Source organism: Phodopus roborovskii, unplaced genomic scaffold (assembly GCF_943737965.1).
Source record: "Phodopus roborovskii unplaced genomic scaffold, PHOROB, whole genome shotgun sequence".
Classification (NCBI taxonomy): domain Eukaryota; kingdom Metazoa; phylum Chordata; class Mammalia; order Rodentia; family Cricetidae; genus Phodopus; species Phodopus roborovskii.
Genome location: NW_026126599.1, coordinates 12563408 through 12675219, shown reverse-complemented (window position 1 = coordinate 12675219; position 111812 = coordinate 12563408). Strand labels below are relative to the sequence as shown.

The window sequence follows — 111812 nt, the reverse complement described above, 5'->3', positions numbered from 1 at the left end:
GAGAATTCTCCACACTGATTTATGGAATAGCCGGACCTATTTTCAAATCCCTTTCCCCAGAGAATGAGTTATTTGGCTGTCCCACAGAAGAATATCACTTTTCAAGCAACACCCTGTTATAATATATATAAATGTTTTATATATATATATATATATATATATATATACATATATATATATATATGACTGAGAGAAAAAAATTAGTTCATGTATTATTTATCTTAGTACTATCATGTAATCAAATTCTGAATATTTCTATTGGCCACAAATTTATAGATAACATGCATAACTTAGTAAATTGCATTTTTAGTAGTAGCTACTAATCTGAAATAGATTGTATGTGAGATACAGAGAGGTACTCTTTCCTTTTTCTTTAAATATATATTTCAGAAAAACTATGAAAAGTAGATAATTTTATTTCATTATACTAATGGATTTTTACGAGAGAGACTTAGTTAATTCATGAAAATTATCAGTTTTGTTTTAGATTATGATTTGTTCTTAAAACATTTCAAAGAGTTCTTATCAGGTCTTAGAAGAATTATGTAGCATTTTGGGAAAAAGATGCACCCTAGCAGCCCTGCACTTGAGGACAAGATGGAGAAGACCTCCACAGCCACCATAGCTTTGTCCTTGGTGCTGTGGTAGACAGGGAGGAAGGTGACCCAGACACTGCAGAACACCAGCATGCTGAATGTCAGCAACTTGGCTTCATTGAATGTGTCAGGCAGATCCCTACCCAGGAAAGCCACAGTGAAGCTCCCCAGGGCCAGGATCCCCAAGTATGCCAGCACACAGTAGAAAGAGGTGACTGAGCCCTTGTTGCACAAAATAATGATGTAACTATATGCAGAGTGTGCACCTGCTTCAACATAGGGAGGTGAGGTTCCCATCCAGACTCCCAGGAGAGTAAGCTGGATCAGGACACACAAGGGGATGACAGAGTTATAGATGCCAGAGACAAACAGTCTTCTCATTGTTCTCCCTGGTTTTACGAGGCTAAAGGCCAGAATTACAGTTATACTTTTGGCCAAAACAGTGGAAAGAGTCAGAGTGAATGTGAGTGCAAATGTGATTGGTTGCAATATGCAGGAGGCTGTGCTTGGCTGGCCAATGAAGAGAAAGGAGCACAGGAAGCAGAGGAGGAGGGAGATGAGCAGGATGAAGCTGAGAGTCCTGTTATTGGCCTTAACGATGGGTGAGTCTTGATGCTTGAGGAAGATCCCCAAAACTACAGCTGTGCTGACAGAGAAGCACAGAGCTGTGCAGACCAGAGTCATGCCCAGAGAATCCTCCAAGGACAGGAATGTCACTGACTTGGGAAGGCAGTTGTTTCTCTCAGGGTTTGGGTACTCTTGAATTGGGCAAGGGATACACTCTTGCTGATCTATGGGAGAAAAGGAACCAACATTTCAGCTTCTACAGTTATTTATCCATTCCATATTCAATACGTTAAGAGTGCTCTCCACTGATGAGTGTAGCCTGGCACATTCTGCTTTACTATAGGGCAAAGGAAACCGACTCTTTAGAAATCCTCCTTCTACAACGCCCAAATTCCCAAATACTGTCTATAAATATTTGTTTTCATTTAAATGGACTTTGTTATATAAAATACATTTTAAAAAATTAAAAAAAGAAATCCTCCTTCTACTATCTGTCATGTGTACATCATGATAAAACATGTGATGATGTGTTTATAAATGAAACTGACATATTAATCTACCTATTCAGATGAAGCAAAACTGCAATAATTCTATGAAGAATTCTAAAATTCAGCCATTCCACTGTGATCAGACTCCAGATATTCAGGTAAAAAACAATCCAGTAAGAAGAACAGAGTGCCCTGCTACACCCAAATACAAGCTAATTTCCAGAAGGCCAACTCCAAACTTGGACAAAGACTCCAAACTAGATCACATGTCATGCCAGTTGCCAGAAGAAATACAAGTCACAAAGAGGTCAGAACTACCGAGGAAAAAGGAGCTAAGGAACATTCAAGAGAGAGAAACTCAAAATTTAGGGACTAGAATAAACCATCCCAAACCCAGATACCTAAATTTTATTGTAAAAATACAGTCAACATCAGCCAGAACAACATGACCACTTACAAGCCCATGCATCCTGTGACAGCAATACCTGAATATTCCAACATATCCAAAACAAACAAAACCTTAAAACACATTTATGGATGTTATTAAAAAGCAAATAAAAACTCAGTTAAAGGAATCAAGGAAAGCCCACCCTGCCAGACCATCTGGAGCCTGCCCTCATCTCAATCATGGACCCCCTATGCTCTCTGCTTGAGGTGAGTCTGGGGCCAGCTCAGGTCCAACCCCCCTCCATCCTTTCTTTGGCACTTCCTGGGCTGGCTCTGCATCTTGACCCCCCCCCCATGCACTCTGCTAGAGGTGAGTGTTTGGCCAGCTCATGTCCACCATCCCCTACCCTCTCCTTGGAACTTCCTGGGTCACATCTGCACATAGTGGATGCACCTGCCCCACCCGACCATCCAGAGCCTGTCCTCACCTCAATCTTAGACCCCCCCACACCTTCTTCTTGAGACCTTCAAGAGTGTTCAGACCATCCAGAGTTACTGACATTGAAGGACTGACCCACCTACACCCACTGGGAGAGGAGAGGAGAGATGAAGAGAGAGAGAGAGAGAGAGAGAGATCCCATGTGACCCACTGGAAGAAGGGATGGGAAGACAGCAATATAAGAACACATTCAACATTAGAAGGACCAATATGACACCACCAGAATCTAGGGACTCTACACCAACAAGACCTGAACATACCAACGCAGATGAAGCCAAAGAAAACAACTTCATGAAAATGATAGAGGCCATCAAAGAAGATATGAGAAAATCCCTTAAAGAAATGGAAGAAAAACAAACAAAAATTGGAAGAAATAGAGAAAAAGACAAACCAAAAAATAAAAAAGTGCAAGAAATCAACAAATCTTTTAAAGAAAGCAAGGAAAGCCAAGAAAAACAAAACAAAACAAAACAAAAAAGACAATCAAACAGATGAAGGAAACAATTCAAACAGTTCAAGTCCTGAAAACTGAAATAGAGACAATAAAGAAAACACAAACTGAGTGAATGCTGGAAATAAAAATTGGGTAAATGATCAGGAACTACAGATGCAATCATAAGCAACAGAATATAAGAGATGGAAGAGAGAATCTCAGGTGCTGAAGATAAACTAGAGGAACTTTGGGTGACTGTTCAGGCAGCAAGGCATCTCTGTCAACTATTGAGTCAACTCCTTTGAAGGAGTTGAAGATAGATAGTTATGGCTGTGGCTTTCTTTAGATATAATAAAAGATAAGATAGAATATATGATAGAATATTTTCTTTAAATTTCCAAAATATTAATGGATTAAATACTGTTAACTCTAGTTCTTGCTTGATAACTATTTTATATAATTTTACTATGTTAATGCTAAAAAACTTCCTTTTTATTTATACAGAAAAAGAAGATGATGGAAGATGTCCTTCTATATGCTGTGAATATATGTTTCTCTTATTGGTTGATGAATAAATCAGTTTTGGCCAATGGACAGGCAGGATGTAGCCAGGCAACAAGTACAGGCAAGGCTACCAGACTAGGAGAATTCTGGGAAGAGAAACACAGAGTGTGAGTTTCAGGTCAGACACTATGTAGCTACCAGGAAGGTAGGGCTCCCATACATTCTCCAGTAAGCCAAGGCCATGTGGAGATAGATACACAGATTCATAGTTATGCGTTAATAATTTAAAGAGCACTAGACAATAAGAAGCCTGAGCCATCCCATAGGCCAAACAGTTTATAATTGATATAAGCCTCTGTGTGTTTATTTGGGACTAAATGGCTCCGGGAACATGAAGGACAGAAACTTCCATCTACATTGACATATAATCAAAACACTGAATCTACAGTACAAAGAAAAACTCTGAAAAGCCAGAAGGGAAAAGACCCCAGCAATATATAATGGCCAACATATAAGAATTATACTCAACTTCTCAACAGAGACTCAACAGAGACTCATGAAGGGCATGAACAGATGTCTTATAGGCTCTAAATGACCACAGATACCAGCACAGACTAATATGCCCTTAAATTTTCAATCACCATAGATGGAGAAAACAAGTTATTAAATGACAAAATCAAATTTAAACAATATCTATCCACAAATCCAACCCTTCATAAGGTACTAGAAGGAAAACTCCAACTTAGGAAGCTAAAGACACCCTTAAAAACCACAAGCAATACATAATCTCACAACAGCAATATCCAAAGAAGGGAAAACACACACACACACACACACACACACACACACACACACACACACACACACACAAATACTACTACTACCAGGAGCAGCATAATAAAAGGAATTAGTAATCACTGGTCATTAATATCTGTAAATGTCAATGGAGTCAATCCCCCAATAAAAACACATAGGCTAACAGAATGGATACAAAACAGGATCCATCCTTCTGTTGCATACAAGAAACACACTTCAACATCAAAGATAGATTTACCCCATAGTAAGGATTAGAAAAAGATTTTCCAAACAAAAGGACCTAAGAAGCCAGGTAGCAGAATAGTCTTCAATCCAAAGTTAAACAAATGAATCGGAGAAGGACATTTCATATCTATTAAAGGAAAAGATAAAACAATAAAACTACAAAATAATAAAAGTCATTTTATTGCTACATTCCTTTAGCATAGTAATATTCCATTTTCCCTGAGGCCCATGACCTATCTAATGTCAGGCTCTTGGCCCCATTATCAGTGTCAGATATGGGTTCAATCTGACTAGAACCTTAGGTCTAGTCAGTAAGTGGTGGGTTCCAACAATAGCACTTGTGACACCTTCACTTGTCTCTCTCCCAGGCAGGTCACTGCTATAGGTCACAGAGTTTGGCTTTGGGAGATATTGATGATTGCCATTCTCTTTCAGTAGCTTGCAAAGGAACTTCCAGTACCATAAATGCTAATCATTAAGTGAAGCCTCCAGTTAGGTACCAGCTTGGTTTCTATATGTTTGATGACCTATGTAAATGTCTTCAGCAGTAGGACCTTAGAGCAGGCCGTGGAGAGCAATGATAGCTCTTGGCCCTTGTATGGCCAAAAACTCATCCAAGACACTGGGGGTTCTTCTTAAGGGCATAATTTGGGGAACAGTGTCCCATAATATTTGTTGAATTTATTTAATTTCATTCACATTTCTTGTATTTTTAAGAAGTGTACATAGTAGTAGGATTCCACAATTCCCTTCAAATGACTGTTAGTGTTAGTTTTCCCACTTCAAAGTTCCTTCTTTCCCACCCTCTTCAATCCTCCTGTCCATTTAATCCCTCTATATCTCTCCATAAAGATATATTCTATCAGCTATACCTTGGGAGATCCTCTCCTTGTAAGGATTCAGGCATTATGCTGGCCTGCCCCTGAGTTTATATATCTGGTAAGGGACTAGTGGTGAGGAGTATTATGATAAAGCATGTGGGGCTCTTGATAGATTCCATGCAGGTGAGGGTGACCCAGGCAGAGGGACAAAATGCCAGACAGAGAGATCTTAGTAACAAGTTTTATTAGAAAGGGAAAGGGGGTGAAGGAAAGAGAAAAGAGGTAATGAGACACAGAGACAGAGGACAGGAAGGAAGAAGGAGGCAGGAAAATTCCTGTATGCCTTAGGGGAACAGCAATAAAGAGAGCTGAAAGAGAAAGTGGGCGGGTCTTATTTTACAGGGGTCCTTTGAGCCTCCATGCAAACTAAAGTCATAACCCTCTTCACCATTAGTCCCTTACCAGGCACATAACCACAGTGGTTGTTCAGATCGTAGCACCCATATCAAAGGCTTTGTGGCTAATCTCCCACATTTGTGTTTGGAGGAATAGGCTACCTCAAGATTTTTCTAGCACCATCCATTTACTTGAGACATTTATGATTTTATTTTTCAACAGCTAAACAATGTTCCACTGTAAAAATTAACCAATATGCATTATTCATTATCCATTGCTTGATATTTAAGCTGTTTATAGTTTCTGTTATTCAGAGTAAAGTAGCAGTGAACATGGTTGAGCAAGTGTTTCTGTTAGCAGGATGCAGAGTCCTTCTGACATAACTCAAGAGTTGTGTAGCTGGATCTTGAGGTAAATCTATTCTCAGCTCTTTGAGGAACTGGCACAGCGATTTCCATAGTGGCTGTACAAGCTTGTACTTCCACCAGCAATGAATAAATGTTCCCATTCCCAACATGTTTGTCAGGAAGTACTGCCATGTGTTTTATTGACTTTGCCATTCTGACTGGTGTAAGATTAAACTTCTAAGTAGTTTTGATTTGCATTTCCTGGTGGCTAAAGATGTTGAACAACTTTTGAGTGTTTCCTAGTCAATTGACTTTTATCTTTTGAGAAAAATCTACTTCCTCTGTACCCCATTTTAATTGTCTTGTTTTTTTTGGATGTTCAATTTCCTTTTGAATTTTTACACCTTTAATATATTAGCCATCTCTCAGACATAAAATTAACAATATTTTCCCACTTAGTAGCATGTAAGTTTGCACAGATCCTGGTGGCTTGCTGTACATGAGGTAGCATTTGTAAATTATTGTTCTTATTACTTGTGGTGATGATGCTCTCTTCAGAAGATCATTCCTGTGAAAATGAGTGAAAACTACTCTCCATTTCCTTCTTTATGAGATTCAGTGTATCAGGTCTTTTGTTGTGGTCATTTACCCATGTGCAGTTCAGTTTTGTTCAGGATAATTAGTATGTGTCTATTTGCATCCTTTTACATGCAGCCATCCAGTTAGATCAGTACTGTTTGTTGAAGATGCTGTCTTTTTTCCATTGTGCATTCATAGAAAACACAGGTGTCCATGTGTGTGGATTTATGTCTGGGTCTTCAAATAAATTGTATTGATCAATGTGCATGTTTTATGCCAATACCAAGCTGTTTTTATTTCTATGAGTCTATAGTCAAACTTGAAAATGGGATGATGATACCTCCAGCAAATCTTAATTATTCATGATTATTTTAGCTATACTAGACATTTCTTTTGTGTTTGCATACAAAGCTGATTTTTTTCTATTTAAGTGGAAAATTGTGCCAGTATTGTGATGGGGATTACAATGAGTCTGAGCATTGCTTTTGCGGTCTGGCTGCTTTTTGTATTAATCATATAGATTCATGAGCAAGGGTAATCTTTCCGTCTTTTGGTGTCTTTTTCAATAACTTAAAAGTGTTTACTGTAGAAGATTTTCATACAGTTCATTAAAGTTATCCCAAAATATTCTCTATTTGAGAATCATGTTTACTTTTTAATTCAACCTTTATAAATTTAATGTGGCTGCTATGCATTTTGATCACATCAGTGGCCATACTACTTCTGACACTTGATGTCTCCACCCACCATACTCCCTTTGTATTGATTTCCTCTTCTCATAACCATTATGTCCAATTGGAGGTGCCCATATGCCTGTATGTGGGGATATTTACTGGTACAGGGGAACCCATAAGTTGAAACCGGAGAAACCTGATTCTCTAACCCAGCAATTGCCCCAGCTTCTTAGGTTTTGGTGGGCTTCAAATTTAGCCTTACTCTGCTTTTGTTTTGTCTTTGTATGTAATGAAATTTCAGACCCTGAATGCCTTTCTCCATTTCACATAGCTTTATTTTTGTGATCTTTCTTAATAATATTCATGAAGTACTGTTGGAGTAAAGTTTTTAAAGAAAAACATTTTCTTTTTTAATATTTATATTTTTAATTAGTATTTTTTGTATTTATTATTTTTTCCTATTTTACATATTGATCCCAGTTCTCTCTCCCACCTCCTATCCCATTCCCCCCACCTCCACTCTACAGGGAGGGTGATGCCTTCCAGGAGGGATTATCAAAATCTGTCAAGTCATTTGGAGTAGGGTCTAGGCCCTCCCCCGCCCCCCGCCTCTAGGCTAAAAGAGTATCCTTCCATGGGGAATGTGCTCCCAAAGTCCTTTCTGTACTAGAGATACATCCTGGTTCCACTGCCCAGGACTTTTAACTGAGACCCACATTCATGGTGTCTGAGTTGGTATAATGATATTAATCTGGGGGTCCATGAGCCCACTGTTGTTCAGGTCAGCTGTCTCTGTGGGTTTCTGTAGCCTGGCCTTGACCCCTTTTCTTATCACTCCTCCCTCTCTACAACTGGATTCCAGGAGTTCTGCTCAGTGATTAGCTGTGGGTGTCTGCTTCTGTTTCGATCAGCTACTAGATGAGGGCTCTATGATGACATATAAGTAGTTATCAATCTCATTATCAGGGGAGGGCATATAAGGTAGCCTTTCCACAGTTGCTCAGATTGTTAGTTGGGATCATCCTTGTAGGTATCTGGACATTTCTCTAGAGTCAGTTTTCTCTTCAAACCTATAATGGCTCCCTCTTTTATGGTATCTCTTTTTTTCCTTCTCTCGTCTATTCATCCCCCAACTCAATCTTCCTGGTTCCACATGTTCTCCTCTCCTCCCCTTCTCTTTCTCTTAACTCCCTCTTCACTTACTGTCCACCCCCCCCATTCCCAATATGCTCAGGAGATCTTGTTCCTTTCCCCTTCTGTGGGGGACCTTGTATGAATCTCTTAGGTTCCTCCTTGTATCCTAGTTTCTCTGGCGGTGTGAATTATAGGCTGGTGATCCTTTGCTCTGTGTCTAAAATCCATATATGAGTGAGTACACACCATGTTCTTTTTGTGACTGGGTTACCTCACTCAGGATGGTTTCTTCAAGTTCCATCCATTTGCCTGCGAATTTCAAAGTCCCATTGTTATCCCCCCCCCAACTGGATAGTATTCCATTGTGTAAATGTGCCACATCTTTATCCATTCTTCAGTTGAGGGGCATCTAGGTTGCTTCCTGGTTCTTGCTATTCGAAATAATGGTGCTATGAACGTCATTGAACAGATGTCTTTGTAGTGCAATCAGCTGGGGATGGTAGGTTCCTCTTTTCCATCCAGTTGCTCTGCTACTGTGTTTCTCCTACTTGCAGATATGGGAGGCACACAGTGGACTGGCCTGAAACAAATGGGTCTGCCTAAAAAAACTATTTTTGTTTCCTGCCCATTTCATATATATATGAAAAAAGATGTATGTATGCTCTGGCCACACGAGTGTGATTCTTTATGCCTGAGTACTTTATGTGTGTCTTACTAAATGCATATGGTTTAAAATGTATACGCCCTTAGAAAAGGTATTGATACCTTACAACACTTGCACAGGCACCATCTTGTCTAAGGGCAAGTGCTTAACCGGATTCTGGCAGCTGTCTTCTTGACTCAACTCACCTCAACTGCTGCAAAGGACTCTTTGGACTGTGGACAAGAGGACAGTGGAATTGACTTTCTCCACATTGCTAAGGCCCAAGGTAGGCAAGTCTTTCTAAATCTCCTAATCCACAGGACCCTCTGAGACCTTGGAGGTCCCATGCTAACAACAGAAAGCAGGCATCCTTAAAGCTCCTGCTCTCAACAATGATGGAGAACTCTGGGAGTGGCTGTCCACATGGCCAGCTAGTAAGTTTCTGTCATTCTCTAATCAATAATTCAGGTAAAATTTTATCCTTCTCAAGATTGATGCAGTTTGATGGCTGGTAGCTTTCAGTGTAACTTCTTACCATTCTTTTGTTTAAAAAGGTGTTTTACAGTATTAAGTTTATATAAAAACATAAAATCTTAAGAAATAAGGACCTAAAAATGTTTTAAGATATAGCAAAGTAACTAAAGGTGTCAAATTCAAGTTATCAGATTGTTTTCTCTTTCATTATTCCACTTTTCATAGTCTTAACATTAATCAATAAAATTTTAATAAGTTATTAATCCAATTCTAACAGAGTACAAAACAGCAAACTATATCACTATATGATCATAACTACAAACTCAAGATCATGGTACTTTTCATTGTGCTAAAATATGTTTATGGCAAAAATATATGGCCATTTCAATAGTGCAAATTTCAGTATAATTATAAACAGTGAAAATACTAATGTGTCTAAAATATATCTTTTCACAAAAAGTGCTTATAAGTTCCATGGAGCTGATCTGGACCCATGAAAACAGTTCAGATCCAGTCCAGATAAATGTCATCCAACCTTTTCCTGGTCCTGGGACTCCCTACCCTCATTTGAGCACCCCTTGGGATCCCTTACAACCCTCCTCCCCCAATTATCAGGATGTTGTCCTCTACATCCAGCTAGAAGTACCCCTGAATTCTAGGGATCCATCAGCGAGGATCCATGTACTCTACACTAACCCAGGCCATTCTGTCCATTTTATATCAATACACATGAGCAATTTTCAACCTCTAAGCCTAACAAGCTTGAACATACTCTATTTTCCACAATCTGCATTGTATATATGAATATTAGAAGTAACAAAACATCCACATGCCCAAATGTCATAAAAATACCAGTAATATCACAGATCCAGTGAATATAGTCTCTCTAATTCTAGTAGTCTAGTAGAAAAGTTTGCAAGTAAGGATTATCTAATAAAATACAGGATGCAGAATATAAAAGAACATTCCTCAACTTCATAGCATATTTTAAGGAGTTTAAAGAAGACAAAAAGAAAAGTTCAATGAAACAATGGAGAAACAACTCAAGGAAAATCAATGCCTTGGCGATGACCAAGTAAACACAAATATAAACCTGAAGTTAATGATAAAGACAATGCATGACTTGTTCATGGAATTCAATAAGGAAATAGAAAGAAAGAGGAAGATTCAAGCTTAAATGAGGACAGAATAGAAAAAATGAACAGACCAGTTATAACCTCAAGGGAAAGACATACATATCAAATGAAGCTAGCAAAAGGCAGAGAATTAGGACTTAAAGAAAAACTAGAATATAAAAATATAAAAAACATGAAAAATTGAAAATAAAGGAAATGTGAGACATGATGAGAAAACCAAATCTTTAAATTATTGGTATAGAAAATGGAGAATTCCAGGTCAATGACATAGACCAGTTTTTCAATAAGGTCAATTTCATAGAAGAAGAGTTCCTGAAACTAAGGAAAGATACATCCAAATATATAGAAGAAGCACAGAGTACAACAATAGACAGGACCAGAAAAGAAAATCCCTACAGCTTATCATTAATTACAACACTAAAAATGATAAATATTTTCAAAATTCTAATTATAACTTAAAAACATAACAAGAAAGTATGTTGAAAACTTTAAGAAAAAACCCACAAAGATTATATGCATATATAATATGTATGTATGTATGCATGTATGCATGTATGTATGTGTATATATGAAAGAGAAAATCCAATCAGCTGTGTTCTGAATGGAATCTGTGAGAGCCAGAAAAGCTAAGAGCAAAGAATGCCAAGTCCTGAAATCTATCATAGCTAGCCAAGAAAAATATATTCAGCAAAACTGTCTACCTAATTAAGAAGAAAAACTTTCCATGACATAAGCAGTCTACAAAAATATATTCAGCAAAGCAGAATTTAAGAAAATATAGCAAGTGATATTTTAGACTGGAGAGATCAATTAGTATACTGTAGAGATGGTGGAAAAATAGAAGAAAACAAATTTAGTAGAAAGAAAAACACCACTGAGAGCAGTATAACAATTCTAATTTCAACAGCATGATGACATACAACAACAAATAATATAAATTTCTATAATACCATTAAATATCAATGGCCACAATTCTTCATTTAAAAACATGGATGAATCCTAAAACAAAGTCCATCTGTTTTCTACAAGAAAGATATCTTAATTTTAAAGATAGGTACCATCTTAGAATAAAAGGATGGACAAAAGTACTCAAATCTCAACATGTGTCACTACCATAATATTCATCAAAATGGACTTCAGTCTAAAACTAATTGGAAAAATTAAAATGGGAAATTACATTCTGGTTAAGGGAACAGTTAATCAAGCAGATATTACAACTCTGAACTTATATCCATCCAATTTTTGGGCAGCCATTTTTATAAAAATTGTACTACTGTACAACAATCCATTAATAGTAGGCAAATTCAGTACCCCATTCTCTCCAATAGACATGTCACCTGGGCAAATATATGAAGAAAAATATCTAAAATCAACTCGACTCAACAGATATCAGCATAGTATGTCTCACAAAATCCAAAGAAAATAGATTCTGCTCTTTAGAACATGGGAACTTTTCTAACATAAAGCAAATCATGAAACACAAAAGAAATATTCACAAATTAAAAATAATGAGATACATCTAATTGTCTTTCCTATCTGATCCCAATATAAAAACAAAATTGACAGCAAATATATCTCTAGTAAATACACAGTCTTCTTGGAAATAAAACAATCAGTACTGAATGACGAATGAGTCAAAGAAGAAATCAAGACAGAAATAAAAATACTCCCTGGAGACTGACTCAGGCCCCCCTGAATATGGGTCTCAGCCAGAAGGACTGAGCAGTCTAAGATACCTCAGACAGTGGAGCCAGGATGTATCCCTGGTGCACAAAAGGACTTTGCGAACATATCCCCCATGGAGGGATAACTGCCTTAATCTAGAGACAGGAGAGAAGCCCTAGTCCCTACTTCACATGACCTGTCAGATCTATAGGACCCCAACTGGATGGCATTCCCCTACATATGGAATTGGGGTGGGGGGATGGGAAGGGAGGGTGTTTAGAGTGCATGTGAGAGGGCAAAGAGGGTAAAAGGGAGAAAAGGAGGGAGGGGTGTGGGAGGGAGGGAGGGAGAGGGAACTGGGATTGACATGTAAAATAATAAATTAAATTAAAAAAATGCTTTGACTCCAAAATTTAAGTTGAAGGACAAGTTACTGGGGAAAAGGATTTCTATTTTTGTTTCCACAGAAAATGAAAAGATGTGGATTCCCTTCAGACTAATGTGGTTTGATCAAGCCAGACCGCCTGAAACAGAGTACCAGGTGATCCTACATTCAAAACAGCTGGACAAAACAGCCTTACAGACTACAGCCAGGATTTCTGAATCTTCTTCGAATCCCCCATGACAGCGTCCCTTACCAGCAGGAAGTAGTTTGGAAAGAACGATGCCCAAATTCCCAAATATTGTGTATAAATGTTTGTTTTCATTTAATTGGACTTTGTTATATAAAATTAAATAAAATAAAAAAATATTCCCTGGAACTAAATGAAAACAAAAACACAAAACAATATCCTTGGGATACATTGAAAAGTGTCATACAAGGAAAATTTTAGCTCTAAGTTTCTACATTCAAAAATCAGTTGTGACACAGATAGCTCAATGACGCAATTCAAATATTGCCAAAACAAGAAATAAAAGCAAAGATCAACACAAATGATGGTAAGAAATAATAAAATCAGAGAAAAATCAATGTAAAATCTAAGAGCTGACTCTTTGAGAAGATAAACAGTAAGTAATTAAAAAACCCCTGAAGACTCAAAGCAAAAGTATCATAAGTGTCAGGGAAAGTTTACAACAAACACCAGAGATGATCCAAATATTTTAAGAGAATATTTTAAGGCAAGAAAAGAAACATTATTCCAGTAGGCTTGAAACCTACATGACATGGAAAAGTTTCTAGATTCAGCCAAATCATAAGAATTAAAACACAAAGTCAACAAGCTAAAAAACCCATAATGCAGAGGAGATTGAAACAGCAACAAAACCTTTCCAGCTATAAAAATATCCTGGTCCAGATGAATTCACAGCAGAATTCCTCCAGACATTCAAAGAAAACATACAGTCAGTTATTCTTAAAATATTTTAAAAACAGGAAAATAAGGAACATTTCCAAACTCCTCTAGAAAGCTATTTTCATTCTAATACCCAAACCAGGTAATGACAACAAGAGAAAAAGAAAACCACATGTCATTATCCCTGCTAAACATAACTCACAAAACTCAGTAAAACTCTTGAAAATTGAATATAGACTTACATCACAACTATTGTACACCATGGTGGAAGTGGCTTTATCATTGAAATTCAGGGATGGTTCAACATATTTAACTTAATGAATGTAAAATTTATATAAATGGTTGTATAGACAAAAATTACATGAACATGTGATGTTCATGTGACAAAATCCAACTTCTTTATAATAAATATTCTAGAGGATATACAGAAAGAGGCAACATATCTCAACACACACACACACACACACACACACACACACACACACACACACACACACACACACACGAAACCCACAGCCAACATCATTCTCAATGGAGAAAAGCAATTGAAGGCAGGTTTATATGAGTTCACCAGACCCAAATTAATGATAATTAGGTATTTAATTTAATAGGGAAACATTTACACTGCCATGTTCTTCTTGCTCCAGGACATGCGGTCTTTTTCCTTCTGATGGTTTTACCACAACCCCAGAGTGCACAAACCAGACCCTTCTCTGCCCTATAAGGTGTCAGGTCTGAACCTGAAACCATGCCCTAAGGGTGTGGCCACCACTATAAATTCATTAGCAAAGCAAGATGCCACTACAAAGAACTCCAATATGCCCATTCCTTTTCAATATTATGCTCAAAGCATTAGCTGGAGCAATAAGGCAAGATAAGTAATCTAAAGGGATACAGATAGAGAAAGAAATCAAACTATCATAATTGCAAATTATATGATACCATACTTAAGAGATTGCAGAAAGTCTACCATAAAAAGTTTGAAGTGATTAACAAATACAGCTATGTGGCAAGATACAGAATCAACTTATACAAATCAATATCCTTTTCTATACACCAGCAACAAACATAGAAAGGAGAACTTTGACACTGTACCATTCGCAATTGCCTGAAAGAAAATAAAATACTTAGTAATAAATCTAATCAAGAAAGCAAAGGACTTTCACAGGAGAACATTAAATCTCTGAAGAAACTTGGAAAGACACTAGAAAATGGGAAGACATCCCATTCCATATCCTGTATTGGCAGAATTAACTTCAGGAAAATGAATATTGTATCAAAAGCTATTTATAAATTCAATGCAAGCACATTCAAAATTTTGACCTCATTCTTTGCATATAGAAAAAAGAATCTATACCAATATTCAACACAGAAAGGAGACCCAAATAATACTAAATGGAAACAACTATGATAGAGGATTTATCATTCTGAACTTTAAGATGTATTACAGAGCCATAATAAAACAACAACAACAAAAACAACCACAAAAATATACAGCACTGGTATAAAAATGTACCTGCAGACCAATGCAACAAAATCCAAGACACAAACAGGAGTACAGGTTAGGTCAGTCATTTAATATTAACAAAGATAGCAAAAACGTAAGATTAAGAATAGAAAGCATCATGAAGACATGTTGGAAAAACTGAGTCCCACAGTTTGTAGAATGAAATTAATCCCATATCACAAATTCCAACTTCAAATGGATAAAACACTTAAACCTGAAATGCAGAATACTGAAACTGTTAGAAGAAAACATAGGCAATAGTCTTCATGATCCAGGTCTCTGAAAAGACATTCTGGATAGGACTCTATTTACCCAAAAATTAAAGCTAACACTGAGCTGTACTCCTGGAATCAAGTTGTAGAGAGGGAGGGGTGATAAACAAAGAGATTAAGAGCATGCTGGGAAAAACCACAGAAACAGCTGACCTGAGCAAGAGGGAACTCATGAACCCCAGTCTGACAGCTGGGGAACCAACATAGGACCAAACAAAGCCCCCTGAATGTGGGTGTAAGCTAGGAGGCCTAGACAGTCTATGGAGCTTCTGTCAGAAGAATCTGGATGTATCCCTACTGCAGGAACTGACTTTGGGTGTCCATTCCCTGTGGAGGGATACTCCCCTAGCCTAGAGACACGGGAATGTCCCCAAATGACTTGACAGATTTTGATGATCCCTCATGCAAAGCCTCACCCTCCCTGGGGAGTGGATGGGGGTGGTGGTGAGATGAGGGAGTATGTGGGGGGGGCATGGGAGGATGGGAGAGAGAGGCAACTGGGATTTATACATAGAATAAGATTGTTTTAATTTAAATAAAATGAATTAAGAAAAGAATTAAAGCTAACAATTGACAAGGAGTTCATAAAACTAAAAGGCTCTGTACAGACAAAGAGCTAATCAACTGAGTACAGAGGAAGCCCTCAGAATGGGAGAGAATCTTTGCCAGTATATATCTAACAGCAGATTAATAACCAGAATATACAAAGAACTGACAAAATCAAATAGTTAAAAAGTGACTTACTGTATAAGAAATGACCCTAGAACCCGAAAAGAGCATTTCAATTGGAAAAGAAATGGCTAAGAAATATTTCAAAAGAATTTGTCAAGTTTAGCAATTACAGAAACATAGAACAATTTTTGATTTCATCCTTCCCCAGTCAGAATAGCAATGATCCACAGAACAGCCAACAACAAGTGCTTGAGTTGACAGAAAGGAACAGGAAACTGCCATTCACTTACAGCAGGACTGTAACTGGTGCAGCCACTTTAGAAATCAGAATGGGGAATTCTCAAGAAGCTAATAGTAATTCTGCCATATGACCCAGCAATACCAATAGCTGGCATATGTCCATCGGACTCCACAGGTATTTGCTTTTCATGTGCAATGCTGCTTTGTTTATAGCACTTAGGAAACAAACAAACAAATCTAAGTGACCTAGAACTGACAAGTGGACAATGAAACCATGATACAGATACACCAGTGAATATATTTAGGTATAAAGGAAAGTGAAATCATAAACTTTATGGATGGAACTAGAAAGGACCAAATTGAGTCATGAAACCTAGATACAGAAAGACAAATGCCATATGTTCTTTCTCATAGAGGATTCTACCTCCAAACTTCAGATATGAGTACATGTGGAAAACAGTAGAAGATAGAAAAATGAGTAGGATCACTGCAGGAGCTTGAGGGAAACAGTTGAATAGCCGGGAAGAAATGAGCTAAAGGGAGATGCAAAAGAGGGACACTCCCATTAACTAGGTAAGATGGAGATAAATACAGTTGAAGGAGTACAAAGAGTAAAATAACAGTACAGATTAATGTCTGGACAAAATACATGTGATGTGAAGGGGAAAGTTGGAAAGGGGGGTGTTTAGAAAGTTGAAGAGAAGTAAATACAGACGAAGGAGGGAAGTGTGTAAAATATCAATAAGAATGTCTGAAAAGGTGTCAAATAATCATAATATTACTATTTACCTAAAAATAACCCTACAATGTAGTTAACTCTCTTATACTCATACACAGAGTTTCAGTAAACCTTTCTAATCTGGGCTGATGCTCTTCCCTCCAAGACTAAGTCTACATAAATAAACCCAGTACCAGACATGAGAATCTTTCTTTTGTGTTTTTCACTAGAGTTGTTGAAGAGACTCCAAAAACATACTACCTATTGTTGTTGTGTATGTTTATCCTGTTAGTTGGAAAGTGAGTCTGTATTGCTGAAGACACCATGAATTTCAGAAACAGCCTGGAGACCCTTGAGCTGGAACTGATACAAACGCCCTTCCCCTGTGAACTAGCTTTTATAATACCAGAAGATATTATGCAGGCTTCCAAATGATGGAGACAACCAACATTCTTACCTTTCTGTGACAATTATGAACCACACCAATGACCATCATAGCACACAACCCTAAGGGTGCAATAGTGCCATGCATTCCTTGATGGTGATCAAGAGCTCTCTGTATTAGAGTCAAGACAATAAGGAAATCATGCCTTTGCCTGAAACCTGAGTACTCAGTGCTAGTGAAGTCATGGTTATTGGAGGAGAATCTACAAACACCAATTTACTAAACCAGCATAATCCCTAACACTCATAATAAAAACCCGACTCAGCTATTGGAGTTCAAGCTGAAGATCAGAAAATCAAAGCAGCCAAGCCACCAGAGAGCTCTTATCTCTACCAAGGCTGGGGAGATCTTGTCCTCAAAGTGGCTATAGACTAATTGCCCAAGATTGAATGCTCTAAGACCCCATTCCTGTCTTATATACCTCTCTAGTTCTAGGATTAGAGGTTTGAGCTCTGTTTCTCAAGATATGTGTGGCTTGAACTCACTGAGATTCATCTTTCTCTATCTCCTGAGTCCTGGAATTAAAGATGTGTACCATCACTGCCTTGGCTTTTATGGCTGTGGCTAGCTTTGCATTCTGATCTCCAGGTAAGATTAATTAGATCATAAATAGTATATTACCACAACAACCTGTAAACATTTGTCCTGATACCCACAGGTAATTTTAGTCTTCACCCCCAAGCAAAGAAACTTTACAACAGATGAGAGCATTACAGAGTTGTCGAGGGCAGCTCCAGTGGGTAAGTCTGTAAAATCATTCCCAAACCTAAGGCCCAGAGAATATTTCAGATTGGGGAAATATTGTAAGAATCAGAGGCTCATGGAATTTTATGTGAGTTTGTGTCTCTTAGTAATATCAGACAGTAAGTAAACCCATCCCTACCAACATGACTCCCTAAACATGTGAAACCGGATGGGGACAACAGCAACAGATCTGCCAAAGAGGGCAGAATGACCACAAGGCCTTCATCCCACACAGAGAACAGAATAGAACATAACTAAGAAATGTTGAGAGAGGGCAGGAGTAATGTCCTCTCCAGGGAAAAGCACATCAACTGATCATTCACTATCAAATAGTCAACCCTAAGAACATTTACACAAGTATATCATGTGATGATATAATATTTGTGATTTATTAAAGCTTGCCTGAGGATTCATAAAGCAAAATCATCTTCAAGCTATAGAGGTCAGGCAGGGGTGGTACATACCCTTAATCCCAGGATTTAGGATTAAGAGGTAGAGGGATCTCTGTTCAAGATCATCACGGCCTACGGAAGAGTGAAGGATAATAGAATTCATGCCTTTGATCCCAGCACCTGGGGCCATATGCCTTTAATTCTAGCATTATGGAGGTCTCAGCAATCTCCAGCCGAGTTGAAGAGAACATAGCAGTCTGGGAGTGTCATCTGGGATTACAGTCTGAGTTTTGGTATAGCCAAGATTGCCTTTCAGTGTGAGGTAATTGTAAGAGCTAGTGACCAGCTACTTTGCTTTTCTGATCTTCAGCTTGAAGCATGAACCTGAATATCTGTCTCTGGGTCTTTTATTTTTCATGTTATAATGTCATACAGACCAATCCAGGTATATTTGGAGTTTTATATGTATACATATATGCATTTAACAAATCAATGAAGAAAGAGGCCATTTATGTGAAAGACAGAATTATGGGAAGTGTCACACTGAGGAAAAGGAAAGAGAAATAACACAATTACATTGTAATTTCAAAATGAAAGGGAATGGAAACAAAAAACAAATGTGTGATGTAGTAAATGCTCTTAGTATCAGAGTATGTGCTACTATGATATATAACTCAGTGGAGAAAGGGGCTGCCATGCAATCTTGATAACCTGGGTATGATCTCTAAACACACACTAAAGTCAAAGAAGAAGTCTAAACTCCATAATGATGTCCTCTGACCTCCATATTTGAGCTAAGGCACATGCACACATACACACAAACACATGTGCACATCAATACATACATATTAATAAGAAAAACAGGTATTTTAAACAATCTTTCATTTACCAGAAATGTCTATTAAGGAATTATATGTTTCCAATAATCCTGCCATTAAGTTGAAGATAATTATATCAATACACTCAGACAAGAATTTAAACTATGGCAACATTGACTCTATGAAAATTAAAGTATAGTTCATTAATATCCCCTACAGTTGTTGCAATAACAAACTCTATTTTTATGTAGTTACTTAAGTATTTGTCTTATTGAAGACAATAATTAGATACTATGTTGCCATCATTTTTTTGAATTTTTATTTTACTTTTTCTAATTTTTATTTATAATATTTAAAAATTTTAAATTGTAATATAATTATGACATTTCCCCTCTTCTCATTTCTCTCTCTAAGCCCTCTCCTGCACCTATTTTGGTCTTGTTTCCTATTAAATTTATGCCTCTTTTTCATTAATTGTTGACTATGTGTTTTTGTGTGTGTGTGTGTATTCCTAAATACCATGTGTTCAGTTTTTATATTAGCTGTATATATGATCTCAAGGCAGTACACAGCACAGACAATGATCTACAGGCACTTGTACCTTCCTATACAAAGATTCATTGTCCATACTATGTTTAATATTCAAATGACAACTGTAAGTTGTGTAAAGTTAATACTGTGTGTGGTACCTTTAGGAAACTGCTCCACATGTACTTGTCCTGGGCTTATATTTAGGAATAAATAATTGGATTCATTTATTAAAGGGATACACAGGAAGCCTGGACATTTGCACACCTCACATAGCCTGGGCAGCCTGTAATATAGATCATTGCAAGAGTTGAGATGAAGTTTCCTAGCAATGAAAGGCAGTTTTTGGAAGTAGGGATGAAGATGACAGAATAAAATTAGGGCTTCCCCTCAATATCCACACACTGTGTGGTACCAGCAATGATTATTAATGAATATGGATGTGAGTGAAAGAGACATGGACTTTGATGATCCCTCCTGGAGAGCATCATGCTCCCTGTGTGTGTGTGTGTGTGTGTGTGTGAGATGGGATGGGATGGGAGGGGGGATTGGGGGGTATGGGAGGGAGAGGGAACTGGGATCAATATGTAAAATAAGAATATACATACATACATACATACATACATACATACATACATACGGACAACAGTGCTGCATCACAACACTACGACCACTTCTTGGCTTTCTCCCTCTACATTCACAAGTAGTTTGGGGAAAGGTATTATTTTTCTACCTGTCTGGTTGGAAATGTGCCTCTCTGGACAAAACACACAAGAAAAACAGCAGGCAGGTCTTCCTTCTTCTACAAGTTTCCAGAAACCTGGACCACAGCTCTGTGTACATACAGATTGAGGTGTCTGAGGGTAATACCGAAAAACTGGTCATAATTTTGCACATCAGCCACAGGCTTAAAATATTTTTAAGGTAAACAATTTCAACTGCACAAAGACTATGAAAGTTGTATGTATTTATGTGACGTTTCCATCTGTGAGTGTGTGTGGAGTGTAGAATAGAAGTTATCACACTTCCCGATGTTAAATATGCAATGTTTCTTTATGGTGACCAAACTGTGTGACATTTCTGTTAGCTTTTGACAGAACTTCTTCCTTATATAAATTATGGAACAGTTGAATTGTCAGACAGAAACCCAGTCACTCTTGCCTATCTGTTTCTACCTTTGCCTTCCCCAGTCTGTAGTCACAATCATTAACTCTGATGCACATTTCCCATGAAAGAGGGTTTGGCCACTGATGGATGGTCACAGGTTCTCCTAACTGTATCACATATTGATTTAACATAGATACTGAATTTGGGTCCATTACTATGACTTTCACCCTGACTCCCCATGCTCAGTATAGAGGCCTATTTTACCTCCAAACTTTAGTGACTTCATCATTTGGGATTTTACCATTTGTCCTCTTAGCTAATCACATTAACCACTACACTTCTAAAACAACTTCAGTTTGTCTATAGTTTTGGAAATTGTGTATGCAAGGAAATATTTCTATCATTTTCCTTGATATGATTCTTTCCATGATTTGGATTCAGTTTCTGTCTGTATATTAACTGGTATTTGGGGCTGGAGATCTGGTTCAGCAGTTAGAAGTGCATTATGCTTTCACAGAGAAACCTGAGTTCACCTCCCAGCACACAAATCAGACAGTTCACAAACACCAGTTATAAAGAAAATTTGTATAAAATTCATAATTTCTTTCTTTTTTAAAATAAAAACTATACACATGTTTTAGGGTTAGTTGTCTTAAATGGCAGGATGCATTGAGCATCAGTTTGCATATATAATAAAATGTATATATGTACATATGATTATGTGCACATGTGTGTGAATACATGCAGAAACACACATGCACACATTGCTATTATAGCAAAGAACACTGATTTATTCATTCACTGCAAGCATGAATGAATATATGAAAGTTCAAATTCAATTAAAAATAATTCTATCTATGGGAATTTGCTAACAATATGTGTGTGCTTGTGTGTATATGTATACATATATATATATATATGTATATATATATATCAAACTGAAATTCAAAAGATTAATTTCTTAATTAAAGACATCAAACAGAACTAAAGATACAATTCAGTATTTAAAGAGCTTGCCTCATAAATATGAAATCCTGAACTTATCATGCAGAAGGGAAGTATAGAAAATTCAGGTGCAGAACTGTATGCCTATAATCCTAATATGGTTTTCACGGAGACAGGGAGAATGCCTGGGACATACTGTTCAGTGAATCCAGCTAAATCAGAATGCATGGAGTTCAGAGAGAGATCATGTTTATAATTAAATGGAGGAAACTGAGGAAGGTAAACAGTGCTGACCATGGCCTCAATAGGAGCATGCACTCATATTCATGAGCATTCACACTCAAGTTCACAGCACAGCTAAGAACTTAGAGTCCATAAATTACTTTAAAATTCAAAGAGACATCACACAATCAATTATTAAAACTGTTTGCAGATATTTACAGACATATTAAATGTTGATATTTAGCCAGACCTGATTGAAGTTGCTTGGCCATTTGATGAGAACCTCATTGATGAACAAGTTGTGATCTTGTGGACTCTTGGAGACAAACTCTCCTACTTTAACTAGACATGAATAATGACTAGTGTACTCCATAATGTTTGTTATATCATACTTTGCCATATGATTCTTATTCTTATCAAAGCTTATCTGGTCTCCGGCAGTGTTTGTAAATTGGATTTTCCTCAGAAATGGTTGAAGCTGAAGAAAGACAACATTTGGATATGAGGGTTGCATGCAAATTTCTCGTTGATGGTCCCTAGGAGCAATCCTCTTTCTCTTTACTTTGGCTTTGTTTTTAAGGAGGCTTAGTTTCAGCAATTATCTTGCCATTGATCCAGTGAGATAAAGTTTTCTCCCCATTAAATTAATGTAGTTGTAACTGAATGATGGGAGATGTCATTCTGTAAATATGTTTCTTGTATTGGTTAATGAATAAAGCACTGTTGGCCAATAGGAGAGCAAGATAAGTGGGACTAGGAGACAAGGAGGATTCCGGAAGGAGAAGGGAGGAGATCAACATGGAGGACAGAGAGAGTAGGATGCTGGGCCCTCTCTCAGAGATACCATAAAAGAGGGAGCCATTATAGGTTTGAAGAGAAAACTGACTCTAGAGAAATGTTCAGAGACCTACAAGGATGGCCCCAACTAACAATTTGAGCAAAAGTGGAAAGGCTACCTTATATGCCCTTCCCTGAGAATGAGATTGATAACTAACTTATATGCCATCATAGAGTTGATATGCCATCTAGTAGCTGATGGAAACAGAAGCAGACACCCACAGCTAAATACTGAGCAGAACTCCTGGAATCCAGTTGTAGAGAGGGAGGAGTGATGAGAAAAGGGGTCAAGACCAGGCTACAGAAACCCACAGAGATGGCTGACCTGAACATGACCCCCAGACTGATACCTGGGAAACCAGTATTGGACTGACTCAGACTCCCTGAACATGGGTCTTAATTAGAAGGCCTGGGCAGTCTAAGGGACCTCTGACAGTGGAACCAGGATATATCCCTGGTGCAGGAAAGGACTTTGGGAGCACATTCCCCATGAAGGGATACTCCCTTAGCCATGAGGCAGGAGGGAGGGCCTAGACCCTACTTCAAATGACTTGACAGATTTGTTGATCCTTCCTGGAATGCATCACCCTCCCAGTGAAGTGGGTGGGGAATGGGACAGGAAGAGGGGTTGGGGGGCATGGGAGGAAGGGAGGGAGAACTGGGATTGATATGTAAAATGCAAAAAATTATATATATATATATATATATATATATATATATATATATATATATGTTTTCTGAGAGAAACTGGAGGAAAAATGGAAGCAACATCATCTATGGGTTTATATGTTTTAAGAAATTTACCTTCTTTTTGTCATAAAGTGAACACATGTATGTATGGTTATTTAGGTAGATAGGTGTACATGTAGTCATAGAGTGTTTCTTGACATGATATTAGCAGGAGTTTATGCACTGCCTCAAATTAATGAAAATGTGTATTAAATGTGCAGATTTTTTCCTGTGGTTTATATTTAAGGTAACTGAAAAGAGAGCTACTGCTTCCCTCCATTCCTTCCTGATTTGGTTTCAGTCACAATACTTGCATTTCAACTTTTATATAAACAATGTTGGAGACTAAATTAAAATCCAAATGGTCTGTGACTTAGCTAGATATTTTAAATTATTTCTTTATATTTCTATTTGTTTTGCTTATGAGTTTCCTTCCTGCATGTATGTTTGTGCACTACACATGTACAGGCTGCCAATGAAGACCAGAAGAGGTTGCTGGATCCCCTGGAATTGGAGTTACAGAGCAATGTAACTGCTCTGGGTCTTCTCAAGTGCAGTAAGTACATCTAACTACTGAGCTATCTCTGGCCCTAGGTTTGTGTTATTTTTATTTCTGTGTGCTGCTTACATGTATGTGTGTACCCAAACTGCATGCCTGATGTCTGCAGATGGCAAAAGAGTGTGTCACATCCAAAGAACTGTAGTTACAGACAGTTGTGAGCCCCCATATGGGTGCTAACAACTAAACCCAGGTCTCTGCAAAAGCAGCTCCTATCTGCTGAGGCATAATATCCACCATTATTTAATTATATATTTAAATTAACACAATGGGTTAATTCTTCAACTTTTGGGATGCAATATTGTGTTAACTAATTAACAACTCATGTTGTTAAGAACTATTGTCTCAGTATTCAGTTGTCTATACAAGAGGCATGCTAACTTATCTAATATACATCTCTGGGAGCTATCTTCACCAATTATGTCAATATCTATGTCAAATATCTTGCTATCCATCATACTAAAAACTACATAGCAAACTGAATTTAGAGTTCATCTTTTATTTATCTATCTTTGACTGAATGAAAACTTCACCTGACTTGTTTGTCAACCTTCCTGATAATAATCTTTTTGAAGGTGAACATCAATGCTCATAAATATAAGTGAGTCCTAAGTTTATATCAGGGTGGTTTAAACACAAATATATCCACTTATCACTAATAGATGGAGATATGGCCTAGGATCTTGGGCACCAACTGTATTCTAACATTTAATAGTGGAAGCACTCTCTTAGGTTTCCCCTTCTTTTTACCTTATTTAAGAGCAAATAACCTGCAAAAAACAACTACTTTTTCGGTTACTTTTGAGTCTAGGACAGGCTATTTTTATTTTTCACAAAAATTTCTCCTTATGGTTTTGAGTCATCAAATATAAATTCCATTTTATGTGAAATAGCTGATGTTAGTTATTAAACTTGGTAGTTTAGACATCAATTGCTTTTTGATAACTTAGAGAATTTCATCTCATTCTAGGAAAACATTTGTTGAGATATGTCCTAATTCAAAATCTTAAAATCAAAGCTACCAATCCCAAAATAAGGTACCATAATTACATCCATATACACGCTCACATTGAAAGAACCTATTTCCATTTTTGCCTTATTCTTTTAATTATAATATGAAAACATGTTGTGTGTTTTAACTCAGTGAAATACCTACTCATAATACAAGTTCCCAATGCCTGCTCTCCTTATGAGATAGACTTACCTGCCAAGGTAGAAGCCTGTCCTGGTTTGCATCTTTCTGAGATGCTATTTCTGTTTTTCTCAAAAGCATTTCATGGAGGGCATGGGCCATTGCATACACTGCATTCCATATGGAAACACTGGACTCAGAAGTGATCATTAAATCTTTTTCTTGCTTAGTCTTCAGGGATGTATTCAGTGGGCAGGGTTTACTATTTCCACACAGCAAAGGAGGAGGAGAACAGTGAAAATTGTCCAGCCAGAATTTATGGAAGTAAAGATCTCCTGGATACTGGGAGGGTGTAAGTGCCTCAAGAAAGTGCTTGAAGCCAGGGATATTTATATTCTTTGAAAATGAGAAGCTTCCTTCAAAAAAGTTCATCAAATCTTTCGACTCATATAACACAGACTCTAAATAAACTAAATTAGCCTTGGCCATTATCCACACCTTGTTTCTGATTAACATGATTTCATTGTTTAGGAAGTAAAACAGCAAGTCGTCTATATCACCATAGAATACATACACATTTACTTGTGTGTGTTTTTTCAAATTCACCAATCCAACTCCAGACATTAGATGAATTTTCCAATTAGTCTGGAGGTTTTCTGTAAAAGCCACACAGATACCTTCTGATGTAATCTCTGCTTTCATGTCAGAGAGGAACTCCTTCCCTTTCAGATCATCAGCCACAAAGAGCCCCACCCACCTCCAGTCAAAGTGCTCTAATAAAGAGATCACCCCTTGGCTCAGAGCTGTGTCTTTAGGAGATGTCTGGTACAAGGATGGGTATATATCTTTGTTACTTAGCACAGAATCAAAAGTTCCACATGTGACCTGAAGAAGCAAAGCAAAATATAGGCGATTCTGAGTTTCTAGGTGTTTTGAGTCACCATCTTAGTGAGGAAGTGAGTTCATTATTCACATAAGACAATCAGGGAGCTGTCTATTGGTGAGGAGAATGTCTTCTGTCAGATTAGCTTCTCTATCAAATGTGTTATGGAATATGGCTTTTGTCAAGTACTATGGGCCCCAAAGTTACTAAGAGTTCTGAAGAAGCTAAGAAATAAATGATATTCATGACAGGTTTGAAAGGCACCAATGCCATAGCATATTTGGTGTAGAGAAAGTCTTCAGAAAAATTATCTAGGGCTTTACTCTGAGAACATGAGATCACCTTCCCTAGAACATGTAGCTTTATGAAAGCAACTAACATTTTTTATTTATTTAATTCCTAAAGTTAGAAAAGAGCAGGGGGAAACATCTCCAAGTATTGTTGCCTCATTATTCTCTAGTGATAGATTTGATAAAGCCATCACCCAGAAACTAATGTAAAACACAAAACCCTGGGAAGTATGGAAATTATTATGTATATTATTTTTCTAACGTTAGGGTGCAATAATTTATGAATTGTTTTACTGAGTGATAATAATCAGTGTTGCACTCTGTGGTTTTTTAAATATTGAGTATTCTCAAGAATGGGACTCACCTATAGTTTTCTCAGTTTAAACTGGTGCCCACTGATGTTTGCTTTGCTTCAATAGTGTCTGGGAAGAGGCAATTGTGGAAATATATCTAAGTGGATGTTCTCTGTAAGTGCTATTCAGAGATCCAATTTTCTGAATAAGAAAATAAATTCCTTGGAACATTTTCATTAATGATGGTCTTAAGCATTGTTCCAAATTTATTTACATGTCCTAGACATCCTAATCCTCTACCAGTCAGTCATTGATGACTGGATCACCTATGAGATGTTTATACACTAACTAGGGCAGTCAGTCATCTATGTTGTAGTTTTGAATTATGAACAGCACTCAGCTTTGTGATGACTCAATAATTTGACAATGATTTGAGATATAATGAACACTACTGAGTGATCTTTTTAGAAAACTATAGCATTTACTTCTCATGTTTTTTTTTTTTTTCTGCACTCTACTGTTGATCATGGCAGGTTCTTGGTAATTAATTCACTTCTATTTTAAATCACCAGCAGTAAACATAGATAACTTCTCAATTTTTGTTTGGGCACATATCTGACTGTGGACAACAAAACATTACTAACTTACTTGTGGAACTTTGTAGACCTCCAAAAGTGTTCCAACTGCAGCAGAAAATTCAGGTCTGATTCCTGTAATGATTGCAAGAGCTTTGTGTTGAGTTTTGCATTTGTAGTTAGGAATAAACTCATTCCTTCCAGACAGCCACATCAGAGGACCCTCTAAGGCTCTGTGAGAGTTAAAGGCATTGTAGAGGTGGAAACCCAAGGTCACATTGGGAAGCAGATGGATATCTTTATTGATCTCCTCAAAAGCAAAGTATAAGGACAGCAAATATTGATAGTTTTTCCATCTCTCTCTAAATAGTAGAGGCAGAATGATGAACAGAGTCAGGCCCTTATTGCCAGAAACTCCTTAGCAAAACATGTAAAGCTGGTGTGAGTGAGTCCCTGACAGCACAGGAACATCATGGAATGGCTCTTGAAGTCAGTATTTGCATTATATTTCAGTAGTTGGTTTCTCTAAGTTCATAGTGTGGATTGAAGTGTCAGGTGTGTCTGTGTGCTATGGTTGCTGCATGGTGCTTATGGTGTTTCTAGTCATGGAATCCCTGGGATAGGGAAGAGTCACTAATGCATTCTCTAGGAATGTGACTATGCTTTAATCTCTTTATTTTGTAATAATTTCATTTCATACTCATATTTAAAGTGTAATACGTTTGTTTGTATGCATGCCTAGTCTGAAAGTGTTCCTTTGGAAGATACATAGATGGCCAGGCAATTATGTATGGTGGCTCCGAACAATCTGTAGGTCCAGCCAGGAGATAGATAAACAGACCTTTTGGAAAGTGTTTCTGGGACTTGAGAAATGACTGAGAGGTCATTTCTACTTGCTGCTCTTGGGCAGCATTTTAATTCAGGTCACAGCAGCTACTCTTTGGGTTACAATAGTGTGCAACACAGTTTTAGGGGAATACAAGCTCTCTCCTGGCCTCTGCAGGCACCAGGCACACACGTGGTTCCCACACAAACTCAGAGACCGAAGAAAACCCAGTCTTTTAGAAAATTAAAAAACTAGTAAATGAAAATAAAGTGTTTTTCTAAGCCTGCAGTATAAAGGAGTGAGTAGAGTCTCCTGTGTAAGACAGTGAAAGAATCAAAGTAAAAACATAACACAAAAAGGAAAATCTCTTGAATCCATGAAGCAGTAAAAGAGTGCTCAAAATGAGAGGAAAGGAAACTTTGGGAACAGGTAGATGGGCTGAACTGTCTCACTAATGCATTTGGTGGTTGGGGAGGGGTCCCCAGGAGCTACTTTCAAAACCTGGAGTAGATGAGAGCCTGGCTGGCTCCACTGGAGACAGTAAGAGAACTCAAGAACCTTAAGTCCACTGGGTTCTACTGAAGCAGAGATTCTACCTAGAGATCTGTGTGCAACACTAAAACATGCCTGTGGTTTCACTGTGTCTATGGTTAGATGCTATGTTGAGAGGATCCACTGTCAATTAGCAGCCACTGAGAGAGGGAGAAATTAATCTTCCCCAGGGATTATCCAATACCAAGTGTTCCATAGTAAATATATACATGTGGATAATTGTATACACGTGTATAAATGCACACATGTGTATAAATGCATTAGTTTATAAGTATGTACATATATGTAAATTCATACATGTATATAAATGTATACATGTGTATAAATATATACATATTTATAAATGCACACGTTTATAATTGTATACATGTGTACAAGTGTGTAAATCATTTAAATGCATCCATGTGTATAAATACATACACATGTATAAAAGTATGAATGTATATATGTATGAATGAATGCATAAATGTATATAAATGCATATGTATAAAATGCATACATGTATATAAATACATACTTGTTTATAAAGATATACATGTGTATAAATATATGTATGTATGTATATAAAGGCATATATGTGCATAAATGTATACATGCATAAAAGTATACATGTGTATACATGCATACATATATATATATAAATATGTACACCTGAATAAATGCATACATAAGAACTCCTGGAAGCAGTCATGTTTGCAGAATGGCTGATTAGAAGTTTTGTGGTGTGGAGAGTTGGAATGTTGCAGTTCTAGAAACTCATTACCTTATTCTAGACTGACTATAGTGCCCTGAACAGCCATTTCTTGGACACCTCTTCAGGTGAGCTAATCTCCTATAATTAAATCTAGTAACTTCGCAGAACACTGGATTCCACAACCTAAATGGTAAGAGGGACATCAGATAGCATCTAGGGCCTTTTCCATCTTGCCTATGACATCATCATTCATGTTTCCACCAATTTATTTGGTTTACATTTTTTTAATTTCCTATGAAAAGTTCATGAAACTACCTTCACATTGGAATGTGGAATCTGTAGCCACCTAACTATGTGTTTACTGGCCATGGTCATGAAAATTTGGACCTAGGATAAATTCTCTATCCATTTGAGCTGGGCTGAGTCTTTTCCAATGATATAAAAGCAATATTCAAACCAGACAATTGATTCAGCTGGTTATAGTTGTACACTTTTATGTTTGTATATGTGTGCATTTTCCTTTATAACAATAATTACAAAACAATGAATTTGAGAGGGAATGGAGTTGGGGAGATGGAATTGAGTTGGAAGCAGGAAAAGAAGGAGGAAATTATAGAATTATCTTTTAAATGTGGAGGTATAGAGGAGGAGAAATGATCAAAATATATTGTCTGCACATTTTTAAGTAAAAAACAAAAATAATAAATTAAAACTTCAATATACAAAAAGTTTTAAAGATTGACGAATATAACACATTGATATCAAGGCAATTCCACAGGGTGTTGGTATCTTATTCTGCCATAAGTTCTGAGTGGTAGAAAGAATAGAACATGGGTTTTAGAGAGCAGGAGTACAGGACAATTATACACCAGAGGGATCAGGAGCAGGTAACTCGTCTAGGGAGAGCATTAGAGAGAGTCCGGCCCTGGACACCCACAAACCAAGCGTCTCCCCCAGAGGGTTATCCTGGAGTTTGAATGAAAACTCTGAGATTTAGTCCACTGGGTTGGTAAATATATAGAATTGTTAAACTGTTGATCATTGCAAGGAAACCCAAGGCTTTGAGGCTCCTGTGGTCAATCTGAGATCCAAAGCCCTCCTGCCTGGTGATTAATACCCAACAGGTTTTCAACTGTCAGTTCATGTACTGTTCCCATGTTAACATGGCTTTCCTAATCTCATGTCTCCATGGAGACATCCCCTAGCTAAACAGTAACCAGAGTAATATGTTCTGGGGTGGTCCCAGACAGTGAGAGAATCTAGCCAGCTCCCAGAATTTATGGCTCAATGTGGCTACAGAATTCTGATATTCAAAGTGGGAAAATGGCTCCTACTAACACAGGCCACTGGACTTCAGAAACTCATCCAATAAAGACTCAGGAACAACATAATCCAAAGAAAGGACAAGAGTTCACACTGTCAGCTGACCTCCCTCCATATGTACAGCTGGAAGTGTGCAATTACTGAGGACAGGGTGAGTCCTTTCTGCTATACCTCATCTTCTTTTCTTTATTTTTAAACTGGATTCAAAATGTCTCCACTACATGTAGAAGAGTATGTATGTTTTCATTATTGCTAATGTCTTACATGCATATATATGCATAGAATTTGTTTCCATCAAATCTACACCATGCCCTCACGATCCACTTTGGATGCTAGGAGGTAAGAATACAGTTTCTATGTCAGCTCCAGCTTGATTTTTCCTTGTCCTATGACTCAACTATATGATATCCTTACCAAATATGTCCTACCATCAAATTCTGGAGGCTAAACCAAGAGCAAACAGAATAGCTTGTAATGTTTAAGTGTATGTGGACAGCAGTTACAAGCAGCTTAAAACAAGTTACCCAAGCTTAGCACCGGGCTTTGTTTTTTATGGCACATGATATTTTGGAAAGTCCTTATCCAGCAGTTACAGAATATTCCTATCCTATTTAAATGCTTTGTGTGTGTACAGTAGTACATTTCTATTAGGTTTCCACCAAATCTTACTGTAAGTTATTCCATTACACACTCTCTGTGTTCTGCTTGAACATCACTTACTACTTAACCCTGTCTGCTTCAGGATTTCCATTCCTTTCTTTATACAACTTGTGTTCTATTCCTTCACTAGTGAAATACCCTCTACATTTCACATTGCTAGCTTCTGGATTTATATGGATGTTCCAGTTAAGCAAATAACTGCAGATTCAAAAACTAGCATCTGCATATGAGAGAAAGCATTTGGCTTTGTCTTATTGTGTCTGGGTTACTTCATTCAGAATGGTAATTCCAGGTGTAGCCACTACATGTGAATTTTATAATTCTATTTTTTCAGTTGAATAAAATATCTATTCATCTGTTGATGAACATTGAGACTGCTTCAATTTCATGGCCATTTTAAATAGAGCAATGTGAACATGAATGACCAAGAAATCCTATAGTAGGATATGCTGTCTTTTAGGTATATGCCCAGGATTGGTAGACATAGAGGATAGTGTAAATACCTTTCCACAAATGTAGAATGCCTCTAAACTAATTTCCATAGGGCCTACAGTAGTTTGTGGTCCCTTTAGCCCACATAAATGTTAGCATTCATTGTCATTTATGTTCCTAGGTAAGATAAAATCTCAATGAAGCTTTAATTTGTATTTCACTGATTACTAAGGTGATTGAACATGTTTATACTCTTTCTCTGCCACTTGTATCTTATCTTTCCTGAACTTTCAGTTTAGTTACATGTGTTTTAAATTGGGTTGTTTGTTTTATCAATAGTTAAGTCAATGTTTGTTGATAAGACACTGGGACCTCTATTTCCTGTTAGCCCCACTTCTCTGGTTTTGGATCAAGTGAGAACTTCTGAGATGCAATCTTGAAGCCATTCAGTAATGATGTCTGAATGGGTTACCTAAAGTGTTTGTGGCCTGTGCACCAGGCTGTTTCTTTCATTCTACTAGGTACCCTTCATATGGAAAGGAATGCTGCTCCTTTTTCAATTGAGACATTTCCCTCCAGCAAATCTCTTGGTCCACAAGGGGACACCCTGGGTTGGAATTCTTTTCATCAGGACACTTACCCTCCTCTCTCCCTTCCTTGCTGTCCCTACTAATGTGTTCTCTGATTACCCCTGCAGTTTGCTCTGCATACTCCTCATGTGCCTTCTCCAATCTCTTTTCCTTCTCAGACTTACTCATTCCATCAATTCTTCTTGTCATATTGCAATTGGCTTGGCCTCAGGACAGCTCAATAGCCAAAGATGCACACTGAATTTCCAAATGCCCACAAACTGTAACAATTTCTGCCAATCCACAAGCATATGATCCCAAAGTCCCTTATTTTTAAACTCATTCTGCCCCCCCTCTCAAAAATCGATTGTCTTTGTTTTCTTTGCTCCATGCTCCTGTCTCCTCTCCTCTTTTGTCCTCTGCTTGCTCTGGTCCCTTCTTCTGATCAATTGATATAGTTTTGGGGTATGGGTAATATTAAAAACTGTGTTATTCTGTTGCACCCTATAAATAAGGTGACTCTGGGGTTGCATTTTATACTTTTCCCTCCAGATATGAGCATGGTGTTTCAAAGATTTTTAGAATCTGTCCTGTGTTAAGCTAGCCACCTGAATATATGATAGTGAGAAGAGGAGCAAAACAGAATATCACCGGAAAAAACCTCTATGTGATTTAAAACATACAAAAGCAAACTTTTCCCAATAGGGGTTATGGCTGCTAATTGACTCCCCTTTCTTATATCCCTAGATATTTTGCTAAAGTTTAAAATTTATCTTAAAATTTCTAAGAAAATTTTATAAAGTTTCTGTATCTTAGGATTTGTAAATTCATTGGATGTGGTTTAAAAATCTGCAAAACAGATAACAAAATTTACTTCAAATTTGTAACAAAAAGACTTAATAGTTTAAAAAAAATCTACAACATGCTTCTGTTTAGCTGGGATTCAACTCTTGTTTAGGAAGATAAATCTTATACACTATAGTGTATATGTGACTTGGATTCAATTCCTGTTTGTGGCAAATAGAACTCACTGCAGCAAATGTTTGATGAAGGTGTATGATTCCTAATGTTCTAAGAGTTCAAGATAACAGAAACTGATTTAGCAATGTATGTGTGACTAGTTATGTCATTTCTAACTGTATTCAACACTAGGCATCTAGAAAATCTAGATAAGGAGCAACATGCATCATCTAATGAATAGGGTATATTTGATAAATAAAGTTTATAATTTTGTAAATTCTATCAAGGTAGCAGAAAAGGGCTTGAAGATGAAGTTATATCCTCTTTGTCTTTATTAACTTTGTTATTGTTTAGCTATTTGCATAAACTAAGTCATATAAGAAAATCTTATCCTATAAAGTACACTATGAAAGATCATGAAGTAATGTTCCCAGTCTCATTGTGGACTGTATTTGTGGTTTAAATTTTCATTTTCTTGCTAAAGGATCTACAATTAAACCTTCAATTCAAAAGTTTAAGGCTCAAATTTAAACGGGATAAGCATTAAAATTCTAATCTTATAAAAGCTTAAACTTTGTTGTAAACTGTAAAAGACAATTAAGACACGGAAGCTAATGATCAGTCACTTCATAAATGCTTAAGTTTTTTAATGTGCTCAGAGCTGTGCTTTTGGTCATGATGAATATTAATGTAATACCTTTACAGAGGGACAAACTCTAGCCTTCTGTGTATGCTATCAAGGACAATACAGAAGCAAGTATGCAAGTAACTAAAAATAAGCGAAGTTTTTTTCCAAATATTAAATTATACCATGTCCTTCAAACAACTCAGAGAGATCTGCTGAATATGGAACTGAAGGTACTTAATAAAAAGGCTTCCACTGATAGACAAAAATACCAGGTTCAGGAATCAGCAGTTGAAGTATCCACAAATACGATGGGGAAACAGACTCCACCTGGATCTCACTTCAACTGTGGTGATGCTAACTACTGCACTAATAACTGGCATATGCTTTTCCCACCACCAAGTCCCTGCCAAAACTGTGGACACTGTTGGTCTGAATGCCCTACTTTGCTTGGTCATGATACATTCATTTCCCCAAGTTCATGCTACTATCTCTGTTTGGGTCCACCAGCCTTTGCTTTGGCCCTAAGGTACGAGTCTATTATAGCTATTTATAGACTCTGGTTACTTGCTTTTTCTACAATGAGATTTCATGGCAGATTACAGTCATCAAGCTTATATATCTAAAACTTTTATCTCCACAAATAAACTTAAAAAATGAAAGATTCAGAGGTTTGGAACTTAGATCCACCTGTGACAGATCACACAGACTTCAAATATGTGCTGCTGTCAGTTAACAATTCAAGCTTTCCTGCCTACTGTCCCTGAGGATGAGCTATTTTATTTTCTGGTCTTAGTACTCCTTCTACCTAATGCTGTAGTAGGCTACTCGACTACAGTCTTTCCATCCTGTGATAGTTTTCCTAAGAGTAGTTTAAGTGCCAAATTTCAGGTATCTTGGGATTTTCTCTTCACATATTCCATAACACCACAACTAGAAGGAATATAGGCCTGGAAATCTGTTCCCTGATCACAGAGAAGTGCATTGATATAGCCTTCAAAAAGTATTTCTAAGTGGAGGACCATCCTATCTTGAGTTGATATTCAAAAGAACAAAGGTATCAGTTATAGTGACAATAAATAAATCAGGAATTATGAAAAACCATGCAAAATAATTCCTCCACAATATCATAACTAACAAACAAATGAAGTCATAGATATTCAGAGAGCCCAAGTGTCATATGAGTAGTTCAAAAAGTAAAAAAGATAAATGACCTAAGAGAAGATAGAAACAAGCAAATGAATTCAGTTGTACATTGAGACAAGACTAAACACTGTGCAGGAGAAGATCAAAGGCTGAGGGACAAGTAAAACAGCAATATATATCAAGGACTGAGTGCCAAGAAAGACAAAACCTACAGGAAAATTGACATTATGGGGAAGAGTAAAAGAGATAGAATGTTTGAAATGAAAAAAAAAAAAAAAAAAGGAAACCAAAAACCTCCAATAAAAGCACTGTGGAACTTGAGCCCAGAAGAACCAACTAAGCAAAAGACAAAATATCAGGCATGAATACTGCATCAAAAATATCAATGCAAAATAAAATAAGTAGTAAACATGACTAGTTGTCCAAACTCTGAGATCCTTTAAAGAGGCCAATGCAAGATCAGGTGGGATAGGAAATGCTAAGATAAGTACTAAACTCGGAGATTCAGAAGAAACTCCCCAACTCTCTAGAAAGACGCAGACATTCAAACACAAGACATTAGACATTTAGATTCCCAAAGATATGTGAAACTGGAAGAACTTCTCCTTGACAGATTAGAGTCAATCTGAAAAAAAAAAAAAATGTAAGCCTGACCATAGAATCACAGCATGGATAGACAGAAAGTTGGTGATTTCCCTCTTTGATCTCTACCTAACCGGAATAATGAAGAAGAGGAAAACAAAGGTCTGTAGACGCATAATAAAAGAAGAAAGTTTGCAATGGTTTTCACATCCTGTGTATGCAGATCATTAATCTCAAATGAATTACATGTGTAGAGATGAACTTGCACTGTCATGTAGCCAGAACACCGTCAGCACAGTCACATAAGTACTTACAAAGGGATTTCTACTGGATCCGGTTTTTTCTCAAATGTTATCTTGTTTGCTTCTGATATTTCTAGTGTGATGTAAATAGGGATAAATGCACCTATGATTATGTCAGCTTTCATATAGGTGCTGGGTTCCCAGTAGTCAGAACAGCTCTGATGAGTCATTTCCCCTAATGTAAGCAATAATTGCTGGATTAAGAAGAGACAAAGCAAAGGAAGGGACATGGCAGGGTCTTTGCAATACAGAGACAATGCCCAGCACTTAGGCTGAGCCAAGGAGATTATTGGCTTACATCATGGAACAGGCTCAGACCTCAACAGGGTCAGAGAAGACAGTAGCTACAGCTGGTTCTTGGTCCTGCATCAGGCTTTCTGGCTGCACATAGGCTATGGTTCTCATGCAAATCAAGGGCACAGACAGAAGCACAGTCCAGACAAGCGAGGGTAAGATGGTGCTGAGATTCTCCTCTAAGTGTAACTTGAGTGACTCTGAATGTGTTGACTTTTCTTGCTTCTATTTCCATCTCATACATGTGCTCTGGGGATCCCACAGTCCTGGGACTCTGCACCTGCATCCTCAATGCTGATGAAAAACATGTTTGTGTCTTTCCTTCTTTTCCACCTCTATGATTTCATCATGGTCCACAGTGACTTTGGAGAGGACAATATCCAGAGACAGAGTTGTAGGTCATTAACCCAGCTGGTTTGTTTTGGATTGCTGTTTGGAGAGACACATAGAGGAAGTGTGAACAAATGAGAAAAAGTCATAGTTGACTCCACAAAGCACACACTTGTGATATTCCATACAATGCTTTCAAGAGAGGGTGAAGCAGTGGTGTGAGTTTCTCCTGTCTTTCACAAGCACACTGACCTTCTTTTAATCCTCACTCTAGGCTTGCTCACTCTATTTGTAGCAATAATTATGCAGAAATTATGTAGAAAGGAGTGTGTTCCCTGACAGATATAGGGGACCATTTCCCACCTTACCCAAGCACAGTATTAAAGTTCCCACACAGTAAACTGTGTTCTATTATTTAGTGCACTCTGCTATAGCACCTCACCCAGTATAAAGTCTAAACAAAACAAAACAAAACAAAAAAAAAAAAACCCCAACTAAATAGAATACTTCATCTCCACACTACTTCACCTTTCCTATAATACCTTTTTATCAGGAATATTCTTGATAAAATTTCATGGTTTTGTTATATATTTCTGATAATTATCATATGGTAGAAATCAAATCAAATATGGCATATGTATATATGCTACACTGGTAACAACAATTTATGAAGAAAGAGGCCATCAATTTTCAAAAGAGCATAGAGGGGTACACTGGATGCTTTATAGAGAAGAAAGGGATGAGCAATCAAGTAATTAACTCTCAATAAATGAATAAGCAAACAAGTAAGTAAGTAAGTAAGTAAGTAAGTAAATAAATTGATGTGTCTTATGCATAAACTTACAAAATTTTGGTTATTGGAACCCTTATATATACCCAATGAATTTTTCCTCAGAACAATATATGTTATTCTTATTAAATCTCTTCAAAATCTTGAGGTCTTCAAGACAATCCAGTCTTCACCTTCACATCTTCATGTGCAAGACACTCTAGGCCTCCATTCAGTGATATACTTGAGACATGTCTCTGCTATGGGGGCAAGTTCCATAGCACCCTTCTTCTGTCCTTACCTTCAGAACCATGTGGCCAAAGCTGCTGTGTTCTGCTAACTACTGAGACTAGAACATAGCCCTTTTGTTCAATTACTTCTTTACTAACATCCTATTTCAATCCTTACCTTCTTTGCCTAAGCTTAGCTGTTCTAGACTTGCTCTGTAGACCAGGCTGGCCTCAAACTCAGTTTCACCAGCCTCTGTCTTCCATGTGGTAGGGTTAAAGGCATGCACCATGTTACATGCTCTGAGACTTTCTTTGATTACTTTCATTAGTTTGAAACTTAGCTGGGTGAAATTTTGCTCTGAGGGAGCCCCACTGCCTTTTTTCCAAGTTCTTAATATGACTGTCTCCTTATTCATTTTTATTATAAATCTTCACTAGTATTAGCATTAATAAACAAATTAAAGTCTATACTAAGTCTAGTATATTAAGTCTAGTCTATTTTGAGATTTCCTCTGCCCATGGGATCAATCCAAATTCATCCCTAACTCTTCATTTTAGCCTTAGCCAAACTCTTCAGATGAGGGAAAAAATCAGCCACATTCTTTACCAAAATATGACTAGAATGATCTCTAGGCCATATATTTTTGTCTTCTGTAACCTCGAGAACAGCACCCACAGTTTATCAAATCACACTGAGCATCACTGTCTTCCATGATTCTGTTAGGATAGTTCATTAAGCAGCACTCAAAGCATTCAACTACTTTTCTAATCCACAGACCCAATGTCCATATTTCTTCAAAGAAATGCATTGTCATGTATATCACAGCAATACCCCAATCCCTACTATCAAGTTCTCTCTTAGTTAGGGATTCTATTACTGTGAAGAGATGCCATGGTCATAGAAACTTGTATAAAGGAAAACATTTAATTGTATTGGCTCGTTTACAGGTAAGTTTAGTCAATTATTGTCATGTTTGGAAACAAGACAGCATGCAAGCAGCTATTGTGCTAAAGCAGGATTTAAGTGTCCTTACATCTTGATTCACAGGCAACAGGAAGTGGTGTGAGACACTGGGTACTGTCTTGAGAATATATGAAACCCCAAAGTCAACTCTGGAGTGACACACTTTCTCCAATAAGGCCACACCTACTCCAACAAAGCCATGCCTACCAATAGTGCCATTCCATTTGGGAACCATTTTCTTTCCAACTGACACAGGCTCTAATTATTTTATTGGTTAATTTTCTTGTAATATTTCTTCTATCCTTTTACCCTGAAATGATATCTGTCCACGATGGTAAGGAGTGTTTAGAAGATGCCAACAGCAGAAAAAAATGTATCTTGTTTTCTAATCCATTCTGGTAGTCTCTGCCAAAGAACGGAGGCAATTGAAGTTACAAAATTCCAATGAACAATGTTTATTGATATCTGCTTTTTCGTTGTTATGGTGTTGATATTTCTTGCACTTTTGAATTGCTGCTCTGGTGTTATTTATTTCCATTTTCCCCTAGGTATGGTTAACCTCATCAGATTTATATTTTCTTTCTATTGCCTTCTTGAGAGTTGGAAATAAAGATTGATGCTGTCTACTTTTGTTTTTATGATGGATTATTTTTCTTGTTTTCTGATTGTAAGTTTTGCTGGGTATATTAGTTTCAGTCTTTTAAAGTCTGGATAGCATCTGTCTAGGCTCTTCTGAAGTTTAGAGTTTCTTTTCTGGCTCATTCTAATTGGTGCTCTGTGTGCTTCTTGTACATTGAAAAACAAGAGCTAATACCAATACTCCTCAAATTGTTCCATACAATAGAAACAGAAGGTTCATTACCAAACTTTGTTTTTACAAGGCCACAATTACCTTGGTACCCAAGCCACACAAAGACACAAACAAGAAAGAGAACTACAGACCAATATCCCTCATGAACACCGATGCAAAAATACTTAATGAAATACTGGCAAATTGAATCCAAGAACACATCAGAGAAATCATGCACCATGACCAACTAGGCTTCATCTCAGAGATGCAAGGATGCTTCAACATATGAAAATGTATCAATGTGATCCACCATATAAACAAACTGAAAGAGAAAAACCATATGATCATCTCACTAGATGCTGAAAAAGCCTTTGACAAAATCCAACACCCTTTCATGATAAAGGTCTTGGAGAAATCAGGGATAACAGGAACATACCTAAACATAATAAAAGCAATATACAGTAAACCAACAGCCAACATCAAACTGAATGGAAAGAAGCTTAAGGTGATTTCTCTAAAATCAGGAACAAGACAAGGCTGCCCTCTATCTCTATATCTCTTCAATATTGTATTAGAAGTTCTAGCTAAAGCAATAAGACAACAAAAGGAGATGAAGGGAATAACATTGGAAAGGAAGAAGTCAAAGTGTCACTATTTGCAGATGATATGTTAGTTTATATAAGTGACCTGAAAAACTCTAACAAGGAACTCCTACAGCTGATAAACATCTTCAGCAAACTAGTAGGATACAAGATAAATTTTAAAAAATCCATAGCCCTATTATATACAGATGACAATGGAGCTGAGAAAGAAATCAGAGAAATATCACCCTTTATAATAGCCACAAACAACATAAAGTTTCTTGGCGTAACACTTACCAAATAAGTGAAAGGCAAATAAAGAACTTTGTGTCTTTAAAGAAAGAAATTAAAGAAGATACCAGAAATTGGAAAGATCTGCCATGCTCTTGGATAGGTAGTATAAACATGGTAAAAATGGCAATCTTGCCAAAAGCAATCTACAGATCCAATGTAATTTCCATTAAAATCCCAGCACAATTCTTCACTGACTTTGAAAGGATAATATTCAACTTTATACAGAAAAACAAAAAGAGCCAGGATAGCCAAAACAACCATGTACAATAAAGGGACTTCAGGAGCCATCAACATTCTCTATTTCAAGCTCTACTATAGAGCTATAGTCCTGAAAACAGCTTGGTATTGGCACAAAAATAGACAGGTAGACCAATGGAATCAAATCAAAAATCCTGATATTAACCCACACACCTACAAACAACTTATTTTTGCCAAAACAGCTAAAAGTATACAATGGGAGGAGGAAAGCATCTTCAACAAATGGTGCTGGCACAACTGAATGATAGTGTGTAGAAGACTACAGATAGACCCACGTCTATTGCCATGCACAAAACTCAAGTCCAAATGGATCAAAGACCTCAACATAAATCCAGCTACATTGAACCTCTTAGAAGAGAAAGTGGGAGGTACCCTTGAACAAATTGATACAGGAGACCGCTTCCTAAACATAACAACACTAGCACAGACACTGAGACCAACAATTAATAAACGGGACCTTCTCAAACTGGGAAGCTTCTGTAAAGGCTTGACAGTTGACAAGACCAAACAACAGCCCACAGACTGGGAACAGATCTTCACCAACCCCATATCTGACAGAGGGCTGATATCAAAAACATACAAAGAACTCAAGAAATTAGTCACAAAACACCAAATATCACTGTTAAAAAGCATAGTACAGAACTGAAGAGAGAAATCTCCATACAGGAATCCAAAATGGCTGAAAGACAGTTAAGAAACATCCTTAGCCACCAGGGAAATACAAATCAAAACAACTCTGAGATACCATCTTACTCCTGCCAGAATGGCTAAAATTAGAAACACTAATGACAACTTACGCTGGAGAGGATGTGGAGAAAGGGGGAAACTCCTCTACTCCTGGTGGGAGTACAAACTTTTTCAGCCATTTTGGAGATCAGTATGGCGGTTCCTCAGGAAAATGGGAAGCAGTCTACCTCAGGACTCGGCAATTCTGCTCTTAGGCATATACCAAATTATCCACATTCATGCAACAAGGACATCTATTCAACTATGCTCATAGCAGCATTATTTGTGATAGCAAGAACCTGGAAGCAACCTAGATGCCCCTCAACTGAAGAATCTACATCCATCTACACAATGGAATATTACTCTCTCTCTCTCTCTCTCTTTCTCTCTCTCTCTGTGTGTGCGTGTGTGTGTGTGGCAATGGAATCTTGAAATTCGCTGGCAAATGGATGGAAGTTGAAGAAACCCTCCTGAATAAGGTAACCCAGTCACAAAAAGAGGAACATGGTATGTACTCATTCATATATGGATTTTACACATAGAACAAAGGATCACCAGCCTATAATTCACACCACCAGAGAAACTAGGATAGAAGGAGGAACCTAAGAGATTTGTGCAGGGTCCCTCACGAAAGTGGAAAGGGACATGATCTCCTCAACATAGTGGGATTTTGGGGGGCAGTGAGTGGAGAAGGAGTTAGGAGAAAGAGAATGGGAGGAAAGGAGAGCATGTGGGACTAGGAATATTGATTCAGGGGTGGAATAGATGAGAGTAAAAAATAAAATAAAATAAAGAGATACCATAAAAGAGGGAACCATTATAGGTTTGAAGAGAAAACTGACTTTTGAGAAATGTACAGAGACCTACAAGATGACGCCAACTAACAATCTAACCAATAGTGGAGAGGCTACCTTAAATGCCCTTTCCCGATAATGAGATTGATAATTACCTTATATGCCATCTTAGAGCCCTCATCCAGCAGTTGATGGAAACAGAAACAGACACCCACAGCTAAACACTGAACTGAACTCCTGGAATCCAGTTGCAGAGAGGGAGAAGTATCGTGGTTAAATAAGGATCAGGATAAACAAATAGGCCGAATAGATGTTTATTCATGGAGAAATAACTTACAACCTAGACAGATGAACACCAGGAAATTCAACCCGAAGCTCTCCTGTCTGAGTCATGACAGCAAGAGAGCTTTTCCCGGCTCTCCCTCCGATTTCCTTCCATAGGTCACTTCCGCCCATGGCTCCACCCCCCAATTTTCCTTTTAGTCTAAAGAAAAGATTTAGGCTTAATACAAAACTATATACAAAACAGTGAATAACAAGTGTGTTCTAAGAAAAGGAAAATCGAGAACAAAATGACCTACATATCTAGTCCTAGGGTGAAGGCATAATGGAGTTTACAATAGAGTTGTCCTAAGCTGGAAAACGTAAGTCTAGTCCCTCATCAAGAAGGAAAATAACAATACTAGAGTAGACAGGAAGTGCGGATGGACAACTTCCAAAAGGTACAGCAAGGACAGAAACAGCAAGCCATCTGGACAGTCACCCAAGGTCTCACAGCAACGTTGGTACACCCAGTTTTTGGCTAAGGCCAAGAGAACTTGACAGACCACAACAACAGCAGGGAGGTAGAATGGCTGTCTTACCCTGACTTGGCAAGGTCAAGCAGTCTTCTATATTTGTCTCCTGCAAGCACATAAGACTGCATGTCCAAATCAGTGGTCAAGGTGGGGGCAATTCTTTGCCCAACAGGCCATTAGCTGAGGCGAGAATGAACTCTAGAAGGAGCAACAACAGTGTCCAACATATTTTTGGGAAAGTGCACGGTGCTGTCAGGAGCAACAGTGTCTCATGTTAATGGAGTACTAATATTAAAACATTTAAATGCCATATTCTGCATGTCTATGAAGTGATTGAAGATTAAGCATCTATATCTGACTAATCTCATAGGTACAGGAAACATGAGTGAAGATAATCTGTAATACTCAGGAATTTAGCTAAAAGACTGATTAAAACTTCCCTGAGTAAATCAGGAACAAATACTTAAACAATATAACTATTTACATATACATACATGTAAATCCCTAAAATAGAGGTAGAGTATAAGTGTCAAGACAAGAGGTAGAACTATAAAGGGCAGCAAGATAAATATCCCAAATTGTATCAATATACAAAATGTCTTGAATACAAGAAAAGTATACATACATAGAATATGGTAAAAATAATGTGCATAAAACATTGTAAGTGGAAAGATTTAACACAATATAACAAAATATAAACTTAATTTTACATAGCTTACCACATAAGAATACATAACAATGTAAGCTGTAAAATACTATCTCATTCTTACTCAAATTCACAAGAAAATAGGCTAATCTACCTATATCCCATCTAAACCAGGTCCCGTGAAAATCCTAATCCCACTTCTGACACCAGATATCGTGGTTAAATAAGGATCAGGATAAACAAATAGGCCGAATAGATGTTTATTCAAGGAGAAATAACTTACAACCTAGACAGATAAACACCAGGAAATTCAACCCGAAGCTCTCCTGTCTGAGTCATGACAGCAAGAGAGCTTTTCCCGGCTCTCCCTCCGATTTCCTTCCACAGGTCACTTCCACCCATGGCTCCACCTCCCAATGGGCATGGTCAATGCCACAGAAGGACTATCTCACTACAGAGAAGTGATGAGCAAAGTGGCCAAGACCAGGCTGGAGAAACCCACAGAAACTGCTGACCTGAACAAGGCAGAGCTCATGAACCCCAGATTGATAGCTGGGGAACCAGCACTGAACCTACACAGACCCCCTGAATGTGGATCTCTGTTAGGAGGCCTGGAAAGTCCAAGGTACCTCTGATAATGGAACCAGGATGTATCCCTAGTGCAGGAAGGAACTTCTGGAGTCCTTTTGCTGTTGGAGGTATACTCCCTTAGCCCAGAGACATGTGGGAGGGCTTAGGCCCTACCCCAAATGACTTGACAGACTTTGATGATTCCTCATGGAAGGCCTCATCCTCCCTGGGGAATGGATGGGAGAATGGATGGGGGAATGGATGGGGGAATGGATGGGGGAGTTTCTGGAAAGCATAGGACGATGGGAGGTAAAGGGAACTTGGATTGATTTGTAAAATAAAAACATTAAATTTTTTAAAAAAGAAAAAAAATTCGAAAAGTCAAAGGAAATGAAAAAAATTTCTTGATAACTATCACTTACCAAAATTAATTCAAGAACAGACAAACAACTTAAATATATAATCCCTAACAAAATAGCAGCAGCCATCACAAGCCTTCCAAAAAAAAAAAAAAAAAAAAAAAAAAAAAAAAAGCCCAGGGTCAGATGGCTTCATTGCAGAATTCTATGAGAAATTCAAGGAAGAGTGAATACCAATACTCCTCAAATTGTTCCACACAATAGAAACAGAAGGTTCATTATCAAACTGTTTTTATGAGGCTACAATCACCTTGGTACCCAAGCCACACAAAGACACAACTAAGAAAGAAAACTACAGACCAATATCCCTCATGAACATCAATGCAAAAATACTCAATAAAATACTGGCAAAAAGAATCTAAGAATACATCAGAGAAATCATCCAACATGACCAAGTAGGCTTCATCCCTGGGTTGGGTTGCAAGGATGGTTTAACATATGAAAATCTACCAATGTGATCCACCATATAAACAAACTGAAAAAGAAAAACCATATGATCATCTCCCTCGATGCTGAAAAAGCCTTCGACAAAATTCAATACACTTTCACGATAAAGGTCTTGGAGAGATCAGGGATAACAGGAACATACCTAAACATAATAAGAGCAATATACAGTAAACCAATAGCCAACATCAAACTGAATGGAGACAAGCTTAAGGTGATTTCTCTAAAATCAGGAACCAGAAAAGGCTGCCCTCTCTCTCCATATCTCTTCAATATTGTACTTGAAGTTCTAGCTAAAGCAATAAGACAACAAAAGGAGATCAAGGGGATACAAAATGGAAAGGAAGAAGTCAAACTGTCTCTATTTGCAGATGATATGATAGTTTACATAAGCGACCCAATAAACTCTACCAGGGAACGCCAAGAGCTGATAAACACCTTCAGCAAAGTAGCACGATACAAGATAAACTCAAAAAAATCCATAGCCCTATTATATTCTGATGACAAAGAGGCTGGGAAAGAAATCAGAGAAACATCACCCTTTACAACAGCCACAAACAACATAAAGTAACTTGGGGAAACACTTACCAAACAAGTGAAAGACCTATATAGCAAGAACTTTGTGACTTTAAAGAAAGAAATTAAAGAAGATACCAGAAACTGGAAAGATCTGCCATGCTCTTGGATAGGTAGGATAAACATAGTAAAAATGGCAATCTTGCCAAAAGCAATCTAAAGATCCAATGTAATTTCCATTAAAATCCCAGCACAATTGCTCACTGAACTTGAAAGAATAATAATCAACTTTATATGGAAAAACAAAAGACCCAGGATAGCCAAAACAATCCTGTACAATAAAGGAACTTTAAGAGGCATCACCATCCCCGACGTTAAGCCCTACTACAAAGCTATAGTCCTGAAAACAGCCTGGTATTGGCACAAAAATAGACAAGTAGATCAGTGGAATCAAATGGAAAATCCTGATATTTACCCACACACGTACGAACACCTGAATTTTGACAAAACAGCTAAAAGTATACAATGGGAGGAGGAAAGAATCTTCAACAAATGGTGCTGGTACAACAAGATGATGGTGTGTAGAAGACTGCAGATAGACCCATATCTATCTCCACACACAAAACTCAAGTCCAAATGGATCAAAGAACTTACATAAATCCAGCCACTCTGAACCACTCAGAAGAGAAAGTGGGGGGTACCCTTGAACAAATTGGTATAGGAGATCACTTCCTGAACATAATTCCAGTAGCACAGACATTGAGATAGACAATTAATAAATGGGACCTCCTCAAACTTAGAAGCTTCTGTAAGGCAAAGGACATAGTTGATGAGACCAAATGGCAGCCCACAGAATGGGAAAAGATCTTCACCAATCCTACATCTGACAAGGGCTGATCTGCAAGATATACAAAGAACTCAAGCAACTAGTCAACAAAACACCAAACAACCATATTAAAAATGGGTGCAGAACTGAATAGAGAACTCTGAATAGAGGAAATCAAAAAGGCTAAAAACATTTAAGAAAGTGCTCAACATCTTTAGCTATCAGGGAAATGCAAATCAAAACAACTTTGAAATACCATCTTACTCCTGCTAGCATGGCTAAAATTAGAAACACCAATGGCAATTTATGCTGGAGAGGATGTAGAGAAAGGGAAACATTCCTCCACTGCTGGTGGGAGTGCAAACTTTTTCAGCCATTTTGAAGATCAGTATGGAGGTTTCTCAGGAAATGGGAATTAGTTTACCACAGGACCTGGCAATTCCGCTCTTAGACATATATCCAAATGATCCACATTCACGCAAAAAGGACATCTGTTCAACTATGTTCATAGCAGCATTATTTGTAATAGCAAGAACCTGGAAGCAACCTAGATGCCTCTCAATTGTAGAATGGATATAGAAGATGTGGCACATCTACACAATGGAATACTACTCTGTGGAAAAAACCAATGGAATCTTGAAATTCACAGGCAAGTGGATGGAACTTGAAGAAACCATCCTGAATGAGGTAACATAGTCACAAAAGAGGAACATGATATGTACTTGCTCATATATAGATTTTAGACATACAGCAATGGATCACCAGCCTATAATTCATACTGCCACAGGAACTAGGATACAAAGTGGATTATAAGAAATTCATATAAGTTCTCTCACAAAAGGAGGAAAAGACAAGTTTTCCAGAGCACATGGGAAGTGGGGGGGCAGTGAGTTGAAAGTGAACAAGGAGAAAGAGACAGGGAGGAGAGGAAAGCACGTGGGACTAGGAAGCTGAGTCAGAGGAGGCATAGATGTGTGTGTGTGTGTGTGTGTGTGTGTGTGTGTGTGAGAGAGAGAGAGAGAGAGAGAGAGAGAGAGAGAGAGAGAGAGAGAGAGAGAGAGAGAGAGAGAGGGAGGTCATATAAGAGGGAACCATTGTAGGGTTGAAGAGAAAACTGAAGCTAAAGAAATGTTCAGAGACCTTCAATACTGACCCCAACTAACAATTTGAGCAACAGTGGAAAGGCTACCATAAATGTCCTTCCCTGATAATGAGATCAATGATTAACTTATCCACCATCATGAAGCCCTCATCTAGTAGTTGATGGAAACAGAAGCAAATACCCACAACTAAACACTGAACTGAACTGGAATTCAGATGCAGAGAGGGTGGACAAGACCAGGCTGCAGAAACATATAGAGACAGCTGACCTGGACAAGGAGGAGCTAATGGTCCCCCAGACTGATATCTTGGAATCCAGCATGGGATTGACTCAGACCCCCTGAACCTGTGTCTCATCTAGAATGCCTGAGCAGTCTAAGGGACCTCATACAGTGGAACTAGGATGTATTCCTGGTGCACAAAAGGACTTTGCAGGCACATCCCCATTGGAGGGATAATCCCTTAACCTAGAGACAGGAGAGAAGTCCTAGTCCCAAATACCTTGACAGATTTAGATGACCCCTCCAGGAGGGCATCACCCTACGTGTGAAGTGGGGGAGAATGGAATGGAGGGGGGTTGAGGTGCATGGGAGGGTGGGAGAGAGGAAAAGAGGGATGGAGGCAGAGGGAACTGGGATCGATATGTAAAATAAAAAAAAATAAAATAAAATCACCATAGAGTCAGAGAATCCCAGCTCAACATCAGCTGTCACCAATGAAGATTACAATACTGGAAATGGGTTACATGAAATAGAGATGTTGGTCAAGAAGTCTGTTTGGAACACCCAAACAACAGAGGCATTTGCCATGACTTTAGATTGCTCTCCACAAACTGACTGCAAGACCCTATTGCTGAAGAAAATTCCTACCCATAGAACCTTCACAACTATATTGTAACTTTGATACAGGAGGTACTCTGCATGCTACAAAAGAAGAAATTAAACACCAAACCAAATTCAAATTTTATGAGCTATGATGGTGTTTTGCCTGCAAGATTTGCTAGTGCAATGGTTGTTGAAGTGATCAACCAATATCCATAAAAATAAGTTCAACTCCACTAGATTGAACCCATACCTGGCACTGCTTTGGTGACTAAGAATATGAAAGTAGGTAGCCTAGGAATCTAGGAAACAAGCAAGTACCACTCTTCTGCTAATAGAATGTAGCAAGAGAATGACCACTAGTGACATTATGGTATATTCTTAGACCAGTACCTAGCTCAGCCATCATTAAAGAAGCTTTCTCCTATAGCAGATGGGAACAAATATAGAGACCCACACAGACAATACACAAACAGTGAAAGACTTTGGAATATTCACCCATAAATGGGGTATCTCCATCAAATTACTACTCCATATTCAGGTTAATTGAGCCAGAAGAGATTAAGAGTCAGAGTGCATTAGGACCCCAAAGAACAAAGTCCTCTAAAAATACAGAGCCTGAGACAGGGCCTAGAAAGTTCTGTGCCACTTAGGATTCTACAGCTGAAATGAGAATTGGACACCTGCCTTCATCAGTAACCCTTTCTCTAATGGATAACCACATGCAAAGGAAAAATTAATTTTCTCCAAAAGAGATTCATTAGGGAAACAAACTACTCTTTAGGGTAAATCTCTCTCTCTCTCTCTCTCTCTCTCTCTCTGTCTCTCTCTCTCTCTCTCTCTCTCTCTGTCTCACACACACTCTCTCTCTCTGTGTATGTATGTATGTATGCATGTATGTATCTATGATGTATGTATGTATACCAAAATCTGATTTATCATATTCTATATCAGTAATACATAACAAAACCAGGATATATTAGCAAGGGCAATTTTGATAAATAGTATTACAGAAAAGAAGAAGTGTAGAGACGAAGTATTATTCTATTTAGTTGTGATTTGTTACAAAATGTAGGCAGAGAGGGCTGTAAACGGATTGCACTAATGGCAGAAAACATTTCTCTTGGGAACTTTAATGCTGTGGTTGAGTGAGGTGGGAAGTGATATTCTGTATTTCTCTGGAACACACTTAGTACTTTCTACATCTGCATAATTATTCTTACAAATGGTGAGAGCAAAACCAGAGTGAGGATTAAAAGATGGTCAGTGTCCTTATGAATGACAGACAGTATAATCTCACAACACTGCTTCAAACTCTAGGAATGCTTTTTATGGAATATTGAAAGTGTGTGCTTTTTAGGTCACCTATGGCTTTTTTTCACTTGTTTTTTCATTTCCTCTATGTGTCTCCCCAAACAGCAATCCAAAACAAACCAGCTGGGTTGCTCACCTACAACTGTCTCTGGCTATCATCCTCTCCAAAGTCACTGTGGACCATGATGAAATCATAGAGGTGGGAAAGAAGGAAAGACACAACATATTTTCACCAGCATAGAGGATGCAGGTGCAGAATCCCAGGACTATGGGATCCCCAGAGGACATGTATGAGAGGGAAATAGAAGCAAGAAAAGTCGGCACATTCAGGGTCACTCAGGTTACTGTTAGATGAGAATCTCAGCACTGTCTTACCCTCACTTGTCTGAACTGTGCTTCTGTCTGTGCCCGTGTCTGGCTTGAGAACTATAACCTATGTGCAGACTGAAAGCCTGATGCAATATAGGAACCAGCTGTATCTCCAGTCTGAGCCTGTTCCATGACCTAAGCCAATAATCTCCTTGGCTCATCATAGTTGCAGGGCATAGTCTGTGTGTAGTTCAGATCCTGTCATGTTCCTCCTTTTGCTTTGTCTCTTCCTACTCCTGCAGTATTTCTTTACATTAGGAAAAATGACCCATTATACCTGTTTTGAGAACTGGAAGCCCATCACCTACATGAAAGCTGACATAATCCTAGGTGTATTTATCCCCATTTACTTTAAACTAGAATTACAACAGAAATTCCAGATGCCATTTGACACAAAACTGAATCTAAGTCTCGATCTCATTCAGTAAGTACTTGTGTGACTGTGATGAAGTTGTTCTGGCTACATGACAGTGCCTGTTCATCTGTGTGCATGTAATTCCTTTGAGAATAACAAACTGTATATGCAGAAAAGTGAAAATCATTGCACATTATCTTCCTTCATTTATGCATCTACAAACATTTGTTTTCCTCTTTATTTTTCTAGTCAAGTAGAGATCAAAGGTAAAATACCAGCTGTTGTGTCTGTCCATTCTATGAGGCACCTATTGACTCTAATATGGGAAAGAAAGGTCCAACATTTTCATTAGGGAATGTAAATGTCTTGTGTTTGAATGCATGTTACTTTTCACAGACATCAAGTTTCAGATAAATCCGCATGTCTTTAGAATGTGTCTTAGTATCTTTTAATCCATGTGTTCTGCATTGATCTTTTGAAAATACCCCAGGATTTTGACACTGAGGACATATTTATTATTTAGTTTTTATTGATATTATACTCCAGTGTTATGAAAATCACATCCATCATGCCTGATGTTCTGTCTTCTCTTTAGTCAGTGGTGCTTGGGTCACATTCCCACTGCATTTTTATTGTTGGCATTGTGTTTTCCATTTACAACAATTTTACATGTTCTTTTCCTCCCCAATAATTTCAATTTCTGTTTAGGATTTGTCTTTCTTAGCATTAAGTCTTTGACATATATATTGCTCCTTTACTTGTCCCTCCGCCTTTTTTCCTCTACAGCATTGCACCTTGTCTCAATGCTTAGTTGAATTCACTTGTTTGTTCCTATCTGCTTTTAGGTTATTCATCTTTAACATTTGAATTACTCATTTGGCACTGGATCTCTGTGAGAATATTATAGTTCATTTTTTGGTTAGGTATGATATTCTGAATGAGTAATTTGGAATTGCTTTTTATATTTCCTGTTGCTTGTTTCTATTGTTGCTATCATCTGTGCCACTGCTCACTTGAACATCAATTCTCAATTAGGATGATCTTCTACTGAGAAAAATCTTCTTGAAGGTTTAACACATTTACTGCTGTGTGATCAGGAAACAAACTTCTAGGTCTGTAGTCCTACTAGATGCGTTATTGAGTATATGAAAAAAAGTCTCAAGATGTTTAGGAATGTTTCACAAGTTAAAAGACTGTAGTCCTGTATCTTGCTACAGCAGGAGGTGGGAGAGAACCCATCCCCAAGGACAGGCAGTAGGGAGCAAAGTTTGACCTGTTAACCAACAACAGCACTTGTCTGGAATCTGTCTGATCTGTCATAGGTGGGTCCAAGTCTTGACTCCATGAATTCTACATTAGTGTTTATAAGTTACAGATAGAGATAAAGGTTCTAATATATTATCATGACCACTGGCTGCAATCTGCACTGAAATCCTCATTGTAGAAGAAGCATTAACGAGGATCTCTAGTTGTACACTCATGCTTTAGAGCCATTGTAAAACCTTGGGGGCCTATTTTCCCTCGGATATCTGTCCAGATTTTATATATTTATATCATATTGTATGCAGAACAATAAGTAGCTATTTTAAATCTGTATTTAGAAAATTGAAAGGAAATTTAAAATTTTGCCCTTTCACTATGGAAATAGTAGTCAGTACTTTATCAAAGCTAGATCAATAGCTTATCACAACACAGCTGATTAATAATAAAATATGTACCTTTCAAAGTGTAAGACTCATTTACTACAGCTTAAATAACTTAAACAAACCTTTGCAGCTTAGATTTACCATCCTTAATTTACTCCCCTTGACCATCAAAAGTCATGTCAATTTCAAACCATTTTCTATCTGATCTTTACCCAGGAGACATAGATGATTGCTTAATGGGCTCAAGGATTCAAAAGATAATTGCTTCGGTTTGATTCTCATTTAAGTCAATTTCGTGAGATTATCATTTTCAGTGTGAAGTCTGTCAGCAATTAACTCTGTCTGTGACTCTCCCTTTCTCAAGACATGACCTATGAGATTATAAAAAGAAATTTTCACATATGATAGGGACAGACGATACAGTTGCAGCCTTGTTGGTAAGGACCTGAGTAGATCTGATTGGTCCTGCTAAACCTATACTGCTACAACTTGCTAGCAAAACTACAAGAGACCTGAGAAAGACAAATGTCATTAGGAAACATAATCCAAATTGCCTCTGTATCTGTTGAAATGACCAAGACTTACCTGAATCCTGGGAAGCCAGTCTTGGATCCTCTATGGTGAACTGTATGTCTGTTTGGAGCACAGGTTGTATGTCCTTGGATGTCATATAAGACACCATTAGACTTTGGCTGCCACACAGGGCAGCATCAGCCAGCAACCATTAGACTCATGAGACCTGAGCCATTTCTCTGAGAAGAGGAACTTGGAAAACTGACCTGCCTTGTCCAGGCAGAGCAGGGCATTCAACCCAACAGTGTCCAAATTTGTGCAGGGACCTATTGTTGGGTAAAGCTTATGCCACTTCGTGGCCCAGTGGTCAATAAAACCTCAGTTGATGTAAAATCCAGGTGGAGTCTGTTTCTCCCATCTTATTTCTGTACAGCCTCAACTGCTGATTCCAGAAGCTTGTATTTTTGTCTGCCAGGGGAAGCCTTTTTATTAAATTCCTAAAGTTCCATATAGAGCAGATATCTCTGCTTTTTGAGGGATATGGCATAATTTAATAACTATACCTTATTGAAAAAATTTCTTAGTTTTAGTGACATGCTTTAGACTTGTCCTTAATGACATGTATGAAAGGCTAAGTATTGTCTCACTCTAAATGAATTCCATTTTTATTCACTATGTTCAAAAATATACATCTGAGCACATGAAAGAATCTGATCATTGATAAAGTGACTGATCTTTAATTTGCATGTCTTAATTATTTTCTTCTGTTTACAAGTTAGTAATTTTTATAAGATTAGAATTTTACATAGTTATCCATGTTAACTTTGAGGTTTAAAATTTTGAATTAAATGTTTATATGAAAATACTTTAACATTAAAATAAAACTATAAACCAATTAAGTCCAGATCAACTCTGGGAGCATTAATATTGTGATCAATAATAGCATATTTTAGAGAATATATGTTTCTTATATTACTTAGTTTATTAACATACTTCAAGATTAACATAGTTAGCTACAAAAAGTGTATAAGTCTATATCCATGTCAGTTTGTGTTAGCCTGGAAAGACTTTAGGAATTTTTATATGCTTTATTTTACAAATATATCTTATTAAATACATGTTCTTTATCTACATTTTCCAGGTGCCTAGTGTTGAACACATTAATGACATAACTGATCAGACGTGTGTCTTTAAATCAGTTTTTGTTTTCCCAATTAGTCTCTTAGATCCTTAGGAATTATAAAGCTTCATCAAACATTTGCAGTAGTAAGTTTTATCTCTCAGGAGCAAGAATCAAATCCAAATAACATGTACAATATGCTGTGCCATATCTATTTTTCTAAATAAATTGACTCCCAGTTACAAAAAGCATGTTGCAGTTTTTAAAAAAACTTTTCTAGTCTTTTTGTTAAAAATTCCTACCTGTCTGCTTATAATTGATTTTCCTGGTTTTTTAAACCATATCCAGTGAATTTATATATCCTCAGCTACAGAAACCTTAGGAAGTAGTCTTACAAACATTAACATTAATTTTATATTTTATTAAGTTTTAGGAATATAAGAAAGGGAGTAGATTAGTAGCCAAAATCCCTACTGGAGAAATATTGCTTTTCCTATACTTTAAACCACACAGTGTCTCTTCCTGTGCTATTTCCTCTCCTCACTGTCTTAGATTCTGGTGGTCAATCAGACACAAAACAGACATGGAGACATCTTAGATGTCTATCACTGATGAATGATCTTGAACCTGTGATAAATGTACACAATTGAATTTTATTCAGCTGAAAACACAAATAAAATTATGAAATTTGCATGCAATGGTTGGAGCTGGAATTTCTATTCTGAAGTTGGTAACACAGACATAGTAAGAAAAAGCCAAATTCTCCCTCAAATGCAGATGCTAGATTTGAATTTTCAATTATCTCTATTTAACTGGAATACCCATATAAATCATGAGACCATTAAGGTGCAATGGAGATGGGATGTCACTAGCAGGAGCATAGAACACACATTGTATGAAGAGGTGAATTGAAATGCTGGAGTAAGCATGGTTAAGTATCAGGTGATATGACAGCAGAGGAGAGGAGAGGAATGGAGTGGAGGGGAGGGGAGAGGAGGAAAAGAGAGAGTATGTGAAAGAAACAACTAACTCTATACCTTGAACAAAACTTAATGGAGATGTATTACTATAGAAGCTTCCTAAAGACATACATTTATAAAGCATTTACATGGGGTTAGTTTATAGCTGAGGGATAATGCCTCGGTCGTTGAGCAAAAATCTCAGTGGTAGATACAAGTTACTTTTGAGTTGTTTGTTAATGCTGTTGATATATACTCAAATATTACAAGCTATTTCCATTAGCTTGGCTATCCCCCAAATGAAGTGGTAGGACCTGTTTGATAAGAGAATCACAGAGTTGAGCCACAGGACATGTAGAATCAAGGTGGATCTGACATAGAAACTGTATTCCTACCTGTTAGCATCCAAAGTGGATGGTGGGAGCGGGTACAGATTTGATGAAACCATATTATATGAGTATAATACATTAGCAAATAATGAAACTATAAATGCTCTGCTAGATTTAGTGGAAGAAACTTCAATCTAGTTTAAAATAGAGACATGAAGAAGAAGCAGAAAGGAATATACCTGTACTCTGTAATTTCAGATTTCCAGCTGTACATATGGAGGGATGTCAGCCGACAGTGTGAAATGTGTCCTTTCTTTGGCTTATATAGCTCCTGAGTGTCAATTGGGTGAGTGTCTGATATTGGCCACCCTCTTCATAGGACGCATTTTGCTCCTTTGACCATCAGAGCTCTGTAGCCACATGGGGCTGGCTAGATATATTCACTGTCTTGGAACACCCAGAACATACTGCTCTGGTTGCTCTTTAGCTGGAGGATGTGTCCTTCATGTCTTGAGACTGGGAAACCATGTTAGTGCCATACATTACCCCAGCTGTGTGTAGGATTCCCTGGGATTTGGATCCTTGAAAACCAAGTGTATAAGTATTCAATGATAACAAACCAAAACAAACACAGAGGCAGTTTGAATTTGAGTGTATTTTGCAGCTTTTAAACAAGGCCTTTTATAATAAAACTAGTATCTTCTAAGAGTTTGTGTGTTCAGTGAAGCACTACCCAAATAATATCATCATTATTAGGCACAGTAATACGCAACTTATCCAACAATAAATGAGAAAATCATTCAAGGCTAACCACAGCCAACTGCCTATATCTAAGATCAGGTTAATAAATGTTTATGGTCAGTTTATGTTTAACATTTGTTGCCTTGCTCCTGTGAGTCTTTGAAATAGAGCTATTTTGACTCTTTCTGATTAAAAAGCTTTCTTTACTAAATCTTTTAACTCACCCTCGATTACACATATGGACATATACATACAGTCATATAAAATTTTGTTGTTGGGAAAGTTTTTGTCAATACTATTACTATTTACAAGTATGAATAATATAATGATTCAAAAAGCACTGGTTTTCCTAGAGACTATATCATGGTGAGAGACCATATCCCAGGGGATGGTTTCTCATTTATTTCTTTTGTTTGAAAAGTCATTGAAGGTTTTCATGAACATTTTGTTGATACAAGGAAAGAATAGTAGAATAGAAATTGCCATGAGAATAACTTCTCAATATTTTTCTCTGGCCAAAACTTCCACAACCATTTCCAGAGACCTTCCTTTGAAGTTTTAGCCTCAGTCTGTGGAACTCGTCACACAGAATCTACTGGATTTGGTGTGGCTTATTACCATGGAACCAGCACACACAGTGACAGTTGAAAACCTGTTGGGTATTAATGACCAGGCAAGGGGACTGCTGTGTGGGTCTCAGGCAGAATGCAGGAACCTCATAGTCTTGGGTTTCCCTGCAATAATCAACAGATTCACAATTCTATATTTTTTTCCCGCATGGGCTCAAAGGTTTCATTCAAACTCCAGGATAACCCTCTGGGCAGATGCCTGTTTTGTGGATGCACAGCGCTGAGCTCTCTTTCTGAAATCCTTATTCAAGCCAATCTGCTGCTTTATCCCCCTATTGGATCATTTTCCTGTACTACTGTTCTCTAAAGTCCATGCTTTCTTCTTCCTACTACCCACAACTTGTTGCAGACTGAATACTGTGTAAATGCCCTGTGGAATGTCCTTGATTTCAATGTATTATATGGGTCAACTTTAAAAATTTTTGTATATTGAATTTTTAGATTATTATTTTTCTTTTTAACCTAAAATTTTTGCATACACCATATTTTGAGCATATGCCTTTCCCCATACCACCACACTTAAAAGATAATTCTATAATTTCCTCCTGACTCCACAGCCCCATTCCCTCTCAGATTCATTGTTTTATAATTATTGTTATGAAGAAATATTAATACATATGTAAATAAATGAATGCACAAATATAATCCTCTGAATCAGTTGTTTGGTGCTCAGTATTGATTTGTGTCATTGAGCAAACCTCAGCCCCAGCTCAGACTGAAAAAGAAATAATTTATTCTGGAATAATTTTTAAGTGATCATTGCCAGTGAACACAGACTTAGGTGAGCCAAAATTCCATGTTTCCTTGGGGAGACAGATTCATGATGATTTCCTAGTCAAATATAAAGAAAGATGTAACTCAAATAAATTGTGGAATATTGACTGAGCATGTCACAGGCAAGATGGTAAAGGCCACAGATATTACCTGATGTCATGCTTAGGTTTTAGGTTGTGGAAGCCAGTGTTATGCTAAGTTACTAGATTTTGTTATAGAAGATTAAATCACCTGCAGATGTGTTCAAGAATTGGCTGTTCAGGATGTTATAGTCAGCCTAGACTGAGGTAATGGGTTTCTAGACCTGCAACATTCCAACCTCTCTACATCACTGAGTTCTAAAGAGCAGACATGACTCTTTCCAGGACTTTTCATGTTTGCATTTATACTGGTATACACATTTAGACTTATGTATACTTCTGTACACAAGTATGAATTTACACACATGTGTGCACTTATACCTATACATAAAATTTATGTGTGCATTCATATACATGTTTACATTTATACACATGTATGCATTTATATACACATATATGTATACACACATTACATATGCATTTATGCAATGTACATATTAGTCCACATGTATGTACTTATCATGTATATTACATACACATACATTTAAATAGATATATAAATTTTACATACATTTTCATGTATATTGTTGAACACTTGGTATTTGAAAATCCACAGGGAAGACTAATTTCTCCTTCTCCTAATGGATGCTAATTGTCAATTTTTGAACAACATGTCCTCTCCTAACAAGGCATCTAGCCATAGACCTCAATGTAACACACTGTAACCAAAGGCATGCCTTCCTGCTGCCTATAGTTCTTTAGGGAGAATCTCTGCTTCAACAGAATCTAGTGAAATTGAGGCTCATAGATTCTCTTATGTTTCCAGAGGGGCACCTAAGCTCTCATCTACTCCAGCTTTTAAAACTCCTGGGGACACATCCCCAACCACAAAATGCAATGAGTGAGACAGTTCAGCATACCTACCCGCTTCCAACATTTCCTATCCTCTCATGTTGAGCACTCTTTTACTGCCTCATGGATTCAGGGATTTTTGTCTTATATATTCTGCTTTTACTTTGATTCTTTCACTGTCTTACACAGGATGCTCTATGTTCTCTTTTAATCTGTAAATTAGGGAAGCTGTTCTGTTCTGTTTTTTATGTTTTATATTTTTTGAAAGATTGTTTTTGATTTTATATCTTTGATTGCTTTGCCGAGTTGTTTGTGTGCCTGGTGTCTTTAGAGGCCAACAAGGGACATGGAGTCCTCCTAATACTGTGTTGTACATTATTGTAGCTCAAAGAGTAGCTGCTGTGACTTGAATCACAACACCACACAAGAGCAGCAAGTAGGCGTAACCTCTCAGTCAGTTCTCAAGTCCCAGAAACACTATTCATGGAGGTTTATTTATTATTCTGTCATGTGTTTGAGTGCTTACCTTCCTCTATATGTGTGTATGCCACATGTGTATTGGTACAAACATATGTTAGAAGAGGATACCTTGCCTGAAACTATAGGCAATTCTGAGACACCATGTAGGCACTGAGAATAGATCTCATGATTTTTACAAGATGAATCAGAGTCCCTAACTGCTTAGCCATTTGTCCTTCTACCAAAGAAAAATATTAACACGAGGTGGTATGTAAAAAATTATTATACAATTAAAATTTCAGTATAAAATTGTTTCATTATATAGTAAAAGTTTATGAAACTCTTATTCATATTCATAGAGAAAACATTAGTGACTCTTCTGTTACTAGAAACACCATAAGCACCATGTACTCAGCAACCACAGCAACCAGACACCTAAAACTCCAATCCATATTATGCATTTCCAGAAACCAACCTCTGAAGAACAAGTCAATTCTGAGACTTCATCAACCATTCCATGATGTTCCTGAGCTGTTAAGGACTCATTCACACTAGTCTTATATGTCAATAAAGAAATCAGGGCTTAAAATTCTCTCATTTCCTGTATGTGCTAGGAATTTCTGATAATAATGGCCTGACTGTGCTCATCATTCTGCCCCTCATGTTTAGAGAGCGATGGACAAACTATCAATATTTGCTGACTTCATACTTTGCTGTTGAGGAGTTCAATAAGGATGCCAACCTGCTTCCCAATGTGACCTTGGGATTCCACCTTTACAATGCCCTTAACTCTCACCGCAAAACCCTAGAAGGCCCACTGATGTGGCTGTCTGGAAGGAGTGAGTTTATTCCTAACTACAAATGCAGAACTCAACATAAAGCTCTTGGAATCATTGCAGGAATCAGGCCTGACTTTTCTGCTGCAATAGGAACACTTTTGGAGCTCTACAAAATTCCACAAGTAAGTTAGTAGAATTTTGATATAGACAGTCATATAGGACACGTGAACAAAAGCAAAAGGAATAGTCTGTTTATTGCTGTGAGTTAAAATATAAGTAAATAAATACCTGTGTATTGCTAGGATCAAAAGTGAAATGAATGTGGTGAAAACATGAGCAGTAAATACTTGGATTCCTAAGAAGATCACTTAGTAGTATTCATGATTCTATCTTCAGTCATTGTCCATATATACGAGCATGCTTCCTAGATTAGTGCTGCATACTAGTCATATAAACATCTCATACTTCATCTAGTGGTCATTGATGGACAGACAGAGGAAGACAGATGTCAGGCATGTAAGTAAATGTGGAACAATCCTCAAGTCCATCACTACTGAAAATGATGCAGGGAATTAATGATCTTTCAAGAAACTAGACCTCTGAATGGCACTCACAAAGAACATCCACTTAGAGATAACACAGATAGGTCTTACAAGGCACTACTGAGGCAAAACAACCCACTAAAACAATTTATATATGTATTGCATCCTAATGTGAGAAATCATGATATACATGATAATTTCAGTCTTTCTCACAGACTTGCATTTTACACTAGATACTGGGTGATGACTTCATCAAAACTATCATTAGGAAGGGATGAGGCAACTGTACTTGGTGATGTTCCCCCAGATCTTCATGCCTTGTTCTTTTCTAATCACAGGAGCTAAATCTAAAAACAAATGTGTGATTTATATTCATAAAGCTAGGAAATATGATGTCATATGATCAGAGTAAAGCACTTGATAATGTTTCTTGTAATTGTTCTCTACACCCAATGCTCTGTTCCATTGCTATTGGAATAAGAGAAATCTGTAGCACCTTTCCAATGTATCAGGATATTGGTCACTTTTTAGCTGTTTCTTATCTCTTAATAACTTTATAGCCCATAGTATTGGCAAAACCATATTCTATCAAATGGTGAGAAAGGAAGCTCATATCACAGAAGACATTCTCCTCACCAATGTTCAGTTGCATGATTCTTTGAAGTGAGTAATTAACTCACTTCCTCTCTAAGGTGATGACTCCAAATACCTATTTCTATGGACCACAGAATTATGCAGTGTGAGCTCAGCACATACTTTAGAGGTCACCCCATGCTGAATGAATATCTCATGATGATAGGCCTCATTTAGCAAGGTGATGAGTGATATTGTCACCAGAGATGCACATCTCTGCAATTTTATCTTCAAGACAATGAGGAATCCTGCCTTCTGAATGTGTTTGCTCTCCCCATTGAGGACTTCTTGTGTGATGAGCTCTTTCACTCACTTTACAGCTTGAGGATGTTTCCCACAGCACTACAATGTGCTATGTGTTTACTAGGGACAGTTTCCCCTAAGAATTTCTGTATTGGGTGATTCCCTGAAGGAATGGGTAATTCTAGCAAGAAAGTAATCACCCACCCTTACTATCTCAACTAGATCTTTGTATAAAGTTAGAAATATGCCCCCTCCAGTTATTTTCTTTTGCAGAGTGTTGGCTAGTGTTAGTGTCCAGGCAAAGAGACTTCTATTGAGACATTCACAGACAACCAAGGGCAAGAATTACAAAATATCTGATGTTATTGAGCCATATCTCTCAGAGAGATAGAGAACAAGGTAATCCTGAACTCACTCTGGCAGAAAATAGGGAAGTGCACTCCCTAGGTAACCTAGAAGTAACCTTAAAGCCAATCCTTATCTCTTTGTACTTAATTTCACTCAGTCTGTTGAAGCAAGAAGTGACTGCTCCTATTTATCCTTAGAGACAGCATAGGATGCAATCCTTAGAACCAAAGGGTCCTTTCAGGCAGCTTCCATCTGGGGAAAGAGCTAACTTCTCAGGAATCCTGTTTAGTTACATTGCCCAGTTACCCAACACTCCCTCCACTGGCTGGAGAAAAGTGCCTGAGGAAATGGTGATATTTGCCTCTTTCCAGATTTTCACTGTTTATAAATTTAGCTTATTTACCCAGTCACATTTAAGAATATAGTGAAATTCATCACCAGAGGAACTAGGATACAAGTTGTATTCTAAGAGATTCATATAAAGTCCCTCACAGAACTGGGAAGGGACAAGTCCCCCAGACCTCAGGTAAAGTGGGGGAGGACAGCTAATGGAGAGAGAAGTAGGAGAAAATGAGGGGGAGGAGAGGAAGGCATGTGCGACCAGGAGGATTGAGCCTGGTTAGGAATGGAAAATAGGAAAGAGAGAGAGAGAGAGAGAAAGAGAGAGAGAGAGAGAGACAGAGACAGAGACAGAGAGAGAGAGAGAACATAAAAGAGGGAGCCAATATTGGTTTGAAGATAAAGTTGAACACAAAGAAAGGTCGAGGGAACTACAAGACTGCTCCCAACTAACAATCTCAGCTTCCGTGCAAAGGCTATCATAAATGCCCTTCCCGGAGAGTGAGATCAACAACTAACTTCTCCATGGAGTCCTCAACTAATGCCTGTTGAAAATAGGAGCAAACACCCATACATAAACACTGAGTCAAACTAGAACCCAGAAGCAGATGGAGAGGACAAGACCATGCGGTAGAAGTACATAGAGACAGCTTACCTGAACAAGGAGGAGCTAAGGGCCACTAGACTGATAGCTGGGAAGCCAACAGGGGACTGACTCGGGCCCCCCTGAATATGGGTCTCAGCCAGAAGGTCTGAGCAGTCTAAGAGACCTCAGACAGTGGAGCCAGGATGTATCCCTGGTGCACAAAAGGACTTTGCAAACATATGCCCCATGGAGGGATAACTGCCTTATTCTAGAGATAGGAGAGAAGCCCTAGTCCCTACTTCACAGGACCTGTCACATCTACATGACCTCAACTGGATGGCATTCCCCTACATATGGTATTGTGGTGGGGGGTTGGGAGGGGAGGGTGTTTAGAGTGCATGTGAGAGGGCAGAGAGGGCAAAAGGGAGGGAAGGAGGGAGGGAGGGCTGGAGGGTAGGGAGGGAGGGAGGGAGAGGGAACTGGGATCGACATGTAAAATAATAAATTAAAAAAAAAAAAAAAACGCTTTGACTCCAAAAATTAACTTGAAGAACAAGTTACTGGGGAAAAGGATTTCTATTTTTGTTTCCACAGAAAATGAAAATATGTGGATTCCTTCCAGACTAATGTGGTTTGATCACACCAGACCTCCTGAAACAGAGTACAAGCTGATCCTACATTCCAATCATCTGGACAAAACAGCCCTACAGACTACAGCTAGGATTTCTGAATCTTCTTTGAATCCCCCAAGACAGCGCCCCTTACCAGCAGGAAGTAGTTTGGAAAGAACGACGCCCAAATTCCCAAATATTGTGTATAAACGTTTGTTTTCATTTAATTGGACTTTGTTATATAAAATTAAATAAAAATAATAATAATAAAAAAAGAACATAGTGAAATTCATATTCCTCTCACAGATTTCCTTAATGACTCAGCCATTCCTTCTTCATTAACCCCTTTTAGTTTAAAATTTTCTTGGAAGCTTAAAGCACTCCCACTCTGAGCCATAAAGAAAAACTGTCAGTTATCTCTTTGTCTATTTCTATGACCCTGAAAAATTCTAGCCTTGTATCGACCTAAAGCCAGTGAACTGCTGATTGTAAGTGTATAGAAACTGGAAAGGTATTCAGCATGGCAGAAAAATAAAGAGCCACGCCTCAGAGTATGTGTAAAGTTATATAGAAATCTTTGACCCTCTCCTTCACTGCTGGGAATTACTTCACATTTGGAACCCTGCTTAGATGCTGAAGCTGATGCTCTCTTAGCACTGACAACCTAGAAACTCAAAATCACCTTTGTTTTTTGTTTTTTGTTTTTTTTCCTTTGCTTCTTCAGGTCTCATATGGAGTATTTGATTCTGTGCTAAGTGACAAAGATACATTCCCATCCCTGTACCAGATGTCTCCTAAACACACAGCTCTGACCAAAAGGGTGATCTCTTTATTGCTACACTTTGGCTGGAAATGGGTGGGGCTCATTGTGACTGAAGATCCGAAGGGAATGGAATTCCTCTCTGAGCTGAAAGCAGAGATTGCATCAGTAGATATCTGTGTGGCTTTTATGGAAACAATCCCAGCTAATTGGGAACTACAGATGATGTCTGGAGGTGGTTTGCTGAATTTGAATACAAAAGTAAATGTGTATGTATTCTATGGGAACAGAGATGATGTACTGTTTTTCTGCATCAGAAATGGAATTATGTCAAAGAGAAAGAAGGTGTGGATCATGGCAAAGCCCCACTTTGTTTTCTTAGAATCTGCATTTGTCGATCGGAATATTATGATGTCCTTTTTTGAAGGAAGCTTCTCATTTTCAAAGAATACAAATATCCCTGGCTTCAAACACTTTCTTGAGGCACTTACACCCTCCCAGTATCCAGGAGATCTTTTCTTCCATAAATTCTGGCTGGACAATTTTCACTGTTCTCCTCCTCCTTTGCTATATAGATTTAATACACTCTGCCCACTGAATACATCCCTGATGACTAAGCAAGGAAAACATTTAATGATCACTTCTGAGTCCACCGTTTCCATATGGAATGCAATGTATGCAGTGGCCCATGCCCTCCATAAAATGCTTTTGAGAAAAACAGAAATAGCATCTCACAAAGATACAAACCAGGACATTCTTCTACCTTGGCAGGTAAGCCTATCTCAGAAGGAGAGCAGACATTTGGTACTTTTATTATTAATAAGTATTTCACTGTAGTCAAACACACACCATGTTTTCATGTTATAATTAAAAGATTAAGGCAAAGCATTGGAGACTTCGAGGGTCCAGGCCCAGAAAGCACAAGGTTAAATAAGGAAATCCATTTAGGGGAGCTAGGAAAGATACTTCTATGAGGCTTACTAGACTTTTCTACTTTGGGAGAAAACAAGGAAACACAGATGCTTTCTGGGGGCAACTTTCTCTTTACTTCATCATTAAAAAAATCCTCTCTGAAAACTCTGTCTCTCCTGTCAATTCATCAGCTTTCTTCTTATTAGTTTATCCTTTCCTTTCCTCTCCACTTCTCTCTCTTTTGCTGCCTTTTGCTGCCATATTTCTTTTCTCTGGATACTCCTGTCTGTTGTCTCTGCTGCCTCTGCCCTCTGCCTCATTCTCTGCCTCTGCCTTCTGCATCCCTCACAATTACAAGTCATTTTTCAGGACCCAATCCATACTCATAACACAGTTATGTCAGGCAGTTTCTCTCAGGCTAGGAATGTCTCATTGTCCCATTCATGTAGCTCTTTCCCATATACAAAATTACTTTTGAAATCAAGACTTAACTATAACAATTAATTAGCTGGACTTTATCTTAAATAAGATAACATGATTTTGAAATGCAAAGTGTGCTTCCATTTTTAATGTTAGAATACAGTTGGTACCCAGAGCCTAGGCCATATTTCCATCCATTAGTGATAAGTGGATATGTTTGTGTTTAAACCAACCTGAGAGAAACTTAGGACTCACTTAAACTCATAAGAATTAATGTTCACTTTCAAATAGATTTTCATCAGGAAGGATTACTAAAAAAGTCAATTGAACTTATCATTCAGCCAAACATAGGTAAATAAATGATGAACTCTGATTGGTTACTGTATAATGTAGTTTTGGTATTATGGATAATAATAATATTTGACATAGATTTTGGAACAGCTTGTGAATATGAATTCTAGGGATGTGATATTAGATAACTTAGTGTTTTCTTGTACAAATACCACAATATTTAAGCAACAGTTCTTTATATCATGAGTTGTTTATTAGACAATGCAACAATGAATCCATTGAAGTATAAACCCATTTTATTAATTTAAATATATAATTAAGTCATTCAGGATTGATGATGCAGCAGATAGGAGCACTTGCTATACTTTTAGAGGACTCGGGTTTGGTTGTTAGCATACACATGGTGGCTCACATCTGTTTGTACCTTTTATTATAAGGAATATGGCCCTATCTTCTGTCTTCTGAAGGCATGCAGCATGCTGTTTCTGATAATGCATAAGTTACAAAATTAATAAAATACCAGAAACAAATATTGAAGTTTAAGTTGAAGGTCAGAAAAGCAAAGCAGCTAATCAGTAGAGAGTTCTGACCTCTATCAAGGCTGGGGAAATTCTGTCCTCAGCATGACTGCAGACTGAATGTACTGTACTCCTGTCTCCACCAACCTTACATTACTCTCTAGTGCTGAGATTAAAGGCCTGAGCCACCACCACCCAGCTTCTATTGCTAATGAGTGTTACTGCTTGGATTGAAGGTGTGTATCACCTCTCTTGGTTCTATGTATGTGGCTAGCTTTGCACTCTGATCTTCAGACAAGCTTTATTAGAACACAAGCAAAATATCATCACATTCCCCCTTTTTGTCTAAAATATAAAAGAAGGTTATAGCCAATTGAAGAAAAACTATATAAAATAAGTAAAATAAATATACACAACATGTAGGCAATAAATAATCACATAAATAATGCCCTCTCCACTTGCAGTTGACAAATATAGAGAAAATATTCAATTTCATATCCTATCTTGGTGAGTTCAAATGATTGTACCTAAGTCAATATCTATTCTATTTTGTGTCATCAAGTCATCTTGTAAAATTTCGCAACCTTTTACACTTCACACATTTTAGGTAGATTCTTTTCTGAGTCTGTTGAACAAAGAAAAATTATAACTATGACTATTAGTTCTTCAACTTCCTCAGAGACCTGAGAAGGAAATAACATTAACTGAGTAAGCAGGAAGTGCAAGCAAGCGACTTCCAAAAAATGTGAGAAATGTTAAAAAACAAAACAAAAGAACAGCTGTTTGCCTGGATAGGGGCTCTAGGGTCCTATGTAAAGTTGAGGCATTCATATTTGGAATACAGGCCTCGAATATTTGATAGACAATTCTATGACCTGAATTTTTGTAGGGCTGTCCCACCTTGTCTTTGCAAGTTTTGGCAGTCACTCTTTTTTGTGTCTTGTTTGTCCAACTTGGAGGGCATACTGTGATCAGTTCATGCAAGAACACTTTCTTGTCCAGCTACTTACTTTTGCAACACAGAAAGTAAACTCCATGCGGAGTTTTTCAATGGCCATCATCTTCTCTAAAGTAGACTGGTGCTGCCTGGAGAAGACTTGTCTCATTGTCAAAAAACAAACAAACAAACAAACAAACAAAAAACCCAAGAGTGAATGTTATTAAAACATCTTAAATGGCACATTATGTAGATCTCTAAGTGTTGGTAGATGACATGTCTATTTAAAATATATTTCTGTTTGACCTTGTAAACATACCAATTATGAGTACAAGTTTAATTGTAATAGCTGACTATTAACCCACAGTTCTTATTATCCTAAACAGTTGGTAATAATAACTTTCAAGAATTACAAATTTACATTATATTTTTAAATGAGCTGTATAGGTACAAAACCTTCAATAAGAGTAAAAATAACAATGACAAATATCCATAACCCAATGAACAATCAAATCTATCCACTCCACCCTTTTGGCATGTGGACATCATGTTCTTAAATTGCTTCTTGCTCTCTGGGGTTGATGGCATTTTTAGGGTATTCTGAAAAGAAAAATTAGGGTTAATTGTCAGGTCCTTGGAGAGGTAGCTCTATTATTTGTTGTTTACTCTCTGCAGGGCTTGTCTCAAGTTGTGGCTAGAGGAGTGTATGAGGCTGATCAACTCAGCTAACTAACTTAAAATTGTTTAGAGCAGTGTCTGTGGACTGAGTCATCTCAGCTAACCACCTTGAAACTGTTTTGAGCAGTGTCTTTGAACCTGTATCATCTCAGCTAGCCATCTTAAAATTTTTCTAAGTAGTTTGTAGTCAAAAGCCAATCTTTAGTTGGTGTTTTTCAGCTCAGTGGTATTATCAGCCCAGGTATAATCTTCAAGGTGGTGCCCCATTCTGTTGCAGACTTCAAAGGTCGCTGTTAGACATCATCATGGTTAACTATTGAAAATTGCTATAGATTCAAGACCAAAACCATGTACAGGAAGGTAGAGAAAACCTCTTTCTAAAATTAGTATTCTATGTGACAAATAGTACCATGGCTAAAGATATATATCATACATATATATCTTATAAATTTTTAGATAACGTTTATACCTAAAGAAAACCTTCAGTAAGTCAAAATAAAACCAAAGGACTATGAGATTAGTGGCAACACAATAGTCCCTTAATTTCTGTTTTTCTTCTGTCCCCTATCAAGTGAAACAGAGATTATAGATTTTACTTTAACAAGATTGGTTGTGTTTAGAGGAGGGGAGAGCCACACTCCAATTTCAAAGTCTGCTGTAATCTTTAATTTAACTGGGACTACAAAAAAAAAAAAAAAGACTATTTGAATTATATATGTGTAGAGAAAAGCAGAAATAAATACTTGGGAAATTTTAAAATTTAATCTTGGGAATGTGATATACCAATAGGCCTGTTTACTATTTTTCCTGAGTCTTTTTTTTTTTTTTTGATGATTTGTCCATTTCTTCAGAAATCTCATTTGTCCTTTGATCTTCAGATTCATTAACTAGGTGCCATCATTCTCCTGAAAAGACAGAACAAAAACTTTCCCCAACACTAATTTTGGGTAGATTTTCTTTTGTCAAGTCATGTCCGATCAAATTAAAAGCATTGTCAATATTATATGTTATTTCATAATAACTGTCCATGCTGTATGATGAAACTGTCATCTCTTCTAGTTAGGATGTCACTTAGTCAAATAGAATATTTATCAATTTTAATGGTATTCATGGTTTTACTTGTCTGTAAACAATAGCATAATCTTTTTCCCATCCTAACATGGATTCTGGTCTGAGATAAACACATCTTTAAAGTAAACCAGCTGATTTAATTCCATAGATGTTTCTATTATCCAATGTCTTTCAACAGCTATGGTTCCTTTATCCATTAGCATTAATAAAATTTAAAATTTATAAAGCATAATACAATGTATTTCTGGGGTATGTTTCTTATCACTTTATGTTTATTTAGCATATCCTTTAGAGTTTGATTTGATCTATGTATAACCACCTGCCCTTTAGTATTCTGTGGTATACCTGAAATATGCTTTATATTATTATAAACAAAAAACTGTTTCATTTTCTTAGGGATATGTACTGGAGCATTTATATGCTCCTTTATATGACCTTGAATGTCTCTTGTTGATCTACATCCATTAGTTCAATGTCTGCTTTTGCCATACTTTCCACATAATCCAAAAAAGAAGGGCATTTTGTTTGCATGCTTAGAAAAGACATTGTTTCTAGGAACATCCTACTTACAGTCCCTTTTAAGGTGACCTTGTTTCCCACAATTAAAATTCTTGACATTTCCACTTTTCTTCAAAGCTCTGAAAATCACTATTTCTATCCATGCATAATAATGATCATAAGATTAAATATTTATTGTTTCTCAGATCCATTCCTTCAAAGGTGCTGAACTTATATTTAAAGGACTAATTATCTTTTTGCATTGAGAGTTATTATTTTCAGAAGTCAGAGTTTCAACTATTTGTTTAGATTCTGAGTCTGGTATATTTCTATTTACTGCTGAAGTCAAACTTTGTCAGAAATCTGTGAGGGCTTCCGAGGTTTCCTGTGTAACTCTAGTAAATGATTCAGTTTTGTCTCCTGCTTCTTCTTCTGTCCTGAGTATTTGAAGCTGCTGCTGGGCTTAAATCCAGGAGTGGCCATCATACACAGATTACCTTTCTTTATTTGGTAGCATAATTTCCTTGTTCAAGAAGGTGAACTTGGAAGATTTCCATCCTTCAACTTCTATCTTGTTGTTCAATGGTCTTAGCCTCTTCTCTGAACCATATACTCCATTGTAATCAGCTTCAACCAAGTCCATCCAGTCTTTAGAGATAATTCCAATACAAACATACTGGGAGTTTAACATCTGCTTCACAAATAATGAATGCATGCCATATAAGAGTATTGCTTCCTTGAGTTTCCTTAAATCTAACATTAGCATAGCAGGGCAGTTAGCTCTTACAGAGTCCCTATCATTTGCCAATTCCTATAAGATTACTGGAAATGTTAATGTTGGTTGTTTGAAAACCTTAGGGTGCTTGTCTCTAAAATTAGAATGCAATACAGAAATTGCTTTTTAAAAATAATTCCTCTGTCTGGATTTGAATATTTCTGTGGTCTGCTTTGACAAGTTTTTTTTTTTATTATGAGGATGTTAATTTTTAATATTTTTTCTTATTTTACATATCAATCCCAGTTCCTACTCCCTCCCTTCTTCCCACGCCCCCCAAGTCCCCTCCTATCATCCCACCCCCACACCTCAGAGACACCTGGGCTGACATCTGTGGACACTTGGAATTTGTAGAACATCTATCCAGGAACTTCTGACCTTCAGAGATTCCATGTGTAAGACATGTGTAATTTTGATAGGTCTGCCATGGTGTGTTGCCTGGCTGTTCTTAATATTCTTTCTTTATTCTGTATGTTAGGTGTTTTGATTATTATGTGGCAAAGGGTCTTTTTTTCCTTGGTCAGTCTATTTGGTGTTCGGAATACTTCTTGTACTTTCATAGGCATGTCCTTCTTCAGATTAGGAAAGTTTTCTTCAAAAATTTTGTTGAATATGTTTTCAGCACCTTTGAGTTGGGCTTCTTCACCTTCCTCTATGTCTATTATTCTTAGGTTTGGCCTTTTCACAGTGTCCCACATTTCCTGGATGTTTAGTGTTAAGGATTTGTTGGACTTAAGATTTTCTTTGGTCAATGAATCTATTTTCTCTAGTTTATCTTCAGCACCTGAGATTTTCTTTTCAATCTTTTGTATTCCGTTAGTTATGCTAGCAACTGTAGTTCTTGATGATTTACCCTGTTTTTCTATTTCCAGCATTCCCTCAGGTTCTGTTTTCTTTGTTGTCCCTATTTCAGTTTTCATGTCTTGAACTGTTTGAATTATTTCCTTCAACTCTTTGATTGTATTTCTTTGGCTTTCCTTACTTTAAGATATTCGTTCATTTCTTGCATTTTTTCTTCTTCTTTTCCTCTATTTCTTCCAATTTTTGTTTGTCTTTTCCTCCATTTCTTTAAGCAGTTTTCTCATATCATCTGGGAGAGCCTCTATCATTTTTATGCAGTTATGTTTTAGGTCTATCTCATCTTCTTCATCTGTTTTGGTGTGTTCTGGTTTGGTTGGTGTATAGTCCCTAGATTCTGGTAGTATCATACTTGTCTTTCTATTGTTGGGTGTTTTCTTGTATTGCTATCTTCCCATTGCTTTTTCTAGATGGTGCAGGTGGAGCCTATATCTCCCTATCTCACTCTCACGGTGGCTGTAGGTGATTCAGGAGTTCAGTGTCTGCAAATATGGATGATCCAAGCTCTCTTGGAGGTTTTTCCTATCTGGCAGAGTGATATAGGGTCTAAAGATCAGGAAAGTGAGTCGTCAAGGTAGTCCCCAGTGAATAGGCAGGTCCAGTGTTCTCAGAGCAGACCCATGAAGTACCAAGGAGGTGGAGGGGTTGTTGGACCATCATTCAGGCCCAGTGTTCACCTCTAGCGCTGATAAGTTTTTCTAAGGCCACTTTCTTGGTACTCATATCAACCAACTTTTTTTTAGAGATGAACCAAACATTATCAAACCAACAACAAGTATTACCTAAATGATAAATAAAAGCATATCAATCCCAGTTATCTCTTCATTTAATTGTTCCAGTTGTAAAATCATACTGAGACCTATCTCCATTGGACTAGTGTTTCCAATTTTTTAATGTGGGAAAATCTCTCCCATTTAGCTTATATCTTCCTTCAAGAATTTCCGATTGTCTTACCAAATCTGCCTAGAGTGTCAGGAAACTCTAAAACATAGCTTGACTGTTCACAGAACTAGCATGTGGCTGTGTGCTGAGAATGGCTGCCTGATGAGAAGAACTGTAGGGAAAGCCTTCATTCCATGGTGGAGGGGTGGTTGGGAGAGACAGAGAGAGCGCCAGCTGTATAAAAAACCACACACAGGATTGTGTGGAAAAAACAACAACAACAAAAACCCTTGTGGCAGAGTGCAGCCAGAATACAAAGCCAGCTCCTCTAGGATGAGTTACTCTTGTGGTGTTTTTGTAGTCCAGGTGTTTCTGAAGACTGGGTATCAGCTGAAAACTCTTTAGAGAGTCCACAAAAGGAAATTCTGGACTTGGTCTGAGGCTTGGGGAAAAAACAAAAGAAAATCTAGGCAGTTGAGCAGACACTCTGATGAGAGCATCATGTGAAACTCCACTGTGGCTGGTGTTTCAAAGTCACAGGCAGACTTTATTAGATTGTAAGCAAAATAATACAATATACATTCACCTAGGCAGTACACACTAATATAACTAACACAAAAATTGGAGCCAGGATGACTGTGTGTAGATTGATGTACTTGAAACTCTTGACAAAACCCAGGTTCAGTTACCAGTATCTACAAGGCAGCTTACAACTATTTTTACACCCCTTTCCTGGGATCCAGAACCCTCTTTGGTCATTACTGGCAAAACACAGATGTTTAGTAGATGTAGGAAGGAAACTCATATACAAAACAAAAATAAATTAATCTAAACAATAAAGAATTATCTTTAAAAATCTAGTAACAACACAGAATATTTGTATGGCAGAAGGTGTCTTTATAGTTTCCTGAAGTATAAATGGTACACACATTTTTGCATAAGTAATAACTATTTTTCATGAATTTGGAACTTTGTAGAAACTCCTCAAAAGTTATCATGTCATGAAACTCTGTGTATGTGTGTGTGTGTGTGTGTGTGTGTGTGTATGTGTGTGTATACACCTATCTACTTACTTAACCATACACACATGTGTTTATTGTATGCCATAAAGGATTAGCCCCTATGAAGCCATGGACATAGGGTTGCTTCCATTTTTAACTCCAAGTTCACTCTGAAAACATCTATATTTTCTAGTTGTAGACATTTTTCCTTTGATGGGAAGAGACACAATGAATTGCTCTCCTAAGAACATGCTAAAAGTTGTGGTATGCTCCACCCCTTAGGTAACTTCTATGTGAATTTCATGGGGAGAAATTTTCATCTCACTGCTACAGCTGGTGAGACAGTGACTCAAAGGAAGACTCTACCAAGAAAGCTAGAGTAAGGTTACAGAAGGTGAACTGCTCTTAGGAACATTCAGTGAGAAGTTTGATTTCACCACTCATACCCAAATGATATCTATCTCTCTTCAGCTTCATCCATTTCTGAGGAAAATACAATTTACAAATGCAGCTGGAGATCAAATACACTTTGATGAGAACAAGAATCATGTGGAAAAGTATGATGTACAAAACTTTTTGGGATATACTAATAATGACTCATTTCTAGTTAAAGTAGGAGAGTTTGTCTCTAAGAGTCCACAAGATCAAGGCTTGTTCATCAACGAAGTTCTGATCAAATGGCCAAGATACTTCAATAAGGTCTGGTTGAATATCAACATTTCATATATCATCAAATATCTGAAAGGAGTTATGAAAATTCTTGTGTGATGTGTCTTTGAATTTTAAATTAATTTATAGGCTCTAAGTACTTATCTGTTTTGTGAGCTCCTGTGTGCATGCTCATGCATGCGAGCACATGTTCCTGTTGAGGCCACAGTCCAAACTGTTTATCTTCCTTTGTTTTGTCCACTTTATTGTAAACATAATCTCTCTTTGGACCCCATGTTTTGGGTTTTGCTGTACTCACTGACAGCATTCCCAGGCATTCTCCCTGTCTCCATGACTACCATACTGGGATTACAGGCATATATATAGTTTTGCCCCTTACTTTTCTACACTTCCCTTCTCCATGATCAAGTTTAGGACCTCATGTTTATGGGGCAAGCACATTAAATACTGAGCCATCTCTTTAGTTTACTTTGATGTTTTTAATTCAGAAATAAATCAATCTTTAAAATATCACTTTGATAATTATACATATACATATAAACAAAGAAAACACATATTGTTAGCTAATTCATCTAGATTGAATTAGTTTGATTGAATTTGAATTTAAGTGTGTTTTCATTATTCAGTGAATGAATAAATCTGTGTTCATGACTTAATAAAGGAGTCTGCACGTGTGTGCTTCTGTGTTTATAAACATGCATACAATTGTGTGCATACACATATACAGGTTTATTATACATGAATGCTGTTGTTCAATTCATCACTCATTTAACACAACTCATACACAAACATGTCCATAGTCCTTAAAACAAAACAAAATGATGAATCATAGATTTTATACAAAACAACTCTATAATGAGTGTGTGTGTACTGCCTGATTTGTGTGCTGGGAAGTGATCTTGGGTTTCTGTGTGAGAGCAGTATGCACTCTTATTTGCTGAGCCATTTCTCCAGCCCCATATACCTGTTAATATATAGATGTTCATAAGATAGAAACTGAGTCTAACTTATAGCAAGAAGCATGTTTAAGGTAAGGATAGAAAAATTCCTAGCATTCACAAACCTAAAAGTATTAACAAACTGAAGCTGTGTTAGGTTATAGTGGTTAATGTGATTAACTAAGGAGCCAATTTATGAAAATCTTGAAGGATGACATAACTAACATTTGGAAGAAAAATTAGAGCCCTGTACTCTGAATGGGGAGTGAAGAGTGAACATCACAGGAATATCTACATGTGAGGGAGTCAGGAGAAGCTGTGAGCAACCACCAATGGCCAAACCCTGTTTCATGGGAAGTGAATCAGAGTGAGTAATTGTGACTGCAGGCTAGGAACGGTAAAGGTAGAAATAGTTAGGCAACAGTGACTTGATTTCTGTCTGACTTCAACTGCTCCACAGTTCATACAAGGAAGGAATTTTGGCTAATTTTATTCCAGGAGGGAATATTCAGTTCTTAAAGACATTTCACAAAGCTAGCAGAAGTTAGTCACAGTTTACTCAACATAAAGAAACTTTGAACTTTTAGTATCTGGAAGTGTGGTAACTTCAACTCTACACTCTACACTCCATATGGAGTCTGCACAGTCTCACATAACTTCATACAGCTCTCATAGTCTAAGTGAAGTTTAGAGTGTTTAGCTTAAAAATATTTAAGTCTGTGACTGAAATGCAAAATTATGATGAGAATTTCTGTGTGTTCCTCAGACTTCTCAATCTGTATGTACACAGAGCTGTGGTCTGGGTTTCTGGAAATTTGTAGAAGAAGAAAGATCTGCCTGCTGTTTTTCTTGTGTGGTTTGTCCAGAGAGGCACATTTCCAACCAGACAGGTAGAAAAATAATACCTTTCCCCATACTTCATGTGAATGTAGAGGGAGAAAGCCAAGAAGTGACCATAATGTTGTGATGCAGCACTGTTGTCCATATCTCATTCACCCACCCATATTCATTAATAATCATTGTAGTGTGACACAGTGTGAGGTCAGCCTCATCATATTGTGTCTCTACTTCAAAAAATGCCTTTCTTTACATGGTACTATCCCCACAGCTTTGCAGTACCCATGCTACCATCTGCCCAGGTAATGTATGGTGTGCCAATTGAATAAATGTATCTAATGATTCTTTCTTGAAAATACATTCAGAACATGTACCTGTGGGGCTGTTTCCTAAATGTAGCACACATCAATTAAATTTAAAATATTTAGAGTTATCATTTGGAATATCAACTCCAGTATGAAACAAGAGTGTCCTTGTAAAGGAAGCTGCAACTGCCTGTAGATCTAGATCTAGATTATTGTTCAGCCCTGATATCCTATTACATGGACTTAACAGTTTATATTTCAGACTATACACACAAAAAGCAATCAACACTTAATGAAATAGAGCAATATATTTCATGGAAAAGAAGACCAAGTTGAGTCCAGGAGCATGATTAGAGAGAGTATGAGAAAAGAGGTGATACGATGATTATATCAAAATTTTAAAAAATAATATAAAGAAAAATTGGTAAAAATAGAATACAAGACTCTAATAATGATAGCAACTTATTATATAATTATTGTCTTCAGTAAGAACAAGAAGTAAGCAACTGAACAGCAAACAGACTATGTTATTGCAACACCTGAAAGGTTGGAAATTAAGTATAATTTAATAATCTAATATCTCATGTTTCCATAGGTAAAATTCTTTGCTGAGTCCATTGTGATTGTCATTATCTTAAAGTAAGGATAATTAGAAATATCTAATTCCTTATTAGTTTCAGGTAAAGAAGAGATTATTTAAAGTAACTTTTTCCATATTATGTTGTGTGAATTGATGAGAGAGAGAGAGAGAGTGTGTGTGTGTGTGTGTGTGTGTGCATGCATATGTTCACACATGCATGTGCCAAAGCTCACATAGGGGAGTCACAGGACATCTTTGTACACATGAGTCAGCTACTTTGACTTTTGACATGAGTTTAGAAATCACCCTCAGGTTATCAAGATTGCATGGTAAGTGCCATTCTCTACAGAGCTATATGTTATGGTAACATATATCCTGATTCATAGAGCAATTGGCATATCAAACATTTGTTTTTGTTTTCTTTACATTTGATTCAGAAATTAAAATGTAAACGCACTATTCTACTTTCTTTCCCTCAAAGTGATACTTACCATATATCCCTCATTGCCCTCTTTAACATCAACAACTTCTTTTTTCACTGAATGCACAAACAGTATGTAAGTATACATATAAATTCCTAAATGTAACTGGATTGGTCTGTATGCCATTACTTTTATATATCATTTTAGGGGTGACTTTTTTATTGAATGATCAATTAGTGTGCTATACCCTGGGAAAACAATTTCTCCCTCTCTCAACATTTATTTTTTATTTTAATATTTTATTTTATTTTATATACCAAATTCCAATTAAATGAAAGCAAACATTTATACACAATATTTGGGAATTTGGGCGTTGTTCTTTCCAAACTACTTCCTGCTGGTAAGGGGCGCTGTCATGGGGATTCGAAGAAGATTCAGAAATCCTGGCTGTAGTCTGTAGGGCTGCTTTGTCCAGCTGTTTTGAATGTAGGATCACCTTGTACTCTGTTTCAGGCAGTCTGGCTTGATCAAACCACATTAGTCTGGAAGGAATCCACATCTTTTCATTTTCTGTGGAAACAAAAATAGAAATCCTTTTCCGCAGTAACTTGTCCTTGAACTTAAATTTTGGAGTCAAAGCATTTTTTTTAAAATTTACTTTATTATTTTACATGTTGATCCCAGTTCCCTCTCCCTCCCTCCCTCCATCCCTCCCTCCCTCCTTCCCTCCCTTTTACTTTCTCTGCCCTCTCACATGCACTCTAACCACCCTCCCCTCCCATCCCCCCACCCCAATTCCATATGTAGGGGAATGCCATCCAGTTGGGGTCATGTAGATCTGACAAGTCATGTGAAATAGGGACTAGGGCTTTTCTCCTGTCTCTAGATTAAGGCAGTTATCCCTCCATGGGGGATATGTTCGCAAAGTCCTTTTGTGCACCAGGGATACATCCTGGCTCCACTGTCTGAGGTCTCTCAGACTGCTCAGTCCTTCTGGCTGAGACCCATATTCAGGGGGGCCTGAGTCAGTCCCATGCTGGCTTCCCAGCTATCACTCTTGTGGCCCATTAGCTCCTCCTTGTTCAGGTAAGCTGTCTCTATGTGTTTCTGCTGCCTGGTCTTGTCCTCTCCATCTGCATCTGGGTTAGTTCGACTCAGTGTTTATGTATGGGTGTTTGATCCTGTTTCCAACGGGCATTAGTTGAGGCCTCCATGGATAAGTTAGTTTTTGATCTCACTATCAGGGGAAGGTCATTTTTGGTAGCCTTTGCACGGAAGCTGAGATTGTTAGTTGGGAGCAGTCTTGTAGTTCTCGCGACCTTTCTTTGTGTTCAATTTTATCATCAAACCAATATTGGCTCCCTCTTTTATGTTCTCTCTCTCTCTCCCTCTCTCTCTCTCCCTCTCTCTCTCTCTCTCTCTCTCTCTCTCTCTCTCTCTCTCTCTCTCTCTGTCGCTCCCTCTCTCTTTCCTATCTCCTATTCCTAACCAGGCTCAATCTGGTCCCACAAGTTTTCCTTTCCTCCCCCTCATTTTCTCCAATTTCTCTCTCTATTCGCTGCCCCCCCCCCCCGGCTACTTCACCTGAGCTCTGGGGGACTTGTCCTTTCCAAGTTCTGTGAGAGACTTTATATGAATCTCTTAGAATGCACCTTGTATCCTAGTTCCTCTGGTGATGTGAATTATAGGCTGGTGATCATTTGATCTAGGTCTAAAATCCATATATGAGTGAGTACATACTGTGTTCCTCTTTTTGTGACTGGGTTACCTCATTCAGGATGGTTTCTTCAAGTGCCATCTACTTGCCTGTAAATTTCAAGATACCATTATTTTTTTTCTGCAGAATAGTATTCCATTGTGTAGATGTGCCACATCTTCATTAACCATTCTTCAATTGAGGGGCATCTAGGTTGCTTCCAGGTTCTTGCTTTTACAAATAGAGCTGCTATGAACATAGTTGAACAGATGTCTTTGTTGCATGGTTGTGAATCCTTTGGGTATATGCCTAAGAGGGGGATTGCCGGGTCCTGTGGTAAATTAATTCCCATTTTCCTGAGGAACCGCCATACTGATCTCCAAAATGGCTGTATGAGCCCACGAGCAGTGGAGGAGTGTTCCACTTTCTCCACATCCTCTCCAACATAAGTCATCACTGGTGTTTCTAATTTCAGCCATTTTGGCAGGGGTAAGATGGTATCTCAAAGTTGTTTTGATTTGTATTTCCCTGATAGCTAAGGATGTGGAGCATTTTCTTAAGTGTCTTTCAGCCTTTTTGATTTCCTCTATTGAGAATTCTTTCTTCAGTTCTGTACCCCATTTTTTAATAGGGTTATTTGGTGTTTTGTTGACTAGTTTCTTGAGTTCTTTGTATATTTTGGAGATCAGCCCTTTGTAGGATATATGATTGGTGAAAATCTTTTCCCAGTCCGTGGGCTGCTGTTTGGTCTTGTCCACTGTATACTTTGCCTTACAGAAGCTTCTAAGTTTGAAGAGGTCCCATTTATTAATTATTTCTCTCAGTGTCTGTGCACCTGGAGTTATGTTCAGCAAGTTGATTATTATCCTTTCAAGGTCGGTGAAGTATTGTGGTGGGATTTTAATGGGGATTGCATTGAATCTGTAGATTGCTTTTGGTAAGATTGCCATTTTTACTATGTTTATCCTACCTATCCAAGAGCATGGGAGATCTTTCCATTTTCTGGTATCTTCTTTAATTTCTTTCCTTAGAGTCACAAAATTCTTATTATATAGGTCTTTTACTTGTTCGGTAAGCATTACACCAAGATACTTTATGTTGCGTGTGGCTATTTTAAAGGGTGATGTTTCCCTGATTTCTTTCTCTGCCTCTTTGTCGTCTGAAAAAATTAGGGCTACTGATTTTTTTGAGTTTATCTTGTATCCTGCTAGTTTGCTGAAGGTGTTTATCAGCTGTAGGAGTTCCCTGGTAGAATTTATTGGGTCGCTTATGATATAAACTATCATATCATCTGCAAATAGAGACAGTTTGACTTCTTCCTTTCCAATTTGGATGCCCTTAATCTCCTTTTGTTGTCTTGTAGCATTAGCTAGAACTTCTAGTACGATATTGAAGAGGTATGGAGAGAGAGGACAACCTTGTCTTGTTCCTGATTTTAGAGGAATTGGTTTAAGTTTCTCTCCATTCACTTTGATGTTGGCAGTTTGTTTGCTGTGTATTGCTCTTATTATGTTTAGGTATGTTCGTGTTATCCCTGACCTCTCAAATATCTTTATCATGAAAGGGTGTTGAATTTTGTCGAAGGCTTTTTCAGCATCTAGGGAGATAATCATATGGGTTTTTCTTTTTCAGTTTGTTTTTATGGTGGATCACGTTGATAGATTTTCGTATGTTAAACCATCCCTGCATTCCAGGGATGAAGCCTACTTGGTCATGGAGGATTTCTCTGATGTATTCTTGAATTTGGTTTGCCAGTATTTTATTGAGTATTTTTGCATCGATGTTCATCAGGGATATTGGTCTGTAGTTTTCTTTCTTAGTTGTGTCTTTGTGAGGTTTGGGTACCAAAGTTATTGTGGCCTCATAAAAAGAGTTTGGCAATGAACTTTCTGTTTCTGTCTTGCGGAAAAGTTTGAGGAGTAGTGGTATTAGTTCTTCCTTGAATGTCTGGTAGAATTCTGTGCTGAATCCATCTGGCTCGGGACATTTTTTGGTTGGAAGGCTTTCGATGACTGCTTCTATTTCATTGTGGGTTATAGTTTTTTTTAAGTTGTTTGTCTGTTCTTGATTTAATTTTGGTAAGTGGTGGTTATCCAGAAACTTGTCCATTTCCTTTGAATTTTCAATTTTTGTGGAATACAGACTTTAAAAGTATGAACTGAAAATTGTCTGGATTTCCTCTGTGTCTGTTGTTATGTTCCCCGTTTCATTTCTGATTTTGTTTATTTGCTTGTTCTGTATCTGCTTTTTCATTAATTTGGATAAAGTTTTGTGTATCTCATTGATTTTCTCAAAAAACCAACTCTTTGTTGCATTGATTTTTTGTATTGTTTTCCTGGTTTCTATTTTGTTGATTTCAGCCCTCAAGTTGATTATTTCCTGGCATCTACTCCTGCGGGGTGAATTCGCTTCTCTCTGTTCTAAGGCTTTCAGTTGCGTTGTTAATTCTCTTATGTGCCTATCCTCTGTTTTCTTCATATGGGCACTTAGTGCAATGAACTTCCCTCGTAGCACTGCTTTCAAGGTGTCCCATAAGTTTAGGTATGCTGTGTCCTCATTCTCGTTGAATACCACAAAGTCCTTAATTTCTTTCTTTATTTCTTCTTTGACCCAGGAGTGGTGCAATTGCATTGTTCAGTTTCCATGGGTTTGCAGGTTTTCTGCTATTTGTGTTGTTGTTGAATTCCAATTTTAAAGCATGGTGGTCCGATAAGATACAGGGGACTATTCCTATTCTCTTGTATCTGTTGAGGTTTGTTATGTCACCTAGTATGTGGTCGATTTTAGAGAAGGTTCCATGTGGAGCAGAGAAGAAGGTATATTCTTTTGTCTTTGGATGGAATGTTCTATGGATGTCTGTTAACCCCAGTTGAGACATAACTTCTGTTAATTCTTTTGTTTCTTTGTTGAGTTTCTGATTTGTGGTCCTATCTCCTACTTCTCTCTCCATTCGCTGTCCTCCCCCACTTCACCTGAGCTCTGGGGGTCTTGTCGCTTCCCAGTTCTGTGAGGGACTTTATATGAATCTCTTAGAATACACCTTGTATCCTAGTTCATCTGGTGATGTGAATTATAGGCTGGTGATCATTTGATCTAGGTCTAAAATCCATATATGAGTGAGTACATACTGTGTTCCTCTTTTTGTGACTGGGTTACCTCATTCAGGATGGTTTCTTCAAGTGCCATCCACTTGCCTGCGAATTTCAAGATACCATTATTTTTTTTCTGCAGAGTAGTATTCCATTGTGTAGATGTGCCACATCTTCATTAACCATTCTTCAATTGAGGGGCATCTAGGTTGCTTCCAGGTTCTTGCTATTGCAATAGTGCTGCTATGAACATAGTTGAACAGATGTCTTTGTTGCATGGATGTGAATCCTTTGGGTATATGCCTAAGAGGGGGATTGCCGGGTCCTGTGGTAAACTAATTCCCATTTTCCTGAGGAACCGCCATACTGATCTCCAAAACGGCTGTATGAGTTTGCACTCCCATGAGCAGTGGAGGAGTGTTCCACTTTCTCCACATCCTCTCCAACATAAGTCATCACTGGTGTTTCTAATTTTAGCCATTCTGGCCGGGGTAAGATGGTATCTCAAAGTTGTTTTGATTTGCATTTCCCTGATAGCTAAGGATGTGGAGCATTTTCTTAAGTGTCTTTCAGCCTTTTTGATTTCCTCTCTTGAGAATTCTTTCCTCAGTTCTGTACCCCATTTTTTAATAGGGTTATTTGGTGTTTTGTTGACTAGTTTCTTGAGTTCTTTGTATATTTTGGAGATCAGCCCTTTGTCAGATATATGATTGGTGAAAATCTTTTCCCAGTCTGTGGGCTGCCATTTGGTCTTCTCGACTGTGTCCTTTGCCTTACAGAAGCTTCTAAGTTTGAAGAGGTCCCATTTATTAATTGTTTATTTCAGTGTCTGTGCCCCTGGAGTTATATTCAAGAAGCGGTCTCCTATACCAATTTGTTCAAGGGTACCTCCTACTTTCTCTTCTAAGAGGTTCAATGTGGTTGGATTGATGTTGAGGTCTATGATCCATTTGGACTTGAGTTTTGTGCATGGCGACAGACATGGATCTATCTGCAGTCTTCTACACCCCCTCATCCAATTGTGCCAGCACCATTTGTTGACGATGCTGTCTTCGCCCCATTGTATAATTTTAGCTGTTTTTTCGAAAATCAGGTGTTCATAGGTGCGTGGATTAATATCAGGATTTTCAATTCGATTCCGTTGGTATACCTGTCTATTTTTATGCCAATAACAGGCTGTTTTCATAACTATAGCTCTGTAGTAGAGCTTAAAGTCAGGAATGGTGATGCCTCCTGAAGTTCTTTTATTGTATAGGGTTGTTTTGGCCATCCTGGGTCTTTTGTTTTTCCATATAAAGTTGATTATTATCCTTTTAAGGTCGGTGAGGAATTGTATTGGGGATTTAATGGGGATTGCATTGAATCTGTAGATTGCTTTTGGCAAGATTGCCATTTTTACTATGTTTATCCTACCTATCCAAGAGCATGGGAGCTCTTTCCATTTTCTGGTATCTTCTTTAATTTCTTCCCTTAGAGTCACAAAATTCTTATTATATAGGTCTTTTACTTGTTCAGTAAGCGTTACACCAATATACTTTATGTTGCTTGTGGCTATTGTAAAGGGTGATATTTCTCTGATTTCTTTCTCTGCCTCTTTGTCGTCTGAAAAAAATTAGGGCTACTGATTTTTTTGAGTTTATCTTGTATCCTGCTAGTTTGCTGAAGGTGTTTATCAGCTGTAGGAGTTCCCTGGTAGAGTTTATTGGGTCGCTTATGATATAAACTATCATATCATCTGCAAATAGAGACAGTTTGACTTCTTCCTTTCCAATTTGGATGCCCTTGATCTCCTTTTGTTGTCTTGTAGCATTAGCTAGAACTTCTAGTACGATATTGAAGAGGTATGGAGAGAGAGGACAACCTTGTCTTGTTCCTGATTTTAGAGGAATTGGCTTAAGTTTCTCTCCATTCAGTTTGATGTTGGCAGTTGGTTTGCTGTATATTGCCCTTATTATGTTTAGGTATGTTCCTTTTATCCTTGACCTCTCCAAGACCTTTATCATGAAAGGGTGTTGAATTTTGTCGAAGGCTTTTTCCGCATCTATGGAGATAATCATATGGTTTTTCTTTTTTTGTTTGTTTATATGGTGGATCACGTTGATAGATTTTCATATGTTAAGACATCCCTGCATTCCAGGGATGAAGCCTACTTGGTCATGGAGGATTTCTCTGATGTATTCTTGAATTTGGTTTGCCAGTATTTTATTGAGTATTTTTGCATCGATGTTCATCAGGGATATTGGTCTGTAGTTTTCTTTCTTAGTTGTGTCTTTGTGAGGTTTGGGTACCAAAGTTATTGTGGCCTCATAAAAAGAGTTTGGCAATGAACCTCCTGTTTCTATCTTGTGGAACAGTTTGAGGAGTAGTGGTATTAGTTCTTCCTTGAATGTCTGGTAGAATTCTGTGCTGAATCCATCTGGCCCTGGACTTTTTTTTGGTTGGAAGGCTTTCGATGACTGCTTCTATTTCATTGCAGGTTATAGGTCTATTTAAGTTGTTTGTCTGTTCTTGATTTAATTTTGGTAAGTGGTGGTTATCCAGAAACTTGTCCATTTCCTTTGAATTTTCAATTTTTGTGGAATACAGACTTTAAAAGTATGACCTGAAAATTGTCTGGATTTCCTCTGTGTCTGTTGTTATGTTCCCCATTTCTTTTCTGATTTTGTTTATTTGCATGTTCTGTCTCTGCTTTTTCGTTAATTTGGATAAAGGTTTGTCTATCTTGTTGATTTTCTCAAAAAACCAACTCTTTGTTGCATTTATTTTTTGTATTGTTTTCCTGGTTTCTATTTTGTTGATTTCTGTCCTCAAGTTGACTATTTCCTGGCGTCTACTCTTGCGGGGTGAATTCGCTTCTCTCTGTTCTAAGGCTTTCATTTGCGTTGTTAATTCTCTTATGTGACTATCCTCTGTTTTCTTCATATGGGCACTTAGTGCAATGAACTTCCCTCGTAGCACTGCTTTCAAGGTGTCCCATAAGTTCGGGCATGTTGTATCCTCATTCTTGTTGAATATTAGAAAGTCTTTAATTTCTTTCTTTATTTCTTCTTTGACACAGGAGTGGTGCAATTGCACATTGTTCAGTTTCCATGAGTTTGCAGGTTTTCTGCTATTTGTGTTGTTGTTGAATTCCAATTTTAAAGCATGGTGGTCCGGTAAGATACAGGGGACTATTCCTGTTCTCTTGTATCTGCTGAGGTTTGTTATGTCACCTAGTATGTGGTCGATTTTAGAGAAGGTTCCATGTGGAGCAGAGAAGAAGGTATATTCTTTTGTCTTTGGATGGATTGTTCTATAGATGTCTGTTAACCCCAGTTGAGACATAACTTCTGTTAATTCTTTTGTTTGTTTGTTGAGTTTCTGATTTGTGGTCCTGTCTAGTGTTGAGAGTGGTGTATTGAAGTCTCCCACTATAAGTGTGTGAGGTTTTATATGAGCTTTGAGTTTTAGTAGTGTTTCTTTTACGAATGTGGGTGACTTTGTATTAGGGGCATAGATGTTCAGAACTGATACTTTGTGTTGGTGGATTTCTCCTGATATGAATATGAAATGACCGTCTTCATCTCTTTTGACTAGTTTTGGTTTGAAGTCTAACTTGTTAGATATTAGGATATCTACGCCTGCTTGCTTCTTATTTCCATTTGATTGGAAAATCTTTTCCCAATCCTTTACCCTGAGGTAATGTCTATCTTTGAAGCTTAGATGTGTTTCTTGTATGCAGCAGAAGGATGGATTCTGTCTTCGTATCCATTCTGTTAGCCTGTGTCTTTTTATAGGTGAGTTAAGACCATTAATGTTGAGGGTGAGTAAGGACCATTGATTGTTGATGCTTGTTTGATTTAGGTTTGTTGTTGACGGTGGTATTGTGAATATATTAGTTCTGCTTCACCCTTGGTTTCTGGTGTAGTTGGATTATCTGTTGCCTACATTTTTGTGGGTGTAGTTACCTTCCTTGGGTTGGAGTTTTCCTTCTAATACTTTCTTAGGGCTGGATTTGTAGATACATATTGGGAAAATCTGGTTTTGTCATTAAATATCTTGTTCTCTCCGTCTATATTGATTGAGAGTTTTGCTGGATATAGTAGCCTAGGCTGGCATCTGTGTTCTCTTAATACTTTTAGAACATCTATCCAGGACCTTCTGGCCTTGAGGGTTTCCATGGAGAAGTCAGGTGTAATTCTGATAGGTCTGCCATATGTTACCTGTCCTTTTTCCTTCACTGCTCTTAATATTCTTTCTTTATTCTGTATGCTAGGTGTTTTGATTATTATATGTTGAGGGGTCTTTTTTCTTTGGTCCAGCCTATTTGGGGTTTGGTATGCTTCTTGTACTTTCATGGGCATGTCCTTCTTCAGATTTGGAAAGTTTTCCTCTATGATTTTGTTGAATATGTTTTCAGCACCTTTGAGCTGGGCTTCCTATATGCCTATTATTCTTAGGTTTGGCCTTTTCACGGTGTCCCACATTTCCTGGATGTTGTGTGTTAAGGATTTGTTGGATTTATGATTTTCTTTGGTCGATGAATCTATTTCTTCTAGTTTATCTTCTGCGCCTGAGATTCTCTCTTCCATCTCTTGAATTCTATTGGTTATGCTTGTGTCCGTAGTTTCCGATTTTTTGCCCAGCTTTTCAATTTCCAGCATTCCTTTGGTTTGTGTTGCCTTTATTTTCTCAATTACAGTTTTCAAGTCTTGAACTCTTTCCTTCACCTGGTTAATTGTTTTTTCTTGGCTTTCTGTACTTTCCTTAAGGAATTTGTTCATTTCTTCCAGTTTTTTGTTTGTTTTTTCTTCCATTTCTTTAAGGGATTTTCTCACATCTTCTTTGAGGGCCTCTATCATTTTTTATGATGGTAATTTTTAAGTCGTACCCTTCTGCTTCCTCTGCTTTGTTGTTGTGTTACATTCTAGTTGGTGTAGATTCCCTAGATTATGGTGGTGTCATGTTTGTCTTTCTGTTGTTAGGTGTTCTCTTGTATTGCCTTCTTCCCATGGCTTCTTCCAGTAGGTGTTGGTGGTGTCTCCCCCCTCTCACTATGGTACTTCCCTCATGGGCTTATGTGGGTCTGAGATTCAATATCTGTAGTCTGTGTGGTCCAAGCTCTCTAGGTTGTTTCTCTGCAGACAGGGATCCAGGGATGGGGTCAAAGATGAGGAGCCAGAAGAAGATGGCAGCAGGTACTCAAAGTGGTCCTCTAGCCAATAGCTCTGGCCAATACCTAGCAGGAGAGGAAACGGCTGTGCTGGAACTTGAGAAGGTTTTGCAGGATAGTTGGATCTCACTGGAAACTGAAGCTCTCCAGCTGAGACCTCGTTCTTTGGCAGGGGCCCGGATTTGGGAGTCAAGGATCTAGCCCACAGGAACTCGGAGTGGACCCGCAGAGATAGGCGGATCTCTGGGAGGGGCCCGGGACTCCAGCAGAGGACTGGAGGCGGGGTCAGAGACCAAGCCGGTGGAAATTACAGGTGGTCCCGCGTGGATAGTCAGGTCTCCTTTGTTCAGAGTTGCTTCAAGAAGTGTCCCAAGTAGGGTGGACTGTTGGCTCCACCCTCTGTCCCAGTGCTCAACCAGAGCGGAAGGACCATGGGTGGGGTAGGGCACAGGGTAGGGGTGGTAGGTTGGCAGTGCGGATGGGTGGGGGTGTATTAGAGCTCCAAGGGTGCTCTGGATGGGGACAGGAGACAGGAGCAACGGGATCAGGGGCCAACCCAGGGAGTTCCCCTCTCTCAACATTTCTTAGTTGTGTTCTGTTTTTTTGTTTAGGGTTGGGGACTTGTTATTATTTTCATCATTTTGTATGCCTCCTGATGTTGTACCTGGTTATTTTCACATGTATAGGCAGCCATGATGGTAGGAGTTATGTATTTCACTTCCAATATTACCTAGATATGCAACTTAGAGAAAGCTCCCTGATCCTCTCATTCCTACTGTCTTTCTAAATGTCCCCTGAGCCTTACGTTTTGGTATCCACTGGAGACTGCCTCTGCAACTTTGGTTTGTAATGGTCTCATGTGATGTGTAGAAAATTTTACTTGCTGTCAGGTGAAGACTGCAATTATCTGTGAGGGTCAGGACCAATGTTTACAGAATGCTGTTAGGGATTATGCTGGTTTAGTAAATTAGTGATTTAGATTGTCTTCAAATAACCATAGCTTCACTAGCACTGAGTACCTAGGTTTTGGGCAGAGGCATGGTTTCTTTATTTTTGCTGGCTCTTGACTCTAATACAGAGAGCTCTTGATCACCATCAAGGAATGCATGACACTACTTCACCCTTAGGGTTCTGTGCTATGATGGTCAGTGGTGCAGTTCATTGTTGTCACAGCAGGGTAGGTATGTTAGTTGTCTCCATCATTTGGAAGCCTACATGATGTCTTCTAGTCAGGAAAGCTAGTCCTCAGGGTAAGGGCATTCGTATCAGTTCTGGCTCAAGGGTCTCTGGTCCATGATTCTGAAATACATGGTGTCTTCAGCAATTCAGGCTCACATTTCAACTCTGCAAGATAAACAAGGGCAAAAAAATAGGCTGCTTACATTGGTTGTTGTCCCTTCAACAACCCTTGGGAACAACACAAAAGGATTGTGTTATGTAGACTTAGTCTTGGAGGGAGGAGCATCAGCCCAAATAAGAAAGGTTTACTGTATTGGTGGTATTATAGGATTTTTCATGTCAATAGTTACTAGTCTTTGTGCCTTGGCTGTTTCAGACATTCTTATTAATGTTTAACATTCCTCTCTCCTTTTTCTTTATTTGCCTCCCTTCTGCTTCCCTAAAGCCCCCCCCCCTTTACCCATTTCTATTTCAGATCACTTAGACTTTTTCCAACATCCTTACTGTCATTTCACTTTCTTCCCTCCTTCAAATGTATTTCTCTCCCTCTTGCATCCATAATTAGAGTCTCATACCCATTTAGGTCATTTCTCCCCTGCTATTCCACTCTGTTTCCCCCCAAGCTCCTTCAATGATCCTGCTCATTTTACTGTCCTTCAGCTTCTTCCAAACATGCACTCCCATCTGAAGATTTGGATCTAGGAACCTCACATGAGAAAGAACATGTGACATTTGTCTTTGTGTATTTGGGTTTCATACCCCAATAATATCTTTGCTAATCCTATCCACATACCCACAAAGTTTATGATTTCATTTTTCTTTACACCTGAATGGTATTCCATGGTGTATATGTACCAGTTTTCTTAACTGTTTTTTCAGTTCTGATTCTGTTATGTGTTTTATCTTTCCTAACTGCAGCGAAACAAAGCAGCATTGCACATGGAAAAAAAAAAAAAAAAAAGCAAATACCTGTGGAGGAAACTTGGCAACTTCAGGACATAGGCCAAGGAGTGGTGTTGTTGGTTCATGCAGAATTACTTTTTGCTTTGTGAGAATGTCCCATTCTCATTTCCAAGCTGGTTGCATCAGTTTCCAGTCCTACCATAGGTCCTTTTTTGCCTTTGTTGGCTTTTCTGTGGATCTTTGCCATTCCATCTGGGGCAGGATGAAATCAAAAGTCATTTTGATGTTTCTTTTCATAATTGCAAAGGTTGGTAAACTTTTTCAAAGTACTCTTTGCCATTTCCTTTTTCTTTCTTTTCGTTTCTTTCTTTCTTTCTTTCTTTCTTTTTCTTTTTTTTTTTTTCTTTTCACATTGGAAACTCTCTTGTCATATCCCGAGATCTCTTCTTGTGTGATATATCATTCATTTTGGTTTTAACACTTTGGTTTTTGTTTTTCAGTTCTTTGTATATTCTAGTTATTAATCCACTGTCAGATATATACAGGCAAAAATTCTCTCCCATTCTTAGGTTTCCTCTGTACTCAGTTGATTTTTTTTCTTTGACTGTACAGAGCCTTTTAATTTTATAAATTCCTACCTGTCAATTGTTAGCTCTAATTCTTGGGTAAATAGAGTCACATCCAGAAAATTTTTTCAGAGTCCTAGATCTTGGAGACTATTGCTTAGGTTTTCTTCTTACAGTTTCAGTATTCTGCGTTTCAGATATAAGTCTTTGATACTCCTGAAGTTGGAATTAGTCTGGCTAAGAGATATGGGTTTAATTTCATTTTTCTGCTTGTAGGATTCCAGTTTTTCCAACACCAAATCTTCATGAGGCTTTCTAGTCTCAATCTTATGTTTTTGGTGTTTTTATTAAGTATTAAATGACTGAACCTACATGAGCTCATGTTTGCATCAGGCGTAGTTGCATTGATCTATGTGTTTTTTTTCTACCATGGAGCTGTTATGTTTGTAGTTGTTTTTATTGCTAAAGATTTACTATGGCTCTGTAATATATCTAAAAATTCAGAATGGCAAATTGCACTATTATATATTTTATTCACTATTATACATCTCATTTCTTTTTTATTTTTTTTTAATTTATTTTATATAGCAAAGTCCAATTAAATGAAAACAAACAGTTATACACTATATTTGGGAATTTGGGCATTGTTCTTTCCAAACTACTTCCTGCTGGTAAGGGGTGCTGTCTTGGGGGATTCGAAGAAGATTCAGAATTTTGATATTTTCTTCTATCTGCAAAGAATGAGATCAGGATTCTGATTGGGTTTGCATTAAATTAACAAAAAGCTCTTGGTACAATGCTCATTTTCCTGAAGTTAATTCTACCAAGCCATGATCATGGAATGGTATGTCCTCCTGTTTTGTAGTGTCTTTCCCAGTTTCTTCAGAGATTTAATCATCTCTTGTCAAAGTCCTTTTTTTTCAGTTCTTATAATTATTCATAAATAATTTGTTTTTTGTAAGGCAATTGTGTATGAGTGTGGGGCCAAGTTTTCCATTCTTTGTATGTTGGTTGTGTGGAGAAAATGCCATTGTTTTGCAAAATTTGATTCTGTATTTTGTCATATAGCTGTATTTGTTAATAATTTCAGTAGTTTTTTTAGTATGATTTGCAATATAGAATATATAGTAGTATGGTAGCACACAATATGCAAATTGATGGGAATTGTCATTCTGTAAATATGTTTCTTTTAATGGTTAATGAATAAAGCACTGTTGGCCAATAGGAAAGCAAGATAGGTGGGACTAGGAGACAAGGAGGTTTCAGGCAGAGGTAGGGAGAAATTCAACATGTAGAAACTTGAGGGAGAAGAACTTTGGACCCTGGCTCCGGTAAGATAAGACCATGTGGAGATACTTAGATCAACAGAAATGGGTTAATATTTAAGACAGAGCTGGCCAATATGTAATGCTAGTAATAGGCCAACAGCATTTTTTCTAATACAGTGTCTCACTGTGTTATTTGGGGCTGGTACGGCTGCTGGACCAGGTTGGTAGGAAAACCTGTACTTAACAGCAAGTAGCAATAGTATGACCTCTTTTACAATGAGTATTTCTTTAGTTTATATATCCTATCATATTACTCCAGCTAATACTTTGAGCACAATATTGAAAAGGAGTGGGTATGGTGAACTTAGTTGACTAATTTTTCACTTTAGTGCACTTGTTTTATTGTTTTATCCGTATGCAATGATGTTGACTCCGAGTTTCTTATAAACAGCCTTTATTGTGTTATGTTCCCTTTTTTTTTTGGTATACTATCAAGAACTTGCATGTTAAATCAGTGGGATTTTGTCATGTTTATTTAATAGTACATCACTAAAATATCCCTGGTTTTAATCTATACATCCATTTATGTGGATTTTACATTTATTAAGTTGAAAGTGTTGAATATCCCTGCATTTCAATAATAATAGCAAATTATACATAGTGTACAACACTTCTGATGTTTGATTTACTCAATTTACAATAATTTTATTGCTTTTTATGAGTGAATGTTTATCAGGGGCAATGGCTTGTGGATTTCTTTCTTTTTCTATTTTTAATTGTTCTGTCATTACCTGGTTTGGATGAAATGAAAATGAATGAAAATGGCTTTCTAAAGAAGTTAGAAATGTTCCTTATCGGGGCTGAGAAAGAAAACAGAGAAGCATCACTATTTACAATAGCCTCAAATAACATAAAATACCTTGGGGTATCACTAACCAAACAAGTGAAAGACATATATAACAATATCTTTGTGTTCTCTCAATAAAGAAATTAAAGAAGATACTAGAAAATGGAAAGATCTCCCATGCTCAAGGATAGACAGGATATAATAGCAAAAATGGTAATCTTGCCAAAGCAATCTGCAGATTTGTCGACATCCCCATCAAATTCCCAGAACTATGCTACTATGCCAAACTCCTGAAATCCAGTTGCAGAGAGGAAGGAGTGATGAGAAAAGGGGGTCAAGGCCAGGCTACAGAAAGCCATAGAGACAGCTGACCTGAGAAAAGACACCCAGACTGATAGTTGGGAAACCACCATAATATTGACTCAGACCCTGTGAATGTGGATCTCAGTTAAAAGGCCTGGGAAGTCTAAGGGACCTCTGACAGTGGAACCAGGATGTACCCTGGTGCATGAAAGGACTTTGGGAACACATTTCCTATGGAGGAATATTCCTTTTGCTTAGAGAAAGGAGGGAGGGCCTTGACTCTACTCTAAATGGCATGACAGATTTTTATGATCCCTCCTAAAAGGCATCACCCTCCCTGTGGAGTGGGTGGGATGGGTGGGATGGCAGTGGGAATCAGGGGGCATAAGAAGGAGGAAGAGGGAACTGGGATCAATATGTAAATTAAGAAAAAACAATATATATGTATACACACACACACACACACACACACACACACACACATATATATATATATTAAGAAGACAATCCAGGCACAATTCTTCACTGACCTTGAAAGGATAATATTCAAATTTATATGGAAAAACAAAAGACCCGTGATAGTACAAACAATCCCATTAAAAAAAAAAAAGACATTCAGGAGGCATCTCCATGCCTGACATAAGCTCTACTATAGAGGTATAGTGCTGAAAACAGCTTGGTATTGGCACAAATGTAGACAGAAAGACCAATGGAATCTAATGGAACACTGTGATATTAACCCACACAGCTTCGAACAGCTGAGTTTTGACAAAATAGCTAAAATTATACAATGGAACTAAAAAAGCATCGTCAACAAATGGTGCTTGCAAAACTGGATGATGGCATGTGGAAGACTACAGAAAGACCCATGTCTATCGCCAATTACAAAATTTAAGTCCAAATAGATCAAAGACCTCAACCACACTGAACCTCTTAGAAGTGGAAGTGGGAGGAACCTGTGAATGAATTGATACAGAAGACTGCTTCCTGAATATAATTCCAGTAGCACAGACTAACCCTATTAAAAATGGACACTGAGGAAATTCAGATAATCTTCAGATCATACTTTGAAAAGCTGTACTCCACAAAATTTGAAAATTCAAAGGAAATGGACAAATTTCTGGTTAACTATCACTTACCAAAATTAAATCAAGAACAGACATACAATTTAAATATACCTATAACCCCTAATGAAATAGAAGCAGTCATCAGAAGCCTTCCAACCAAAAAAAGCCCAGGGCCAGATGGCTTCAGTGCAGAATTCTACCAGAAATTCAAGGAAGAGCTATGAAGATATTTTTCAAGTCATTCTCTTCTGCTTCATCTGCTTTGGCGTGTTCAGATCTAATTGGTGTAGAGCCCTTAGATTCTGATTCTGTCATGCTTGTTTTTCTATTCTTAGGTATTTTCTTGTATTGCCACCTTCCCATCACTTTTTTGCAGTAGGCACAGGTGGGGTCTCTCTCTGTCTCTCTATGGTACTCCCCCACGGGCTTAGGTGGGTCAGAAGTTCCATGTCTGTAGCTCTGGGTGTTCCAAGCTCTCTAGAAGGTCTCTCCTCAGGCAGGGGGGAGGGGGATGTGTGTCAATGATCCAGCAGATAGGCACTCAGGATGATCGCTAGGGGATAGGCAGATCTCTGGAAGGGGCCCAGAACTCCAGCAGAAAACTGGCAGTGGGGGTCAGAGATCAGGCAGGTGGGGAATCTCGGTGGTCTGGTGTGGATAAGCAGGTCTAATGTGCTCTGAACACATCCAGGAAGTTCCCTAAACGTGGCAGGATTATTGGATCTGCCCTCTGCCCCAGTGCTCAACCAGAGGGGTGGGACAGTGGCAGGGTAGGGCACAGAGTAGGGGGAGCGTAGGCTCTTCACGGGTTGGGTGTGTGTGTGTATCAGAGCACCAAGAGCACTCTTGCTGGGGACAGTACACAGGGAGGAGGGAGATTTGGGAGGAACTCCCAAGCCAGGAAGTTCCCAGGGAAGGGTGTTGGGGGGATTCGACCCGAATTAGTCCCAGACTCACCTCTACTAGAGGCCCCACAATGGGGGGCAGGCAGGGACTCCAGTTGGGAGTCTTTTGATGACTGCTTCTATTTCATTAGAGATTATAGGTCTATTTAAATTGCTTATTTGTTCTTGATTTAATTTTAGTAAGTGATATCTATCCAGAAATTTGTTCATTTCCTTTGAAATTTCGAATTTTCTATAGTACAGCTTTTCAAAGTATGGCCTGAAATTTCCTTGAATTTCCTCAGTGCCCATTGTTATGTTCTCCTTTTCATTTCTGATTTTGTTAATTTTCTTATTCTCTTTCTGCTTTTTGTTAGTTTGGATAAAGGTTTATCTATCTTGTTGATTTTCTGGAAGAAATAACTGTTTATGCATTCCTTGTATTTTTCTCTTTCTTTCTACTTTATTGATTTCATACCTCAATTTGATTGTGTTGTGTCGTCGACTCCTTCCAGGTGAGTTTGTTTCTTTTTGTTCTAGAGTGTTAAGTTACGCTTTCATTCTCTATTGCGACTATCGTCCATCTTACCCATGTGGGCATTTAATGCAATAAATTTCCCTTTTAGTACTGCTTTCAAAGTGTCCCATAAGTTTGGGTTTGTTGTGTCTTCATTCTCACTGAATTCTAGAAAGGCTTTAATTTCATTTTTATTTCTTCCTTGAATTAGGAATGGTGCAATTGTGCATTGTTCAGTTTATATGAGTTTGTAGGCTTTCAGGAATTTCTGATGTTGTTGAATACTTACTTTAAAGCATGCTGGTCTGATAAGATACAGGGTGTTATCCCATTTTTAATTTTTTTTTTGTATCTGTTGATGCTTGTTATGTGGTCAATTTTAGAGAAGGTTCCATGAGGAACTGATAACATTGTATACTCTTTGTGTGAGAACGGAATGGTCTGTTTTTCTTCAAATGCAATTTAATTAGGATTCACACAGCAGTTTATTTGTGCTATTTGTCTTTTTCTCATTATTTTCTTTTTATTTATTTGATTTTTCTTATGTTACATATTGATCCCAGTTCCCACTCTGTTCCTCACTCCCCCTTTTCCACATTCCCATGCCCCCAGACCACCCTCCCATCCCATCCCCCTTCCACTCCACATGTAGGGTGATGCTTTCGTGGAGGGGTCTTCTAAATCTGTCAAGTCATTCCCTCGTTCCTGCCTCTAGGTTAAGGGAGTATCCCTCCATGGGGAATTTGCTCCCAAAGTCCTTTTGTACACCAGGGATACATTCTGGTTCCACTGTCAGAGGTCCCTTAGACTGCCCAGACCTTCCAGCTGAGACCCATGTTCAGGGAGTCTGAGTCGGTCCAATGCTGGATTCCCAGCTATCACTCTGGGGTCCCATTAGCTCCTCCTTGTTCAAGTCAGCTGTCTCTGTGAGTTTCTGTAACCTGGTATTGTCCTCCCTCTTGGCATCAGGATTCCAGTTCAGCTCAGTGTTTAGCTGTGGGTGTCTGCTTCTGTTTCCATCAGCTACTAGATGAGTGCTCTATGATGGTGGATAAGATATTCATCAATCTCATTATCAGGGAAGGGCATTTAAGGTAGCCTTTCCACTGTTGCTCAGATTGTTAGTTGGGGGTCAGTCTTGTAGGTCTCTGTACATTTGTCTAGAGTCAGTTTTGTCTTCAAACCTATAACAGCTCCCTCTTTTATGCTCGCTCTGTCTCTCCCTCTCTCTCTATTTCTCTTGTCTGTAAATCCCCTGACGCAATCATCCAAGACTTATGTGTTTTCCTCTCCTTTTCTCTTTCTTCTAGGCCCCTCTGCCACCCCCCTTCTCTCACAATATGCTCAGGAGATCTTGTTCCTTTCCCACTTCTGTTAGGGACCTTGTATGAATCTTTTAGAATCCTCCTTGTATCCTAGTTTCTCTGGCGGTGTGAATTATAGGCTGGTGATCTTTTGCTCTAGGTCTAAAATCCATTTATATATGAGTACATACCATGTTCCTCTTTTGGTGACTGGGTTACTTCACTCAGGATGGTTTCTTCAAGTTCCATCCATTTGCCTGGGAATTTCAAGATTCCCAGGTTTTTTGTTTGTTTGTTTTTTGTTTTGTTTTGTTTTTTCCCTCAGAGTAGTATTCCATTATGTAGATATGCCACATCTTCTTTATCCAATCTTCAGTTGAGGGTCATCTAGGTTGCTTCCAGGTTCCCAGGTTCTTGCTATTCAAAATAATGCTGCTACGAACATAGTTGAACAGATGTCTTTGTTACTTGATTGTGGATCACTTGGGTATATGCCTAAGAGTGGGATTGCTGGGTTGTGTGATAGATTGATTCCCATTTTCCTGCAGAACTTCCATACTGATCTCCAAAAATGACTCCCTTTTTATTTAAATTTGTAACAAGTTTGTTTTCCATGTCAATCCCATTTCCCTAACCCTCCTCCTATCCTCCCCTACAAACACACAATACCCCAGACCACCTCCTTTCTGCTCTTCAGGGAGGGTGAGGCCTACCATGGGGAGCCCTCTAATTCTGTCATATCATTTGGGGAAGGGGATAGGCTCTCCCCCCATGTGTCTAGGCTGAGAATGCATCCCTCTATGTGGGATGGGTTCTCAAAATCCATTCATACGCTAGAGATAAATACTGATCCGTTACCAGAGGTCCTCCTTACTAACAGCCATTTCAAGGGGTCTGGGTTTATCCTATGCTGGTTTCCCATATCAGTCTGTGGTCCACGGGATACATTTGTTTAGGACAGCTGATTCTGTAGGTTTCTCCAGCCTGGTCTTGAACCTCTTTGCTTATTACTCCTCCTTCTCTGTAACTGGATCCAAGAGATTAGCTAGTTTTTAGGTGGGGTTGTTTGCTTCTGCTTCCATTAGCTAGTGGATGGGGGGGGTCTATGATCCCATATATGGTAGTCATCAATCTCATTATTGTGGAAAGCCATTTAAGATAGACTCTCGACTATAGATTACATTGTTAGTTGAGTTCATCCTTGTAGATCTCTGGGTATTTCCCTAGTGCCAGATTTCTCCTTAAATCTATAATGACTCCCTCTACTATGGTATCTCTTCTCTTAATCTTGTCTATTCTTCTCCTGACTCAGTCTTTCTGCTCCCTCACGTCATCGTCTCCCCTCTTCTTCTGCCTCCTCTTTCTCCTATCTCACTCTCTCCTCCATACATGCTTCCAATTTGCTCAGAGTCTCTTCTCTATTTCCCATTCTCCAGGGGACCATGTATGTCTCTCATAGGATCCTACTTGTTTCCTAGCTTTTCTGGCGGGCTGAATTATAGGCTGGCAATCCTTTGCTCTATGTCTAAAATACATATATCAGTGAGTACATGCTGTTTTTGTCTCTTTGCGACTGGATTGCCTCACTAAGCATGGTTTCTTCTATTCCACCAATTCCCTGCAGATTTCAGGATTCCATTGTGTTTTTCCAATGAGTAATAATCCCGTGTGTTAATGTACCACATTTTCTCTATCCATTCTTCAGTTGAGGGGCATCTAGGTTGCTTCCAGGTTCTGGCAATTACAAATAGTGCTACTATGAACATAATTGAACAGATGTTTCTGTTATTTGAATGTGAATCTTTTGTGTATATGCCTAAGTGGAATTAATGTATCTTCAGTTAGCTTAATTCCCATTTTCCTGAGAAACTGCCATACTGATTTTCAAAGTGGCTTTACAAGTTTGCACTCCCTCCAGCAGTGGAGGAGTGTTCCCCTTTCTCCACATCCTCTCCAACATAAACTGTCTGGTGTACTTAATTTTAGTCATTCTGACATGAGTATGATGGTATCTCAGAGTTGTTTTGTTTTGAATTTCCCTAATGGATAAGGGTGATGAGCACTTTCTTATGTGTCTTTCAGCCATTTTAGATTTCTCCATTGAGAATTCTTTATTCAGTTCTGTATTCCACTATTTTATTGGAATATTTGGTGTTTTTAACTAGCTTCTTGAGTTCTTTGTATATTTTGGAAATCAGCCCTCTGTCAGATGTGGGGTTGTTTAATATCTTTTCCCATTCCATGGGCTTCTGTTTTGTCTTATTGACTGTGTCCTTTGCCTTAAGAAGATTCTCAATTTTAGTAGGTCTCTTTCATTAATTGTTGATCCCAGTGCCTGTATATCTGGTGTCATGATCAGGAAATGGTCTCCTGTACCAGTTCATTCAAGGGTACCTCCCATTTTCTCAACTGAAAGATTCAGTGTGGCTGAGGTTATGTTGAGGTCTTTAACCCATTTGGACTTACGTTTTGTGCATGGCAATATATATGGATCTATCCGCAATCATCTACACACCAGCATCCAGTTATGCCAGCACCATTTGTTGGAGATGCTTCTTTTTTCCATTGTGTAAATTTAGCTTATTTGTCAAAAATCATTTGTTTGTAGGTGGGGTTAAATACCTGGGTTCTCAATTTGATTCCATTAGTCTACCTGTCAACTTTTATGCCAATAGCAACCTGTTTTCATGATTATACCACTATCATAGAGCCTGAAGTCTGGGATGGTGAAGCCTCCCCCCCAATGTTTCATTATTGTATGGGGTTGTTTGGGCTTTCCTTTGTCTTTTGTTTTTCCATATAAGTTGAGGATTATTTTTTCATGGTCTGTGAAAAATTGTGCTTGAATTTTGGTGGGGATTACATTGAATCTATAGATTACTTCTGAAAAGATTGACCTTTTCACTATTTTGATCTTACCTTCCCAAGAGCATGGGAGATATTTCCATTCTCTCATTTCTTCCTTAATTTCTTTCTTTAAAAATTCAAAGCCCCATGACAGCGCCCCTTACCAGCAGGAAGTAGTTTGGAAAGAACAATGCCCAAATTCCCAAATATTGTCTATAAATTTTTGTTTTCATTTAAATGGCCTTGGTCATAATAAATAAATAAACTAAATTTAAAAAGTCAAATTTCTTATTTTATAAGTCTTTCACTTGTTTGGTAATCATTACTAAAAGATATTTCATGTTGTTTTATGATTGATGTAAAAGTTAATATTTTGCTGATTTGTTTCTTATCCCCTTTATTCTCTGTATATACTAGAGCTAATGATTTTTAAAATTAGGTTTGTATCCTGCCACTTTGCTGAAGGTGATTATCAGATGCAGGAGTTCCCTGGTAGAGATTTTCCTGACACTTATGTAAACTATCATTTCATCTGCAAATAGTGACACTTTGACTCTTTCCTTTCCAATTTGTGTTCATATCCTCTTTACAGGACTTTTTAGGTGACCTTGTTTGCCACAATTAAACTATTTGACATTTCCACTGTTCTTCAGAGCTATGGAAATCAATATTTCTATCCATGCATAATCATGATTATGCTATTCAATACTGATTCTTGCTCAGATCCTTTACTTCAAAGGTGCTGAACTTATCTTTAAAGGAGTATCTTTTTGCATTGAGGATTAGTATTTTCAAAAGTCAGAGTTTCAATTATTTGTCTAGTTTCTGAATCTGGTATACTTCTATTTACTGCTGAAGTCAATCTTAGTCACAAATCTGTGAGGGCTCAAGTAGAGGTCATAGGAGGTTCAAGATTTTGGTGATGGTAGGCTCCAGAACGTCCAGAGTGCTAGGGCAGAACCACTCAAGCAGAGGGAGCAGGGGGATCAAGATTCAGGATGTTCCTAGGAAAGGATGGGGTGGTTGGTCCTGAACTGGCCAAAGACTCACCAAAAGTGAGGGCATAGGAGGGCAAGTTTCAGGTAGGGCAGGCTCCAGATGATCATTTGAATACAATTTTTGCAATTGGTAGTTCACCTCTTTAAATGGCCCCCATTTGAACTCTTATACTTTCAGTATCTGTTCTCCCAGAAGTTGGCATTGGGAGTGCCAAAATTCCTCTGAGCTGGAGCCACTCTGGAATTGTTTTAGTTAAAGTCATTCCAGACAAAACATTATCATTGTGGAATCAGTTGTGGGCTGCTGGGTTATAAGATCTTTGCAAAAATGAATTTTATGAGAGATACATTTCATAATGTGTTACGATAAAGTACACTGTTGACTTGTAGGAGTTATAGGTGTTTAAGATTTGTGGTAGCAGCACTTGGAAGGCAGAGTCATGAGGATCACAAAGTTAGGCCAGGCCATGCTACATAGTGAGACACTGTCTCAAAATGACAAGGGCTGTCGTGTAGCTTAGTGGAGCACTTGCCTACAAACACAAATGTGGTATATTAGCTATCAAGCTTTTGATATGTGCGCCACAATCAAACAAAACAAAACAAAACAACAACAACAACAAAAACAACCAGGTTATACGTACCTGGTAAGGAAATAGTGGTGAGGAAATGATATCCCAAGAAATGGCTAATACTTTTTTACAGAGAGACATAGATGGATCAAATAGTGAGGAGGATTGAAGTAGAGGGGTAAAGTAGGGATTTGGGGGTGGGGAACTAACATTAGTAACTATTTGAAGGAAATAAAACATGACAAAATGCACATGTAGGGAAATCAGGAAAGTGTTGTAGAGAAGTGTAGTCACAGATGGGATCAAACAAATAATGTTCTCAAAGAATGCATAAAACAAACAACTTTAGAATTCTTTTGCATGACTTTTTGTTTCTTTGGTTTTTTTTTTCCTATCTTTACATCTCAATAAAAAATTTCCCTCTCTCCCCTCTTCCCAGTTCTTCCCCCAACTTCCACCCCAGACCCAACCTATCATATTTCACTTTTTCTCTTCAGATACAATAGGCATCCCATTAAGTCAGCCACCCATTTCATATGTAATTGCTGGGAGAGTAAGACCTTTCTCTTCTATTAAGTCTGTTTGAGAGACCCTGGCAGGAGAAAAGGGTCTGAAATGTAGAATCAGATTCAGATACAGCTCCTGGGAGCATTGCACAATACAGTTCTGAAGTTAAAAAAAAATGTGTTGAGAACCCAGATTAGTCTCCTGAAAGCTTCCTGGTTAGTTGTTCTGTCTCTGTGAGAACCTACTATCTCAGGTTACTTGGTTCTGTGGGGGTTCTTTTGGTACCTTTGACACCAGTCACTCTTACAATGTTTTTTAAACCTCTAAATGTTTTCTAACCCTCTTCCTAAGGATTCCCAAAGCTCTGTGTAATAGTTGGCTGTTGGTCTCTGCATTTTGTCAGTTGCTGGATAAATCCTCTCTGGTGTCTGTTGGATGAGGCCTCAATTTCTCTGTGTCTGTGGGTTGTAGTATTGTTCTCCTTTACTTTATGGCTAATTTGTTTTTATTTTCCACACAAAGCTGAGTATAGTTCCAAATTCTGTAAAGCCTGTGACATAATTTTGTTAGGATTTTCACTTAATCTGTAGATTGTTTTTGGTAAGGTGGCCATTTTACTATGTCAACGCTGCCAATCCATGAGCATGGGAGATCTTTCCATCTTCTGATATCTTTTCATATTCATTAAAGTCTTGAAGTACCTGTAGTACAGATCTTCCTCTTGTTTGGTTACAGTTACTCCAAGATATTTTTTTTTATTATTTGTGACTATTGTGCAGGGTGTTGTTTCCCTGATTTTTTTTTCACAGCCTGTTTATCATTGTATATAAGAAGGCAACTAATTTTGTGAACTGATTTTTTTATGCAGCCACTTTTCTGAAATGGTGTATTAGTTGTAGGAGTCCCGGATAGTAGATCTTTTGGGACCCCTCATATGTACTCTCATATCATTAAAGAGCGATACATTGACTTCTTTCTAATTTGTATTTGTATTTGGCTGTTTTGATGCTCTAGCTAGAACCTCGAGTACTATATTGAATAGATATGGAGAGAGTGGACAGTCTTGTTTTGTCCCTGATTTTGTTGCAATCCAACTTATACCTAAGATGGTCTGATAGGACACACTGTTTTTTTTTTGAAATATATACACATATATGTGTATATATTTAATCTCTGGATTCCTTCTAAGTAACTGAGTATATGGTCAGTTTTGGAGAAGTTTCCATGAGATGCTGAGAAGATGGTATATCCTTTTGTGATTGGGTAAACTGCTCTATAGATGTCTATTAGGTCCATTTAAGCCATAATATCTATTAATTCCATTATTTCTCTGCTTAGTTTCTCTCTGGATGACCTCTCCATTTCTGAGAGTGGAGTGATGAAGTTTCCCACTATTAATGTGTAGAATTTGATGTGTTGTTTAAGTTTTGGTAATGGTTCTTTCATAAATGTCTGTGCTTTGCATTTGAGGCATAGATGTTCAGAATTGAATTGTCATACTAGTGCATATTTCTTTAATAAGTATGAAAGCTCTTTCTTCATCTCTTGATTAACTTTGGTTTAAAGTCTATTCTGTTAGATATCAGAATAGCTACTTCAGCTTGCTTGTGTCCATTTGATTGGAAAACCTTTTTCTAATCCTTTATTCTGAAGTTATATCTCTATGATGCTGAGGTGAGTTTCTTGTGTGCAGCATAAGGATGGATGATGTTTTCATATCAAATTTGTTACCCTTTGTCTTTTGATTAAGAAATTTTATCCATTGACATAAAGATATATTAATGATCAGTGATTATTAATTGTTCTTATTATAGTAGTAGTGGTAGAAGCAGTAGGGGTGTGTGTGTGTGTGTGTGTGTGTGTGTGTGTGTGTGTGTGTGTGTGACTTCTTTGGGTTTTTCTGGTGTAAGATTATTCCCTGTGTTTTTGTGGGTGTAGTTAACTTTGTTAGGTTAGAGATTTCCTTCTGGTATCTTCTGTAGGGCTAGAACTGTGGATAGATATTATTTAAATTTGATTTTGTCATGGATTATCTTGGTTTCTCCACTATAGTGATTCAAACTGTTTCTGGGTATATTAGTCTGGACTGGCATCTGTAGTCTGTCAGAGTCTTCAACACATTGACCCATGCCCTTTGTCTCAATGAGAAGTTAGGTTTAATTTTTATAGGTCTGCCTTCATATATTACTCAGGGACTTCTTTTCCGATCTAATCTATTTGGTGTTCTGTAGTCCTCTTGTACCTTAACTGGTATGTCCTCTTTAAGTCAGAGAAATTTTATTCCATTATTTTTTTTAATCTATTTTCTGGATGTTTATGCTGAGACTTTTCGCCTTCAATTTCTATTATTCTTTTTCTTTTTTAAGTTTAGCACAATACAATAAAACCTTGTGAACTCTATTTTTAATACAATCTCTTAAGTGAAAAATTCTATTTACATATAATCTCCAAGGTTCCTACCAATTTCAGATTTTTTTATTTTTTATTTTTCTTATTTTACATATTGATCCAAGTTCCCTCTCCCTCCTTTTTTCCCTCCCTCCCATGCCCCCTGACCACCTTCCCATCCCATCCCCCTGAAAAGCCCGTGGAAGGCGTGGACCCTCATGCCCCGACTCAGTAAAGGCGGCTCCCCCCCTCCCCAAAATGACTCACGAGAAGCGGTCTTGATGCAAAAGCATGAGGTCTTTTATATTCCAGTGCACTGGGGTCCACAGATATACTCCATGTGGGGTAGAGGACTGGGAACCCTGGGGACAGGGTTCAGACAGCTTTTATAGGGTTACAACAAAACCCGTGCATCATAAACCAATCATCTTATAGCATCCAGTGTGGACCAATCAATTTGAATTATCCAAGCCCACACTTAGCCCAGGAAGTCTGCTTTCCCTAGGGCTTCTGGGGAGTGTGACAAGGCTTATTTCTTGTGTTCATTCACTCACAGGTGCTGTTGGTAAACTGCCCTGTTGTAAACAGTTAGGAATGTGACCTTTTGCCTACTCACTGCTAGGGGGCAGAGTCTAGGGAGAATTAGGCTAAATTTTTTCATCCTTACACTCCCACCTCTTCACAGGGAGGGTGTTTTTTATTGTTTTTATTTTTATTTTCCTTGCTTGTTTCTTTTTTTTTTTTATGTTTGTTAATGTGATTTTTATTATTCTACCCTTATGTCCTTCAATGTTTCCAGAGTTTCTAATTTTTGAGAAACATTCAGTCAAATCAAATCAGTGAAAGAAATGCCCATTCACTTCTCTGAGTCTGCCCTGGATCAGCATGAGGGTTTAAGTACAGCATTGCCTAGATGGTGTCAGGCAGGTTTGGCTCAAATGGCACTCCAGGAATGAGTGGCATGTGCATCAGCAAAGAGGGAAACCTCCTCACGTGATTCAGCTTCAATATTCTGTCTCAGGCAGCAGGCAGGCCCTCCAGTTTCTGTTGAAGCCTAGGATAGTGGCCATCTCCTGGTCACTCAACTGGAAGTCAAAGACATGAAAGTTCTCACATATACATGCAGGTGTCACAGACTTGGGGATCACCACCACATTCCTCTGGATGTGGAACTGAATCAGAACCTGGGCTGAGGTTTTCTTGTGCTTTGCAGCTATCTCCACCAGCTCTTCTATGACCTTCCAGGCATCCAAGAACGTTATTTTGCTGGTGAGGACGTTGCCTAGATCATCTTTGGGGAATAACTCCTTTCTGGGCTGAAGACCTGTGGCCAGTGAATAAGATAGAGGTCCCTATAGTCTATTTTCAGGTCCATGAGGGTCTTCTGGAAGGCCTCCTTTGGCAGTTTTCTCTCAAAGCAGGTGGGCCACAGCTGGCTGACAATGAAGAGGTCCTCCCTATTCACAGCCTTCTCTTAGATCTTCTCTTGAATGGCTTCACCTATTTCATGCTCATTGTAATACGCATATGCGCAGTCAATGTGTTGATATTCAGCATCAATGGCCACCTTCACCGCTTTCATGACTTTTCCTGGGGAAGACTGCCAGATACCCAGGCCCACAATGGGCATCTTGGCTTTGGTACTGAGCTCCATGAAGGTGGAAATGGTTGCTGTTGAAAACTCCCTGAGTTTTCATGCCTTGGTTAGATTCCTTGCATGTTTCTTTCTTTTTGTTTTGTTTTTTTATTCTTACCTTCCTTTACATTTTTGAGGGATTTGTTAATTTCTTCTAATTTTTTATTAGCCTCTCCTTGATTAATTCAAGTGAATTATTCATTTCCTCTTTAAGGACACACTTCACATTCCATAAATTTGCTTTTAAGGTAATTTACTTGTGCTTTCACTGAGTTGGAATATTCAGGGATTTTTGTGTTAGGATAGGTGGACTTTGGTGGTATCATATTGCTATAGCTTTTGTTCATAGCATTTCTCATGTTGGAATTTATGCATGTGGGGTTGGGATGATTAGTTCTAGTTTTTGATTGCTGAGTTTCTCTTGTGTGGTTGTTTAGTTCCTTTCTGTCCTCTTTTCAGTATTACTTGCCTGGAATTCTGGTGGGTGGCAATCCTCTGATCTACTTGGGAGTCTGTCAAAGTAGAAAGTTGACCTTCTGATGGTTATCTTGTTCTTCATTATAGTTGAGGGGGTCTCTAGAATTCTGAGTGGTTTTCCCTTCACCTATGCAGCTGGAGTCTGAGCTAGCTGGTGTGGACTAAATTTAGAATTCTTAAAAGGACAACATGACAGCTTTACTTCACCTGAAGAAGTTGATTACTATTTGAATTTCATTTGTCCACACAAACGATTATAATCTTGTCATTGAATGGATTATTCTGATATAGACATGACAGGTAATAGAAGGGGGATATATAAACTGTTACTTTCCTTGGCACTATAGTAAAGATGAATGTGCCTGAATACAGACATCAGTGTAAGGCACTCTTAGTGTATTGAATATGGAATGAGTAAATAATTGTAGAAGATAAAATGTTGGTTCATTTTCTCCCACAGATCAGGAAGAGTGTATCCCTTGCCCAATTCAAGAGTACCCAAACACTGAGAGAAACAAATGCCTTCCCAAGTCAGTGACATTCCTTTCATTGGAGGATTCTCTGGGCATGGCTCTCATATGTACAGCTTTATGCTTCTCTGTCAGCACAGCTGTAGTTTTGGGGATCTTCCTCAAGCATCAAGATTCACCCATCGTTAAGGCCAATAACAGGACTCTCAGCTTCATCCTGCTCATCTCCCTCCTCCACTGCTTCTTGTGCTCCTTTCTCTTCATTGGCCAGCCAAGCACAGCCTCCTGTATATTACAACCAATCACATTTGCACTTGCGTTCACTCTGGCTCTTTCTGCTGTTTTGGCTAAAAGTATAACTGTAATTCTGGCCTTTAGAGTTGTAAAACCAGGGAGAACAATGAGAAGACTGTTTGTCTCTGGCATCTATAACTCTGTCATCCCCTTGTGTGTCCTGATCCAGCTTGTTCTCCTGGGAGTCTGGATGGGAACCTCACCTCCCTATGTTGAAGCAGATGCACACTCTGCATATAGTTACATCATCATTTTGTGCAACAAGGGCTCAGTCATTTCTTTCTACTGTGTGCTGGCATACTTGGGGATCCTGGCCCTAGGGAGCTTCACTGTGGCTTTCCTGGGTAGGGATCTGCCTGACACATTCAATGAAGCCAAGTTGCTGACATTTAGCATGCTGGTGTTCTGCAGTGTCTGGGTCACCTTCCTCCCTGTCTACCACAGCACCAAGGACAAGGCTATGGTGGTTGTGGAGGTCTTCTCAATCTTGGCCTCCAGTGCAGGGTTGCTAGGGTGCATTTTTTTCCCAAAGTGCTACATAATAATTCTAAGACCTGATAAAAACACTTGGAAGCATTGTAAGAACAAAACACAATCCAGAAAAACAGATAATTTTGATGAATTAACTAAGTCTTTCTCATAAAATCCATTTAGTAAATAAAGTAAAACTTTGAAATTTTTCCTTGCTTCTGAAGAAGTTTTTCTGAAATGTATAAAAGTGTCTTTAAACTAAAATAAAAGATTCCCTCACTGTATCTCACATAGACACATCTATTTCAGAAGAGAAGCTATTGCTAAAAATTCATTTTATTTACTTTTATATATTTATGCTACTTATAAATTTGTAAGCAATTCACATATTCAAAATTCAATTACCTAATAGTAACAGAAATAAATTATTTATAAATTGCTGGGGAATGATGCTTTTGTACACTCTAAAGATTTATCACTCATATTGGCTTAATAAAATGCTGAGTTGCCAGTAGCCATGCAAAAAGTATAGGTGGGACAACTAGACTAGGAGAATTCCGGGAAAAAGAAAGGCAGAGACATAGTCACAAGCCAGATACAGAGGAAGCAAAATGAGAATGCCTCTCTGATTAAAGGTACCAAGATATTTAGCTGAACATGGAGAAGAATTATGGATTTATCAAATCCAAGAATAAATCAGAGAAATCATGCACCGTGACCAACAAGGCTTCATCCCAGGGACGAAGGGATGGTTCAACAAATGAAAATTTGTCAGTGAGTCCATTATAAAAACAGAATGAATAAGAAAAAGCAGCAGGGACATTGTGGCACAAGACTTTAATCCCAGCCCTTGGGACTCAGAGTCAAGAGTATCTCTGTCAATTCGAGGCCAGCCTGGAGTGCAAGAGCTACTTCTAGAACATCTTCCAAAACCACAGAGAAACAAAGAAAAAGAAAAACCATACAATCATTTACCTATATGCTGAAAAGGTCTTTGAAAAAAACAATACCACTTCATGATGAAGGTGTTTGAGAAATCATGGATAACAGGGATATACTTAAACATAAAAAAGTAATATATAGCAAACCAACAGCCAACATCAAACTAAACAAAGAAAAGTTCACTGCAATTCCTTTAAAAAAAAAAAAAAAAAAAAAAAAAAGGACAAAGTTGGCCAATCTCTCCACATCTCTTCAAAATTTTACTTGAAGTACTAGATAGAGCAATAGGACAACAAAAGGAGAACAAGGGGATACAAATTGGACAGGAAGAAGTCAAACTTTCACTATTTGCAGATGAAATGATACTTAATATAAGTGACCCAAAAACTCTGCCAACAAACTCATACAATTGACAGTCAGCTAAGTAGCAGGTTACAAGATTAACAACAACAACAAAACAAAACAAAACAAAAAAACCCAAAAAACAAAACACTAGCCCTACAATATACATATGATAAATGGGGGGGGGGGATCACTCTTTACAAGATCCACAAACAATATACAACATCACGCAGTAACGTTAACCTAACAAGTTAACCTAACAAGTAAAGACCTGTATAGCGAGAACATTATTAAAGAAATAATTTAAGGCCCATCCCCCACCCTGTGTTCTACTGGGCCCTCTGCTCCACTGCTCTGGTTGAACACTGGGCCAGAGTGTTAGTCCAACAACCCATCCACCTTAGAAGAACAGGACATAAGCTGAAGGAATGCTGGGAAAAAAAACTGGGTAAACTACAGATGCAAGCATAACCAACAGAATACAAGAGATTGAAGAGAGAATTTAATGCGCTGAAGATACACTAGAAGAAATAAATTCACTGACCAAAGAAAATCTTAAATCCAAAAAATTCTTACCAAAAAGAAAAAAACCCGAAAATGTGGGGCACCGTGAAAAAGCCAAACCAAAGAATAATAGGCATAGAAGAAGAAGAATCCCAGATCAAAAGTGTAGGAAACATATTCAACAAAATCACTGAAGAAAACTTTCCCAATCTGAAGAAGGACATGCCCACGAAAGTACAAGAAGCATACTGAACACCAGGTAGACTGGACCAAAGACAAAAGACCCCTCACTACATAATAATCAAAACACCTAACATACAGAATGAATAAAGAATATTAAGAGCAGCAAAGGAAAAAGGACTACCAAATTACACCTGACTTCTCCATGGAAACTCTCAAGGTCAGAATGTCCTGGATAGATGTTCTTCAAATACTATGAGTCCACAGATGCAGGCCTATTGTACTATATGCAGCAAAACTCTCAATCACTATAGACAAAGAATATGAAATATTCAATGGCAAAGACAGATTTTCACAATAGGTATCTACAATTCCAGCTCTACAGAAAGTTCTGGAAGGAATACTCCAAGCCATTGAAATTAACTATGCTCACAAAGACATAGGTAATAGATAATCTCACTTCACCAGAACATAAAGGATAAGGCAGGCCAAATATATTCACAATACCACCGCCAACAACAAATCTAAAGCAAACAAGAATTTTCAATGGTTCTTATTTTCCCTCAACATAACCGGTCTTAATTTTCCTATAAAAGACACAGGCTAAGAGAATAGATACGAAGACAGAATCCATCCTGCTGTGTATAAGAAACATAACTTAGTTTCAATGACAGATATTACCTCAGCATAAAGTGTTTGGAAAAGATCTTCCAATCAAATGGACCCAAGAAGCAAGCAGGTGCAGCTATTCTAATATCTAACAAGTTAGACTTCAAACTACAACCAACCAATGAAGAAGGTCATTTCATATTCATCACAGGAGAAATCCTTCAGTACAAAGTCTCAATTCTGAACATCTATGCCCCAAATACAAAGGCACCCACATTCATAAAAGAAAAGCTACTAAAACTCAAAGCTCACATAAAACCTCATACACTCATAGTGGGAGATTTCAATACTACACTCTTACCACTAGACAGGACCACCAGACAGAAACTTAACAAAGAGATAAAAGAACTAACAGAAGTTATGTCTTCATTGGGTTTAACAGACATCTATAGAACATTCCATCCAAACACAAAAGAATATACCTTCTTTTCTGCTCCATATGGAACCTTCTCTAAAATCGACCACATACTAGGCAACATAACAAACCTCAAAAGACAATTCCGAATGAGGTAACCCAGTCACAAAAAGAGGATAATAGTATGTACTCACTCATATATGGATTTTAGACCTAGAGCAAAGGATCACCAGCCTATAATTCACATCACCAGAGGAACTAGGATACTAGGTGCATTCTAAGAGATTCATATAAAGTCCCTCACAGAACTGGGAAGGGACAAGTTCCCCAGAGCTCAGGTGAAGTGGCGGGGGGGGGGGGCATCGAATGGAGAGAGAAATCGGAGAAAATGAGGGGAAGGAAAGGAAAACTTGTGCGACCAGATTGAGCCCGGTTAGGAATAGAAGATAGGAGAGAGAGAGAGAGAGAGAGAGAGAGAGAGAGAGAGAGAGAGAGAGAGAGAGAGAACATAAAAGAGGGAGCCAATATTGGTTTGAAGATAAAATTGAACACAAACAAAGGTCTAGAGAACTACAAGACTGCTGCCAAATAATTTGAGCAGCCGTGGAAAGGCTACCATAAATGCCCTTCCTGGATAGTGAGATCAACAACTAACTTATCCATGGAGCCCTCATCTAATACCTGTTGGAAACAGGAGCAAACACCCACACATAAACACTGAGTCAAACTAGAACCCAGATGCAGATGGAGAGGACAAGACCAGGCAGCAGAAACACATAGAGACAGCTTACCTGAACAAGGAGGAGCTAACAGGCCACCAGAGTGATAGCTGGGAAGCCAGCATGGGACTGACTCAGGCCCCCCTGAATATAGGTCTCAGCCAGAAGGACTGAGCAGTCTAAGGGACCTCAGACAGTGGAGCCAGGATGTATCCCTGGTGCACAAAATGACCTTGCAAACACATCCCCCATGGAGGGATAACCTCCTTAACCTAGAGACAGGAGAGAAGCCCTAGTCCCTACTTCCCATGACCTGTCAGATCTACATGACCCCAACTGGATGGCATTCCCCTACACATGGAATTGGGGTGGGGGTATGGGAGGGGCGGGTGGTTAGGGTGCATGTGAGGGGGCAGAGAGGGTAAAAGGGAGGAAGGGAGGGAGAGGGAAGTGGGATCGACATGTAAAATAATAAATTAAATAAAAAAATGCTTTGACTCCAAAATTTAAGTTCAAGGACAAGTTACTGGGGAAAAGGATTTCTATTTTTGTTTCCACAGAAAATGAAAAGCTGTGGATTCCTTCCAGACTAATGTGGTTTGATCAAGCCAGACTGCCTGAAACAGAGTACCAGGTGATCCTACATTCAAAACAGCTGGACAAAGCAGTCTTGCAGACTCAGCCAGGATTTCTGCATCATCTTAGAATCCCGCATCACAGTGCCCCTTACCAGCAGGAAGTAGTTTGGAAAGAATGACGCCCAAATTCCCAAATATTTTCTATAAATGTTTGTTTTCATTTAAATGGACTTGGTTATATAAAAAAAAAATACAAAAAAAATCGGAATAGTCTCCTGTATCTTAACAGATCACCATGCTTTAAAGTTGGAATTCAACAACAACACAAATTGTAGAAACCGTATAAACTCATGGAAACTGAACAATGTGCAATTGCACCATACCTGGGTCAAAGAAGAAATAAAGAAATTAAACAATTCCTAGAGTTCAATGAGAATGAGGACACAACATACCCGAACTTAAAGAGTTGTTTTTTCAAGAAAATCAACAAGATAGACAAGCCTTTATCCAAACAAACCAAAAAAGCAGAGAAAGAACATGCAAATTAACAAAACAAGAAAGGGAAAGGGGGACATAATTACGGACACTGAAGAAATCCATACTATTTTCAGGTTATACTTGAAAACCTGTACTCCACAAAATTTGAAAATTCAAAGGAATTGGACAAATTTCTGGATCACTTACCAAAATTAAATCGATAACAGATTAGCAACTTAAATAGACCTATAAACCTATAACCACAAATGAAATAGAAGCAGTCATCAAAAGCCTCCCAACCAAAAAAAAAAAAAAGCTCAGGGCCAGAAGGCTTCAGTGCACAATTCTACCACACAATAGAAGCAGAAGGTTTATTACCAAACCCTTTTTACGAGGCCACAATTTCTTTGGTACCCAAGACACACAAAGACACAAATAAGAAAGAAAACTACAAACCAATATCCCTCATGATAGTTGATGCAAAAATACTCAATAAAATACTGGCAAATCGAATCCAAGAACACATCAGAGAAATAATCCAACATGACCAAGTAAGCTTCATTCCTGGGATGCAGGGATGGTTCATGAAGGACAAGTTACTGGGGAAAAGGATTTCTATTTTTGTTTCCACAGAAAATGAAAAGATGTGGATTCCTTCCAGACTAATGTGGTTTGATCACACCAGACCACCTGTAACAGAGTACAAGCTGATCCTACATTCAAAACAGCTGGACAAAATAGCCCTACAGACTACAGCCAGGATATCTGAATCTTCTTCGAATCCCCCATGACAGCGCCCCTTACCAGCAGGAAGTAGTTTGGAAAGAATGATGCCCAAATTCCCAAATATTGTATATAAATGTTTGTTTTCATTTAATTGGACTGTTATATAAAATTAAATAAAATTAAAAAAAAATAAAAAATATGTATCATATGCTTTTATGAAACCAGTAACAAAAGAAGTCAGAACAAAAGTTGAGTATATATTTGTTAAACTTTCTATACCCCCAGAAATTGCATACAATGTCAAGCTTCTACCAAAAAAAAATCATGGGCCTTGATATAACCAATTTAGTAGTAATATAATGACGTACACATGTATAGGTTTCAGTGTAGCATTGTGTTCCTTCCAGCTGCTATGTATGAACACTTCAAAGTACTTAGTCCTGAATGATGAAGGCTCCATGTCTTATTGATTTGGTTGCTAGAAAACTGGGGAATTTTAATTTTCTGTGAACTAGTGGCATTTGAGAAACACATGTGGAAGACTTGAACATTTATATATGTAGGCACATGAATGCACGTGTATTGATTGCACATGAAATGAAATCTCCATGTTGCTTTTTCTATGGATTTTAATTTTTTTCTGATTATCACACACTGGAGAACTAAGGTATATTGTGTTTGTTTTCAAAATGCCCAGTGTAAAATTGTGGGCGCTGTGTAATCACACAATGCGAAATAAAGTAAGACACTTCCTTATATTTTAGTGAAATCATATTACAAAATAAATTGTATATCTGAGAATAGAAAAAAAAGAAAAGAAAATCCATCAATGTGATCCACCATATAAAGAAACTGAAAAAAAAAAAGAACAATAACAACAACAACAT

The 111812-nt window shown here is 37.9% G+C and overlaps 2 protein-coding genes across 2 annotated transcripts; one reads left to right on the top strand and one right to left on the bottom strand.

Moving 5' to 3' along the window:
- Positions 1–488: 488 nt before the first annotated feature.
- Positions 489–36485, bottom strand: LOC127237077 (vomeronasal type-2 receptor 26-like). The gene is made up of 6 exons (XM_051205114.1): positions 36268–36485; positions 27658–27946; positions 25616–26428; positions 22537–22764; positions 20746–20869; positions 489–1387 (listed from the first exon to the last, which is right to left on the bottom strand). Exons 1-6 carry the CDS (start codon positions 36483–36485, stop codon positions 489–491), a joined length of 2571 nt encoding a protein of 856 aa, XP_051061071.1.
- Positions 36486–50311: 13826 nt separating this feature from the next.
- On the top strand, positions 50312–105605 carry LOC127237076 (vomeronasal type-2 receptor 116-like). The gene is made up of 6 exons (XM_051205113.1): positions 50312–50532; positions 59235–59526; positions 63371–64177; positions 72719–72946; positions 74621–74744; positions 104659–105605. The coding sequence occupies exons 1-6, from the start codon at positions 50312–50314 to the stop codon at positions 105603–105605; spliced, it is 2619 nt and encodes an 872-aa protein (XP_051061070.1).
- The last annotated feature ends 6207 nt before the right edge of the window (positions 105606–111812 follow it).

Excerpts from the sequence above, each read along its gene's own strand:
- LOC127237077 (XM_051205114.1), bottom strand. The coding sequence starts at position 36,485 with ATGTCCCTTCCTTTGCTTTGTCTCTTCTTAATCCAGCAATTATTGCTT. Across the intron at positions 27,947-36,267 it reads GATCCAGTAGAAATCCCTTT|AGAGAGATGGAAAAACTATC; the intron begins GTAAGTACTTAT and ends TCTACTATTTAG. Across the intron at positions 22,765-25,615 it reads ACAGGCTTCTACCTTGGCAG|CTTCAACCATTTCTGAGGAA; the intron begins GTAAGTCTATCT and ends GTCTTTCTTCAG.
- LOC127237076 (XM_051205113.1), top strand. The coding sequence starts at position 50,312 with ATGTTCCTCCTTTTGCTTTGTCTCTTCCTACTCCTGCAGTATTTCTTT. Across the intron at positions 59,527-63,370 it reads AGCTCTACAAAATTCCACAA|GTCTCATATGGAGTATTTGA; the intron begins GTAAGTTAGTAG and ends TTGCTTCTTCAG. Across the intron at positions 64,178-72,718 it reads ACATTCTTCTACCTTGGCAG|CTTCATCCATTTCTGAGGAA; the intron begins GTAAGCCTATCT and ends ATCTCTCTTCAG.